Raw genomic sequence first — 119,745 nt, forward strand, 5'->3', positions numbered from 1 at the left:
GTTTCGGTCCGTTCCGCTTTGACGAGGAGTGGGGTATCGCGGAGGAGCTGACCGAGGACACGTCCGATCACTACCCCGTCCATATGAAGGTTCGTAGTACCGAGGAGACATGTAATATACTATTATATATTGATTAGCTCGTTCATCAATAGCCCAGGCATGGATGTAACTCATTTGCCTAAGCCCAAACCCCTGCTAAATATCTTTGAAAAGGGACTGGTGTATCATTGCACTATAACGTCTTTTCGCTATAGCAAGGCTTTTAACCAATGCCGATGTCTCCTATAGCTCATGTCTCACAACGTTCAACGTGGTCTCACGGCCGTCTTACCTCGCCGGTCTTCTCGCAGCTGAAGCCAAAGACGCTGTCAGCGGCGGAGCGCTACCTCTACCCTCTGGAGGTGTTTGCCGTCACGGACAAGCGCGGAGTGTCGTCCGGTGAGGTCGAGGTCCTGGCCACGTCGAGCGACACGGCCTCATACAATGTGCTGCCGCTGTACGACTCACAGGGCGCGCTGCAAAAGGTGGGTAACGGGGACAGCCTGCAGGACGAAAAAGCTTGCAGATATTCGAAACAACGCGATGCAAATTCACTTAAAGTAAACTGAAACGACCAGGCAGGAGCTTGAGATGATATGATGTGCGTTTCTGTATTTATTTACAGGTTTTGGCAGAGTACAAATCGTACAAGCTGTCTGGTGAGGGAATCCTGGACACACTCCTAGCGTTCCAGGAGAAATTCCCCTCAATCGTCACTGACTATGACCTGGGTCTGCTCCGCTACAAGGCAAGTGCGCTCCGAAGATTGACAATGGCGTTTAGTGTGTACAACAGCCATGGAATAATGTATGCGTTATGTAAATTGCTTGAGCGTTCGGTTGGTGTCAAACTTTAAGCGGAAGAGTCGTGCCTTGAACAAGGCGGTTAATATATGTAAGCAAAGTTAATCAAAATTAGAGCACGCTCTCGTTCCCACTACTTTGTCTTGCTCAAACTCCCGGCCAGTTGGATAAGCAATTCATCGAGAGAACTCTGAGAGAAGTCTATTTTGAATCACGCTGTTATTAAATGCGCGTTCCCAACTAAAACAACGACTTCGGACTTGGGCGCGCTGCGCATTTTAAAGGCCTGCAATATCCAAATTTCACGCGATTTGCAGAGTCGCCACTGCCCTCTGACCCGTGTTTGACCCCCAGATCGCCGCCGGCGGTTACTCGGACCCGACCGTGTACGAGGCTGCCTCCAGTCCGCGCTGGTTCTGCCGCATCACCTGCTCCGTTGAGACGTCCGGCACCTGCATGGTCGCAGTGGAGAAACGCACCCTGATCGCCTAAACGAACGGTCCTGTGACGTCACTGGTGGAAGTGACGTCATCGGAAAACTATCCCACCGACGAACGATGTGACGAAGCGATGTTGACCCTTGTTTTGTTTGTTAGTGTTGGTGATCGGATATCTGGAGATGGGCATAACTGTGGCATATTATGTTAAAAAGAAAAGGCACCTGGAGAGTTGCTGCACCACAATGTCGGGAGCGTACAGAAACATTGGGTATTTATATGTTTGTATATTTTAATAACGTTTTAGTTCGGGGCACATTCATGAAATACACGATTCAGCTGTAATTGTGTTTGTCGAGCTTCACGCAAATGAATTTCATGCATTTATTAAAATCGAACATGTGTTAGGCACTTTGATTTAAAAAGAAATAGCGTTGTTGCAATCGTTGCTGCTCTGCATTCGCTATCGCTGAATTTGTGGTGAGCAGAGAGACCGTGCGGTGTGCACGTTCTCTCGTTTGGTCGGCATGGTGACCAACCGAGCGGTCTCCAATTTGACTGCACCGAATGACGAATCGGGGAACGTGGTGGCCAGCCGAGCAGTCTCAGTTTGTCTGTAACTAATAGCGATTCATGCAACGCACGGCTAAATGTGTTGCGTTAAAGTGTCACCATGGCGTAGATGTAACTTGCGAGATGACTTTTCTAAGGTATGGCTATGTTGGCCTAAGAGTCGGCTGTTTACAGCGTGGTTTTGAATGGCAGCCGTGCGTACCGCCGGGCATGGAAGCATTGCGGTACAGCATACCCGCCAGGTGTTTCCAGCGGCCAATAAAATTGTTGTGGTGTGTGGGTGTGGACAGCAGTCTAACCTGTCAGAAACTACATCCGATGAGGAGAAAGCATGAAACTTATTTTCACAGAACAATAGAGCGCCGTCTTGTCTTGCATGATAACCGCGTATACTTTAAACAAACCGTGATTTTGTACTAAGAACTCTGAATAAGTCACAGACCTCTGTAATGAATGAACCCATACCGACTAAACATTGTTGACTACATAAAGCATATCTGATTTTTTTTTTGCAGCGAATTGACTGTCAACCGGTTACAAACATTAACACTTGAATCGTGTTTTTAATAGCGGCTATAACATGTGATATTATATCCCCATCATTGCAAAAAAGTAGCTCTTTCGAGAAAGGACTTTCACAGACCAGACCTAGCCGGTATTTTAATTTCAAACTGTCGAGTCAGTTCACCTCACGTGATCACAGTACATACAGCTTCATTTGCAATGCACCGTTGGATTCAGTAGCATGCCTTCCGTTTCGCCTGCATCCCTTCACGGTTAATACCTTACGTAACCCATCAGGAGCCCGATATTATGTCACCGCACGCTCTCGTTCTCGGCGCCGTGATGACAGGAAGCCGTCTGTCCCCCGCCAGCCGGCAAACCGAGCCGTCAGGCTCTCACTCCCAGCCAGTAACGACGGCGTGGCTTGCGAGACCAACACGGAGGCACACCAACAACAAAGACCGCCGCCGGCGGCGCGGCGTGCTATGGCGCAGTGCGGCGTGTCGCGGCGCGGCGCGGTCATCTGAGCGGCTCGCCATGCGCCAGAAACGACTCCGGCGCGGCCACTCGGTTGCCGAGAGAAAGGGAAAGCGGCCACAGCCCGGCTCCAAGGCGGTGTCGGTGGGGCTCATGGCTCACCTGCCCACGAGCCCCGCTGGTCGTCACCGGTGCGGAACGGCCAGGAGCTGCCAGCCCCGTCTCATGTCTGTCCTGTCGTTGCGACAGACACGCGATCTGAGCCGTGTAACACCGACACCAGCGCACTAATTGGAGCGCGAATGAGCGCGGCGGCGGCGTAAATGCCGCGTGTCGGAATCGGGCGATAGTTGGAAATGGCTGACAGTGGGTTTTGTTATTGTTCTGATGAAAGATGCCGCTCAGATTAGCAGACTAAGATGAAATGATACACTAACGCGATTATTTTTTTATGCACACCTGTGATAGAATGCTATACTAACTGGTTGTGACTTGTGAGCACCGAGCACCTATGGCAGCGCGAAGAATGGAAATGCAAAGCTGTCAAACTTGAGGTATGTAATTTCTATCTTAATGTTAATTTATTTTAGACGGAGCTGAGGAAAAGCGGAAAGCATTGGTTAATTCTAGCCGTTTTCACGGCGGGTTACCTCACGAATGCACCTAATTTGACCAAATCTGCACCAAATCTCTTTAACAATAGATATCTGTCCATTATGAATGTATTTCATTGTTTTTAATCGAAAACAATGCCTATTAAAGAGAGAAAATATATGAAAAGTTGACCTCTCCTCGACATTTAAATTATTTGAATAGCCAAATATTAGGTAGGACTGTATTGATATTTCGACCAACAGGCCTTCTTCAGAATAAGGCAGTGTACACAAGTGTATGAGAATACAATATTATATTCTCGTACACTTCTGTACACTGTCTTATTCTGAAGAAGGCCTGTTGGTCGAAATATCAATACAGTAATATTTGGCTATTCAAATAATTTAAATGTCGAGGAGAGGTCAATTTTTCATATATTTTCTCTCTTTAATATTCATAATGTTCCTCGCAAGAGCGCTCCAAAGAATAAGTTCTGAAAACAATGTCTGATAATTTGACAAATGAGGTGTATAAGCATCTGTGTAGCCCAAACTCATGGCTTTTAAGAAACACGCTGAACCTAACTTGACCAAATGTGTACCAAATGACCGTCGTAAAAACAGCAATTTAAAGCGCCGATATAGAAGCAGTGGTCTAGCACATGGTACTCGCTAAAATAGAAGATGCAGGTCAAATATAATTTCATCAGAATCGAGTTTAAATGCCGAGTCTAAGCAATCAAATATTTAAAGAAGTAGTAATTTTCAATCCTTATGAGGTAGTATACATACGTGATCGACTTGCAACTATAGTTGATCATCATGGGCGTAGGAACGTCATGAAAAGTGGGTGGGCCACCCTGTCAAGGGGCCTCCTTTTCCAGGGGGCCTCCTATTTTCAGGGGCCTCCAACTTTTGCCTCGTCCTGCTGGCTGCTTTCAAGTATGACCTCCAAATCTAGCTTCTGAGATCGGGCAGATATACCCAGGGGCGTAACTGTTTAAGCGAACAGTGCAGAAAGTCCGCACCATTTTTAAAACTTATTCCCCTCCGATTTTTTTTTTTAGAATGTATTTGCCGTAAACGGCGCATGACCCCTGAAAACCCTTACACAAATGTCTTCCTCGTTTCCCAGGTGCCCCCATTAGCTTCATAGGCGCCCTCTTTGGCATATAAGCGCCCTATGTATAGTCATCAGAGACATCCCATATATGTCCCACAGTCGCCCCATTGTCGCATACAATGTGCGCTTATCATAGTCGTCTCTCTTTTATGGACACTTGAAGGCACCTCTCTTTGCCATGCCGGCGCCCCTGTTTCTTATGAATGCACCCCCATGGCATTGATCAATTGCAATTTGCAGACCTCTATTGCATGTGGACGCCCATATATGTAGGCCTCAGAGGCGCCCCTCTTTCGCATTGAGGCGTCCCTATGGGCTTCATAGGCACCCCTCTATTGCACGTAGGTGCCCTACTGTCTCAGAACCGCTCCCCTTTGGCATGGAGACGCCCATCTTTCGTACGGAGGAGCCGCTGTGGTTCTTAGAGACGGCATGGTGCTCCCAGACGCAGATGGGGCTCTCGGAGTCGACAGTGTGGGACCTTCAGTCGCTGATGGGTGCCCGCCAGATGTGGACCCTCGGAGACGCCGGTATGGGGCCCTCAGAGATGCCGGTATGTGGCCCTTAGAGACACCGGTGTGGAACCCTCAGATACTTCAGTGGGAAGCCCTTACAATTGCTGGTGTGGAGCTATGAATGCGCTGGCTTAAATCCCTCAGAGGCCGGTACATGGACATAAGAGCTCAGTGAGAGCTTGTGTGGTGCCTTCAGTGGCCTTGTGGAGCCGTTAGACATCAACATGGTGCTCTCAGGAGCCGGTGAGTCCTCAGAGTCACCGGTGTGGGGCCTTCCGAGCTCCGAGATACTGGTCTGGGGCCCTCAGAGGTGTCGGTGTGGGTCCTTCAGATGTACCTATATGTAGAGCCTTGAGATGCACAGGTGTGGTGGCCCACAGAGGCGCCAGTGTGGGGCCCCCAGAGCCACCGATATAGGGCCCTAAGAGACACTAGTATGACCCTCAAAGGCGCCGCTGTGTGGCGCTCATAAACACTGGTGTTGAGTCATCACAGGCGGGTGGAGCCGTTAGAGGCCGGAAAGGGCCCTTAGATGCCTACAAGGAGCCTTCAGAAGCCGGCGTGGCACGTGGGGATAAGCGTGTCTACTTAGGAGCCCTTGAGGTGCTCTCATGAGCTCTGTGGGGCCCTACCGAGCCGAAATATGGCCACGGCCAGTTGCCGCCGCATGGCTCTTCGGACTATCATTCTCAGGGGCCTCATCTGCCTAGTTTGAATAGAAGGGCCTCTCAGACCATCAGTCTCATGGGCCTCCTTTGGCTAGTATAAATAGAAGGGCCTGTTAGACCATCAATCCTAGGGGCCTCCTCTGGTTAGTATAAATAGAAGAGCCTCTCAGACCATTAATCTCAGGGGGCTCCTGTGGACAGTATAAATAAAAGGGCCTCTCAGACCATCAGTTTCGGGGGCCTCCCTAGAAAAGTGTAAATGTGGATAGAGGGCCCTCTCAGATTCATTAGGAGTGGACCTCTCTGACTATCACTCTCAGGGGCCTCTTGTGGCCAGTATGAATATAAGAGCCTCTCAGACCATCGGTCTCAGGGGCCTCTTCTGACTAGTGTGGATAGAGGGCCCTCCCAGACCACCGGTTTCAGGGGCCTCCAGTGGCCAGTTATATGAACAGAAGGGCCTCACAGCCATCAGCCTCGGGGGCCTCTTCTGACTGGTGTGAATATGAGGGCCTCTCATACCATCAGTCTCAGGGGCCTGCTCTGCCTAGTGTGAATATAAGGGCTTCCCAGGCCATCAGTCTCAGGGGACTCTTCTGACTGGTGCCGGATTGAGGGACCTCCCAGACCGAAAGTTTTGGGGGTCTCCTGTGGCCAGTATAAATAGAAGGGCCTCTCAGTCCATCAGTATCATGGGCCTCTTCTGCCTGGTGTGATTATAAGGGCCTCTCAGGTCATCAGTCTCAGGGGCCTCCTCTGACTACTGTGTAGATGGATAAGCCTCCCAGACCATCAGTCTCAGGGGCCTCTTATGACTATTGAGGATAGAGGGGCCTCCTCTGACTAGTGAGGGTAGGGGGCCTCGGCTAGACCGCCAGTGTCAGGGGCCTAAATTTATTCTGACTAGTGTGGATGGAGGGGTCTCCCAGACCACCAGTCCCAGACCTCTGACTAGTGTGGATAGAGGGGCCTCCCAGACTGCCAGTGTCAGGGGCCTCCCCAGACCAGCGTGGATATTGGGGCCTCCTCAGATCCACTAGGGCCTCTCAGGCCATCAGTCTCAGGGGCTTCGACTGACAAGTATGAACAGAGGGCCTCCTTGGATCCATCACGGCCCCTTGGAGTCCGTGCGTGGGGATTCGTGGAACTTATTTTTACCGAGTTTGTTTATTCTGGAAGGTGACGACGTCCTCTCAAATCGAGAAGAGGGGCCTCGAGTAAAAAGTGGGTGGGCCAAAACACATGGTTGGCCCCCCCACCTCGAAAAGTGGGTGGGCACTTGCCCACCTGCCCCCCCCCCCCCTGTTCCTACGCCTATGTTGATCATGGACTAAAACCGTTAGGTTTTTTTCGAGACTGTGACTTCTTGCCAAACAATTGCCTAAAAATAGTCAGCAAAATCCCGTTTCCGAATAAGACATCAAATTTCCATCACGCAGCCATTAGTCGTCTGGGTTTTGAAGCTGAATGAACCAAGGTTTCTTCATTAGTTTGACCTTTTTAAGTAACGAGAGTACCAGGTGGTCAACAGGTGACATTGTTCCCTCTCATTGTTACATAAAACGCGAAATTGCTGCGCCATCCAGCTCGATGGTCCAGACCCGGCTGAAACCAGTTCCTGATTTTGGCCCCGGTTGGAAAGTTTTCTCCCCTCTAAATGCAATGACATGCCGATAGATCTGATGATCTGCGATGCGTGTCCGACGGTCACAGGCCGGCCTGCCCACCTCTTTCTCTCGGGTTTGTCTCGTGGTGCACGCCCGGCTCTGGAGCCAGAGAGGGAGCCAGCTCAGCGCTCGGCGGCGCTATAAAGTCGCCGGGCGAGAGTGAGAAGCTCAGTGCTCCGTCAGAAGCCATCCGGAGACCATGAGGACCCTACTGTTGTGCGCGGTACGTGAAAGGTGTCTAATCCGAGACCAAGGCGATTTGGTGTGGCGTGAATCTGAGAGATTGTGCTGTGAGAAGAGGATAAGTGAGCGATTGTGTTGGAACTGCATGGTTGAGTTACGGCATCGACGTTTGGTCTCTCCTGCTCCGTCAATCAGCTGCGAGCTTCAAATGTCTAGTACTTTGTTTGAGTGTGCCCAGCATCAATTTCCTTTAACTTCGTTTGGAAGTTTTAAACAGCAATTTTGAATTTCTATTCTCTTATTCTCAAGTTAACATTCAGATGTGCGAATGTGTATCTCCAAATCGTATGAAAAGGAACATTTTTCTTGGCATTTATATGTTTAAAAATGTAGACAAAAAGCAGTAACATGCGCAGAGTCTTTGCTGTTAAGTGTTTATCAGTGAGCTTTTGCACGTCTGCTGTCTCTGCTACCTCTTGTTCGCGAGCTCTCGCTACGGGAGACCAATTTTCGTGTGTCTTTAAAGCCAATATTAAATCCGTTTATTTTTGTCGTCACAAAAACTAACTTGAGCTCCCAAGCAGCATCATCTCACTTACCAGCACAATCGTAAAAGATAGATATTTTCTAACCTTGGGAAACCACGGCCTTTCCGTCACTGTTTCTATTTCGAGCCAGCCGGAGTCAGCGAAACCCTGCTGCTCCGGGTCGTTGCTCGCCTTTTATTTGACGAAATCCTCCTGTCCAGGTGGTCGCTGTGTGCGTCTGCGGGACGCTGGGAGCCCGGCGAAGGCTTCTCGTCGGACCACCACGCCGCCCCGTACAGAGCGTAAGTTGCAGGCTTCCTTCTGCGTGCGATGAAAATGGAATGTGGATAATCAGTGGTGTGGACGTGACGGTATCAGCAACTCTTAACTGCAATCAGTAGTATTTTAATTCGGCAATATTCATGTACGCCTAGCTGCCTGTTAGTACAAATGCTATGGCGTCTTTATCTACAAGTATCACAGGCGTGTTATGATTGGCTTTTTGTTCGAGCCGTCACTCGTGGAATTTACGTGCATTAGCATACAAGAATGATTTTGTGCGAAACAAAAACACTGAGCTTCAGCTATCGATAAAGATAATACACCTACGGCATGTTTCAGTGATCGACCATCTCCCCCTGGTTTTCCAGCTGCCTATAGGAGGCTGGCCGAGGTCCCGGGACGGGGATCTCCCCGGACGTCCCGTTCCTGGCCGAGTTCCGGCCGAGCAGCTGCGGCTGGCTCCCAGGGAGCGCTACCCGCAGCCGCCGCCGCCTCAGGAGTTCGACGACGAGTTCCAGGCGCCGTTCCGTCCCCAGTCCCCGGAGTTCTTCCGTCAGGATGAGCCCTTCGCGCCGGAGCCTTACCGCCGGGCGCCTCAGGAGCCCTACCGCCAGGAGGCCGAGGACCTCTTCCGCAAGCAATCTCTCGAGTCCTTCGGTCAGAGGCCCCAGGAGTCCTTCGAGCCCCAGGAGGTCTTCGGACAGAGGCCGTTCGTGCAGGAGGATGAGACTCCTGAGGCGAGGCCCGTCCCGGTGAAGAAGCCTGCGGAGGAGCGAAGGGAGCTCGCCGCCGAGTCGTCGGTGCAGAAGCGACAGGACTACGCTCCCCTGGTGCAGAGGCAGGAGCCTAGCTACAGCGAGGTAAACATCCTCAATTCGAGAAATTATCAATCGGGATTTGTTGCTGACTTTTTAGTGTTCGGTGACATTGGTGCCGAATAAATAGTAGATCAAGTTTGCTGGTCAGTAAGTCTGAAGTGCCAAAATGAATGTACCTAGTTTGCTCTGCACACTTTTTCAACGTTTTATTTTAGGGTGGGGTTTGAAACGAGTTTATTTATTTTCTCATCTTGCATTGTAGTAACTTCCTAATGTCCAGCAAAAGCTGGACCCACCAATAACCTCCATCTTTTCACGCATCCCACAGCCGGTGGCGGACAGCCGGCAGGACGCCTACTCGCTCAACATTCCCGAGAAGAAGGAGAAGCAGCGCCTGGAGTTCCAGGTGCACGGCCAGCAGGGTCCGCACAGCTACCGCTTCGGCTACGACACCGGCACCGGGTAAGATGGTACCATTGCAGCAGCTCACCACTGTCCTTTGCGGTTCTTTATATGTGGAGAGACCTGAATGGGGCTATCTCCGATTTGAATTGCACTAGCGTTTGACTTTCCCGTTCAAATCACCACATGGAGTAAAACTGAATTGAACTTGAATTTACCTTGGTAGAGATGATTTGGCTAAAAACTGGGTCTATTTACAAACACCCAAACAGGTGAGCCAGCGAATTACTGAAAAGCAGAGATGCCATGCTGCCCGTTGGCTAATCAAGGATTCGTTTGGCTTCGTTTGTTTGAAAGATTCGTTTGTCCCGTATACAACAGTCACTGGACGTCACCCGACAGATAACTGCTGATTACTGACTACGACAAACACATCTTGAGTGTCCCTACCGGATGTTCGGTCATGATCCAGGATGGACATGGTCTGCTGAGCATTGTCCTTTCTCTGAGCAGATTATTGCGTGAGGGGCTATGTTCCGTCGCTGATCGCTGTTTTTTTTTCTTCTGACAACGATGCCTGGCAGCAACGATCGGAAACCATGGCGGACTGCTTCCGATGGTCTTTTTACCGTCTGGAGCCCACGACAAGGAGCTTTCTAAAGTATAACTGTCGTTACATCACTCCGGCCTATCAATGAGTAATGGGTACCGGGAACTGGTGCAGCCCTGGCTGCCCAGTCCCGCCTCGCTCGGCTGCGGTCAGTCGGTCCGCAGCTGCTCTCGGGAAGGCAGCTGGAGAAAGCTGCCGTCACGGTCGGCTGGCCATGGCACACCCCTGTCGGTGGCGACTCTCTCGGCCTGAGCGGCTGGCCCAGCCGAGCGTCACATCAGCGCGCCGCGCCGAGACGGAGGTAGTCTGCGTCCGTCCCGCTCCCCGTCCCCCTCCAGGAGCACGGCGTCGGGACCAGTCAGGGGTGACATTCTCCAGTAGCAGCATAGAAAGGATGACTTAGATTTCGCTTTCTACATGTAGTTCAAAATTTAACTTCGTCTAAATATGCTCGGATTTTATTTATCGCATCGTCTGGTATCTTGTAAAAAAAAAAAATATACCTGATAAGCCGTTGGACAGAAATAGGATTGTTCGAATGTGTTTATAGCTGCATTGAGACGGTGTAACTTCTAAAAACTTCAAAAATGCATTCAAAGTCCGCTCGATCTTTCGAAACAAATAAAAACATATCGACTCTTTATCAGCTATACCTATTCTGCACACTTCCCGTGGTCTCCCTGGCCGCGCGCTCGCCTCCGCTCGTCTCCAGCTCCGCCCACTGGACGCGGTTCGTGTCACTTTCCCGCGTCACATGTCGCCGGCCGTGACGGCCACACGTGACGCGTCCGGCCGTGACGGAAACCGACACAGATCCAGCGGCCCAGCGGCTGAGAGGCGGCTTAGTTCACGGCGGGCGTGAGTCGGCGGGTTCCGCGGACAAAAGGGAATCGGAACAAAAAATGTGCTTGTCCACGCTTCTCCTTGTATCTGAAAGCCAGAAGCCACGCCAAAAATTGCGACATGCGAGGGCTTCTAGGGTTTAAGCAGAAATGCGATCGCATAGATGCTGTCAGGTGAAATTCTAGCAGATTCCCAAGCTTCGGTCGGTGTACCTGTATAATCACCAACTTCCTTTTCCTCGGCAGGCAGGTGTCACCGCCGGTCTCACTGTCCCGGCAGGTATAATCATCAGTCCCCTTTTTCCGGCAGGTATGAGCGTAAACCTCAATTTTTCACGGCAGGTATAACCATCAGTCCTCTTTTTCCCCACAGGTAAAATAACCATCAGTCCCCTGTTTCCGGCAGGTATAACCGTCAGTCCCCTTTCTCTCGCCAGGTACAACCGTCAGTTCCGATTCGAGGAGCGCGACGCTGACGGTAACCTGAAGGGCCGCTATGGCTACTACAAGGACGGAAAGCTGCGGGTGGTCAACTACTCAGCCACGCACAAGGGCGGCTTCCACGCCGAGGGCGACTTCGGCAAGTTCCCAGAGAACAAGTACTGATCGCCCGGCGCCGAAATGGAAAACCGCCAGCTTTGTAAAGACACGCGGCCGATGGCCTCACTCCGCGTGCTCCTGCATTCACAGAGAAGTGCACACACCATCGGCATGACTGATACGCAAGCAACATTAGGAGTGGTGCGTCTTCGCTATGCATACGAAGACTTATTTGTTTTGATTAACTGATATTCATCAGTTAGGAGCCATTATGCTCTTGAGCAAACACCTAGACTTCATGCTTTTGTGAAACGGGTTTAGGCTAACTTTTCGTTAGCCTAAACCCGATTTTCAATTTATTTTAATTTACCCTAACTTTTTGGATAGCATAAATTAAAACTAGTGTATTTTGATAGGAACAGCCCAGATCCGAGTTTATACTAACTTTGGAGCACGTTAGCCTAAACCAGATTTACCCTAACCCGGCCAATTAAACGATTCTGTTAGTTCATATTTTATCCACCAGAGTTTGCTTCATACTCAAAGGCCTTCCTCGTCCAGTAAAAGATCTGGCAGCGATGTGCCACGTCGATTTGGAAGCACGACTGAGATACAATTTCGGCGCAGCTGTTTGCACGCCGGAATATCTTTGAGCGTTATTTGTTGTTGCACGTGCAGTTTCAAGGATGGTTGTCGTTGTGTGTCTACAACAGGTAAGCTAAATATTGTTCTCCCTAATATTGATATATGATAGATCAGGTTCAGTAAACAGCCAGAAGAACTCCACCCACCCATATTGTTGTCACTTGTCTCCTTGTTTTGTTTTGTTTTTCCACCTACCTTCTTGCAAAAATTGCCTGTAGGTAGCTTGTGCCTGCCATGACATGACTAGAGTCCATGCTGGTATCCCTTTTTGCTTTATCTTGGCGGCTATATAGTTGTGTGAAGATGGTGGATACTAGGCTCATGTGTTGTTAATTGTTACCTACATCACTTTTCATTTTGAAATGAAGGAGCAGGGCATCCTTACAATTGTAAAACTAACCATACTTTGTTGGAAGCTGTTCTGTTTGGTTGTGCATCAGTTGGGTAAAGGACGAGGCACAAATCCAAATATTGATCGACTAATGAAAGGTTGGAGTGGGCAGGGCCATGACCATGTAACGAAAAAAGGGACGTGATTTCATGCATTCTAGCTTTCAAATGAAAAAATAAGACATTAGCAAGTTGTGATTCACACAAGGCCTGTACTCACTCAGCGCACAATTAACTGGCGGTCCTAATGAAGCAAGGCCCTATATACCAGGTAGGGTCGTCCGGCGATTCTACCTGATCGTGACGTCAGCTCGTGACGTCATCTGGGGGCAAGTCTTGAAGTCCCGTTTAAGTCCTATGCAAATGGGCGATTTTTGAAGCGCTATAGAACAAAGTCTGCTACAGCTAGCACAAAACTAAGTGCATCATCGGAAAGCCAAGACATTTTTCTTCGAATTATCTAAGAAGCATTTTTCACTAAACCCATTAGTTTTTTTCCAAAAATGCGTAAAAAGCCCCCATGCCTCCGCAGCCTCCCTTCCGCCGGCCGCCACGCCGCCGCGGTGGTGTAGTGGTTAGGATGCTTGCGCCGTAATCCAAAGATCGTGTGTTCGAATCTAGGCGCGGGTCGTACTTAAATCGAAATTGCAAGCAGAATATGTGTTGTTTCTTGATAAATGACTTATATTACAGCTAACCGTTCATAAAGCTATCGATAACAATTGACTGAAACACAAAATATAGAATACATTCTAATAAAACAAATTCAAATATGGCGGCCGTTGCGCCAGGCTCCGCCACCGACTCCGCCCCTTCGTGTGACGTCATCTGTGCACTTGGACACACAGGGAGATAGGGGACGACATGGGCCTGATGAAGTAAGTTGTGACTCAAGGCCAACCGACGCACCGTGGGGACTTTTGCGATCCTAGCACGACATAAGAAGCAAATACGAGTATTTTGATTTACACTTTCTTTATATTCTTTCTACGCAGAATTGTCCAGTGTATCCGAATCCGACCTTAAATCGCTTTAAAAATGATGACTTATACATCAAAATACGTCACAAAGTGAAGGGTTGAGCTCACTAGCACCGTGCTCCTAGGATAAGGCGAAAAAATAGCATGACAACGGAACGCCTGCTCACTCGTTTAATCAAGCACCAATTCGATGTTGCGACATGTTTTTATAATCTGTATTTAATGAGGAATACGAGCATATGCATAAAAAGTTCGAAAAATAATCCAAAGGTATGATTTTTGAATGAAATACAAAAAATGTTAATATGCCACTCGTCTCGGAGATTTGACTCGGCAAATCATAGCCTTACAAAGTGAGTTACGCGGTGTCAGGGGCTCCGCCACAGGGGGGGTCGCGGGGGTCCGGACCCCCTCAATAATTTTCCTGGGGGGTACAGTACCCCCCAATATTCCAGATACATATAAGCTTGTTTTCGCGTAGAAATGACTATATCATTCACAATATGCATTTTGAATGTGTTGACAGTCGTATAGCTAAGGAACTGAAGATCTAGAAACGTAGGGAATCCTTATAATGTCCTAGCAGACGAAGTGCTCGACAGACCCCCGACCGACTCGACAGTGACACTCACCGGTCTACATGGGATTCCACCATTATTCCACCATTTTTGTTATCACTATGAATGCGTTTAAGATGGCTAGGATTAGCTAGGTATGCTAGCATTTGGCTATGAATTTGCGAGGGGGGGGCGTCCAGCTTGTAGGACACCTCCTAGACACAACGCCTGCCCTAAGAGAGCTTCAAATCGATCTAAGAATCCTCTTTCAATGTAAGATCCTATAGTGTCAGGGGGGGGGGGGTCCATGTCGGTCTTTCAGAGCACCATACTAGTCTAAGCATCTTCACACCGTTCTGAGGTAATCTGCAATAATCTGCACAGGGCTCTGAATGCAGGTTCGTAGAGGTAAGACATTCACAAGTCACAATCCCAACAGGATCCCCATTGTCTGACTATTGATTCAATCGGAGCATTTTGATATCAATTTTCAGGTCAGGATAGGTCACACTCATCACAGAGACAATGTCAGTTGTCAGTCTCTAAGGACCCCATGCTGCCATATGAGGGCAGGGCTTTCAAATCCCTACAATAACTGCTAAAGCCCTGAGCTTTCCTTTAAGTACGGCCTAGGAGGACTCTACATTGGCTTTAGAGACTACATGGATATCTGAGGGCCTATGTAGGTCCCTGAATTCCCAAGCCCATGCCAGTCACTGAGAGCCCAATGCGTTATCTGATGGCCAATGCCGCCTTTGGAGCGCTCAACACTGGCCTCCATTCCTCAAGAACGTCGATTTGAGAGGCCGCCATGTCGGTGTCAGTAGGGCTCTGCTCCTCGGTTTTCGATTCCTTATGCAATCTGAACCTTGGTTTTGCAGTTTAAAGCAAACTTCTTCCAAAAAATTGCTAAGTTTCTTTGTACTATAGAAAAACAGCAATTTTTCATCGATTTCGGGCGCTGCGGTGGGGGGGAGGGGGGGGGAAGGAATCCCTTTGAATGCCACCTTGGATCCGCCAGTGAGGTTTTGTGTTTTGGGTCGGACCCCCCCAATCCCAAAACCGTGGCGGAGCCCCTGCGCGGTGTTACGTGTGGAAACACATTTCAAAATATTCTCCCATAAATTCTGCATTGGAATAAACTTTTATCTTTTGCCCAATTTTGCCCAAACAGCTACTACGAGACATCAAAGCAGAAGATGTCGCGTGGCTCCCAGTGCTCCGCCGTGCTGCCCGGCGTCGCGGCGGTCAGCTGACTGCGGTGTACCGCCGCAGGAGTAAAGTCGTGCTAGGAGGGGCAAAATCCCCACAGTGCGACGTTTGACGGCAATTGCTGATCGAAAGAAACGTGCCAGAAAAAGTGAGTAAGTAAGAGATGGTGAATAGTTATTATTTGTATTATTTTAATATGTGAGATGGTGCTTTTTGCCATGATGAATAGATATAAGTATGCAAAAATGATCAATAACATGGCAGAATTGTAAAACTTTTATTGTAACATAGGCCAAATATGAGAATGAGCTTTCACTTTCCAGCATCATCAGATTCATTATTTGAATCTGATGAATCAAATAATGAATCTGATGATGCTGTAAAGCGAAAGCTCATTCTCATATTTGGCCTATTTTACAATAAATGTTTTACATTTCTGCCATGTTATTGATCATTTTTGCATATTTATATTTATTTGTATTAATTTGTTTACAATATTGTCAATTATAACGAAATTAATTATTATTGAATAGTTACTATTTTGTATTTATTGTTTTAATAATAAATTTCTAAACTTTTTTCATAGTGCCGACTGCTGATCCATTTATGGAATGGTCAGCTGATTGTCTACCAAAGTGGACGCCCAGAACCTGCAAAAAATATTGTCATTTTCGGGTGAATGAGCGCACTATCGTCAAGTATTACTCGTTAACTAGCAATCCTTTGGTAAATGGAAGCTTTTCCTCTTCAGTGGGTGTAGGTACTCAATACTGCAAGTATTGTCCCGTTACACTGAATGCACCCCGTCATAGCGGGGGCTGCATTTATGCCCATATATGGTCATAGGTACAAGATCCATTTATTGATCAATCAATGTTTTGATTTCTGCCTCATAGTTTCCCCAATTGGCATGCTTCTTGTAAAACACTGATTGGCAGTGCTGCTAGCAGGTGGCAAAGAAAAATGATGAAGCTAACCACACACACAAAAAAATACAGCCAAAATAATGACTGTTTTTATGCAAAGCATGCTAAAAGACAATCAGGAAATTGATTTTTTATGGAGGCAATCTGGTGTCAGAATCAAACTATTGATTCCACAAACATTAGTTTGTGTTTTGTTTTTGATAGTTTTTTTTTTGATAGTTTGGCTATTAACAAAATTGCATAGGCGTAGGAACAGGAGGGGCCAGGTGGGCAAGTGCCCACCTACTTTTTGAGGTGGGGGCCGGGGGCTACAGGGCCTCCTGTAAGGAATTTCACTGGAGGGGGGGGGGGGCAGAGGCTCAAGGAGCCAAACCTAGGGTTCCCTCAAATCCTGTTTTCTCATCGGATTTAGGCCACTTATTTTTAGTCATAGCCCTGACACGATGATCTTTTCTTAACTAACAAAAATAAAAATAGTAGCCTATCTTATCCATGCTTTGATATTTATTTGTAACCTTTCACATTGCCCGACCAGGTGGTTACAAAAATGAAATACAAGGGAAATACAAACCTCCCAATTTTAATGCTATCTTGCTCAAAATTTTGCGCTGAACCCCTTTCAGCATTTGGGGCCTGGGGGTAGGTCTGGTCAGGTAAGTTCAGGTCAACCAGTGTCCAGTAGCTAGCCTAGGTGTCATGCCAGGTAGCCAGAGTAGGTGTCAGTCACCACTGAAAGGGAGCTGCGTATTATGGGAAGCTTCGTAACATATTTTTTGGCACCAAAACCTCTCCTGAAAATGGATCCTAAATTCGACATCTGCAAAAAGGACACTAATACATGTTGAAACTTGAAAAGGTGAAGCAAGGTCATCTAAGCTCAGTAACCTTGACCACCTGACCCTAATGCGACCCTGACACCTACCATAAGGCATGGCATTACAATCATCCCACAAGTTGGCGCGTTTTTAAGACACAAATAGTCTGAAAACGCATAGATAATGTGCGCTAACACGCAGAATCGCGTTGCCCTGCCCTGATGCCCTGATTTACTATGTACCTAAGCACAAACATGCCCTCTCCATTCCTTGTGCCTTGCCCTATCCTGAAGTTGTACACCTTGTTATATCCTCCCCTACTATACCCCAAGGGTATGTGCCCTGCCCAGTGTCCTGTCCTTACGTCTTGTACCTTGCCTTGCCCGTCCTTCAGGTCCTGTGCCCCGTCCTGTCCTGCCCTCAAATCCGATACCTTATGTACTCTGCCTTGAAGTTGTATGCGCTGTCTTCCCATCTTTACGCCCGTGCCCTGCCCTACCCTAGTTTGAGGCCCTGTGCCCTTCTCTGCCCTCAAGCCTTGTACACTTGTCCTGCCATCAGACCCCATGCCCTGCCTTGCCCTCAGGTGCTGTGCCCTGTCCTGCCATCAGGTTTTGTGCCTTCCCATGCCCTCATGCCCCGGCCCAGCGTCCTTCCTCAAGCCTGATGCCTTGCCCTGCCTCAGGCCCTGTCCTGTCATGTTCTGCTACCAGGCCCCATGTGCATGCCCTGCCCTCAGACCCTGTCCTATTCTGCCATTAAGCCTTGTGCATTGTCTTGCCCTCAGACCCCGCCCTCGCACTAAGCTGCTGTGCTCTGCCCTGTCATCAGGCCTTGTGCTGTCCCATGCCATCAGCCCTGTGTCCTACTCTGCCCTCAAGCCTTGCACACTGCATTTCCCTAAGGTCTCGTGTCCCACTGCTCTCAGGCGCTGTGCCCTGCCCTGCGATCAGGCCTTGTGGTGTCCCCCGTCCTCAGGTCCCGTGCCGTCTCCCGTCTTCATGCCCTTACCTGCCCTCACGACCTGTGCTTTGCTCTGCCCTCATGCCCTGAGCCTTGTCTTGCCCTCAGGCCCTATACCCTGTCTTGTCATACCTTCAGGCCTTGTCCCCTACCTGTGTCCTTACGTCTTGCTCTGCCCTTAGGTACTGTTTCTTGCCCTGCTCTAAGATCCTGTGTGTGTGTTGCCCTGCCATCAGGTGTGGTGTTCATCAGGTGTTCTAAGGCCCTGAATCTTGCACTACTCTCCAGCCTTGTGTAATGACAGCCTCAGACCCGCGCCTTGCCTTGCCGTCGGACCCTGCAACCTACCCAGTCCTCAAGTGCCTCATGTGTCTTATCTTAGCCTCATAGCCAGTGCTTGCCCTGTCCTTAACATGCTAGAGGGGGCCCTGGGGGCCAACCAGATGTTTTGCCGCCCCCCCCCCCCACACACTTTTTACTCGGGACCCTCTCGTCTCGAGTTGAGAGGACGTTGTAACGTTCCAGAATAAACAAACTCAGTATAAATAAGTTCCACGTATCTCCACGCACGGACTCCAAGGGACCCTTGTTGATCCAAGGAGGCCCTTTATCCATACTCGTCAGCGGAGGCCCCTGAGACTGATGGCCTGAGAGGCGCTAGTGGATCTGAGGAGGCCGGAGGCCCCAATATCCAAACTGGTCTGGGAAGGCCCCTGACACTGGCGGTCTGAGAGGCCCGTCTATCCACACTAGTCAGAGGATGTCCCTGAGACTGGTGGTCTAGGAGGCCTCTCAATTTACACTAGTCAGAAAAGGCCCCTGACACTGGCGGTCTGGGAGGCCCTCTACCCTCACTAGTCAGAGAAGGTCCCTCTATCCTCAATAGTCAGAAGAGGCCTCTGAGACTGATGGTCAGAGAGGTCCTTGTGAATCTGGGGAGGCCCCTCTCCACATTGTTCTAGGGAGGCCCCCGAGACTGATGGTCTGAGGGGCCTTTTATTTATATTGGCCACAGGAGCCCCCTGACATTATTGGTCTCAGAGGCTCTCCTGTTTATACTCACCAGAGGAGGCCCCTGGGATTGATAGTCTAACAGGCCCTTCTATTTATACTAGCCAGAGGAGGCACCTGAGACTGGTGGTTGGAGAGGTCCTACTATTCGTAATAGGTAGAGGAAGCCCCTGAAATTGAGGGTATCAGAGCCCTTCCTATTCATACTAGCCAAAAGAAGACCCTTAAATTAATTATCTGAGAGGCTGATCTATTCATACTAGCCAGAGAAAGCCCCTGGGATTAACCCTCGCCCGCACATGCCATTTTCCCATCCTAGAACGCACATAGGGGGGGGGGGGGGGTTGCCATGCCACCCCTCGCGCCATTTCGTTCCTGTTGGAGATAGAGCTTTGCGGTAAAGACTTAAAAGATTCTTTGGGAAAAGACGAATCCAGACATCTGTACATCGTCGAACAACATGTTCACTGATAGGGGGAGGTAAGACTGGCAAAAAAGGCCGAAATCAAGGTGTCAAAAGCTCACAAGACCCATGGCCAACGCAAGATATTGGGTATTTGTCATTGGGGTCATGACATGACCTGATGAACAAGGTCATATCTCCGAAACCCAAAACCACAGAGACTTGACATTTTCAGTGGACATCGAGAAAGGATAGAGGAGTAGCTATACGAAAAATCAGGCATCTAGCTCTAAAATGTTGAGTGCAGAGCAGAAAAAACTACCAGGGGATGGCAACCACCCCCCCCCCCCCCATGTGCGGGCGAGGGTTAATGATCTGAGAGGCCCTTCTATATATACTTGCCAAAGGAGGCCCCTGAGACTATGGTGGCCATAAGAGGCCTTCGAGACTGATGGTCTGAGAGGACCTTCTATTCAAACTATGCAGAGGAGGTCCCTGATAATAAAAGTCCTAAGAGCCCTGCAGCGGCAACTGGCCGTAAAAAAAATCAGGCCATATTTCGGCTCGGTAGGGCCCCACAGAGCTCGTGAGAGCACTTCGAGGGCTGCTAAGTAGACACGCTTATCTCCATAAGGGTGCCACGCCGGCTCTTGAAGGCTCCTTGTAGGCACCTAAGGGCCCCTTCCGGCCTCTAACGGCTCCACCCGCCTGTAATGGCTCCACACCAGTGTTTATCAGCGCCACACACCGGCGCCTTTGAAGGTCATACCTACCAGTGTCTCTTAAAGGAAATAGTTCACTTTTCACATTTTTTTTTAACTGGAATAGCAGTTTTGTACTTTGTAGCTTGAGCTGAGACTAGCACAAAGATGATTGGCTCTTTGTGGCTTTTACGGCTCAACAATCACCCTAGACGAAGATATTCCATTTCTCATTCCAAAAAGAGTGCCTTTCAGAGGAATGCGCGCCTTGCAGAGGAATGCAGTCACGTCATCGTCAGCCAATCAGCATGGGTAGGTTTGAACTACACAATATGATTGGTCAACGCGTTGTAAGGTTCCGCGATAAACATAACTTTATATAGAATATAATTCTTCCTAGATTAAAATATGGAAAATAATCCTTCATACAAAAAGGTTTTATTTTATTTTCTGATAATTTTGATCTAGTAAAATACAAATTTCAGGAAAATGAACTATTTCCTTCAAGGCCCTATATCGGTGGCTCTGAGGTCCCCACACCGGCGCCTCTGGGGCCCACACACATGTGCATCTCAACTCTCAAGGCTCTATAGGTGCATCTGAAGGACCCACACCGACACCTCTGAGGGCCCCACACCAGTATCTCTGAGCTCTAAATGCCCCACACCGGTGACGAGGAGTGAGGACACACCGGCGCCAGAGAACACTAACGGCTCCACAAGGCCACTGAAGGCACCACACAAGCTCTCACTGAGCTGTAATGTCCCATACCGGCCTCTGAGGGTCGGAGAGGCCCGTCTATCCACAGTCCACACTAGTCAGAGAAGGTATCTGAGACTTCGGACTATTATTCTCAGGGGCCTCCCATGCCTAGTTTGAATAGAAGGGCCTCTCAGACCATCAGTCTCAAAGGCCATTTCTGGCCACCATCAGTCTCAGGGGCCTCCTTTGGCAACTATAGATAGAAGGGCCTCTTAGATCATCAATCCCAGGGGCTTTCTCTGGCTGGTATGAATAGAAGAGCCTCGCAGATAATTAATTTCAGGGTCGTCTCTTGGCTAGTATGAATAGGAGGGGCTCTCAGACCCTTAAGTTCATGGGCCTCCTCTGCCTTTTATGAATAGTAGGTCCTCTCAAACCACCAGTCTCGGCAATTGCCTCCTCTGGCCAGTGTGAATAGAAGGGTCTCTCAGACCATCAGTCTCATTGGCCTTCTTCCGGCCAGTATAAATATCAGGGCCTGTTAGACCATCAATCCCAGGGGCGCCTTAGGTTAGTATAAATAGAAGAAGCTCTCAGACCATTTATCTCAGGGGGCTCCTGTGCAGCTGTGGCTAGTATAAATAAAAGGGTCTCTCAGACCATCAGTCTCGGTCCCTTGGACTCTGTGCGTGGGGATTCGTGGAACTTATTTTTACCGAGTTTGTTTATTCTGGAAGGTGACGACGTCCTAGACGAGAGGGCCTCGGGTAAAAGTGGGTGGGGGGGTGGGGGGCAAAAGACATGGTTAGCCCCCAGGGCTTCCTCTAAGATGCTAGGGGGGGGCGTAGCCCCCGCAGTGATGCCGCTGGCCCCCCAGTGGAGCTGAAAAGAAAAATAGGTCCTCTCGGCATCACTTATCATTCTGCTAGGGACTTCAAGGTGGTGCGCCGCCCCGCATGAAAACTGCGCGGCTTGAATCAGGCATCAGTACACGTTCAGAAACTGATCCCACCTGTGCAGCCTGGTTGAGTGGCTCTAACCAATCGCTAGCCAGGATGTTGCGCCGGTAATATATACTTATCACTGTTAGCGGTTTTCTGTGGCGTCATGAACAGCTTGAATATTACTTAGCAGCTGAACATGCTTCAGGTCTGGATTTTGGCCGGATGTTTGACGCCGGCGACGCCGTCCGAGCTGCTGGCAGCCCACACATGGTCAATTTGACGGCTCAACGGATATCGCAGCTCGAACGGCTTCCCATCCGACCAGGCCATCTCATTCATCTCTTCCTTCGACCAGTGGACACGCCCTGGCCTGAGTCCAAAGGTGGTGGACTGGTTGTTTTCCCGTCAATTTCATTGTCTTTTTCAGTTTGAAGGGCAGCAAAACCAAGCTAAAGGGCGGGCATTGGTGAATCATGATGTGGGACCTCTTATTATCTGCCTTGGTAAGAATTCGAGTCTGTTTGCGTTTCCCTGTCGCTATCTTGACAACTCTTCTCACCACTTGGCAAAGGGCGCCTTTTGCGATCGAGGCCGGACTGAGTCTGCCACCAAGCCCCAGTCTGTTACGCCTCAGGCAGATGTGCTACTGGCTGCTGCTGATGTCCAGCTGCTGACAGACCAGCTCCTGGCTCATGCCACCATGCCACCAACACTTAGCCTTACTACGAAACGAGAGAACTCCCTTCTCTCCACTTCCTTGAACGAAAACTATCAAATGAAACCGTTGGCGACTCGACTCTTACTCAGAGCAAGAGTCATTTCGCAAGGTCAGGTCACTGCTGAGTTGAGAGCAGATGCCAGAGATATGTGTCATGGAGCTGAGCTGGCGGCCGCCGCGCCGGTGCACGCGTACTTGCGCTCGTGACATCCGTGCTGGGGGCACTCGTATGTGAACCGTGGTGGCGTTGCCTCTGTGACCCGGGGGCTACCTGGCCGGCTCGAATACGCGACGATGGCGGGCAGGGCGCCCGAGTTCGATGCGGACGTTGAGTGCTTCGGTGCTTATACGCGGCGGTTAAATCAGTACTTTGTGGCGCAAGATATCGGGAGTGATCAAGAAGCAAAGGAGCGGGCCGTGCTGCTTTGTGCGATCGGCGCAAAAACGTTCGGTCTGCTGGAAGATCTTATTGCTCCAGCCACTGTAAGTGAGAAAACATACGATCAGCTGGTCAGCGTTTTGCAAAGTCACTTCGAGCCGGATAAATCTGAAATAGTGGCCAGATTCCGGTTTCATTCGTGCTTCAGCAATGACGGTGAGACAGTTGCTAGTTTTCTAGCGCGGCTTCGTAAGCTGGCTAAAGACTGTGCGTACGCACCTAATGTCCTTAATGAAATGCTGCGTGACCGTTTGGTCTGTGGTATACGGAACGAGTTGCCGCAACCGCGGCTTCTCAGTGAGCCGGGGCTGACGTTCCAGTCGGCGGAGCAGCTGGCCCAGGCACACGAGTCGGCGGCAGCGAGTGCGGCTGAGCTCAGCGGCGGTGCTGAGGAGCGAGCAGATGGAGCTTCCGTTCATCGGCTGACTGGTGCCCGGGGTCCGCTGCGGCTGCGTAGCAGTTCTAGGGGTGCGGGTGCTGCCCGCGCTCCTGCCGGCTACAGGGACGGCGGTGGCGGCGCAGCGGACTCCAGAGCTGGTGGTCGGCTGCGCTCTCAGCGTGACAGGACGACGCCCGGGCCACTGGCCAGGTGACAGCACGGCGGCGAGCTGTTTCAGGTGCCTGAGGTATCATCAGCCGGACACGTGCCCGTTCATCGATAAGGTGTGCTACAGCTGTGGCCTCAGGGGTCACGTCCGAGCTGCCTGCAGGAAGAACCAGCAGCACCTCCGCCATGTCTCGGCTGATGGCGACGCGTTACAAGGGTCGGACGCGCAGGAGGGTAGCAGAGAGGACGGCACTACGCAACCGAGGAATTCCAGTCCCGGGATCGGTGAGGAGGTGAACAGCATGTTCACCGTCCGGACCGGCCTCGGTGTCCGGCGACCGCCGCTGATGGTGCCGGTAACGCTCGACGGTCAGAAGGTCGAGATGGAGCTGGACACCGGGGCGACTCTGTCGGTCTGCTCTGACGCCGGGTTTCGGCAGCTCTGGCCCTGTGGAGGGTCGAAGCTGGAACCGTGTTCGGTGAAGCTGAAGACCTACAGCGGTGAGCAGCTGCCAGTCATGGGGCAGGCTGCAGTGAACGTTCAGTACGGCGGACAGGCTCAGCGACTACCTCTCATCGTAGTCGACGGTGGCGGGCCCTGGCTGTTCGGCAGGAACTGGCTGGGACACATCAGGCTCGACTGGCCCTCCATCTGTCGAGTGACTGCGGAGACCCGTGTGCAGCCCATCCTGGACGAGTTCGCTGACGTCTTCAAGGAGGAGCTGGGCTGCTATCGAGGCGGGGAAGTCGGCATCGACGTAGACCCGGACGTCCAGCCTCGTTTCTTCAAGCCTCGCACCGTACCGCTGGCCTTCAGGGAAGCTGTGGACGCCGAGCTGGAGGACCAGATCCGTGGCGGACTCTGGGAACAGGTACGGCACAGCAAATGGGCGGCTCCCTTGGTGGTTGTCCCCAAGGCTGGGGGTCAGTCAATACGGGTGTGTGGGGACTACCGCTTGACCGTCAACAGGGCTGCTAAGGCAGAGCAGTATCCCTTGCCGCGTGTGGAGGAACTGTACTCAAAACTGTCGGGATCTACCATATTTTCAAAGATCGACTTGAAAAAAACGCGTATAATCAGCTTCCGCTAGATGAAAAGGCCCGCGAGTATCTCACGGTTAACACCCCGAAGGGTCTTCTTCGACCCCTTCGGTTGACCTTCGCCTATTCGAGTGCAGTGTCGCTGTTCCAGCGGACGCTGGAAACTGTCCTGGCTGGTATCTCTGGCGTTCGGGTCTTCTTGGACGATGCCGCTGCGCATGACGAGGCCCTCCGGCAGGTTCTTAGACGGCTGGAGGAAGCGGGTTTTAGGGTCAACAAGGCCAAGTGTAGCTTCGGCGTCAGCAGCGTGACCTATCTGGGGCTTAAGATAAGCAGGCGTGGTGTGGAGACCACCGACGAGAAAACGGCCACGATTGTTCGTGCCCCGGAACCGCGGGATGCTAAGGAGCTGCGTAAGTGGCTAGGCTTAATCAACTACTATGGGAAATTCCTTGAGAACCTGGCGAGTGTCTTGGCTCCGCTCTATCGTCTTCTAAAGGCAGATCAGCCCTGGCAGTGGGCTGAGGCAGAGAAGTCTGCTTTTCGGAAAGCCAAAGAGATGCTAGTTAGCCCTCCTGTACTAGCCCCTTTTGATCCCGCCCTTCCGGTGGTTCTCGCCTGTGACGCGGGACCGGTCGGCATTGGCCGTGTGTTGAGTCAGCGGACGTCACAGGGCGAGCGACCTGTGGCCTACTATTCGCGCACGTTGAATGACACCGAAACTAGATACTCACAGACTGATAAAGAGGCATTAGCTGTAGTGACCGGCGTTAAGAAATTTCACTATTACCTAGCGGGGCGAACTTTCACTATACCGTCAGATCATAAGCCTCTCATAGGCCTCATAGGAGAGCAGAAACCTTTGCCCGTGATGGCGTCACCTAGGATGGTCCGCTGGGCTCTGATGCTTGGGGCCTACGATTACCACCTTGAGTACCGGCCAGGATCTAAGCAAGGCCACTGTGACGCGCTTAGCAGGCTGCCTTCGTGCGAGAAGGCTTGTTCGAGCGTTCCAATTCCGGCTGAGACTGTCCATTTGCTTGAGTTCATCGACTCATCCCCAGTGAATGTGTCCCAGATACAGCGGTGGACCGGTCTGGATCCCGTGTTGTCAGCGGTACATCGATATGTCAGAGATGGCTGGCCGGATGTCAATAGTGTTTCCCTCAGCCCTGATTTTCAGCCGTACAGGTCCCGTATAGGTGAACTGAGTGTGCAGGATGGCTGTGTTTTGTGGGGGTCACGAGTGGTGGTCCCGCCGCAGGGACGGGGTGCCATGTTAAAGTTGTTACATGAAGGTCATGCTGGCGAGTGTAGAACCAAAATGTTGGCTAAAATGTATGTTTGGTGGCCAAAAATCGATGACGACATTCGTGATATCGTGAAGTGTTGTGTGAAGTGTCAGGAACTGAAGGGCAGGGCCCCTGACGCTCCACTGCATCCTTGGCAGTGGCCGACTCAACCTGGCAGCGAGTCCATGTAGCTATTGCTCGGCTAACGGATAGATGTTTCTGGTGATAGTCGACGCCCACTCCAAATGGATGGACGTCTACCCAACTCGTTCCTCCGACTCACTAATCACGATTGAAAAATTACGAGCGTCGTTTGCGTGCTGGGGAGTGCCAACAGTGCTAGTGACAGACTACGCCCAGTGTTTTGTATCACAGCAATTCAAAACGTTTTGCAGTGTAAATGGGATCAGCCACTTAAACGACGCCCAGCGGCCAGCCTATCACCCAAATCAAACGGCTTAGCCGAAAGAAGCGTGCAAAGCTTCAAAAACGGGCTGTACAAACAGATCTCGGGGTCCATTGAGACCAAGGTCTCTCGATTTCTGTTTACAGGGTGTCCGGAAATTGATTGCACACTGTCCATATGCCCGTATCCCGCACATGCTCCCGCCAAACCGGTTAGGCAGGGTCGCGACCCCGCCCCCCGGGCACCCCAGCGTGTCAGTTGATCACGTGACCCAGCAGGTGACCTGACCCGAGCCGCAGTGAGCGGCCACAGGTCATTTTCCGAGAGGCAGTCTTCGCGCGCGGGCCCCATATCGGGAGTGGTGAGGGAACACACTTTGACGACGCGCCACCGCGCGGTTGGGATGGTTCAAGCTGGGATGACGGTAGGCGATGTTGCCCGACAATTGGGCGTATCTCGCCGAACCCTTCATTACTGGCTAGCTCTCGACCGCAGCGGTGCATCACTTGAGAATCGTAAGGGTCGTGGGAGAAAGACTGTGCTGAGCAGAGTGGCCAAAATCGTGCTCGCCAAGGCCGTGCTGAAACGACGCCAATCGACGCGGAAACTGGCCAAAAAGCTGACTGAGAAGGGTCACCCGGTGTCGAAGACCACTGTTCACCACTACATGACTAAGTGCTTGGGTCTCAAGCCGCTAAAACTGCGCCGCCAGCCAAAACTGACCGAAGCCCAGAAGCGGAAAAGGCTGGCATTTGCCCGGGAGCGGAAGAACTGGACCATCCAGGACTGGCGGCGCGTTTTGTTCAGCGATGAGTCGGTGTTCGAGCTCATGCACCCGCCGAATCGCCAGAACGAGCGCGTCTGGGCGCACAGCAGCGCTGAAGTGCCTGCCATCGACACGGTGAAGCAGCCGCTGAAAGTCATGGTCTGGGCCATGATGAGTCATCAGGGCCTGTCGGAGCTCCACTTCGTCCCCCGCGGCCAGACCGTGACGGCCCAGTACTACGTGGAGGAGGTCCTGAAAAAGTCGGCAGCGTCGGCGATGAAGCGGAAGAGGAAGACGGGGCCGCCAACACAGGTCGAGCTGCTCCCGAAGATGTCCGAGGCGATCTTCCAGCAAGACGGCGCTCCGGCTTATCACGCCACCAGCACTCAACAGTGGTGCCGGGACAACCTCCCAGGGTTTTGGGAGAAGGGTGTATGGCCGGGCAACAGCCCTGACCTGTCGCCCATCGAGAACGTGTGGGCTATCGTGCAGAGCGAGCTCGACATGATGGAGCCGGCTACCACCGAGAAGGCGCTAATCAGGAACCTCCAGCGAGCGTGGCTCAGCATCAGTGCGGATACACTGGATAACCTAATGTGCGGCATGCCCGACCGTATGAGGGAGTGTGTGCGAATGGGTGGAGGGTATATCGGCAAATAAACCATGAAACATGCTCGTTTTGTTTCCTTGTCAAATGTAGTAAAAGAGTGTGCAATCAATTTCCGGACACCCTGTAGGTACCGCACAACACCGCATACTACGACCTCATGTACGCCCGCCGAATTATTTCTGGGTCGTGTGCCACGCACTCATTTAGATGGTGTGCTACCAGATAGGCAGGAGCGTATACGGAGACAGCAGACAGCAGGAGGCTCAAAAGACGTACCGTGATCGAAATGCCCGTGAACGATGTCTGAACCCGGGTGACCCTGTGTATGTGTCTGCTGTCGATAGATTGCAGGGATTGGAGCGTTGTCGGTGGGCGCCCGGTCGTGTAGTGTTCGTAGAGGGAGTTAAGGTCACTATGGAGCTAAATGACGGAAGGGTGATTGTGCGGCACGCCGACCAGGTTCGTGAGCGATATTCAGCTGTTCCGCATGTCGCTAACGATCCTCTCCGTTCCAGAGTGACACCGATACCTGCTCCTGATCCGGTCACGGAGAGCGCCGCTGCATCTGCACGGCATGCTCCAGATCCCGGACAACTGGCCTCCACTCCCGACCGGCTGCCGGCTCCTGATCGAGCGCCTGCTCCTGGCCGGCCGTCTGTTCCGGCGCCGCCAGGGCTGACCGGAGCGGTGCCCGCGCCGGGTGTGACCACCGTCCCGCCGTCCGCACCCTCTCCCAGCGCGCCGCGGTACCGGCTGAGAGACCGGTCCACCCTGCGGCACCCAGACCGATACGTGGCGAGCTATGAGTAGGCGTTTTGTTTCAGTTGTTATTTGTTCTGTGAGGTGCATATTTATTTGTTTGTCCATGCTGTGCAAGTATTCGGGGTGGGGAGGAGTGTCATGGAGCTGAGCTGGCGGCCGCCGCGCCGGTGCACGCGTACTTGCGCTCGTGACATCCGTGCTGGGGGCACTCGTATGTTAACCGTGGTGGCGTTGTCTCTGTGACCCGGGGGCTAACTGGCCGGCTCGAATACAGTTTGGACCGAGACACCGTCTGTGATAATATGCATTCATCCAATTTTCCAGCTTCTAACATTAAACAAGAAACTGTGCGAGCAGATATGGCGAAAAAATAGATGTCCGGATAATTTCGTTACACCCTGTATGTTCTAGTGCAAACTAATGCTATGATGCTCGGGGAGCGGCTGCAGGCTGGCGTAGCGGCGGCCTTACGGTGGTTGGGTGAACGTGCCACCTTCTGCTGTGGGGTGGGTGGGGTGGGGGAGGTCCTCCTTGACCCCGTGCCGGCCCCGCCACCTGTGCTGCGCCACGTTTGGGATGGCGACGGTGTGGAAGCGCGTACCTTCCGTCAGTTTTTCAGGCATCTGAAGTCTGAACTCGGGCTGGCCCTGTCGTCGATGTCTGCGCGTGAGCCGTGACGGGTGCCACAGCCTGCTGGCACCGGCGGGTACGTGCCGTGTACATGTGGTGCGGACTGCGGGACCGACTTGGACCACTCGAAGCCAACGGAGACCAGCCACCCTCATTCGCTCAGATTTATGTGAACGACCCACGAGCCGAAATCCTGATGCCGAGGACCACGCACGCATTGTGGCATTACATAGAGAACACCTATTACATCCGGGAACGACTCCGAAGGCCATTTTCGGGAAATTTACCGTCCGCGGTGAATATTCCTGGGAATATGCTCTGAACGTATTAACCGAATTTGATGTTAGTGCCGGACCCGTGGACTCAGAACTGCGTCACTAATGCCTGTTCATAAATGTAGCGCGGCGTGAGCCATCCGTGGACTGCGTGTTTCTTTTTTCCAACCAAAGGTAGGCACTATACCTGAAGATGCTTCTTTGTAACCAAACCAAACAAAAACTAACAACCTAATCTTACCTAACTTGACCTAACTTACAGCCTACAAACCAACAACGCGCCAAAAATGTCAGCCGCCGGCGGGATTCGAACCTGCGGTCCTCTGAACACGGGGCGAGTGCGCTAACCAACCACTACACCTCGCGGCTCGCAGACAGCTGGCCGGATAAAGGTGTTGTAAGTCACTTGACAATGACGCACTGGGATATACTCCGTATAGCGCCTTCCTTTGATTGGAAACAAGAATTACGCCCGTGGACTAGCCTCTTCAACTCCGTAGCAGTGTCTCCCAATCTGCGGAAAGTTCAGCTGGTCGCATGATAACCGTGGCGAAGTTTTCTGGCTCTGATTCAACGGCTCCTTCATATTCCCTTCATATCAGCATAAGCCAGATTTAGGCTAACTTGCAATTAAACGATCAAAAATGTTAGCTTAAGTTTCGTTAGGGTAAATTAAACGGTGTTTTATTTGGTTAGGCTAAGCCCGAAAAACGCGTATTCATGGTATGCAGCTTTCCTTGTGTACAAAAGAACAGAATCGGCTCATAGCCATCGTTGGCCATGCAAGTTGATGGTTGACTTATATGTAGACTGTATGGTAATTTCCATCGTTTGCCATGGGTTCCACCAGCCTTGACCTGGGTGGAAGCCCGTATTGATTTACGTTGTTACCATCTTTCTGACATCCGGTTCCACTGGACATGACTGTGGCGCGCTCCGCTACTGACCACGCCACGAACAAATTGTTACGTTGTTAATTGTTATTGATCGCATTGTGGTACGCAATAAACGTATGACTACGTGTAGAAGTGGAGGCATTTTTTAATTTGAACTGAGTGCTTAGGATGGCTTAGGCAATAAATGAACATGCATCTTAACTGCGAAAGCGCAGTCCTATACTTACCATTTCGTTTCTGTCCTTTGATTGTCGATCGATCAGTGTCAGTTTTTTCGGGGTCCGTCTTACAACATCGATCGATGTTCATATGTGTTCGGAACCCGCAAAACTCGAATGTATTCAATTGCAGTTTACATCATGCGGCGACAGGTTTCGCTGGCATTTAAAGTTAGAAGGGCGGATTCTCGACCTATAGCTTAGCTGCTACCAATAATAACCTGACAGTATCGCTGAATCACGCGGGTTTGAGCTGTTTCAGAGCGTATAAGAAGGGCATAATTCAGCTAAATGAATTGGTTTGGCATTCATAGTAAGTCGGACATGCATGAAAACTTGTACTTACACGCCGTCCTTCATATACATATATAGTATACACTGCGGTATTCTGGGTTCTGGATCATTTATATAAACCAGTATTTGAACGTATAGCTGTTAAGTACTATGTCACAAATTGCGTTTAACTACGTGCCCGGATTTCATTATTGGAAGCTAGCCTTTATGTACACAAAAAAAAAACAATACTGTGAGAAAACAATATGAGATATGGCATTCCATTAGCGTTATTCCATAAGCTTAACCCTATTCCTGGCGGGGGGGGGCCTCAGGAGCCCCCCCCCTGAGGTTTTTTGGTTATATCTCCCAAACGCGTTGAGCTAGGAAGCTCAAATTTTCTGACTTTTCCTAAAAGGCTTCTACGCAACATGTCTGAAAATTTTGAGTTGATCTGACCTCAGGTCAGGTCACCAGAGGCGGTTTGGTGACGCTACCTCAGAAAAGTTTGCAATCACGCCAGAGCTAGAGTTTTTGACCGATCAATTTCTTCTCTTCAGGGTTTAGTTAGGGTACCAGTATGTGCAATTTGTATATCTCGGAATTTTGATATCGGTGACCTAAGGTCAGGTCAATTTCGCGACCTCCCCATTATAAGTCAATGGGGGAAAAATCAACTCCCTGTTTTTACCACTAAAACGGGTCGGAATGGCCCCATATACCATACATGACTTCATATACGATCAACCTTCACTACCTTGAGGTCTGTTTTGCTGTTGGGCAGCTGTGAGGTCATGTGACGTCATCAAAGGTCACCAAAGGTTTTTGGCCAATAACTCCGTACAGGAACAAGATACAGACGCGTGGATGGTCTCATTGTGTTCAGCTCGTCAAGACGCATCGAATGATATACATGATGACCTCGAGGTCACGTGACCTGAGGTCAACCTTTGACCTTGACCTTTCGAGGTCAACATATATATCATTCGATGCGGATTGACGAGAGGATCACGATGATGCCCTTAGTTTGTTCCTATCTTGACTAATTCGAAAGTTATTCGAGAAAAACTCTCTCCATATCTAGTGCCGTCATTTTGACTTTTTCGACCCCTGTGACGTCATCTTTGACCTGACCTGAAAATGACCTCAGTAAAAATTGTAGATCTTGGCCGTGCGTATCCGATGCCGTTTACCGCTTGTCGCTATCTTGCTTCGTTCTCAAGATCTCAGGGGGGGCCGAATCGGCCCCCCCCCCCCCCGCCAGTTTCTTGTCCCGGCGGAGCCCGCCAGGAATAGGGTTAAATATGCATGTATAATTTGCCTAGCATAACATTTCCTAAAAACCTGACAAAAGGTACCAACCTAACATATATTAGCATTATTTCGGGTTAGAGAGTCAAGCGACAGAGCTATGGTTGAAAAATATTGGTTTATGTGCTACGCCGCATAAACGGGAGTCAGGGTATGGAGGAAAGTTGATCTGCTTGACCTATCAAATGGTCTGATAACCCAATGCAGTAATCTATCTTTTGATATAGGTACAAAAACATTCATTACGGGCACCACTATTAAAGCTGTTGTTGATGTAGGTACGCTCACCCGTTTTCTTGCTGCATCGCACGGTAACAATTAATCGGTAAGACATATGATGAGGATTTAATTGTCTCACAGCACAGGTCCAGCAGCTAATAGATGGCCTTGTTTTCCCATATATTCCCTTCTGTCATACGACGCCCTTTGGCTTTCGACAAAAGGCTCAGCTAACTGCTACAGCTACCCAATTCCACTGAATGTTCAAGTGTTAAGCATGATAGTCCTGTCCTTATATCCACCCGGGTGCTATTGATGTCCACCTATAATCCACCTTCACCTGCTGACGTTATGGAGCCACGCCCATCCGACGCTAGACGCCGACTCCGACCAACCCTCAGGCCCTGGTGAACCCACCGCGGCGAGCACCACTGGTGCCACTGAGAGGAACTGCAGCTAGTGAACCAGTCACCAGGTGGCGCCCTGCACAGACCGATTCTCCTACTCGCGGGGGCAGCGGTGGCAGCTATCAAGGCTGCCAGGCTGTCAGGTCAGCTGTCACTGATCAGTGGTCACCCATGACTGCAAGAGGTCAGCTATTTGGGTCCTGAGTTTCCACACCTTCTGAGGGTAGTTAAACGTTTCCATGCGTTCAACGTATATAGGTAAAGGTGTATTGGTACTTAATTAATAATTATTATTTAGGTAGGAATAGGAGTCAGGGGAGAACCGTCTAGAACGTCCGGGTATAGGCATGACAATCCATTAATGCTCGTAATAATGAGATCATTGTTTTATGTGATCAACCTTCCGAGAGAAACACATGCCCCTATAGTAAATACATATAATTATCTTGGATCTAGTTCTAACAACCGTGGATGCGGCTTAACTACATGAACGTCCGGGGCTACATGTGCCCTGTGACACCCCAGCTTCCGTTTCACGGCAGCTGAGGCGCAATGGCCGGCTGATCACCCCATCGGCGGTCCGCACCGGGCCGTGGGGAGGCGGAAAAAACATCCTGGCGGGGGTCTGCGGTTCACCAGTTCTCCCCAGAGCGATAAGTAGCGGGTCGACCGGACACCGTGGGACCGTATATCGTGTCGCGCAGAGGCGCACTCAGTGATCAGGCGCCCCGGACGTGGTACCCCTCCTGCCACCCATGCCACCCGCCGGACGACCCCCCTGCGCAGGATAACGTCTGCCGACCTAAAGGATTGGCCACGGGGGCCGGAGCGGCGGTCTAGAGTTCACTTGTCAACAGTTCACTTGTCAACCACCTGCCGGTAACGGGGAGGGTGAATTACCTCCTTCGACAGCACAACTGAAGGGGGTGACCTGGTTGGTCGATGGCTCAAAACGCACCCCTTCCGCCCCTCCAGTCCTGCAGTTCCGGTTCATTTGTTCAAATTATTTGGCGCACAGTGAGCCGAGGCCCACGTCATACGAGAAACACGTGACATATAATGCTTCGAACGGCGCGGGGGCGTGAAATCGCTACAGAGACGGGTGTAACGAGCTGAGACTGGTCTAATACTGTTGTTTTAGAGAGCGAACATTGACCGGTAACGGTTTAATAGCCGTCCGTAAGCTGCTAAACCAGCTTAAACCGTAATGTGGTAATCAAATAATTCGCTACAGACAGAAGCGTCGGAACTACTGTATTCCTGGTCGGGCCCCCAAGTAACTCTGAGCCTCAATTTGATGTGATGTGCTGGTTTGCCAGAAACTCAAACACAAAAAAAATAATAATAGCTTAACGTCATACTAGACGGTCACAAGATGCATTCCACCATGTACATTGTATTTCTGCAAAAACAAAGCAACAGCACAGTAACAAATAAATGCACGGGAATCCAGGCTACAGATAAAGTCACATCCGTTCGAGAAATCAAGCACTTGAAAAGAAGCCACAGAATGAAGCGAAACTATCAAGCAGAGCTCCCGAACTAGCACGAGCAGTTGCCACTTGGCTTCTGAATAGGAGTTGTCCCGTCGAGGTGTAAACTTCCTTCCCATGGAAGGTGAACGCATCGGTAATACAGGCGTCAACATCAATACAATCTGAAAAATTGAACCGATAGGTACTCCCTCCCCATCAAATAACTCGACTCCTTTTACGCATACCTACTTATTCATGAAAAGGGCCGGTGGTTACCAGCAACTGAATAAAGTGCAAATGCCACTCGAGGATCAAAAGCAAAAATATACGAATTGCGATGGCATTTTTCAGCATCGCATATTGAGACGTTCAAATCAAACCACTGGGCCGAGAAACATATATATAATGGACCGGGGCTCTGGACATCAGGTTTTTCATAATGTGAGACCATTCCACACTTTCTGATATAAATGTTAACATTTTCATCGTCCCGAGAAAAGGTTGTCCCGCAACACTGTCGGAACGGGCCTTCGCATGATTTTACACAAGGTTCATTCGTCAACAAATGACTTCGTAGTAACTGCAACTTTCATGTCGATGGGCAATGCGTTCTAACTATATAATATATATCTACTTTAGTTGAGGGCCTTGCTGTACATCAGCCATTTGTAACATGGAAGTCTTCACCCGTTTCAATAACAACCATCTCGGGTGACACTGCGGTATTTTGTGAGCAGAAGTGAGCGGTTGCAAACGTGAGCAATCTTGTGACATGGTAATATAGCAAATGCAAGCAATGTCGTTGATTTAACCAGAATGTTTCAATCCTGTTTGAAAATTGAAGCGCGTGTTGTTTATTGTTTGTGATTCTGTAATTGATGTAGGGTAAATCGATCAGTTGACGTCTGAAAGAAACGGCAATTAACGACTTGATGAAGCGCTTGGAGCGTTGACCCGTTTTCTATATTGAACTTTGCTAACCGTAACATTTTCCCCCGTAACCTTCAACATTTTCACAGCCACTGGACCGTTTAGAGCCCGTCAAAGCTGTCCAGCGCAATCATTGATGCAAATTTCAACCCAAAAGGCCAAGAAGTACGAATAAAGAAAAGGCTTGCTGTGTAGCACGTAAGTACATAAAATTACCAGAGCAAAGTGGACGATGTATCAGCCAAGGTGACAAATGATTGTTGACTACCTACCTATCCATATTTCTAACGAATATTTTTCGTATTACCTCTAAAATAAAGTTTAAAATTTTTCTCAAAACCACTTCAGAATACACCAGTCAAAACAAAGATCCAAAACCTTGGTGTGCGCGGGCTATTCATCCTCCATCTTCCAGTACTGACCACACCAGTATGGTTCACAGCCCCGTACTTTCATCTTCCTTTAATAGTGTTGGCATGCAGGCTTTTACGTTGACATTAGCGTTTAAGATTTACATGCGATGTACATTGTGCATGCATGATTCAATGAAAGAGTACATCCACACTTCGCTTGGAGGAAACCTTCACAAATAAAAGATAACAGGAAAGAAGAATGCATCCCCCGTACTACAAAAGAAGTACGCAGTCATATCAATCAACATAACCTTAAATCAGCGGAACTATCCTGTCAATTCATAAAACTATTGTGCGTAGGTAAGTGTTCGCCAACAACATAGGGATAAGACAGCTACATACAGAATTCGGGTGGAAACACTTATGAGAAGCACATTAACACAGAAAAGCACACGAGGATAGTATCCTTCGGTTTCTACAAGACATGCAGGTTTCCATGGATACGCGCGTAGCGTGGCTCTGAGCGCTGTCGCGTCAGCAGCTCCCAACACACGCTCTGAATCACCACTAAATGGGCTCACTCGAACAGTGGACGTGAACCCGCAGCGCGACACTCCACCAACGCAGGCCAGCCAACACCGGGAGCACACTAAACACGTGAACACAGTCCATCACAATCCCCGGCCGCAGCGCCCCCTCCCTCGGCTGCAGAGGTGTCGGTGTGGGACAGGCCGGCCAGCCGCGCGCCGCGACTCGGTCGCCGCCCTCCAGCAGGTAGCAGTTTGTACAGTGAAGCCATCGTAACGGGGGAACGGACGGCGTGAGGTCCCTCGGCGGCACGGTCAGCGCACCCGAAGAGCCCGCGGCAGGCCGGCCCGGAGACGCCGGGACAGGCGGCAGACACATCAGTCGGGTGCACCCTGCCCACCCGCACAGCTAAGGCGCCGCTCAGAGCCGCTGGCCGACCCGTATCAGACCGAGGCGCGACCCCAGGTCATCTCTGTCTCTCTGAGCCGGGCCGGGCCGGGTCACTCTCCCGAGCCCGGCCGAAATCCCTCGCACTCCCCTACCGGATGCATCTCGCCAGTTAGGTGACCCATGTCTCGGAGACACGCGGCCGCTTGTGCAGCGGGCCCGACTCGTGCTGCAGAGAAGGGTCGGTGGAGTCCAGACAGAAACTGCCTGGCACCGGACGGCGGCCCAGCTGCGGTGGTCCTGTGGACAGCACGGGCAGACAGTCAGACGGGCACAACGCAGGGACAGGGCACACCTGCTACTGCACGAAATGGTGGAAAGTCGTGGCAAAGCCGACGCTGCAAGAGGGAGCTGACAACCTATGCCATGGCAACGTTGCGATAGCTAGGACAAAAACGGATTTATTTCCTCGCGCTACTTGGTGCGACTGGATACAATAGTGTGAAATGAACGGTAAACTAATTTAAAACAGGCAGTTCATGAGACACGTTTCCTTGATGCTCTAAAAACAGTTCATTGTTCCGGGTTTAATTTAGCTACACAAGTAAGTTACATTGGACTTCGGACTGCGCAATGCAGTTGATGTTAAGTTCAGGTGAAATAGTGCGCAGGCCCTTACAGTCGTGCAGTGGTCGGCGAGCCGGATTTTAATCCATCTCGTAGGTGGCTAATCAGATTGTCACTCACATTCGCACATCTTATTAAAAATTGCAGGATGATGGTCATTTTTCCCATCACCACCCGCCACAACCGGTAACAGTTCCCAGTACCATAGTCTGACAGCCGTGGATTGAAAAAATTCTCGTTTAAAACACCTTAATCTGGCCGTGTCGGCTGGTCTGCCGTTACTGACCGTGTCCGAGGCCGGCGCCGGGCGGTGCCTGCAGCCCATGGCCGTCCGGTGCCAGCCGCAGGCCCGGGTGGCCCGCGTGCACGTCCAGCCGCTCCCTGTACGGCGGCGAGCAGCGCTCCGTCTTCACCGCCGACAGCGGTGAGCGGTCACCGGCGCCCGGCGACGGTGACAGGCACGGCCCGCCGCCCATCGAGAGCACGCTGAAACACACAGATACGGTGTGAGCTACACCCCAAAATGTTGACAAACACACTGAAACACACAGATACGGCGTGACCGTGTGAGCACACTGAAACACCCGAGAACGGTGACAAACGCGCTGAAACACACCGATACAGTGTGAGCACACTGAAACACACGGGAACGGTGCCAAACACACTAAAACACACGGATACGGTGTGACCGTGTGAGCACACTGAAACACCCGAGGACGGTGACAAACACAGGATACGGTGTGAGCTCATCGAAACAGATATAGTGTAAGATAATTAAAAGACAAGAACACGGCGTTAGGTCACATTGAAACACCCGAGAACGGAGTTTAACACACTGAAGCACCACAACAAGGGGTTAGGTCACACCGAAAACACCCAAATATGATGTAAGGTCAAACCGAAGCACGCCTGCACGGCACTAGCGACACACTGTAACGCCAGGATACGGTGGTACATACAGTGCAGCACCAAGATACAGCGCTAATACACGAACACTCGAATACGAAATCAGCACACTGAACGAACAGTTACTGATCACAGAGTTAGTGACATGCTACACCTGGGCACGGTAACCGTCTCGCCGTGCCAGCCCAGATATAGCCCAAACACGACGTCTTCAACATGTTATATAACCAAAAGAGATATCACCCATCCCGTTATAGCCCAGCTTAAACACGTTAAATAAGTAAATCAGTTTTCCCCGTAAAAATAGGTAGCACCCAAACAGCTATAACACAAATAGTCCCATCACACTGCAGCGCTGCCCCGGTGTCTGTTCTGCAGCGTTGCGTCAGTTGTGTTGCGGTGTCCATGACAGGCGCCTCATGTTATCGGCCATTTGAACGATCGTCAGGAGTCAATAGCGACCACACTGAACGACACACAGGCACACCACATCCGATCACGTGACCGGTACGGGCGCCGATACAGGCGACCACGTGACCGGCGCCCATGGTGGCGCTCGGAGTGCTTCCCCGATAACACCTCGTCCGAGACAATGATAAGAGGACGCCGAACCCCCGCAGAGCGCGAATAGGATTGGCAGCAGCACACGGGTTAGGCAAACCTACTCTGGGCCGCGTCAAGGATCCTGAAGTGACCAAACAACACTCAACTGAGAGATATCCTGCAATGGCGAGGCTAACTGCGCATTTTCCCTCGTTCATCATCGTATTCCGAGAAGAGAGGTTTATTCAGCGGGACAGAACTTCGGGGATATAACAGTAACCGCGGGTCGGTAGGGTACAGTGCAGCCTGAGCACTATTTTCGTCCGGCCTGGAGCAGGTTAAAGGCGACTGCCTTTATCCACCTGTCAGTTGTGGTTCTATTTTTGGTTCCACTGCCGGATTCCTGGTTCCCCTGCGCTATGACAGGGAAAAGCCGAGCGACACGAGTTTCCCTTATCTTTGCTGATTACGATGCCTCACGATATACTAGTTTATACTTTTCCAGGATGACGCTAGATAGGGAAGGCGGTAAATAACTAATTAATGAGTGCAGGGTGGACAAGTAACGGAGACCATTTAGTCATGTTTAGTTTTGTTAAACATGATAGGTCAAGGAATGCGGTATACCTATCCTATCACTCACACCCTTCTGTCAACAATGGCGCATGTGCGACTAACGAGGATAATGTCCGTGGGAAAAGTAAGGCTATTTGGACCGATGGGGTGGCTGCGGCGATGGAACGGATGCGAATAAAGGGGACGAGGGCACGCGCTCATCTTTGGTGGTCCTGTTGCTGCTGAGTCTCAATGGACCTGCGGTAGCATAATGGTGGGACTGCTAGCTTTGGTGGGACAGGTGGGACAGTCCTGGGCCTGGTGGGCCTGGTGGGACGGATGGGACTGGTGGGACGCGCTCACCTGTGGTGGTGAATGTGATAGTGTTGGTGTCCCTGCTGGCTCTGATGGGACTGGTGGGATTGTTGGGTTTAGTGGGACCGGTGGGGCGCGCTCTGCTCACCTGTGGTGGTGCATGTGCTGCTGCTGGTTCTGATGGCTCTGCTGGCTGTGGTGGTTCTGATGGGACGGGTGGACCTGCTGCAGGCCCGGCGGCCCGGTGCGCCAGCCGGCCGGCACAGACAGGCCGCCCGGCTGCAGCTCCTGGCCGCCGAACTCCTGCCCGCCGCCGGTGGAGGCACCGCACACCGGAGGGTACCCGCCGTACTCGGCAGAGAGCGGTCCGCCGCCACCTCCACCGCGAGACACCTGGGGAGCACAGACAGGCGCGGATTCAGCGAGAGTGGCAGCGGATACAGCTGCGACGAGTTGCATAAATTCTACTCTACCAATAGCTGAAAATGTATCCCGTCTTACATCACATACTGAAAGCGATCATAACCGAAGGTTTGTTGTCAATAGTTAAAACACTATTCTTTAGAATTGTGTTTTTCTATTGAAAAACAAATCTGAGTTCCCTGACAATTTGGCAAAAGCTGCCTGAGATCAGTACAACTTGATGCTCTTGAAAACGGCTGCAGTGGCGGATCCAGGGGGGGGGGGCAAAATGGGCATTTGCCCCCCCCCCCAAACGGCATGATTTTAACATTACGCCTATGGGCGATGCATGGAAAGAATCGATAAATTTTTATGGTTTGCCCCCCCCCAAACCTCTGAGCTGGATCCGCCTCTGAACGGCTGCTCCAAAAATTCTGATTTTTTCAGGATTTCTAGTGGGCCAGGTGATCTACGTTCTGGTATGGGTCTCCCCTCCGCGGACCATCTGGTGCACGTGCCACGTGACTTTGAAAATTCCCGTGTTAAAGGTAGTGTGCCACCTTTGAAAGATTTCCCATTTTATTTTTCCTAGGATAAGAAGCTTCTGTTTTTACCTAATATCGCAAAAAAAAAAATCAAAAATGGGCCTGGAATAGTGCCTTTTTCGCCTAAAAGTTTATCGGTTTTTAGATATGTACCGGGTGGCCCAGAAAAAACGTTCCCAACTTTAAATCAATATATCTCAGAAAGTGATAAAGATACAACATTGAAACTTCGAATAGTCAATGCGGCACACATTTTCAGTAAATGGTGTGATTTTCATGGTGTTCGGTAAATTACTTTTCAAATGGTTCGTGTTTCAATCATGCCATGTAAAAATTACTTTTTTGCTCCGATGTTTGCTAAAAGATGTGAGTGAACGGGTCACTTTCACCCCGCGGCACTGCGGACTAGAGCCATGAATTCTACTGGCAGCTAGTCTCATTGATGGTTCGGGTCTCAGGATGACACATTCCCTCAGGCAACCACGATGGCTCTGTGCCAGCGGCATCGGGAAGAAGTTTCCAGTTTTCTAACCATGTTGTGGCTCAAATGCTTTCCTGGCTGACATTCCTGGGAAAAGGTAGCTTTTCAACCAGGTTTTTTTTTCATCTGCTGGCAATGTTGTTTTTCATAAGCTATTCTGTGGTCTTCTGGCACAGGAACCAATCTGCTTTAGTTTGTTTTCCTTATCCGGTCGATTTACTGTTTGATCTACTGAAAGGAGGGTAATCAGCAGTAATCCATGCACCGTGCCACTCCTGCTCGAAACATGATTTGGTGTTGAAACGAATGGCATCCATGAGCACCATTTTGGCTCAGTATTTGAATATGTGGCACATAAGTGAGATAAAAATATTTAAAATAAGAAAATAAGTGTTGGTTTCATTCACGTTCTCTATTTTTTATTCTTTTTTTATAACATGGGACATCTAACCCAATCATCACTATCGTTTGACATCGGCAAAAAAAGCAAAAACGTCTTGCTTAATTCAACTCAAGATTGCCAGCTTGAAAATGATGGTATAGTGTTATAATTTGGCATACCAATGCACAAAGAAATGACGCAAACTTGATGAAAATTTTGGATCGTTATTTGTACTTGTATTTGATATATAGGCCTCCAAAGTTCGGAACGTTTTTTCTGGGCCACCCGGTATAACAACTGTAGTGGGCTCACCTGCAAACAGGCGTCGGGCAACAATCGCGAATGCGGCGCACTTGTGACAATAAGCAAAGGTCATTATAGTGTTACGACCATACGACGTACGGGAATGAGTTATCAGCTGTCTAATCGTAGACAACACAATGTCGAGCCTTAAACTGTAAGCCCGTATTGGTATTGTTTCTTTTATTTGGCTGTCGAACATTATTTATGGTTTGAAATATGATTTTATGTAAAAAAATTGATATGAAAAAGCCGTCTTATAAGTTATGACCCCATTTCACCACACGCAAGTGGCAGAAATGACAATGACCAGCTGACGCATTTTTCTTGGCCGAAGTCAGAGCGCGCAGCCCGACGCACCACCACCACACCACAAAGTATGAGCAGAAGCCGCGCCCAAAGCCAGGGCCCCGGTAACGTGAGGTAGCCGAGTCGGGGCAGCGTGCGCTGACCCAAGCCGGGGCCGCAGCTTTGGGCGCGGTCTACCGCATCCCTGCGGGCAGCCCCGGGCTATCACATGACACCGGGAGGACGCGCGGCTCCGGCTTGGGTCAGCGCACGTTGCCCTGACTCGGCTACCTCACGTTACCGGGGCCCTGGCTTTGGGCGTGGTCTACCGCACCACGTAACAGGCGTGTTCGAAACCGCAGGAGCTGATGATGAACGGGTTTGTCGAAACTTGATTGGATGAGCATATCGGTAATAGCGATTTCAGTGTGTGCATTTATTGTTCATAGTGGTGTGAAATGTGGTTGGGGTACGACCGACAACCCGTCGGGGCGAATTTCGCACTGGGGTACTCAAAATTTGAAGAATTTAAGACGTTTCCATGAGTTTTGAAGGTATGGATAAGTTCTAAAAATCCGGTTCTCCTTATCTGGGCCATTAACTCCATACGGTCCAAGAAAGCTGGCACACTACCTTTAAGCCAATGGGCAAAATGAAAAAATGCGTTCCACGGCAGATTGCTCGAAAACGATCCAAACGACCCCCCATTTTCTTACATGCAGATCAACCACCATTCGGTGCACTACCCATGGGTATGTCGCAAAGTGGCCGGAAAAGTCCAGAACCACGTGCCACGTGCCGTTGAAAATGACCCTGCACACCGGAAATTGGGACTTTTGGTCATTTCGGCGCACCCATGATGCATACTATGGCGTGGGTGACCAAACAATGGGTGTCATCCGGTCGGCAACTGTTTAAGGTGTCGTCCAGTGGGCCAAAGTGGTAGTTTCAAACTTTTGGGATCCACCATTCTGGGGATTCTTTTTGACAATATACTTACGTTTCTTGGCGCAATGTTCATTCCACCCAGCCGGTCGTCAATGCGTTAGATGACCCAAATGACGATTGACCTGAAGGAAGTTGGGGGCGAGGAACACGCACGTGCCATCCGTTTTTTAATCGGGCGCTTTCATCTAGGAGATTTTTGCAGATACGTCAATGCGTTAGATGACCCAAATGACGATTGACCTGAAGGAAGTTGGGGGCGAGGAACACGCACGTGCCATCCGTTTTTAATCGGGCGCTTTCATCTAGGAGATTTTTGCAGATATCTTTTTGATTTGTGAAAATGACCAGCCTAGCGGTATGCCAGCCGCTGATAAATTATTATCTTGCTGCGGCCGGGCGCTTATTTGCGGTGTTTGCGTTTGGCGGCTGGTGGGCGACTTTTAGTCGTTTTCGGTTAGCAGTTAGCGTCGGTGCGGTGCGGGCGGTTTTATTTTTTCGGCGTTTCGGCGTTTTTTTTTCTGTGTGGTTTGCGGCGGTCGGGTGATTTTTTTGCCGTTTGCGTTGGCTTTCCGGGCGTGCGTTTTACACGTTTTGCGGTGTTTACGTTTTGCGGCGGGCGGGCGTTTTGTGTTTTTTGCGGTGTTTGTCTTTGGCGGCGGGCGGGCGGGCGGGCGATGCGGGCGGTTTTCTTTTTTTTGCGTCATTTGCGGTGTTAAATTTGTTTGCGGTTGGCGGCCGCTTTTTCGTTTTTTTTTGCGGTGCTTTTTTTTTGGGCGGCGGGCGGGCGATTTTCAGGCGTTTTGGTTGGCGGTTAGCGGGCGTGCGATGCGGGCGGTTTTATTGTTTTGCGGCGTTTTTGCGTTTTTTTATTTGCGATTTGCGGCGGGCGTTTGTTTATTTTTTGCGACCTTTGCGTTGGCGTTTCGGGCGTGCGTTTTGCGGTGTTTGCGTTTTGCGGCGGGCGGGCGTTTTTCACAATTCAAAGTTCAAACCTTCGGGCCACAGCGCTCCTCGAAAAGCGCTGCCCTCGAGTATGTAGAGCGTGACGTGTTGAGGAAATAGTGGCTAGCCTATATTTAATAACTGTTCTGACGTAGCTCAATGTTGATGTTCCATTTCTATTACATTAATTTCATGACTGCTTGACAGCACTGAATCGCTCGTCAATATACATCGAAATAATGTAAATATTATTGCGAAAAATATCGAATGTAAGCTAGAAAATGTATGAACAAGCACCAGTATCTGAAGCATGAAAACTAGCGAACCATTTTAACAACTTCGCACTCAACTTCCAAGATCAAGTCAAGGAAAGCAGTCGCCGGCCAACGTTGAATCGCTATACATAATTCCTGGTAATAGAAACATCCCAACAACAACGTTTTAACTTTGTGGAAAATTGCTCAAGTTAAGAAACTCGTTTGTAGGTACTCCCAATCTTACCACATGCCTGTTCGTCTGAGCTTGTGTCTGGTTTACAGGGTTTCACAGCATAAACAGTACGCCAGACGCGATTCAACAAAGCATAGCATGATTTTGAGAGATTTGCAGATGTAATCCAGATTTAAGTCGAATGCTACACCTGTTCATTTTTATTTCCGTCTCATGTGAATCCGGTTTAAAGCTGGTTAGCCGGCATTCCTCTGCATATACCAGTACTTGTACCAAAATCACGCCTTCGTTTGCTGATGAAACCAGGGCCTCGTTTCATAAAGCGAGTCCGTAACTTTCGGCGGCTCTTGGTCTTGTATTGCAAGTGCATGTGAAGCGATGACGTTAATTTGAATCGTTGAATCTATTTATGGTGCATGGAAGAACGAATGGAGAAGGGGAAATAAATGTATCGCTTCACATGCACTTGCAATACAAGACCAAAAACCGGCGTAAGTTACGTACTCGCTTTATGAAACGAGGCCCAGTACGCAACTCACGCATCCGTACCCACAGTTGCTGCTCAATATAAAAAACTCGCGCATAAGCCCATGAAAACTCACAATTGCAAACACTTCCCAAGGTAGGTATGCCTGAAATATTTCAAGACCATACTAACGTAGAGCTATAACATCGGCCAGCGAGACACTAAAGAATCCGTTTACGGCCACCGTAGCTGCACTTCAGCGGCTAATACGTACTGCGACGTCCACGGGTGAGGTCTGCCTGGCTCCGGCGAGGGCGGCCTTCAGCTGCGAGCCGTTGGAGCTCACTGGAGGCTCCGGCGGAGTGGAGGTGGACGGGTACGGTACTGGAGAGCTGAGCAGACCTGCGGACGGACGCGGCAGTCAGGCCAGGAGATCGGGACGGACAGCGTCTGATTAATGTGATAAGAGACACCACGTGATGAGATCCAGATAAAAGTTGTATTCGCGGATTTAGTAACATTATTTTTAACTTTTAAGCACCAACAATTTCAGAGCTGCAAAAAAAATCCTCAGCAACCATGTGAAAAGAGTCCAACTACTCTCCAGCCATAAGAGTTGAGCCCAGACGGTATCTACAGACCGCAGTCTCGAACTAATCACCCTGTGACGACCCGGGCCGGGGCCCAACTACTCTCCAGCCTAAGAGCTGAGCCCGGACGGCAGCGGCAGTCCCTGTCCCCACCCTGTGACGACCCGGGCCGGGGTCCAACTACTCTCCAGTCTAAGAGCTCAGCCCGGACGGCAGCTGCAGTCCCTGTCCCCACCACTCACCCTGTGATGACCCGGGCCGAGGGCTGACTGCGTGGTGCTGCATCTGACGGGGACTGAGCGAGTGCTGCTGCAGTGGAGGAGAGGCCGCCTGCAGCAGAGAGCCGTGCCCGTTCTCCGGGGACTGGTACTGTCCGCCGTCCTCCGCGGACGGATAGCCTCCTGCAGGGCTGTCCTCCGTCTGAGGAACAGGGGGATATTATAAGGTCAGAGGGGTAACTCGGTAAGGTGTCCTCCGGCCGGGCTGTCCTCCGTCTGAGGAACAGGGGGCATTATAAGGTCAGAGGGATAACTCGGTAATGGGTGTCCTCCCGCCGGGCTGTCCTCCGTCTGAGGAACAGGGGGCATTATAAGGTCAGAGGGATAACTCGGTAATGGGTGTCCTCCCGCCGGGCTGTCCTCCGTCTGAGGAACAGGGGGCATTATAAGGTCAGAGGGATAACTCGGTAATGGGTGTCCTCCCGCCGGGCTGTCCTCCGTCTGAGGAACAGGGGGCATTATAAGGTCAGAGGGATAACTCGGTAATGGGTGTCCTCCCGCCGGGCTGTCCTCCGTCTGAGGAACAGGGAACATAAGGTCAGAGGGATAACTCGGTAATGGGTGTCCTCCGGCCGGGCTGTCCTCCGTCTGAGGAACGGGGACATTATAAGGTCAGGGGGATAACTCGGTAATGGGTGTCCTCCTGCCGGGCTGTCCTCCGTCTGAGGAACAGGGGGACATTATAAGGTCAGAGGGGTAACTCGGTAATGGGTGTCCTCCTGCCGGGCTGTCCTTCTTCTGAAGAACGGGGGAATACGGTTAGATAAGTCACAGGGAGGAGGAGATATATTCCATTCATCCTTCTCATTTCTAGACTATCATCCACGTCAGTGCAAGTGATGGACGGTTAAATGCGCTGTACGGATAGGCATGTTTCTCTTAGGGCGTAAAGTCAGATTGTGAATGTTGGAGTAGACGGTCTCGTTATCATTGCACGTTACGTACCAACAACCGACCATACAATGATTTGCCGCCTTTTCAATGTCACGAACCATAGGTAACGACTATCTATAATCATGATCTTGTTTGCGCCCACTGCTATGACTGATATGACCTGATATGATTCCTGTGAACTTTCGGCGCTCTTCGGGATTTCCTGACCGCACCATACGGACACGATACGGTCTCGGCAGACCTACCAGCTCCTACACAAGATAGAGCAGCAATGATATCCCGCATTCGTCCGCTCCATCTGGTTGTTATCCTAAATCAGCCAGACTGCCAGACCTAGTATCAGACTCTACAAATACCCCACAGCCCTATACCAGAAGTTTAGCCACCGATAGAAACATAAACAAACTGATCTCCAGCCGTGTGGCACGCCTCGCCCAGGCTCATCAGTGGGAGACTGGAGGCAGACGCTCTGGGCAGACGGGCAGGCCTCGGGCCGGCCGGGCGCACGACGAGCCCGCTCATGGCACCCAAGGTCGCCAGGCTGCAGGCGTTCCACTAATGTGACGTCATAGGATGAGCGGTGGCCACCAATCAGCGTCAAGACACGGCCCATTTGACGTCATCCACCAAACAGCTGCCAATCAGGCACGTCAAACGACCGCAGTGACGCAGTAAGCATGTGCGGTGGACACTGATGCATGCTGCCGCATTGTCCGACAATGTAGTACGACGTCAATATGGTGACTTATGACGTCATCACGAGCAGTCAGCAGCTGCTGCGCAGATTAACCCAGCTCGGGCGGCCGATGACGTCACAGCCGAGCTGGTCAGTCCGGGGGATGGGGTACATACAGGTAGAGAGCGATAGAGGGTCTCTGACGGCTTCAATTGGGCTCCACGCGAGGATGAGCGCCTGGGTAAGAACTCTCATGACCGGGCAATGGGCATAGATTAAAAAAGTACTCCCCGCATTATGTAGGCATACCAGTACCTACCTACTGAGTGTGTGTATTCGTCGTAAAAGGCACCAACCTAACCCTACAAATCTGAAAATAGCATATTGGTATAGGTACTCACGATATACCCGTGTCGCTATGAAAAAGAATGCAGACATAAGTTGTTGCATGGCATGTCCTGATAGGTAACTGTTGTGACAACGACCATTCTGGGGCAGCCTTGCGTTTTTGCTTGTTATTTATCAGTACCTATATCAACTCTCACCAGCAAAAGCAAATGAAAGTCTGAAGCAGGAATGTTGTTCTATTTTCAGGCTTTAGAAGACTTATAACGTTGAATGCACACGCCGGTACCTACCTATACGTCTATTTCGATAGCAACGTTCACTTATTTATGGTTTACAAGAGCCTTCATGGTTAAACTCGTTCCTAACTCGTACCTGATGTAATGGTCATAGGTATATCGAGGAAGCATTGATAATTAATGTGTTTAAAGAGAACATCAACAATATCTAGTGTTGAACAACTGCGTTGTCTTAATAAAAGAACAGCATACGTTAATTACCTAAAAATGTCATTTGAATACAAGATGTCTAAATTTCAACTGAAAGCTTCCACTTCGACAGTTCTATGCTGGGCATCCGCTGCGAACTGCTTGCTGAATTGATAACTACCGTCAAAACATAACTTTAGTTGACTGCCGTCAAGTTTATTACTTGCGTATGAATTACGTCATGCAATTGATGTAATACGAATATCCCAATTTCCTGTTCTGTTGCATATCCAATTGTGCATTGATATATTAATAGTCCAAAAGCTCCGACCTGAACAGCCCTGGCTTTGTTTAGGACAGTCAGGTCAAGACAACCAGCAGGGCAAAGACAAAGTTCCGTCCGGCCCAGACATGACTGGGTAATTCTTGTTTATTTTACATTAGACACAAACATATGCAGCGTCTAATCGACTTGTTTATTCGTAATGTCATGTTAGTCTGATCAGAAGAAGCAATCTGTTCGTCTGTGCTGACTTCCTTTCAAGTTAATGGATTTTTTTAGTCAACCCTTCCTCCCCCCCCCCCCGAAGTTGATTTCACAGCCAAGCTTAAAATCCAAAAGGACTTCTAGAAAAAGGAACAAACTTGTGTGTGTGATACGTTCAATCAAGCTGCGCCCCCATACCAATGCCAGTCTCTAATTCGCCCTTTTATCACCATCTTCACTCCGTCCAATCAGCAGTGACGACCTCAGACCACTGATCTGAGACCATCTCAGATTAGCCTCTCCATCAGCGGCAGGCGTCTCCGCAGCTGGACGCGTCACCGGCAGCGCGGCACACGTCACCGTCACGTCTGTGGTGACACATGCGTCACGGGGAAGTCACCGGCGGCCGGAGGTGCCATATCCGCAGTGACGGCCACCTCCGCGAGCCCTCCCCGCTGGCGGATGCTGAGTGGGACCGCAGTGAGCAGAAAGGGGAAGATAGTGGCGTCAGGCGCCCGCGTCGCCAGCGACGCAATCAGGTCGCGTATCGAGAGACACATGAGCTGAGTGGCGAGGAACTGTCGCGACTCGCGGCCGTACCCGTGTTGTGATGCTGAGCTAGTGAAGGCTGGGGGACTGTATCTCACAGAGCGTTGTGAGATTGTAATGCTGACGAGACTTCCATTGTGATATAGGCGTTCGAGTGGGTTTGATGTGTCGAGTGGCATTTTTCCGTGCAAGGTAGCATTGATATGGCTTCGGGAAAAGGTGTGATTGCAAATGAAATGAAAGGGATGTTTTGTTAGACATTTACGAGCATCAAAAGGATAATGATAAAGTTTAAATAAAATATAAAATGCCTCAAAAAATGTCATCTCTCCTAAAGTCAGTAACACCAGAGTAATTGTCACGGAGCCTGTTCCGCGTCTATTACCTGTTCGAGCACCAAATGGCACAGCAGCCTCAGCCGAGTCTGAACGTCACCGCCGGAACCCGCATCTGGGTTCAAAACGCCCGCCTGCACGTGCAGGTGAATCCTCAAAAGATAACAGGTGCTAGGTGTCCAGAGACTGCGCAGCATATCTGCGCAGTACCATTGTTATCTTCACTCGGTGTGAATTCCGTTAGCTGGTCTCACCAAGTGATGACCAATCACAGTGATGTCATCGATAATAAGGCGAAACAAGTTGGGCTCATCAATGAAAAAAGTGACGCAAAGAACTAACTAGGATCGCGATTGCGGATAATCGCTGTAGCTGGTCTAAGCATCCAGTCAAGTCGCAAGCGTGATCACTATCTGCCACTCGTAAATCACGCTCCCTTGGAACGGGACAAACACTCCCACGCAATTCGGCTTGAACAGTGACCGACGGTGGAGTGAGTTTCCTTCACTCACGACCTGTGCAATGCGCAGCAGAGTTGCTGTACTAGCTCTCCTAACGATCATGGAGTCCCACTTCGATTTGCATGATCTCAGGCCATGTTTCATCCGTCCTCTCTCGCGCAGAGCGCGGGGAGAGAGCTCTTGCATCACTCGTCGACCGTCGAGAGGTATATTGGCCGCCGGAATGAACATCAGAGTTCGACTTATCAGTCGCACTCAGTCGCAGCATCAGTCACATTCAGTCGTGGTATCAGTTGCATCCAGTCGTAATATCAGTCACATTCAGTCTGGACAGTCGGACAGCTCGTCAGCTGCAGGCGTTCCCACAGAGCCGACTCCATCAGCCGTGCGCTCAACAGCCCCACTGTGTGTATATTTGTACGGCCTCCCCCAGCGAGATGGTATAGGTCAGCTAATCTGACTATTTATAACTCCGAATGCAGCAGGCTCGTGCTGAAATGACTTTCCAGAAGTACAAATGAGGAATGTAGGGAATCAGTACAGATGCATCCCCTACATCTCATTGCATCTCTACCAACTTCTGAGACTTCAGCTAACTGATTTTTCCAGCCTGTCAAGGTCCGTTCACCACCCAATAAAGCTAGGTTCCCACTGACTGTGTCCCCTCGCTCTTACACTGTTGAGGTCGGGACGCATCAGGCGTAGGAAGTTAGTTCACCAATAAAGCCCAGTTTCCACCAACTGCGTCCCCCGTGATCTCACCCTGTTGAGGCCGGGGTGCATCAGGCGCTGGTAGTGGTTGTACTTGGCCGCTGGCGGCTCCTGCTGCACCGGAGCCGGAAAGTCCTCCGGCTCCGGACTGTCGGCGCCCGCCAGACCGTCGTTCTTGTGCTCCTTCTTGCTCAGCGCCTGCCGACAAACGTCAGAGAGAGGTTAAAGAATACAATGCAGGTGAAGACTCTCGGAAATGTCACAAGCGACAGAAGGTTTCAAACTTCCACAATAAAAGAAAAAAATCGGTACCTAATCCATGAGGAAGAAAAACTGATCAAAAAATGTTTTCATGAGAGAAAATGTTTTCAAAATTCGGAAATCTACGAAAACGCTGGTCAGTCCAATTGACTTGTGTTGCAAGGCTCCTCGTTGATCATTATTTTGGCATCCAGCATCTGCGAAGAGATTCGGTATTGGACGCATAATGTTTTTTTTTTAATTCTACCAAACAATACATATAGCTAATTAGAGAGTGCGTGACACTAGATCCCGATTCAACGGTTGCGATCCCATCCAGCATCTAGCATTAACAGTAGGCATCAACTTTTCCACTCAGTTATATAACGGCCGGCAGTGGTGCTGCCATCCCGTCTGCCAACAAGGGCCCCATTGGCAGCGGCCGGTGGCTGTGTCAAACGGCCCCGGCCCGGTCCTTGTCAGGTCGTGCTTGTCAGCTGCATGCAGCGCCGTGTGAGGCAGGGCCCGGAGGTCGGACAGGCGTGGGCGGAGCCCAACGACCTTTGGTCGGCGCTCGCTGTTACCATATGCGAGACGGCTTCCGATGACAGCCGCATGTTTTTACAGACAGAGCCGATGCCATGCACTGGCTCTACTTAAAATAGAGCAAGTCGTTCGGGTCAGTGAGGAGAAAATGTTGAATGATTGATGACAGGCTGCTGAGGCAGTCAATGTTTATTCATAGTTGAAAAGAGCATATACAATCCATGAAGTTATTTGCGGACTTGAAAATTAAATAGAATAATTCAGAATACAGATATGACCTGTAGAGTGCAGTGGAAATGGCGTATAGGTATTGAATTGAGAGCCGTCTCCAGCTTCAGCGAAGCGACCGGCTACTAATAAGAAAAAAAAAAACAATTTCATATTTTCATTTTTGAGTGTTATTGAACACAGCATACTCGCACAATACGTTTAATTTCAAATATGAATATGTCTGAAGTTGTCAACGATACACGATCGACAACAGTCACCATTTCGGCAGCCACGTCACCACGAAAACGGCACGTAAATGTCAGCAACGTCAGCCGAATGTTCCTAGAACCGACAGAATCAACTCACAAGCTGGTCCATCGCCGTGGTAGGTATTTTATTTATTGCTGGATGTTGTGTTCATATTTCATCTGGCATTACCGGCGAATGGTAGGTGGTACTGATGGCCAAACGGCTAAGCTTATTGTCAAACAGGCACCAGGCGGTTGGTTCTAATGGCATGTGCCGAAGGAGGTCCTGTCTGTCATCTGGGTGATAAATGTTATTAGCCAATCAATGTGATGGCCGCATAAAATGGCATGGGGGCCCTAACATAATTCAGAAATAAGCAAAGGTGAAGAACCGAACTATCTTTTACCGGCATCGGTGTCATAGCGTACTTATATGTTGACAAAACATGTCATTCGCTGGTGCAATGGCATTGCACGAAGAATCAACAAGTCTTAAATGCCTACCTTTGCGGGTACTCCACTAGCCCAGCTTCATGTCACTTATTTTTGTCTATATAAAGGAATAAGGATATAACTACGCAGTGCGTAAACTACCTCTAGGTGTCTCTGATGAGATACTTCGTGATGAGTTTTGTGATGAGGTTTTGACGAGACTTGCCTTTCCCATCACATAAGTTCAGAACATATGCTTATCCCGCGACCGCCTGGGAGGGGGTCGGATCCGACCCCCCCCCCTCCGTTTTTCTCGAATAACTCATGAACCGCTTACGCTATCAACTTGAAACTTGGCATACCTTCTCCCCCATCAATTTGACGTCTCCTGTGTAATTTTTAAGAAAATTTTCCAATTTTTTTAGATATATCGATTTTAGTGATGTAAAGTGGTCAATGTTTGAAAAATCGCCAAAAATCAAGGTTTAAAGCAAATTGCAAATTAATAACGTGAGTAGACGCAGCTCAACGAGTTCTTCAAAATGGCTATCTCGGATGTTCCATAAAATGCGTGTTTCACCCCTAAAACTTCAAAAAACTGTATTTTTTGGAAAACAGCTAATAAAATTGAGAACTTCCAAAATCCAAAAACCGGAATATATGGTATAGAGCTCTATTAGAACATTAGATGTCCCAAATTTCAGCTTTCTGACTTGAATTTTGACCCCCAAATTGTAAAAAATAGCTCCAACATGCATAGGGCATGGTGACGTCATAAGCATTTTCGTGAATTAGAGACACTTCTGAACACCGAATGTAAAAACAAATGGCACCACTAGATTCCTGGGACAAAGCTCGTCTAGAAAAGTGCATTTTCATGTCAAAAATAAAAAGTTGAAAAATTGACTTTTTCTTAGCCCTCGTTTAGTTATGTATGGTATAAACGATTTTTATGCTTTCAATGCACTCTTATCACCAGCACAGTGACCTGGGGATTACATATAAACATTACCATCGGATTCGTTGTGAAAAATAAGCCATAAAACATGTGTCGCACGCCCATGTAGCAGAAAGCGAAAAGCGTGACTTTTCGTGACCTGACCTGACCTTGACCCGTACTTAGTATGACCCCTATACGCACATGGTACCTTCAATAGGTCTTTGAGGTCATTTTTGGTGAGTTTCGAGCAGCAGCTATCGATCCCGCTGTCCGTAAGCCTAATCATGCAAAACCCCAGAATTTGACCTTTTGACCTGACCTTGACCCGAAAGTTGACCTCAATCTTAAAATCTTAAGAGTGCTTTGGGAAGGTCTCGTAGAGACCTTTCGAACGCCGCCCCGTGGGGCTCGATACGACCATCTCGACCATTGGTTCTCGAGATAACAGGGGGGTCGGATCCGACCCCCCAGGCTGTCGTGGGTACGAAAATAGCCCAGGCGGTGCCGGGTTATGTTCTGTGATGTGAAATTGATGTGTGATGTGAAATTTCGCTATGTTGCGTTATGATTTGCAAAATGAAATACAATGCAGTGTAGTAGGGATTAATTTAGCTGCTGAAGTACCAACTGCTTTGATAACTGCTGTCATATTATCACCGTGTCACTGTCTACTGTCAATACTAAAACCTTCTCAAAAGAATCCATTCATTGCTGCTCAGCACGCACAAGTCACACTCACAGGCCATATATCGTCGAATGGACCGCTTGAACCAGGTCGATCACGTGCGGCATCAACAAAATCTGTTCAGTTTGCCATATAAGATGTTTGAAACATAAATGAAGAAACTGTGTCACATTAAGATATTTGAATCGATACCCTGACGCCGGACAATGTCGGATCCCTAACGTCCAAGGCATCTATAAAAGCAGCGTCCCCTGCGCCCAATTGCTACGACCTCCTTGAGGCCGCGTGTATTGTGCATTCTGCGCGGACATTGAACACGACAGGCTCGGCGTTTTTTTCATAGTTTCAATTGCAACTGCCAATCTAGATACATTATTAAACAAAGTAATGATTGTACTTACAATGCATAATCTAGCTCCTGGATCATGTGCATCCATGTTCGATGTGGCATACCAAGTTTCCTTTTGGCTTTTACAGCCACCCGTGACTTGTCAGTTACCTCCTAACAGCACTGGTCTGTTGACCGCCGGACTTAATATAGATATTAATTGGTTTGCGTGTACGGAGGTTTCAGTTATGTAAGGACAATTCTAGCAACACAACAGGTAAACCAACGTTTGCTGATTGAGGAAAAGAATATGATCTTGCGTTCGCTTTTCAGCCCAGTGTCAATGCCGACTTTGGCTGCTGAATTTACCATCGTGTTTTCGTAACGTTAAAAACAGCTCCGCGTTGTAATTGCTGATGTTAAATATTACCCAGAAATTATGGGAGGCCGTCTGAGGCATTTCATATTCCGCACACATGCAATTTTGCTAATTTCCCTAATTTTGCTACTTACCGGGCAGTAGCCGGGCGCTAGCACCGGTTGTCATGAATCATAGCAGGGAGCTGTGGCGACCGCCATTACCGAGAGTAACACCCTCCGCTCATAATGGCATCCGAGTGACGGCGAAAGCCGGCGACTCTGATCCGGTTCCTGTTCTAACCGCTGCACAGCACTTCATGTCATCGGGTCCGTCCGTCCGTCCGTCCGTCCGTCCGTCCGTCCGTCCGTCCGTCCGTCCGTCCGTCCGTCTGTCCGTCTGTCCGACTGTCCGTCTGTCTGTCTGTCTGTCTGTCTGTCTGTCTGTCTGTCTGTCTGTCTGTCTGTCTGGCTGTCTGTCTGTCTGTCTGTCTGTCTGTCTGTCTGTATATATATATATATATATATATATATATATATATATATATATATATATATATATATATATATATATATATATATATATAGAAACTTGTATATATATATATATATATATATATATATATATATATATATATATATATATATATTATGTACATGTATCTTTCAATATCCTACAAAAAGTAACTTTTTTAGGTGCGTTGAATCGGTCTCAGTTAGAGATTTAACCCAACTATTTCTGGTTGGAGGGATAACCAGCTGCCCAGTCGCTGCAGGAATTCGGTGTCGAAATGCCCCCACTAACGCTCACTGGCGCAGTATTTGATGCTTTGGTGGCGTACGTGGTCCGATGTTGAGTTCTAAATATTCAGTAATTATCTATGGTTCATTTGTTTCCCTGCTAAGTGTTAAAGTTTTTCCCAATTGCTAGCAGATTGTTAAGAACATTCAACAAAACAATTTGTTTTGCTGATTGTTCTTAGTCAAGGCAGCTGCTATACACGGTAAATTACTCATATTTTGAAAACGCCCGGCATTAGTACTCCAATTGTTTGACCAGTGACCATCCTATCACTGCAGATGTGTTATGCCGGGCCGGCCGTCGACTCCATTTCACGTTTTGCAGACTTATCCCGGTTCGGTCTGCGCTCACGCGCTCCCTGGTGGCCGAGCTGTCGACCTGTGACGCAATTCCGACTGTATAGCCGACAGTGCAGCTGACCGCTCTGTGCAGGCTCAGCCCGCTCGACTGCAACGGGTCTCTGCCGTAACTGGTCGGTGGTCGCCATCCGCACGGTGCTGCGCGGCGCGGGGGCACGTGATTCGCGCGTGGGGAGGGGCGGGGAGGGCCGGGGGGGGGGCCGACGACGGCCCGACGACGACCGCCGGCAAGGCCGACAGTCTGACACGGGCTCAGCTGAACAGGGGTGATAGGTCAGCCTCAGGGGCTGCCGCGGCCGGCCGCCCGACGAGCGCCGAGCACCGGGCGGTGTTGCGGAGAGAAACAGAAGGTCGCGCAGATCGGGTTATCCATCGAAGGCCCGTGGCTGCACAACTCGTGAGGTTTTGTACCACCGTCCAGGCGCATCCGATCGCAGGTTCGTTCTTGCGATCTCAGCATCCTCGGATATATATCCTCGTTTCGGCATATTGGTTCCAAAGATAAAAAGCATGTTTATATCTTACGATCGTATGTCCAAGCATTTCGAATGCATGGTGGCCTGCATTGAATCCGGCTCGACCCTGCCAGTACATACTTTATAATTGAATATTTGCCTTAACGGCATTCCAATTCCTGATTTAATGACCGGCATAAAACATGGAATTGGCCCTTATTGGTTTCAAGTTTCTCATGAATCAGTCAATGAGGCTATGAAGATATGTCGCATGCATGACACATTCTATCCTTGGAGTATTTTAACGTCCACTGAGCTGAAAGTGAGAACTGCAATGAAAACTTAGCATAGTCGACACTTTTTATTGTTGCATCTTGCTGAATATAATACTCACCACTTAGTGCCGCAGCTGAGCTTTTAAAAAAGTTACGTTGGGAAAGCAAAAATCACCGTTCCGTGCTTCTATCCTCAGGATACTGAAATCCTTCTCCTCCGGCCACGCCGCAACCCCCTCCGGGCTAGACAGGCAACTTTATCTCATGCGGGCTGCTCCCTTGGAGCGGCACCGCTGCTCCCGAGGGAGCGCACCCCGTAGCCGGGTGCAGTGAGTGCCTTGGGGCTGGGTGGCCTGTCCTCTGGACGGGCTCAGCCCCGGCGACTCACTAGGGTGCCTGTCCAGACCAATGTCTTCCCTTATATCCTATCATCCTCCTGGCTCTGAAATGGTCTCATTGGACCGAAAGGGCCTAACCCAACAAAACAAACAAACAAACAAAAGCCAAAAGCGGCATGGGACATGTCAGCTAATTGGTTTTATTGGCAAACTCGACCTCGTGGGTGGGTACAAGATTATTAAAGCGGTGGGCGAGAACGTGGACTGCAGTTTTCATACGAACGCTTTAATCGGATTGCTTGACGGAAAAGGCTTCTATCCGTTCATGTTGCTGATATTTGTGGAAAGATAAATTAAGATTTTCCCGGTACGTGTATCTGTTTTAACAAACATATCAACCAAACCGTGCCGGATGCTGCTGAGTGCACTGCGCACATCAGTGCACCACTGTGCAGAGGCGACACTTTGGCACCACCGTATGGACCGGTACTGGCGCGCAGTTGCCACCACAGTGCCAAAACGGCCAGTTTTGGGTTTAGCCGCCCATGATATCACCATCATTTTGTGACTGGGACGTTCGGGAACCTGTCACATTCCGTCCTATACCATTAATCTCGCCGAAACCTGACTTTGACGTCGCGTGGTGTCTGGCGACTGGCGGTGTCAATGGGTACATGGGCATCGCTAGCTTAGCATAATAGCTTGTGACTTTCATGATGGTTATGAATATTATGTTTGTTTTTTTGTGCTTTCCGAGACGGCAAACATACTCGTAATATTTTGGACTGAGAGGCTGAAGTGATATATAAACATAAAACAAAACAGTTCTTGAAAGTAGTAAGAAACTAAACTGCATCTAAAAATCAATCTAACTTTATTCAAATTCCACAGGTACCTATACAGGAAAATTTTGGTTCATATGTTGAGTAATATTGCGCTATTTTGTTAGATATACGCTTAGCTACTGAGACTGATAAGTTATTCGTGCAGGTACTATAGGTACCACGGATGCCTGGAATTCCAATGCGAGTTCGCGATATTCCTCCGGTTCTTAGTGAAAATGGTGACGTTCTATACGACCAGTTATCGTTCTAAGTTCTGAGTTCCGGACCGACATTGTTACATCATCTGAGGCGATCTCCTCTATTCTGCGGCAACCGGTCGACGCCATCCTCAGCAGCGACACTGTGCAGATCCGTAACTGGCTCCGGTCGCCGGTTCAACGACATCCACAGCGATAACCTAGTTAGTTAGCACTTTCTACTCATTATAGTTCAGCTAGCGCTCAAAGGCACAGGTGGGCACTGGGCAGGTGGTGTTTTAAATTTAAATATGCTTCAATGTATTTCTGACTATATCATACGGCTTTTAGTTAGCACAAGTAACATTTAGAATCGGGTATGCATTAGTATCGGGTATTTCGTTATAATTTTTATCGGGTGGCATTATATCATTGATCTATACATATTGCGTTGTAGGGGTGCCAATTTGATAATGGCAATATCCGTGAGTGTTTTTCAGGTTGAGTCAATTTCTATTCCATTTGTCATCAAAGCTCCTACTAGTTCGAACGCAGATTACCAAAATAGCTATCATCATTCAAATAATAAACGTCTTCAGCTTCTGCATAACTGGCTGTCTGTCGCAAAGTCCTCATTCTCTACGCAATGCCCCAACTAACAAATTCAAGTTCAAGTTCATTACAAGTTCATTAATAGCCGGGCCTGGAGATAGGAACTCTCACTGTGCATTGCACACTCTAGGAGCCCGCCCTGGAGTTTCCATCGGACCCACCTCCTGAATATCCTTGTTGGTGCGAGACTCGTGAGGCTCGTTGTATTCGGTGTACTTGAGCAGCACCTTGTCCATGTCTGTACTGGCATACTGGAACAGCTTGTTGGACGAGTTGAACATGATGAGAGATATCTCGCAGTCGCACAGCACACTCAGCTCGTAGGCTTTCTTCATCAGGCCGAACTTGCGCTTCGTGAATGTCACCTGACGATAAAAAACTCCGTGAAATTTGAGTAAAAGGTGGGTATGGGTGAAATGGATAATGACTGGAGAGCTCAACAAGACTTGAGTTGATGCAACGCCCTAAAATGAGTGTTGTCCGCCTGTCTAAATTTTATGATCGAGTGCCTCTTTAGACTTTGTCATTGTCTCCTATTGTTTAACTGTCATAGCATCGTATTCCTTCTTGTCATATCATTTTGCAACACGTGCTCAGTGAAACGACAATTAGATGTGTTTTCGTTTTTTAGACATTTTTTTGTATTCTATAACAGGATCCTAAGATAATATCAAAATAATAGAAAGTGGAATTCAGTTGCTAGAGCGTTGTTATTCAAAGTCGATGTTTTCAGCGAGTCGCTTAGATGATCGTTTATATTTAATAAATCAGTGACAAAACACTAAAAACAGTAAATAGCAAACCAACGCTGAGGAAACCCCGGGAGAGGGGCATCGGTCTTTTCTGAGGTCAATGTACTCTCAGCCGTGACAGATAACGATACGCTGCGGGGCGGAGCGGTTGGCCGTAATACCAGGTGACGATAGTGTTGGCAGAAGACGGGCAACGAAACGTTCACGGTGGTGATGCGATCAGCTGATAAAATAAAGAAGGAGGTAACGGAGCTGCAGACTTGACAGCTTATTTCGTGAATATGAATCCCTTGGAGTCTGGGGAATATTAATTTGCTTTTAGAAACTTGAGTGGCAATAAACGAAAAAATTATCCGAAAACTGCATCATGTATCAAAGCTGAATGACATAAAGCTGTTCATCTCATGTATTATGTTGTAGCTATATCTCGATGTATAGTTGCAAACAAGACATTGCAGGTATGCAACTATGACAAGCAAGGCAAGCGTTTCAGTGCGCCAAATCAAGTATGTTCCAGTGTGAATGTTATATAGCGAGTCTTCATTGGGGACCCGCGCACTAACCTGTCGATTTCTTTCATCGGTGATGCGCGATATTTGTATTTTTCTCCGGCCCATGGTGCCGATTCGCGTGGTAGCCAGTCGTGTTCGAAAGAGTATCCTGAAAAAGAACACACAGATGTCACTATAGAGGACAGAGTACGCATTGATGCAGTGCTACTTCACACACAGCATAGTTATATGTGGCACAGGTGGGGCGGCCACTTTACCCAACCGGTGAAATTGTGGTAACTGGTAGTTCCCTCCACCTACTTACAGTGCTGCTCATATGGCCGCGGATCTGGCGACCTAAATGGTCGATTTTCAGAGAATTGTTGTTGTGCTTACTGTCAATTGCTTATCGATCCCATGTCATATATGAGAGCCCCTTTTCAACAGATGCTTCAAGTGACAAGAAGTAACTATATGGGGTGGCAACTGTTTCCAAGCGGCAAAAGCCATGCCGGTAAATCATACAGCTGGGAAAAATTAACGGGACTAAAGCCTCTAACTAACAAACTTCTCCATAACTTCATCATAAGTTTGACAGGCCATGCCTGTTTGCAACGCTATCGCGAGCTAGCATCTCACTCGCTAATGCTCGATTTGTAAAAAGCCAGTTCCAAGAGTTGCAACAATGAACTTACAACCGGTATTCAGTGCTGCGCGGCTCAGGAACTGTCACGAATTGTGATCAAGTCAATTATATAACAAGTACATTACAAATAATTTCGAGCATATAATTGATAGCATAACTTGTTTACATAAAATGGGGCACAACCGGGCCTTGGTATCGATTCAGCAGAGAACAGTATCTTAATGGGTGCCACCCATGACGAGGCCCACTGGCAAGGATGACACGGTCCCTCAATCTCTGCCACTCGTTAAGTTATTGGGTGAATTATTGGCACAAATAGGTATCATTTAATTTTTAAGTTAAGAAAACACTATTATCGTCTAAAATATTTAGTCTTTAATTCCGATCGATAAACTGATCGATAAACTAAAATCAAAAATGCACATGTAGGTAGGTATGATGGACGTCATTTTCTATTATGCATTCCTTGTCGACATTTTCTCTCCCTCTATTCTTATTCTTTCATAGATAAGATCAGCCCATCGCTATAAGATCAAGGCCCGCTTACCATTCATGTTCAGCAGATAAAGTCAACTATAATCTCGTCGAGACCGGGCCGGCCCGTTCTATATATTTAGACAGCACACTTTCTGATGGACTATTTTTAGTCGGCGAACCCCCTGACCACTCCACTCTGGCACGGTCTCGGTCTGGCGGGGCCTAGGATACTGTCGGCTGCCGGCAGGACCGGTTTCCGTCCATGGCTGAGGGCGGTGCGCCAGCCGGATTTAGAGTTATACTGCGACGGCGGCGCGCCTGACATGCGGCTCGATCTCCCCATCGCGGGCGACTCTGAAGGCCGGGACCTGTCTCACGGCGACCGTCCGCGCGGCGTGCAGCGTTATCGTGGCAACGGGACAACAGTCTGCGGCACCGGCGGGAAGGCTGCAACAGGGATCAGCTGCTGGTTCAGCCGTGCTGCGCTCTGATCTGTGGCTTCAGCTGTGACGAGCTCTGATCCGCGGCTCCAATGAGCTGACTGGAGCTACACACCACATAGGGAGTCGGTCGGTACTGATCGTGTATCGGCTCTCACTAATTAGTAATTAGTGTGCCGCTATCACTCCGGACAGGCTGTTTGTTTTGTAGTTACGTTCCCGTGACTAGTATGTTATTAAAAGAACATTTAACACATCTTAATGCCTACGTTAAATGTCCACGTCCGTATTAGGAAATGCCTCCACTCTCGTGGTGAAAATAAAATGGCACGATACCACGATGTACCATCAATGGATAGATAAAATATTCATTATTCATCCTGCTGTTTGGTGTCAGCCGGTAGCTACAGTGACATGAATTCAGTGCATAAGATCGGTGATGTGATCAGCTGAGGTAATTCATTATCGCTGTCGTGTGGCAACCACACAGATACCACAAAAAAAGGAAATATATTTATGCTGTCTCTTCTCGGTAGCGCTGATTAAAAATCACGGCATAAAAAGTCAGCATCTCTCCCACTATATTGCAGCTTATTTCTTACCCAACTGGTTAGAACAGGCACAGAGCGTGTTCCACTCCGCACATCGCTAACAAATAATTACGACAGGCTAGTACGACAATATACAGACATACGAGCATGACAGAACAGAGATATAGGGCCCCAGTCGCCCACATCAGGCCTGCTCTGTATACCAAGAGCTCTATGGTTCTGAAATGGGATGCGCTCCTGTCAAAGGCAGCCTGATGTGCAGTTGGCGGGCGGCAACGCTGTGATTTAGATGGCGACGTCGCCGGCTGGCCGGTATCTCCGTATTCTCTGATAAGACGGGGCTGTGTGGGCTGTCCCGTACTGCGCCATTCGTGGCCTGGCGGGGATGGGGGCTTTACACCGTCCGGCAGCCGGGGCTGGGCTTTTACATCGTCCGGGAGCGTCCGAGACTGAGGGGGACGATGGAAAACCGGTGAGTGTTCGACGTTGTGTCCTGCAAGTTGTATTTGAGCTGAGCAGCAACGAGGAAGCAAATTAAGTTTGATGGAAGCATAATTTGTGCTAACTTAAGAGGTCTTCCATCTTCCAAACACTCCAATGACGTACAGTCCACCGCTAAGGTAATGTAGGGCTTTACCAATATCAACGGTTGGTTTTGACTGGCGATTGTTTAATGCGGAGTGATCGAAAAGAAGATGTCAATAGCTTAACCCTCGCCCATGTAGGGGGGGGGGTTGGTGCAACCCCCCCCCCCCTGAGGTTTTTCGGAAATAGTGCAAAAACGGCGGCGCGCAGCGCCGCCAAATTTTGGGTACCTTATGGGGCAAACCTTGCGCATCTTTTGATCAAAAAAATTTGACCGGGTCATGTCAGGTCACGGAGTTATGACGTCACAAAGGGAACAGCCTCCGGCCGGATTTTCACAAACTGAGTGCCAACGCCCGAGGTTTCCTGCCGGTGGTACGGACATCGGTTGATGGATCGTGATGAAACTTCCCATGCATGTTGGGGCAAGTATTGGCTATCATATGGTATAAGAAACTTGACCGGGTCAGGTCAGGTCACGGAGCTATGACGTCACAAGAGGAACAGCGTCCGGTACTATTTTTGAAAAGCGCCCGAACCACTATTTTGCTAATTCTTGTCACCTCAATGGGAATATGCAGCAATATTAGCTTCTATAGGGAGCAAATAGACCTTCCAAATCCAAAAATACAATCAGATTTCAAAAATTTAAATTTTGATTTTTCGAATTTCTGCGGCCCACTGTGACCTTGCCGACTTCCGGCGCTCCCAACGCGTCATTTTTAGAGCTAGGGAAACGAAATACATACCAAACGATAGAGAATTGATCAAGGAACACGATAGTGAAGGTTTCAAGTCGATATCTCCCACCGTTTTGCCGCAATCGCCGCGGAAAGTTGAAAAAAGTCTATTTTTCCGAAAATTTGACCTTTGACCGGTCAAAAGTAGGTCAAATGTTGACCTAGGACCAAAAAATATACCACCAATCGCGGGATCTTGGCGAGAGCAATCCGTTGGTCTTTTCCGCTAAGCTCTACGACGCTCCGTTTTCAAACGCCAAGGGGGGGGTCGCACCAACCCCCCCCCCCCTGCATGGGCGAAGGTGGCAGATCGCCGTTTACGGGCGAGGGTTAAGTTGCAGCTGCAAAGGTGACGGACGATACGTATAAGCTACATTCAAAGTTTCATTGTAGTCTGGCTAATCGTTCCTAAGCTTCAGAAGCAGAACATACCCATGACTGAAACCCCACATTACTTCTGCTGTGGACTGTACGTAGAAGGTGAAAAAGCACACAGCTGTGTAAAACGAATTATTCCTTCGTGAATAGATCGGAAAAGCCGTGTGATAAATGTTGCAGCATCGTCACCAAACCACTCGCAAATGTATTTAATGTATGTAGGACTCAGCAATTTATCAGGATTGTGAAAGCTTAAATCACAATCCGCTATCAGGTTTGACAATTCGACTACCAGATGAATGCTAAGCTTATGTGCACGAGCACCTGCATAGATTAATATATTAATTGGGACTCCCAACACCACCCATTGCTCATCTAACGGTGTGGGAGGCTGATTCAGTTCCTATCAGCGCAGTGCCGCGCCTTGTCCTGCCAGTTGAAAATATGCGGCCAGAATTTAAAAATTCAACGCACCAACGTTTAGTGTGCGAGCACATTGAATCAGGTATAAATGTCACACTCCTGGTCACCGGATCATGGGGCCCAAGCTGAGGCACTGACCGCCGCCCGCCATCGATCCAAATATACAATGATTCCTAAATTGGTAGCTGTGACCACTGATCAGAAACTAACAGGACACATCCATTCCGTCAGGTGGAAATCTGACAGATCGGAACGCGATAGGATATAATACTGTCGATTATGATGAAATCATTGTTATATCTTTGACATATGCCTTTTATGTCGGTGCGATATTCCGTACCCGACTACTTGTCCGTAAACTTCGACCGTGGCGACCTAAAAGAAACGGTGTCATGCTCGGTACCCGCACTTCCCTCGCCACAGTCCATGTCCATCATCCCCATAGTCAATGATCCACATTCTGATTCAGTGTTCATCGTCCACCGCCCACAGTCCATCGTCCACCGTCAACCGTCCACCGTCCACCGTGAACCGCTCACCGTCCACCGCCCACAGTCTACTGCCTATCGTCCACCACGCGCTGTCCTACCCCGTCACCATCGCCAGCGCTAAACAGCCGTCTCCAGAGCCCTCCAGCCACCAGCCCTCCAGTCATGAGCCATCAAGCCTCCGCCCAGCACCCGTCTCCGGACCCTTCCAGCCACCGCGCGGCGCGGCGCGGCCATGGGACCGGGCTCGGTTCCGGTCCCGCCGTGGCCGCCGTGGGCGTGGTAGACCGTGTCCACACGACCCGACCACCGCGGAAAACCGCCGCTAATTTGGCGTGTCGACGCACCGTTTGCGCGATGAGAGGCGGCCGCCCGGCCGCTGCAGCGGGAGGCCGAGGTGCCGAACCTGCAGTAAGCCTGCCGGCGCCGCGGCTCGCCTCAACGCCGCAGCCGCAACGGCGCTCTTTGTCAGAGCGAAATTCACATTACACGTGTGGTTGATGTGCAGTAACGTGTGAGACGAGTGACTGTAACTGTGAAGGCAGCAGCAAACCTGCTCTGATAAATTGAATTAACGAGACGTCGCACAATACACCCATAGTTTGTTGCACTACGATGCCTCTTTTTATCGAGCGAAGTTTGAAGCGGCGACCTCGAGCTTCCCTTGAGAGGGTCTAAGATCTTTCAACATCTAACTGGGATGCAAAAGCCATTTCATCTTGTTTCGAGCACTCTGGCGCATATGCGTGTCCGTGAACATTCAATCAACCAATTCAGTCCAAGGCTGATGGAAGCATTTCTGCCACTGACACATGCGTCGCGTCTCTCCTCCCTGGGCCCTCTCGCAGCGCGCGCATATACCCCGGCGCGGAGGTCGGCCCACCGATAGCAGACCGTGGCCATTACTCGGGCGGAACGGAGACAGGTGCCCGACATGAAGGGTGGCGGCGACCCCCTCCAAGTGCGGCCCTTTCCCTCGGCGGAACGGCCCGCCTGGGATACCAGGGGTCTTTGAACTGCTCGTCCGCACTCGTCGCAAACAACTCGCTGAAAAACAACTCGGCGCCATGGTTCAAAATGCTCATGGGGTGAAGGCGAAATCGCCCTTAGATGCCTGTCGGCCGACCAAGCCGGCGTGGCGGCCAGGTGCGGACTCACTGCTACCGTTCACATCGCAGAGACGTGGAACGTCTCCCCCATAGACGGCTGAATAATAGAGAAAATCGTCACGGTGTGAAATTCACAAAGATCTACACTCTTGATCTGGAAAGGGTACCAGCATGAATCGAGCATTACCAGTACCAGCATTATCGAGCTGGTATTCCGAGAGGCGGTCGGCCAGGCTGTCCTCTTTAAGAGTTACGACCAATAATTTCGTCTTCAATGTTGGTGCACGATATGGTGTGCTGCCATGTGCTGATGTGTGCTGCTTCGACTGTGTGGGGCATGGGACAGAAGCTAACGTGTCTAAAGCGCAGCATCATACCGTCCACATAGGTACGGTAGCCGCACTCTCTGGCCGCGTGAGAGTGTGTCGGACCGAGTTTGCCTCGTTACGGTGCAGGCCATCATTGGGCTCGGTTCGTTACGCCTTCCTGCACGGTGGCGCTTTGTGCAATGTGGCACGGCCGACGGAGGGGAGGGGTGTCGGATGGGGTGGGGTGGGAGAGGGGGCGACAGCTGACGCTCGTGACGAGCTGCTGACGTTTGGAAGCATGAACTGACAGCGCGCCATGCCCCGGTGCACAACCGGGACCAGCAGTCATTATCGCAGCTGCAATCAATGACTGCACGCCCAATTATGCAACGTAGTTTCAACGGCGAATATCGTCTATTACGGTGCAGTGTGCGTTTCGTATTTACAAAGATAGAAAGACTTTGACCGGTTTATAGAACCAGCATGCGTATTGCGTACCGATTCATACAGTGTAGTGACGCGACCCTGAAGAACCAAGATAGGCCCTGGCAGCATGTTTCACACACGTCTTGACTTCCGTTTGGAAAATAATGAATTGTGAGCCATGAGCAGAGACACAAACTTTTTTGTAACATTATTTTCGTGGGCCAGCTTGTTTCGGTTTGCATTAATAGAAAGACACGCTCCATCCTCCGTTTCTAGCCGTGAACAAAATGAAAATGTGAATTAAATCTTTGACACTGACTGAAGCTGATGTTAAAGGGACTATCCCACCTTTAACATGGGGTTTGAGTTGAGATAGCCAAGTTTGCGGCGAGGTTCAGAAACCACTATCTATCTAGGTTGCCACCCCCGCGGCCTCTTGGTGTTGAAGAAATTCGTTCCCTTCATTTGAAAATGGGCCTTGTACAAGGCCCTATCTTCAACATGGAGCGACCGTTAGTGTGACGTCACCTCGTTTAGTCATTCTGATTTAAATGGGTTTGTTCGTTGAAAAATCGCTTAAAACTTGGTCTGAACTTTGTTGTGGTGCCTACAGAGTAAAAAGAATCAGCTTTATGACAGTAATGTGGCCTGGGGAAGGAGGTAATTTTGGGCTGTGACGTCACATATTTGAAAGTTTGTGTTTGGAATATGGGAAGCCTAAGATGTTTAATGAAAAGCAAATGCCAGAACCGTGTTCCTGGTCATCCAATCTATAAAGTCGGGCACAATTTAACTGGTTTTAACAACATTTTAGAAGGTGGGATAGTCCCTTTAATGGCCCAAGCACTTAAAATGATTGTTAAAAACACTCAAACGCACACATCTTTCATAAAACCAACGTTACTGTGACCCGCCTTACATGTATTATAACAAACAACGCAATACAGCGTACATGCTAGGCTCTCCGCTGCCCGGACGCTCCACAGATCCCGTCACCTCAACATTTGCATCAACCTTCAACCGACATTAGCCAGCAACCAACCACGGCAAGGGCGAGCACGCACTGCTGGGGCGGGTCAGACTGACCCGCCACCAGCTCCACTAGCGGCGGGTCACGTAACTACGGTTTCATAAAACCAACGTTACTGTGACCCGCCTTACATGTATTATAACAAACAACGCAATAAACACTGGAGAGAGAGAGAAACAAAAGGAAAACGTGAACGAATCGCACAAGTGCCTGGCTCTAGAAGGACGAACACACACACGACTGATCAGACTGACACGATCACTTGAGCATTTGCTCCGTGTACGAGCTTTGAATCGCGTTGTGCACGTAATGCTCCAAAAAGACTGACCGTGTTTTCCAGCGGCCAAGACGTTGTACATCATCAGTGTCAAAGCCTAATTGAACCGCCCGAGTAGCCCCTGTCGGCCGAAAATCTTTCGGCCGATGGCCAGTCGGCAGGCCAAACTTTTCGGCGGCAGTGATGGCCTGTTGCAGAAGTTCAGCGACTGTGCTAGCAGATATAGCCTTGAAAGGCCTAACGAGAGTTAAAAACGCCGGTTTAGTAGTCGGACAACGCACCGATTCCGTACGAGCCAGATAAATCCTGAGTGCTTCCACAGGATTTAACTTGCTATCAGGACTGGGGGGCAAAGTAACTTGGAAGCCCGTACGCTGGCTGTCATTTTTGACGCCGAGAAAGGTCACACCGAGAGAACCGTCCGCGTTAAACTGAAATTGGTCCGTTGACATAACAAAATCAGAGATAACACCGGTACTGGACTCGTACCTCTTAGCCAGTGGCGCGACGTCAGACGGCCTCAGCATTAAAGCTAGCGATAACAAAGTAATGGTTTTCAGCCGTAGCTGTTTGGTAGACAGTTCTGCACTGTCTGGCCAAGACTGAAACATGCGGACGAACGCCGAAACATCCATGATTGCAGATCGAACCATCGGGGCGCGCGTGCCCCCTTTAACGATGGCCTGCAGGAGTCTCACAATGAACGGATCCCTAGCAGGGTTATCCGCTCCGAACGCTTCATACAAAGCTGAAATGGCCGCAGAAACACACCGAACGGTGGAGTGCGGCCGGTCCGACGACCCGCACCGGTGCATGAAGAAATCAGCCAGCACAGCGGAATCATCTGGCGGAAACGATACTCCACGAGCACCGCAGAAAACAAAGAAATCACGAATGTATCGGTCATACGTTGCGAGTGTGCTGCTCGCCAAGCTCACCCGTAAATAGTTGCTAGCGGCTCGCGACCATCCTCGTGCCTCTAGCCGTGTGCACCAGAGATTCTCCAGGCGCACAGCGTCCACCTGCGGTTCTGATGTGGCTCGATCCGCTGCTGCTCCGATAGAGGGAGACACGAACGTGTTACCGGCGGCAGCCGGATCGGCGGTGCCGTGCACAGCCGTCGGAGGCGTGCCATCCACGGCTGGCCTGGCCACATCGGCGCGATCAGCGTCGCGTCGGCACGTTGCGCCTCGATGATGTCGAGAACCCTCGGGATCAGGCGAAACGGCGGGTTTACCCAATTGTTCTCGGCGCCCCAGTCCGTCTGTCCCAGCGCGTCCACTCCTGACGAGCATGGGTCCGCGAACCGACTGTTGTAGGTAGGCAACAGGGCCGTGCCAACCGCCGCGAAGCGGTCCACCGTGTGCGGCCCGAACATCCGGTCCAGCTGTCGAAAGATGGACGGGTGCAACACCCACTCATGACGCGCCGACATACGAGACAGGGTGTCGGGGCCCGTGTTCGAGACACCCGCAATGTGATGCGCTACCAGCGAAACGTTATTGTCAAAAGCAAACGACCAGATGTTCTGTGCGATGCTATCTAAGCTAACATTGGATGAACCGAATTTGTTTATATGAGCGACTGTAGTAACATTGTCCGACAGAACTTCTACTGTTTTTCCAACTATCGAAAAACGGAACGAGCGAAGAGCAAAATAAACCGCTAATAGCTCTCGATAATTCGCCGACTGTCTGCTCACCAGCTGATCCCAGAATCCGGACGCCAGCTGACAGCTGGGCGTGGAGAGAACGGCCCCCCAGCCGGAGCCCGACGCGTCGGTGGAGAGCTGCAGCTCGCAGACAGGCGGCGGCACCAGCAGCCTGCCGTTCCAGCCGTCGAGGGAGGACACCCACCACAACAGGTCCTCTCTCGCTCCTGGCGACCACAGGAGCCGAGCCTCCCAGGATGACCTGGAATTGAGGAGACGGTACACATTCCTCAATTTCAGCTTTGCCGGAAAGACTGCCGCCAGCATGCTGATGCACCGGCCAGCGATCCGAGCTAGCAAACGAGCCGAAATGAAACTACGCTTCAGCGCCCTCGAAATGTCTTGCTTCAACTTTCGAACTTTACACTTAGGAACCGTAATCACAGGAGGGCTCAAAGCGGTAGCACAGCGAATTTCAAAGCCTAAATAAGTTACCGACTCCGAGGGCGTGAGATGTGACTTTTCAAAATTCACAGCGAGACCTAAGGTACTGAGCGTCTCTAACAACACACCAAGGTCTCGATCAATGCTTGCTTTTGTGGAGCATAAATAAAAATCGTCAACATAGGCCATGAGTGACAATGATTTGACATCACGCAAATATTTAACAACGGCACGAATACATTTGTGAAAATAAAACGGAGAGCATTGTAACCCAAAAGGTAAGCAGCACCACACCCACCAAGAACCACCGTACTGAAACCCTAAATACTTGCGATATTGTGGCTCGATCTGAAAATGAAAAAATCCGTCACGTAAATCTAAAGTTACAGCCTGCTCAGCATCACGTACTATTTCGGGTAAAACATCGATACCTTCAGACGAAAATCGTGGTGTATCACAGTGTGAGTTCACATACCTGAGGTCACATATCAGTCTGAACTTCCCACTAGGTTTCGGCACAACCTTTAGTGGGGACACGCAGTGAGGCGTCTCTGACACTCTCTGAACGACACCTCTAGATTCCAGGTTAATGAGTTCATTGTTCAAAAAATCAACTTCAGTATCAGTGAACCTTGGATTAGAAAATACTTTTGGTTCAGGCTCACTTGAAAACGGTATGGGAACCCCATCCGTTACCCATTCGATTACCACATCAGACGCGCCGATCTCCGACCAGGCCGCCGGCCGAAGCACCATGGTTCCCGTCACTCAGCGGCGTGCGGCCCCGGCCCCGCTCCGTGCTGCAGCTGACCGGGCCGGGACAGGTCACGTGACGGCTGCGGGTAGCCCGGGCCGGGTCGACCGCGGCTCCTCCAATCAGCCGACGCTGGGCCCGCGCCGAACCGCGCGGCCGCCGGCGGCGGACCGCGCCAGCGGGCACGGTCGGGCACGTGACTGACCTGGCGTGACTGCTGCCGCGCCCCGGCGATCGTCACCGCCCGCTGAAGGTTTTCCACCGCGCCCGGTGGGAAAGCCGCCGGGTTTTGTTGCAGAGTCTTGAAAAGCTGAGCGGTCGTATCGTCGAACTGATTTGAGACAAGCAAGTTGGTATATTCTTCTTGTAAGTAACGGGTTTGGGCTAACGCGACTATAGTGAGTTGGTTTATCACAGGATCCGTAGCAGAAGCGGTTGACAAAACCTTAAGAACGGTTTCCTGGAACCTCGCGCACCTTTGAATCACTTGAAAACGCGGCAGGTCGTTCTTCCCCACGCCGGCGCGGGAATCTCCAACGACCAAGTCCTGCGGTAACTTGATCTTGGCCACTCCTTCACGAACAGTCTTTAGTTCTGCCTGGAGATCACTGTAGGATCCAAAATCGAACCCCTCTGTACTCACGGGTTCAGTCGGCTCAATAGCCTGTTCTGGTTGAGCCACGTGCCGACGACCGGCGTTGGGCTCCTCAAGGCGGTCGTTGATTGCACTCACTGACGCCTCAATCACAGTGAACCTGTCTGACAGGGCACGGATAGCCGTACTCAGCTCTTCCATCACTGGACACGGAGTCCCACACCGCCTCTAATACCGGCGACCGGGGAGCGCCCGAGCTGCGCGAAGGGCGAGCACGCACTGCTGGGGCGGGTCAGACTGACCCGCCACCAGCTCCACTAGCGGCGGGTCACGTAACTACGGTTAAACAGGACTTCATAAGAAGCACCAAGAGGCTTAGTTTGCGAGCATTTCAAGCTAGGTACTTATATGCATACAGACATAAATGCATAAGGTATGATCTTCTCTCATCCGGGTGGGTGAGTTGTTACATTTTTGGAGTCTGTCTTGCCGACTATCGATAATCCTAAATCCTTCCTAACCATTTTATTGGTATGCATTGAACTTCTGCATCATGAATTTCAGCTCAATCTTATGAACTAATGAACTGCTAAGTGTTTCAATCTCTACAAGTAGGCGTTCCGTTATTATTTTCATGCCTGCCATATGCGCTTTTGACGTCAAGGTGAGTATGATGGGAGGTGGCTGGACAAATATACACTGCCGGTACGTGCTCGGTAGCTCGTGTGTCCCAAAATGATGCACTGCGACGAACGTGGAGCCTATTGTTATCACAAACTGAGTCGCAACGGACTATGAATAGCTGGGTCACACGAAACGTCACGATGAAAAGGAACCGGACGGCAAGCATGAACACAACTAGGTATACATGATATACCTATGTAGGTACCACCAATCCTCCGACATCAACCTGTCATGGCTAGCATGGCCATAGATAAAGGCGACTATTGACCAATCAGTAATGGAAATAAATTGAAGACAAGGTGTATCAACATGTCCGGAGCCTTCCGCTCTGTCGGGCATTCAGCAGTCTACACCTGTTTTCGTTCACTAGCAGGTTAGCAGAATTGGGGAACGTGACATCGCCTTGATGAAGGTCGCGCCGCACATGTCTCGGCTAGGCAAACAATATCCAGGTGTGCTAGGACATGTTGTGGGATTTTTATTGGTAAGCTTTGCCTCTGACCATGAGTTTTTGGTAATACGATGGCTTAACCCGAGCCCTGGTGGGGTCTGTTTATAACGCGACCGTGGGGGGGGGCTATTTTTTGCCCCCCTCGTATCTCCGAAACTACTGGACGGATCCGCAAAATTCAAACGGCGTTCGAAAGGCCTGTCAAATTTGTCGCAGGAAACCAAATTTAATTGACCTCGGGGTCATCTATGACGTCACAGGTCAGGTCAAAGATGAAATGTTTCTCCGTTCACGGGTGTTCTAGGGAATGCGCTATAACACCGAGGAAAACGCATTTTGTCGAGAATCAGCGGTAGGGCGTCAGTTGCCTAGTAGATATGTTGCTATTAGAGGTCACTGGCAATACCAGGTCAGGTCACAGGTCAGGTCACCAAGGGTCACAGGTCAGGTCACATGAGCCCAACTTTACTAAGGTTGTGTGATACATGTTTTATGGCCAATTTTTCATTTCCAACTCAATGGTGTTGGTTATAAGACTATCAGGTACGGCTTAGGTCACTTTCTGGTGAAGTTCAGGTCAAGGTCAGGTCAAGGTCAGGCCAAAAAGGTCAAATTTTAAAGTTGATAGTTTTGCATAAAATGGGTATTGATTCGATGCAGCTCGTCACGGGGAGTCTAATGGTGGTCTTTGTTTTGCGCTACGGGGTCTAGAATTGCTAAAAAATTGAGTTTGAAAATTTGACGTCACCAATTTTGAACAGTTTTTTCGCTATAACTTCGCCAAAAAAAGAGGTATCAATCTAAAATTTGGTATGTAGATGGAAGGCGGTAAGGACTATCATATATATTCCGGTTTTTGCGAAATTCAAAAAACTTTTTGGATTTTTCGATTATTATATCCGAAAAATCTATTTTTTATTTTTGGGGGTCAAAATCCAAAAATTTCAAAAATCCGAGATAGCAGTTTTGTAGCCCTGTTCAATCTACAGCTTTTATGTCTTTATCATTTTTCTTTATTTGCAAAGCTATAGGCCTGACAGCTCTTCCCGCGAAACCCTTTTTTGGGTCGAAAATGGCAGAACATGACGTCACTCTGACGTCATTTCCGGCCAACCTATCATAGCCTTTGGAAAAATTTTTGGTCACAATGTGTAAAATCGATGTCCGGGAGGGTACTGAGAGTTTGGTGACGATCGGCGCAGAGGTTCTGGAGATATATCGAAAAGTCTGGAGGGGGGGGCAAAAAATAGCCCCCCCCCCCCCACCAGGTCGCGGGTTAAGAACAAATCCTATTGCTTTTGCTTTCGCAAGGCATGAAACGAGACAGAACAACTCATTGCTATGCGAAAGAATAAATAGGTGAAAAATAATCTCCGACGAAGTCATATGGATTTATTGTTTAATTGTTTCAGGTCAAACAAACGTAAAAATCCACAATTTCATTATAAAATGATGTGGGGAAGGGGCAACTCCCATGGCCGTATATCAACTGATCATGGTTGACGTAGAGAGACGGCGCTTTCATTCTCGATCCAAGATGCCTCATGCTGAATCAGAGGTCCTGGACAAATGAAAATGCTGCAGCTAGCAAAACATGACCATGCCAACATTTTTAAACCATGCATTTCATGTAAACTACCCATAACTGTCAACGAGTTTGCAAACTTCTTGTTTATTACTTAAGCTAATTATCAAGATAAATTGAAGTTGTAGGACATCAAGACGTCATTTCTGTGAAACTGTTGTTTACAGCCGGAACCTGCGCCCGCAAATCCATTCTTAACCATGTACCTACCCAAGCTGAAACCAAACAAAAAATAATCATCTTCATCCGTTTCAACTGCTGCCACTCCCAAAAGATTAACGGATCCGCGGTCATGATCAGTTGTCGTTGCCGGGACACTCGTCTCGCCGCATCACGAAGGTAAATCTCTGTCTGCTAGCATGGCACCATCTGTGTGTGGCGAGAGCCAGTCCTGCGGCTGAGGTGAAACAGAGACGGGCCGGGTCCGTCCCACGGCGCGGCGGTCCACCAGTCCGGCTGGCCAGGTGGTCAGGCGGTGGACGGATCAGACGGCTAATGTGGATGTGGATGTGGACGGACTGATGGGCGGACTGATGTGATGTGGCTGTCCAAGAGGTGGCCTTGTGAAACCTCCTTCCAAAGTCGGCAGTTGCGGCGTTTGGGGGGGGGGGGGGGCGTACATACGCTGCTGTCGTGAGTGTGTGGTTGGAGTACTACCGTGAAAATTAATCGAAAAACAATGCAAACGGCGGAGATCTGACGATGCGATCTGTTACGAAAGCTCTTACAGATCAAGAGACATTACACGGCATGGTCATGGGCTCAGCGCGGTTTTGTTGAGAATGTAAATTCAACGCGAGTTAATTATAAGACAACTTTTATAGCGAAATACTTTCGCCTGTGTCTGGAAATTACATTCATACGCGACTGGCTATCACCATTTTGACATGCAACATCAAAGACGCCCTAAATCAGAAATATGATGGGAACAGCTCTGATTCATCACCAGTTGCCAAATTACAAAATGACTAATAAATTACAGTTGATGTGACTTCAGAGGACCGAGACAGCGTCATGTTCCGGCTGGCGAATGTCCCAGTCAGACAGGCTACGTTTCAAAAAATTGGTTCAACAGCATAACCGACGAGACTATTTCCTTTATTTTAGCGGTGAGAGATGCTCTTTACATGTAGCATTGCTAGCGCATTTTAAATAACAATTATTAAAATGAGTCGGTTAATCTGCCAACACATGAAGTGCATTGTATGAAGTACATTGCAAAGCTTCCGTGACCCCGCGTTTCATCTGCCATACAATTTCCTGATCCAATGTACTGTATATTACACGCATCGCTCCATTTGCATATAGCATTTCAAATATCATTTATTTTAAAGATTCGCGCAAATCGTCCCAAAAGCTCCTGAAACGTGCCAGTATAACTTGTGCAGGAAGGAACAAAGCATACCACTGCCAGGGATGATCGGAATTCCATCACTATTATGGATTGTTGAATTAACTCCGACGTAACGCCCCATGGGAATGTCTGCTCTTATTACGAGTAGTGCCGATGTGAGCTCAGCTGATGCGATGAAAACCAGCATATACCTTTATTTCTGAGGTCAATGAGCCGTGAACAATGTCATTAATCCTACATAGATTGCAGTGAAGCCAACTGTTCAGAGGAACGGCACAGTGCATTTGTCGACCTGTCGCAGCACGGCCTGAAATGAGCCGGCAAAAAGGGACGGCAACAGGAAAATGGATATACGAGTAGGAGTAGACTTCCGCGAAACACCGGCCGTCTCAGTCGATGTCGATGTTTCGACTGAAAGGCACAACAGAAACACGCTGGAGTCAGGCGACGAGGAATGTCCCAGTCCACAATTGACAAACACTTTGAGGAAGGCATGTAGCTTACACAAAACATAGCAGGGCAACAGTGTTTGTTGCAAGGCTCTGGTTAATCCCCATATCTCACTGAAATCCGCGCTGTAATAGCTCCGCCACGATCCGGTTAGGTGTATTTATGTCAGAGTTAACTCTCATGCTGTCTCGAGGTCGCCACGACATAGAACTGCTGATAAATCATCCACATCTCACAACCGCAAACTAGGTACCCTCTCCTGCCAGAATGCGTCTCTTCTGAAGTCTCACTTGCCTTACATCCCAATAACGCATTGGGGATCTGGAAACACAGGCACGTAGCAACCAGATCACAGACGCCATATTGTGAATGGACGTCATGGATCATCAGATTTTTTGTGGGCCCATCTGGCAGGCTATCAGATCGACTTGTTTGGGCCGATCGCATCCTCGACCATGTCACCAGGCGATTTTTCCCCGGCTTCTGTAGAGGACCACAGAGAGACAAAAGCGGGTCATTGGGTACACGACTCTCCGCGGCTAAAGTTCCGGCTACTGCAGCCGCCATGTCGACCCTCCACCCACTGGCGGCGACTGCGACTCGAGTCAGAGCTCCGAGTCACGCGAGCGCTGCGACGCGACGGGCCGCCCATTCCAGAGTTTGATCGCCGAACTACCGACACCCAAAGCATTCACGTGACGCGCCCGTGTGCAATCCCAGCTGCAGTGAAACACACCCGAGAAACCCCGTGCGAACCGCAGCCGCCGCGGTCGGGCGATTCGGCGGGTTTTGTGCCGCCGGCCGCCGCGGAGCGCGGTGTGGGTCCGGCTCCGCGGCGGCGGCCCGCCGGCTGTGTAGTGTATAATACATGGGCGTTCGTCCGTCAGCCGGCGGCCCGTCCTTGCGGCGCGGCGCTGCACGCCACGGTCGCCCATGGCTCCGGCGCGCCGGCAACGCCGTGCAGCTGGCCAGAGGCGGCCCCAGGCGCGTCGCCGGGTGGGCAGCGTCGGCCTGCCCACCCGGCGCCTTGTAGCAGAGTAATCTAGGAGTACCTAATCACGGCGCCAACACCTGACCGAGGCCACCCGCCGCACAGTGGGACAATTATGCATAATAACTATGGTCGGCAGACGGCATGAGAAAATCGAAGGTGGGCGTGCAAAGTTGATATCAAATAAAAGCGTGATATTCTACGAATGTGCCTGATGCCTACGGTTGGAAAGACTTATGGCAAATGTGCAGGGGGGAAAGCAAGGCCATCAAAGTGCTTTATACATTTTGCGATGGCTTACTTCGCATAGCGCAGTATCAGTGTTCCATCACACAAAATTTGAGTTATCGTTATTTCTGTGACAATTTTAGGTCAAATTGCATGATGACAAACCCAGCAAGCAATGTCCTCATTACAAACAGATTCGCGGTTGATGCTCAGTACAAAATCCGCCCGTTACGCCAATTTGGATACTTGAAAATGCATTTGGGTAATTAGCCTCATATACCAAAGAACATGCGGTTTCAGCACAGCAGGTCAAACCATACTCAATAGGAACATCCGTGAGGCATCACTCTATCCAGCCATTGTTTGTTTGTGCCACACCTGGCCGGCCGACCGGGAAAGTATGTAGATAGGCACCAGGATATAGTCCCAGGAGGTGATGGATCGCGTTACGATTCTCCCCAGGGCTGTTGACTTGGGATGAAATCACCGCCTGTGATCACAGCTCGATTTAAACAGGAGGGCCCAGCTCCACTGGATCACACGTCCTACCGGCCTGTGGTCCGACTGAACGCTATACAGTCAGCAAATCAACAAACAAATGTGCAAAACGCAGGCCGGTGAGAAACACATCCAGAGAGAAATGCTGCATTAAAGGGATAGTCCCTTTAAAGGGACTATCCCACCTTCTAAAATGTTGTTAAAACCAGTTAAATTGTGCCCGACTTTATAGATTGGATGACCAGGAACACGGTTCTGGCATTTATTTTTCATTAAACATCTTAGGCTTCCCATATTCCAAGCACAAACTTTCAAATATGTGACGCCACAGCCCAAAATTACCTCCTTCCCCAGGCCACATTACTGTCATAAAGCTGATTCTTTTTACTCTGTAGGCACCACAACAAAGTTCAGACCAAGTTTTAAGCGATTTTTCAACGAACAAACCCATTTAAATCAGAATGACTAAACGAGGTGACGTCACACTAACGGTCGCTCCATGTTGAAGATAGGGCCTTGTACAAGGCCCATTTTCAAATGAAGGGAACGAATTTCTTCAACACCAAGAGGCCGCGGGGGTTGCAACCTAGATAGATAGTGGTTTCTGAACCTCGCCGCAAACTTGGCTATTTCAACTCAAACCCCATGCTAAAGGTGGGGGCAAATTTCAGCTACTAGCTGAGCAGGTAGGGCCGTGAGGTCCAATGCCTTCCAAAGGTCGCAACGTTGCAGAGAATGTGCAATGACAGCGAGCATACACATGCTTACAAAAATAGGCATGCCAATAGTTGGATATGTCCAAGTTCCTCATCATGTTAGCCTACCTCCTCCAGAAAAAGATCGACGTTTCATTCCAATCCCACCCATGCAATGTTCAAAGATTAAGAAAGGACTTTCACTTGCTTGCTTATTGGTTTCTTGCAGGCGATTACCTTGAACCACCTAATTCGGCAGGCAGCCGATTCAATATTTATGGCTTCAGTACCATACTGCACACGCAAAAGCAGTGAAATAGCCAAGTGAGCAATGAGATGTCTGCGGTTGTCTATTTAAATCGCTATTTACGATCACAAATTAGTAGAGCTGCCATATATCTTTCGCCATTGTCCTTTGACTTGCAAAATCCCGGCAAAAAATACTCAATCAGCGTCCACTAGAGGCCATGGGCCGTCACATGACGCAAAATGAAAAAGTTAGGAAATCAGTCGGTTAGCCTGAAAATATGTATGCACGTTCTTGAAATTGTGGGTGCAGAATGCAGATACTTCTCGGAATCAACAACAAAATATCACGGGGTATTTCTAACGCGTAAAATAACCTAAGGAACACAGTCTGCAACGCTAATATGGAGCAGCAAAGCACTGTTCAGACTGGTGCATAAACTGCCAGAGAATCAGGCCAGTTTTCGCAAGCACGGCAGATGAGCAGTGCAAAAAAATGGCGCTTTAGATTCAGAATGGGGGCGTGTTACGTGAGTCCACAGACAGTATTGATTACACATCCACTTATTGAGCCTACAACGACTATACATGTGTCGGATTCCAGCGTTTTTACTCGATCGTTGAAGGTCAGGTCGGGTGATCGACCACTACACTGGATAATGGTCATGCTTCTGGTACTGAAACAGCCGACTGGTGATCACAGTGCAGTGTAATTACTTTTGCAGCTACGGGGCACCCCACGGCTGCGGTCAGCCGATAGAGCCAGGTAGTAGCTAACGGTATATTTGTGAGCACCACAAAAACTAGACTGTCCTGAATTAGATCTGACAGCTCCGTCTGGGATTTTAAGGCCTGTAAACATTGGTTAAAAATAAAGCACCTGTATCTATTTTCGACCGCCCATAGTTGACATGCCTAGGCTAATCGATGTGAATATAATTGGACGCCATCGATCTAATAGCAGAAGGTACTAAATGCTGAGGACGCCGAGGCATAACGGACCTTAGGGAGATTAGGCCGAGAGCGCGATCTGTATCTCACCAATCTTACTGATCCCGGTTGCCAGGCTATAATGGATAACCTAGAATACACCCCCAATCACGGTCGTGAAACGTGAAGGCCATACAGTGTTCAGAACCCTCAGGCGCCTCTGACTGCGGCCGACAGGTGTGGAATGGATATAGCAGCCATTCACCCATACGTGTTAGATCAACCCATAAAAATATCTGACCGCGATCGGCAGGCGTATAGTCCGTAGTCGCGCCTAACCGCGATCGCTAGACGTACAGAATAACCCAAACTTCGCCCCTGACTGCGGCTGACAGACGGATACTGTATAACGGCGCAGAAGACTGCCGCTGATTCCGGCCGGGTCAAAGGCCAGTAGGCGGTCAGCGCACCTCACGGCGCACCTGTCAGTGCGACGCTCCCCCGGTCGGCGATCCGCAGCGGTCCTCAGTGAACGAGTGGTGGTCGCCGCCCAGTTGTGATAAGGCATGGACCAGAGGTCGGGGTGGGCGCGGTCCGATATCGACGCCGAGCTGAGTCGAGACGAGAGCTGGGTCGTCGTCGACGGTCAAGGACGCGACAGAGAAAAGAGGAATCGTTTCCCAGCGGCTGAGCTTTGCCTTGCAAGCTGACAGGATGCGAAATAATGCTTAACATGTTAAGATGGAGGAAATAGCGCGTTCGTTGAAGGAAGACACGCCTTCTACATTCTATCGCACCTTTCATTCTACTGACGTTTAGCTGGAATGGTTCGACTTAAGACGCTTTACTTTTGCGTGACAGAGTATGCATATACGGCCTTCTTCCTGGAGCAACATGCTCAGCAATTTCAAATTGGAAGTCGCATAAATTAGCCCGAATTTCCTGGCCGACGCCTTTGAAGCTTAACGACATTTGTGCTACGCCGAAATCCATTTTATAAGCATTTACCCAGTACCTTACGTTGAAGTAGGAGTGTAATAGGAAACAACGTCAAACGTAAGATGCTTGCACGGGCATTACGATCGGGTGCGCCTGTGGGTAAAAGTAGGTAAATAAGCCCGGGTTTGAGCCACTACTTCACACGTGTATGTGCGATACACAGCAGCTCCTGCAGGTGTTGAGCTGCAGGCAATGACCGAGCCGACGTGCCGATCAATTTCCGGGGCGCCGGCAGTCCAATGACGCCGCTCGGCTGCGGATTGCGTGCCTGCAGCCGCACCGTGCGAACCACCCAGCTGCGTGGTGACGTGCGTATACCCCACGTGTTCGGGGAGCGCTGGATAGCAACACAAAGTCCCGGGCTACGGAAACTGAGCAGCTAGCATCAGCGAAGTCAGGAAATGGAACTGCCAATCGGGCTACTGGGATATATTTTTGTCATTGTTACTTTACTTCTCTATTTTTTGTAGGATGCATATAAGAATGACTTTAGTGTTGCACTTGATCCACATCCCTTTAACAAATTGCCAATCGGAAACAGCCTAATTGCACCTACTTTAATTGCGGCCTCGGAAGGACAGTACATTGGAATTTCACGAAATGAACTTCAGCTCCCTGAACGGCAATGCTGGCTCCTCGACTCCTCAACTCCGAAAGCAACGTCAGTTTCATTACGGAGTCTCTTTAAACACTGATTCTATCAATTATTACAGTACATACCTACCTGAACTAACGAAGAGCTCTATGAGTTGAATTTAATCCGCTAAATGTATAGGGACTTGTATAGTTTTATAAGTGACCAAAAAATGACCCTGCTAACATGTCGCTACACAATTCCGATTCCGCTTGAAACTGCCCCATGGCCATGTCATTGACAACGGTCGTCTGGCATACCTACGCATACCAAAGGCAACTATGCGTCTTGAGACATTCTTCCAGCAAATATCTAACAGCACGGAACATGGGCCGTTGTTATGCAACCCACCCATAATGCAAAGCACCAGTCATTTTGAACACACACAAATAACTTCAAATGATTTGGCAACGGAAAACATCATCTGTTACCACTAGCAACGCCTAAAAAAATGATAGGTTATTATAATACGTCAAGAACGAATCAAAAATATAAGCAGCGCATATATTTTTCATTATTCCGTGTTTTCCAAAACAGATAACTTCAATCGGTTTCGGAAATGGTTCAGAAGCGACATAAAGCACACACCAACATCTGACGCGTATGGTTGTGAAGGCAAGCATTTCAGCATTAGCATTCATTCGTCAGTAAGCATTATAGCGACCTTATTTGTATGCTGTTTTGTATGTGTATATTCTGACCTACTGCGAATTTGCTCTGCTGACTGAATCAGCAAGTACCTATATTAGAAATATGCCATTCAAAATAAAAAATATATCCAGCCTCTCCAAAATAACTAATACCATCCCAGCGCCAAACTCGGGCTTCCGCCGACTGATGGGACAGATGTCCAACCGAAACTGAAACGTGATCCTGCAGCCGATTCTGGCAGGCATCCGGTTTGACGGAAACGATATCCCCCGCCCCAGAAGAGCGGCGGGGGAGGGGGGGGGACATTGACCGACACGGCCTAACTGCAACGCACGCCGCCGGACCAGCAGAGCGGCGTGTCGCAACGGCAGCGGTACCGCGGCGACCGGACTGGACCGAACGGACCGCGGCGACCGGACTGGACCGGGGAGGGCGGCTCAGGACGATACACCAGCCATTCAGTCGGCCGGTCAAAACGAGCGGTCGAGCAAAACCGAGATCCGAGCTCCCAGCCGGTCCAAACGGTAGGTCACTCAGCCGACCCACTAACCGATCCACCAAAATATCGACCAGCCAGACGATCCCGCTGACCCGTCCTCCCGCCGACCGGTCCGGCGACCCACCGTCTGACCGGTCAACCGACCAAACAACCCAACGACCCATCAGTCGACCCAACGATCCGTCAATCAAACGGCCCACTAGCCACCCGCACCGGTCCGCCGACCGGCGCGTCCGCCCCCGTTTCGACCGGTCAACCGAGACGCTGACATTGACCTGTCAGCCAGCCGACCCTCGTCTCACCAATCAACCACAGGCGACCCCAGAATACTTAAATAACCGGCGACCGACCGGCCCAAGGGACGCCGGCGACCGCCCACTAGTCAGTCGTCAGGCCCGCCCGTGGTCCCGCTTGTAGCGACACATACCAGGACAGAACTGCGTCGGACGAGCCTCCCGGTCAGCGGCGATGCCAGGGCGACTCCACGGGGCGTCGGCCAGCGTCGCTGCAGAGTCTGGGTCAGCCCGTGGCCGCGATTCACCACTGTCAGACCCGGCGCCGCCTCTGGGAGTCCTCCGGCGCGCTCACGAGTCCTATAGGCCGAGCGCGGCCCCGTCTACTCCGGTCGTCACGCCGACTACGCACCACCCGCGCCGGCGACTCGGCTCGACTGTCGGGCCGACCGAGCGCCGGCGGCCGGCGGCGACACGGCGCTCCTTCCGACCGGCCGCCGCGATCGATGCCCGCTGACGTCACCGGACGTCACAGCGCGGCGACCAATCAGCGTGCAGAGCGGAGGTGCCCGTGCACCGTGACCGGCCGTGCACACTGCAAACGGGGATTTGTATCTTTGTGAGGCATATGTGCTGCGGAGTAGGATTTAGTGGTTTGGAAACGGAAAATCCGGGGCATGTTTCGATCGGAGCTTGACCTAGCCACTACCTGCTCCTGTTAGCCGTCGTGTAGCCGGTCGATAAGAGCGATCGAACCAAGGGAAAGGCTTTGATCGGTCCACGGTCGTCTGGTCCTGAGAGCTACACCAAGGCCCTATATACCTACACGAAATCTGGCATTAGCGAATATCGACAGGTTTGCCAAGGCCATCGCCAAGAAGTCATGAAGTACGGCCCTCCAACAAAAAGTGGTTGGTTTCCCGATGTGCTTTTGGCATAACAGAGCCACTCCAGTAAAATGACCTATTAGAAATGAGAAAAGAGCTCGTGCTAACACTTCGGCAACATTTTTTCAACATCCATTAGACGTACATGTACATATCCCTCGCCCATGTAGGGGGGGGGGGTTGGTGCAACCCCCCCCCCCCCCCCCCTGAGGTTTTTCTTAGCTACACGCCGAACCGTTTCAGATAGCCTGCTCAAATTTTCAGTACCCTTTGGGGCATCCTTTGCGCAACTTTTGGTATTTTTTTGTCAAGGTCATGTCAGGTCACGGAGTTATGACGTCATAAAGGGAACAACCTCCGGCCAGATTTACGCTAAATTGGAGATTGCTTCACATTGGTATAAATGCCGACTGACCTGACACACTGATGGATTGTTTTAGAATCACAACTGGCTGATTTGACATTGGACAATGTCCGTTGACATTTTGAAGGTTACTAAAGTAAAAGGTCAAGGTAAGGTCAGTGACCTCGGTTGACCTGTAATGACTTCTTGCACTTGTATGCCTTTTCGGGGTATTTTGATGCCCTGAATTCGAATTTGCTATCCATTTCAGGCATCGTCGGTTGTTTCTTGTAGTTCATTTTGGGTCAGGGTCAGGTCAGTGACGTCACACGCCTGACGTGACCCAATGCACAAATGACCTTGCAGACTTCCGATGCTCCCAACGCATCATTTTTAGAGTTATGACAACGAAACACACACAAAACTATAGAGAATTGATCAAGGATCACGATAGTGAAGGTTTCAAGTCGATATCTCTTACCGTTTTGCCGCAATCGGCGCGGAAATCTGAAAAAGTTAGATTTTTCCGAAAATTTGACCTTTGACCGGTCATAAGTAGGTCAAATGTTGACCTAGGACCCAAAAATATACCACCAATCGCGAGATCTCGTTGAGAGCAATCCGTTGGTCTTTTTCGCTAAGCTCTACGACGCTCCGTTTTCAAACGCCAGGGGGGTCGCCCCACCCCCCCCCCCCTGCATGGGCGAAGGTGGCAAAACACCGTTTGCGGGCGAGGGATATTCATCCAATATCAACACAGATGAATTATTGTGATGTTGGCAATCAACCACTTAATACCTGGAGGCTGGAGGGAGGGCCGTACGCTGGCGATCGCACCTATAGATTGTTATGAACCAAATTCTAACCAATGTGGGAATCAGTTCGCCCTTTTAGCAGCACTGTCAACACTGCCTTTTCAGGGAGCCATTTTGTCAAGAAACTAGTTTGCGGTTGGGGATGCCAAGTTAGGTGGGTGCTGTTCTTTTAGCCATTATGTATATCTAGATAAGAAAATTTAATGCATTTTAATCGAAGTAAATACAGTACAAATTACAATACACAACGTTGAATGGACCGATGAGGGCTGTCGACATTTGAATGTCCGACCTGTGTTTCAGTTTAGACGGGATCGTTGCTGTTTTAATCCGGCCGGGCCCGGGGGGTATAATCCCAACCACCGCAGCCGGGGGGCGTTTTTCGCCCCCCCCCCCCCCCGTCTAACTTCGTAAATAAGGGAGCTACGGAAACAAAAGCGATACCAAACGAAAGGTCGTTACGAGAGATTCTAAAGCATCTAAAATTTTTGACCTCAGTCAATTTTCAAAGTCAGAGGTCAAGGTCAACGGCAAAAACCGGCACATGTGTAGTAATCTCAAAGTAAGCGTTCTAGAGGACGGCAGGATGCATAAAACCGGCAAAATTGGGTGCCAAACGTAAGAAGAGAATCTGGGGATTCCGAAAATGTGCTCAAAATCAAATGTCAAGGTCAAAGTCATGCTAAAAAATGACCTCAAACTTTGCACTTTTTCGTAAATCTTGCGTGCTAACTTTCAAGATGTTTTGAAATGTTTTGAGGCTTATCAGGTCAATATTTGTGGTTCATCTTACGATACAAGGCTGCTCAAAAGTCAAGGTCACAGAAGAGTATCCTTGGTAGAGGCTATTTCGCTGATTCAATCTAGTAATAATAAATAAGACAGTTTTGCCATCCGGAGGCTCTAAATGAAGGCTTAGAGGTAAATAGTCGCCAGATTCGTGATCAGCGGGTACGAATCCATCATAAACGACCTTTCAGGTGTCGAGATCAAACAAAGGTCACATGAGGTCAACATAAAACTTGACCTTTTTCAAACAAAATATATACCATTCGACACGGCTTGACAAGGCAAAGGCGATAGTACCACTGCCGTAGCTCTAGGACCATTTTTATCGAAGTTATTTGCGAAAAACTAAAACCACAGCTCGGAGTCGTTGACCTGACCTCTGACCTCAGGTCACCAAAACTATTTTTCCATTTTTCTCTAGGTCAAACTCTACATAACGGTGCTCGTAATTTGTCTTTATCTCCAAACTCTATTTTAGCAGCTATTTGAAGTTCGCGTCTGTGACGCCGAAGTTTGCCGTGCAGGGGTCTAGAAGAATCGACCCTGTGACGTTATCAATGGCGCTAGGTCCAATTTTTTTTTACTTCAGAAGATGTCAAATTGATAAGAGAAAGGGTTCTGAATGTTTCGCTTTCCTATTCCTAAGCGTTCGGGAGCTATCGCAAATATTCGCCAGTGGGGGGGGGGGGGCGAAAAACGCCCCCCGCGCCCACGAGGGTTAACTTTGAATTTTAATGCCGCTTTCTATATGTAACATTTTTTACAAGTAGACTGATAGATAAAAGACTATTAAACCATCGTATCCTATCGCGATGGTACAATAGATGGTGGTGGAGCACTTTGTCAATTCAACGCAACCAGGAAAATAGGCATACAAGTGGACATCTGACAGCAAGTGGCCTGAACTAATGCGGATTGCGGAGCATATTTGCATTGGCCGCAACTGGCAGACCTCCCATGACACAGGGCGAGATAAGATAAGAAAAGGGTGCGAGTATAAACGTCACTAATCACTTACGAGTACGACGGATAACTGACCATTCCAGCGCCCAGGCTAACGCTACTGGTGATAATTGGGCCGCTATCGCAAAAAGAAGCGAGCTGATGTTTACTAGGATGAGAGTATTGAAATAGTTGCAAAATGTAAACAGTTGCCCCGCATTAGCAGTCAGCACACTTTGAACAGAGGGCGATCTCTAAACCTTTGCAAGCCAATTCAGATATAGAATTGAGGTTTTGTTCCATGTTTAGTGTTCACGCCATTTTTTCAGAGCTCAAAATCACCCATGCTTATGAGGATTTCAACCGATCAAGCCTGTAAGTCGAAACACCATCTTGTTACTAACGAATAGTGTTTGTCTATTTCAAACCAACATGCGGTTATGAAAACAGCAGCACCGCCCATCTTCAATCTCCATGGTGGTGTTTCGTCTGGCGGGCGCTCCAGAGCCGAAAGCATTCGGCCTCCTCATCCGGGGCATTCCGGGTCGGGGCCTCAGCAAACCATCAAAACAGGGAAAGGGTATCGGCCGCCGTCTCAGATCGCCATCTCGGCTCAGAGGACGGCAGAGGCGGCTCACAGGTCGGCCGGGAGGGCGGCGAACGGGTCCGCAGCGCCGGACTGACCTGGCGCCGCTCCTGGCCGATCCTCAGAGGAGAGGGAATGTGCGCTGGTTCCAGCTGGAGGGCCCGGGGCGAGGACCGGCACACAAACAGCACGCTCGGCCGCTCATCCTGGCACCGGCGGGGTGCCCGCGGCCGGAGAGGGCTTCGGCCAAAGGCTCCACTATGGTGGATTTAACTGGCACCCCTTTACTGACCATTGTGCGTAACTTGTGGACTGTGGAGGGAGTAGAGAGGGGGAAGCGTGGGAAGAGGCTTTGAACTCGGTGAGGAAGTGCCTCGAGCTGCGTATGGGGAGGGAGTGCACCGTCATGTGGTCTGTGTTTTATCGTACAGACTTGATCGCGGTTGGAATCTTCAGAGGCATGGGTGACAGTGTGCTATAAAAAATGAGGTGAATATAGTCGACTAGCAAATTGTACGATAAGCTCATTCCGCTTTCGGGTTTCGCTTTCTTCGGTACAGACAGGTAACTATCAATTATGCTACTGCACTTCCTGAGCCGCATGCAACGCTCCATTCCATTCCACTTCAGAGACTGACTGGCGCGGTAAAAGAGTACTATTTGTCTATACGTTCACGCCAGCTCACCACGATAACGTCAGAACTCGGTTTGTTACCGAGCTGAAAAAAAAAGTTTTAGAAAGTTTACAGGCTCGCTAATTGACACTTGACAGCAGACAGTGAATCAGACTGAATCACGTGCTGCGACTCAGCCGCCATAAGGCATGCCGCTCTGTTGTTCAGTGGTTCAGTCCTGTGGGGCTGTGATCCAGGGCGGCGCTTCACGGTGACTCTAATCCCGCCGTGTTGAACGCTATGACGCCGTCGCCCGGTCTGGTGTTCTGCAGTCGAGCAGTGTATTGGCGCCGCACCGACTGTTAGCCCGGGGCGCCGTGCCGGTGACCCGGTCGCCGTCTGCACCGGGTGATTACAGGGCATCATCCTAGCTGCACCGGTAACAGACAGCGAGCCCGCTCTCTGCGCTCTCTCCTTGATAGCTGAGCACTGAGCAGCTCGCGCACCGGACTCATTCCGACCAGAAGCGTCTCATTTGTCGACTGAATGGTGCACTGTAATGGACCGCAGTGCGTTTGAGTGGCAGCATGGGGAATTTCAGAACGGCATTAGAAATTAGCAAATAAAAAAGAAACATACCTTGGTGTTAAGTCGGAAAGATTACAACTTGTTGTCAGGAAACGATACACTGAAAATGAAATATAGCAGTCGTAAATGCAATGCTACAATGCCCAGTTCGCTTCCGTATGACCGAAATTAGAGCCATGACGTGGAACGATTTCATCGTACAGTCACACGTAGCTAAGTGACTTGATTGCTGTCGAGTGCATAGTGCGGCGCAAGGCATCGCTGAGCCTGATTAGTGCAGTGAATTATTGCTGTGACCCGGTCACTAATCCGTGCTCCTGGTTTAGGTATGTCTAACTATACTGAGGCAACTGGACGGATGCTGCTAGAAAGTAATTAGGGAGCTTCCTCATTGCTGCCTGGAAAAAGTTTGAAATTCAATGCAACTGTATGTAAAAATCATCATCAGCATTTCTGTTCATTTTTTAAGTACTTCCTGATTAGCATAGGTATAAGTCTATCTAAAACATTCATTTAGGACCTTAACCCGCGCACCGACGGGGGTCTGCGCCAACTTAGTACCGACGGGGGGGGGGCGGATGACCGCCCCCCCCTGAGATCTCGAGAACGAAGCAAGATAGCGACAAGCGGTAAACGGCATCGGATACGCACGGACAAGGTCTACAATTTTTACTAAGGTCATTTTCAGGTCAGGTCAAAGATGACGTCACAGGGGTCGAAAAAGTCAAAATGGCGGCGCTAGATATGGAGAGGGTTTTTCTCGAATAACTTTCGAAGTAGTCAAGATAAGAACAAACTAAGGGCATCATCGTGATCCTCTCGTCAATCCGCATCGAATGATATATATGTTGACCTCGAAAGGTCAAGGTCAAAGGTTGACCTCAGGTCACGTGACCTCGAGGTCATCATGTATATCATTTGATGCGTCTTGACGAGCTGAACACAATGAGACCATCCGCGCGGCTGTATCTTGTTCCTGTAAGGAGTTATTGGCAAAAAACCTTTGGTGACCTTTGATGACGTCACATGACCTTACAGCTGCCCAACAGCAAAACAGACCTCAAGGTAGTGAAGGTTGATCGTATGTGAAGTCATGTATGGTATATGGGGCCATTCCGACCCGTTTTAGTGGTAAAAACAGGGAGTTGATTTTTCCCCCATTGACTTATAATGGGGAGGTCGCGAAATTGACCTGACCTTAGGTCACCGACATCAAAATTCCGAGATATACAAATTGTAGCTACTAATGACCTAATAACATCCTGCGACTTTCAAAGGCCTCCGACATCTACTGTAGCTCTGGCACGGTGACAAAGTTGCAAAAAAGTGACTTGAGGTTGGGTCATTCAAAGTGACCTGGTGACCTGACCTTAAAAGTTAGGAGGTTCAAACTTGCACACCATGTGTAAAATTGATGAGAGAATAGTCATACCAAATTTCGCGGCGCTACGCGCCGCGGTTTTTCCGCTATCCGCGAAAAACCTCAGGGGGGGCGGATATCCGCCCCCCCCCGTCGGTGCGCGGGTTAATATTCTGTCCAAAGCAACAAAATACGCTAGTATATAAATTATCTATAAGCAGCAAGCTTTAACGCGATTAGTTTCTCTCCCACGCTCCTCATTATGTCTGTTCCCATCTCACGTTAGCGGCCGCGGGTGAATATGCACCGTCAGGCGCCGGCTCTACATATTCCAGATCACGCATAGATTGCGCTAAGTCGCACCTCACGAGAAAGGTTGACAGTGATACCCTGCAGACCCACGCGCGGTAGACGGCACCGACTCAGCACGTGATATACACTGATACTGTGTGAGCTCCCTTCCCATATTGCAGGACATTGGCGGTTGACCCCTGCAGATGAGGCAGATAAACCTGCAGAATTAGTTAATTTTTCGAGAATTTCGATGATAATTTGGCAAGTAAATACATTTAATTAGTGGAACTCAAGACTCTTGGCTTTGGTCTGAGGTCGGATGACAAGACCATTGCATGGGTATTAATTCATAGGTACATACGTGTAAATGATTTGATTTGAGCAGATAAGTAACAGCGTGCTTTACGCCATGTCCTTCCCATATTATACTATGTCCTTCCTCTACGTAACGTTGCAGCATGCGGACGACTCATGACAACCGTCCAGTGCATCTTCAGGTGACCTTCAGTCGTTCCAGCGCGGCGCCTCTGCGTCCAACCAGGGCCCGTGACTTGGCATATACCATGCATCCTGCTATGCCTATTATCGTTGCCTGCCGGCTGTCCAACTCCAGGCCTACCATGGTCCAATGACCCTTTGGCGACAGCTGGCCGGCAGCTATAGCTGCTATAGCTATAGCTGCCGAGCTACTACACAAAGTGTAGGCTGGTGGCTACTATACGAGGCGTGTCATTAAAGTTCCAGGACTGGTGCCACACAAGTTTTATTTCACATCCAGGCTACAAACTATAGGTTATCCCCTTCGAAGTAATCCCCCTGGCACCGCATGCACTTGTCCATCTTTCTCTGCCAGGCTTGCATGCACTGCTGGAAGGATTCTTGCGGGATGCTCCTCAACTCCGTCGTCACGGCCTTTTTGATGTCGTCCGCATCATCAAAACGGGTCCCCTTCATGACCTCCTTGAGCTTGGGGAAGAGGAAGAAGTCGCACGGAGCGAGGTCAGGTGAGTAGGGCGGTTGCTCCAGCACGGCGATGTTCTTCTTGGCCAAGAACTCTCTGATGCTCAGGGCATCGTGAGCAGGCGCATTGTCGTGGTGAAGCAGCCACGAGTTGCCCTGCCACAACTCCCGCCTCTTCTCGCGCACTGCACGAAGCAGACGCCGCAGTACTTCTTTGTACACATGTTAGTTGACTGTCTGGCCCTGTGGCAAGAACTCGCAGTGGACGATGCCCCTCACATCGAAGAAAGCGATCAACATGACCTTGAAGCTGGACCTGGACTGCCTTGCTTTCTTCGGCCGTGGCGACGCCGGACTCTTCCATTGAAGGCTCTGGCGTTTGGTCTCCGGGTCGTACTCAAATACCCAGGACTCATCGCCGGTGATGGCGATGACTCTCCTGAGCAAGTCTGGTTCAGTTTCCAGAAGCTCGAGGATGTCCTGACACACCTGCATGCGTCGTCCCTTCTGGTCATCGTTCAGTTAAATTGTTAAACGACCTCATTGTTAAACGACCTGCAGCAGAGGACATGATTTTAAAAGCACGTAAGAAAAAGATTAGTGACTGTAGAGGGTTGGGAGCGCAGTTGTATACTCCAGAAGGATTACTTTGAAGGCGAAATATGGTGGTTTGTGGCTTGGGTTTGAAATTCATCTTTTAGGACACCAGTCCTAGAACTTTAATGACACACCTCGTATACAGTGTAACAGTCTGATGAGTTGTCTCCTTCACATATGTAGCGTGCGTTCGGCATCCGGAAAATGAGGGACAATTGTCCGGAATCACCGGACACCGGAGTCCGGTATTTGGTATTGCAGGGACCATTGATGCCATTAGTCACATTTTAGATTGATTTTGCTTCACGAGACACGAATGGCTCTTTTACTCGTTGTCATGTCCGTTGTGCACAATGTCAGCTTAAAACACCGAATGATCCCGGTGATCCCGGAAAATTATTCCTGATTATCCGGATGCCGAACGCACGCGTAGACACAGCCCGCGCCTATGATCTGACCGTGAACCCGCCTGCCCCTGCAGCAGGCTGCTCGCCGGCGCGGCGGCCCGGCGGGGCTCTGCACTGAGGTCAGCCGGCCGCGGCAGTCACCCCGCCCACCGGTCACGCCGCCGGTCGCTGTCCGCCGCCGAACCTGCCTGCCCGGACGGCGGCCGTGCCCGCACCATCAGCTGCATGAGGACTGAGGAGCGCTGCATGGACTCGGACCGCCCTCAGTGCGCGCCGCCAAGGCCGCCGCCGCCGCCGCCAGCCGGCCGCTCGTGCATGGGCCAGCTCGCATGGAAATTTGACAGTGGACGTCAGCTCGCGCGGGCAGACAGCTCGCACAGATTGCCTGCTTCGTCAGCAGTTAACTTAGAAAATGCCAATTTTTGTCGATTAATATGTGAAAATAGAGTGGGACGAAACCTGTAACAATGAACCTCACCTTTGTTTTTGTTGCAATCATTGCAATTTTTCGGTACCATCACTCAATTTCAATAAATCACTAAACCACCATCAACTGTTAATCATTTCGTTCAACTAAGTTCCATTAAAGCAGCATTACCAAAATAATCAACACAGCCTGGGCACCACCACTAATAACACTAGAACCGTCGAGATCGTCCACCCGTGCAAACCACGCGCCACAACACTGCACTGGCGTCCTCGGCTTGACATCTACCTGAGGTACGTACAGGGACCCGCAGTTGCTTCTGTACACACTAGTATTTCAGCGTATTCTTTGCCTGTGACACCGTTGGAGGCGAATTGGGAAATGATTGTGTGCTTATTAAAACCACCATCTGAAGGGCTTTAAACTGATGTGCTGCTCTCCTAATTCAGTGAACTTTTTATGGCTATATCAGCAAAACATTGTTTTCAGCGGTTTTTCCTGCCCCATTCCTTCTGAAACCTGGAACCGCTTATTCCATTTACTCCTGCCATCTGACGATGGTCGTGCTGACTACTAGTTCCGGCGCTAGTTACTGCTCCAGTTTTGCACCCGGCACAAACTCAGGCGGCACCGGGCCGTGGCTCGACCATGGGGAGGGTCGGACCGAGCCGACTGCCTGGGGCGCGGTTAGATCGGACGCCCTGCTGGGGAAGGGGACGGGAGTGAGGGGGAGTGGAGGAGGTGGTCACGTGGTCCGTCCAAGCTCGCAGACGACCTGACCTGTCCTGCGCCCAGCCATGTTCCGTGATCCAAAATGGCACGAGAACTGTGGAATGCCTGGAGGAGACGCTTCGAAAGCGAACTTCAGCAGCATTAATTTACCATATTCTGTGGAGATAAATTAATATTATCTTAATGCAGAAAAAATTGTATGCCCAAGCTGTATAAGCTGTATCTTTTTAAAAGTTGTAAATATAATTATTTTAGGGACTTAGGGGAAAGTGGGGTAAGACGGGCACCTTAACTTTGGAGCCATTTTTCGGCCGGTTAGAAACATCATAGAAACGGGAAACTGGGTGAAAACCTTTTTCAGACATTTTACTTTCATTTGCCAGAAGATGAGACTTAGACCTGATTCAACAAATAAACTGCAGCTATTTTTGCAAAACCTTGCAAAAACCCGTCTTACCCCACCCCATGGGGTAAGACGGTCACATGGGTAGGGCAAGACGGCCAGCTTCTTTCACCGATCAGCGCAGCTCGCAACAAATGCCCGAGATTAGCCGCATTTATACAGTCGCTCGTTGGTCTCAAGTGCTTCGGAAATGGCAGTATACGAGATTCGTGCAGAAGGCGTATGCTCCTATATAGGCCCTAGTTCAGAAGCCATGTAGAACCGTTTTTCACATTCATTATTCGAGAATAAACTGTGCCGAAGGAATATTGCTAACATGTCTGTGAGTATCGGAATCGAACATATTCTTATTAGAAATGCTTCTTTTTTCCTACAGCAACAAAAATATTTTCACCATTACAGACCCATTGGGTTCATAGTTGCCCGTCTTACCCCAAACTCAATGTCAGAAGTTCAGCACGATTTTTCGCTGTGGACAATTTGATGCAGACAAAGCAAATCCGCCGTAAATGAACACTGTTGGCATATGAGTGTACCACAAGTGATTGCGAGTTTTTAACTCTATAGTGCTGTACACAAAAGCTTGCACAATACATTATGGATGTTTTCAATGAAATGAGTGTTTTAAAGAAATCAAAATAAAAGATTATCGACTGAACACAAATTCACCAGACTTGAATGGTGGTGTGTAGTGGGAAAGGCAATTCTGGTCCTAACTTTTCTTGCTCGTAGCGCTATTGGTTTGGTCTGCAGAAGGGGTGCCCGTCTTACCTACCCTGACCGTCTTACCCCACTTTCCCCTATAGGTTTCGTATACACAGTGAATTGTGTTACAATAAGCCGTTTCGCTGTTATGGTTACTAACTGAATCTAGTTATCCTTTTTTCTCACAGGGAATGACAATACAATAACAATACGAATAAAACCAGACGTTTCGCACAAAAACGTGCCTCCGTCAGTGGCAAGAAATAAGTAATTAGGCATACATGTTTTCTTTCGATAACGTCGATGAAGTAGTTATCTTTATTTTTTTAAAGATATATTTTCAACAGTTTTTTAAGCACATCATGGAAGCTTATAAACATTTGTGTATTTTATCGGCAACCCGGCTGGCCAGACCGAGACGGTGCCGCATTTAGTTCTCATCGATGTTAAACCTATACACTCATTTTTCTCCACTGACGAAGGCACGTTGTTGTCCGAAACGTTTGGTTTTATTCGCATTGTTTTTTATATTGTCATTGTCCGTGAGAAAAACATACTCATATGGACTGGTCTCAGTTCATATAGAAATTGTTGCACATTCATCAACACAGATGAAATGAATATTAGCCCTCACCACACATATAGGTAGAGGTAAGTAGACCGCGCCCGCTGTTTTACACCAATAAATCGCGGCAAAGCGAAGGATTGCGACGATTCTTTGGTGCCCTGAAGTTAATCAATTTTACAACTTCCCGGAAAATTAAATAGCCCTTATCATTTTTGCATCTTGTCTGAGAATTTTAAATCCCTGAACCAAATAACCTTTAACCTGTGATTATTTTTCTCAAGATCATGTCAGGCCAGAATAGCAATTGAAAGTCAGCGCACATCTTCTGTGTGTTTCCATAGTCGTTTCGTGATTAGCAACGTGACAACAAGTGAAATATATTATCTAATGTTTGTCTCATTAATTGTTGTGGGTGCCAAGGTCACGTGAAACTCAGGTTAAGGTCATTTACTTGAAATGATCTCGGTTAACTTCCTTAAATTTACACCTTTTTACTGTGTTTTTTTTTTAGGAAGTGTTGGTTTGAAATTTAGCACCCATTTTAGCATTTGAAAACTACATTGTCCCAAAATTGTATTTTGGCTTGGGTGTCAGAGGGGAAATTCCTCTCCAAAAATGGGGATAAGAGTGAAAAATTACCAGTCAGATAAGGCCCAAAAAGCGTGGAAAAGGGATCAGATAGCCGGCTAAAACAGTGTACAATCCAGATATACAATGGTCTATGCATAAATTTATATGGAGGTGTGGTATAATAAAGGATGTAAAACCAGAATTCACGCATATGCCTTTTTTTGGTAAAATTGGGAGTGGAAAATTGCTCTGATAAATTAGAGATGAGAGTGCAAAATGATGTTCATTTGAATGTCGTTTCTCACCCAAATCAACGCATATTGGGACACTGGAAAACTAGGCATACTTAGGTATCAGTTATAGTGCCTATGCAATATGTTGCAAGGCTGTAAGTGCTGGTTAACATTCTATATAGCCGGCAGAACGCCTAATGGGTGATCTGGCGTGACCCGTCCCATGGATGATATAACACACCAATCCATTATGATAAGACACCAATCCATTATTATCTCATCCATGCCCGTCCTACCCCAAATGCTTTGATACATCATCTTTGATCAAAGCAAGTGCAAATTCGGAGTCAGAAGCAAGCCAAGTCCCAGCAAACTTCACTTGTAGAAATTCTAGCAGGACCCAATTTTCCGTGCTTTTGGGTTATTAACCTGATCTGGGAGGTCAACCAGTGACCTAGGATCTCAGCATTGACCAGGACATAAAAATAATTGGCTTTTTCTCGTCAGCGATGACGGACCCTCAAATCATCGGATTTCTCTCGTCACGAGCACAACGCTCTTTTTTATTTTTCAGCGAAGCTCTGGCTCTTTTTATCAAGGGCCGAATGGCTGAGGGTTTCTACGCCCCTCCGCTACATGTAAGACGCTGAAAAGAAATGCCTAAATAGGTGAGGTTTAAATATCGATTGCTTTTTAAGTGCTGAAGCCCGAAACACTTTAATTTACTTCGATAGCAGTTTTTAAGACCAACGAGCTCGAATAATATAACTTTGTAAGCACCACATAAAATGAATCGTGAGAGAAGCGGCTCAAGATTAACCCGCGCCCCGTAGGGGGGGGGGGGCCGAAACGGCCCCCCCTGTCCTTTTCGGTCGATATCTCCTAAACGGCTGGAGATATCGCCACCAAACTTTCAGGACCCCTCCGGGCATCAATTTTACACATTGTGACCAAAATTTTTTCCAGAGTATCACAAATGACGTCAGAGTGACGTCATGTTCTGTCATTTTCGACCGAAAAAAGACCTTCGCGAGAAGACCTGTCAGGACTACAGCTTTGAAGATACAGAAAAATGATCACGACATAAAAGGTGTAGAATTGACAGGGCTACAAAACTGCTATCTCGAATTTTTGAAATTTTTGAGTTTTGACCCCCAAAAATCCAAAAAGTATTTTTTTATATTCGCCGAAAAATCCAAAAAGTTTTTTGAATTTCGAAAAAACCGGAATATATGTGATAGTGCCTACCGTCTTCTATCTACATACCAAATTTCAGATCGATACCTCGTTTTTTGGCCAAGTTATAGCGAAAAAACTGTTCAAAAATGATGACGTCAAATTTTCAAACTCAATTTTTGGCAATTCTAGAACTCGTAGAGCAAAACGAAGACCACCATTAGACTCCCCGTGACGAGCTGCATCGAATCGATACTCATTTTATGCAAAAATATCAACTTTGAAATTTGACCTAATTTGACCTGACCTTGACCTGACCTTCACAAAAACGTGACCTAGGCTGGCCCCAAAGGCTGCCTAACCCACATAATCGCATTTGTCATGTAAAATGGACCATAAAACATGTATCACACGACACATTCATATTGTGACCCCCGGTGACCTGACCTCACTGTGACCTGACCTGGTATCAGTGACCTCAGATAGCATAGTATGTGTTTGACGAACAATGTACCATCGATGGTTTTCAATAAATTACCAATTTACTCGCTTTCACAGCACATTTCTTGAATTGCCTGTGAACGGTGAAAATCTGACCTTTGACCTGACCTGTGACGTCATCGGTTTGACCTAGGTCAATGAAATTTGGTCACAAGGTAGTTCCCGGGTGGGGCTATCGAACGCCGTTTGAATTTTGAAAATCGGCCGGTAACTTTCCGAGATCTTAGGGGGGGGCCGAAACGGCCCCCCCCCCCCTACGGGTGGTAGGGTCCGCCGGTAGCCCTACGGGGCGCGGGTTAAGGAACTATGAGACACTTAATAAAAAACGGCGTAGATTAGAAACTGCACCTAACTTGCACTGGTTTTTAAACCTTTTCGTTGCAGACTGGTAGATTAAATTTTAGGATTGATTTCAGCTGATGCTCAAATGGAGCTATTCATTCGTTCATTCATGCGACCATCCAATTCCATTCATAAAAGAAGCCAGTGACAAAATTGTTCATTTTAGATAAGTGTGAAATACAAACTCAATAAAAGTTTAATGATACGGCAAATTTGACAGCTTTTATAATGAACAGACAAATAACTTTAACGAATCAAGGTTGCGAGCCCCAAATAGGGGAGAGTGAGGTATAGATGAGCCAAGGCGCAAGTTTAGCCACCCCATATTTTCTTGCAGCTCTTATGCAGTAGCGGCGGAACGCCTTCAATTAAGGGAGGGGGGGGGGCACTGCCGACTTTTGGTCCCATTCTTTCCATGCAACGCCCATAGGGCTAATGTTAAAATGCCAAAATCAAAGGGGGGCACGGTGCCCCGATGCCCTCCCTGTTCCGCCGCCTATGCAGTCCTATGGCGCTGATTGACTTGAGCTTCCATGTGCCGTTCGCTTACGATGCTGCAGTCTTTCACGTGAGACGGCAACGTTCTCACGCTCAGCACCCGGTAACATGTGGTATCGCCCCTGATAACTAAGACATGTTTGGCTTTAAAATGAGATTGTTGTTATCTGCGGTGCATGGTTATTTTCCTTAGCGGGTGTCATTAATCGAAAATGGCCACGGGTGGGGCAAGATGAGCTATTTTCACCTGGGGGAAGATGAGCCGGATAAGCCATTGTTGTCTCCGCGAAAACCAAACTGAGCTGCGCTTGTTTCTGCTGAATAAAAATGGTAGGAATTTGTTTTTCTTTGTTGATTACACAAGTTGTAAGTGATTTGCAGATTATCTGAAGGATAAAATGATTTATTCCGTGATAGAAAACTTGACGAGTTATTGGAAGGCTTAAAACAGTTACTTTTTGATGGAGGAAAAAAACTTTGCCATAAGTATGTATGCCATGGAGTAAATAAAAGAGCCCACTCTTCGCCGCGCCCGGGAAAAGAAGAGGTTCGCTTTTTCCATCCATGCTCAACTTTCCTCACGACGTGTCTCAACTTACCCCGCCCATGGGGTAAGATGAGCAACGTGCAAGATGATTTTTGACGTAGCCTTTCAGTACAAAAATAAGCGGTATGAAACATTTCTGGCCACCATTACATGCGCAATGACCACTCTGTCCGTCAACCCGTAAACGCAGAAAAATGATCAGTAAGTTAGCCTGTAGCTTACGAAAAACAAAAGCGGCTCAACTTACCTCATTCATCCCTACGTTACACAATTGAGGACATTTTTTAGGCCATCACAGTATTTGTCAACAATTGTTGTTTGTGGGCTGGGGAGGGTGGTTACTGGCTCATAAACTGTCCCCCCCCCCCCCCCCAAATAAAAGAAACGAAACCGATCATCCGCGAAAAGAACTATTGAGCTCGAACCAAGGTGACGAATCGATTTATAGGTATGCAGGATGACTAACGATGCCACTTTTTGACTTCTTGTGTCAAATAAATTCCATCACCTGGATAGCACGTCAACATTCTATTTGACATTTTACAACAAATGTATACTACATTTGGCGCGACTAGCCTCATAAATGTTCTGAAACTAAAACCGTTTCTTCGCAATTAACTTGGACCACGTCATCCCAGCTTATGCACGACAAAAATAAAATAATGCTTCAGGATCACTGGCCTGAATTCGAATGCTTAAAGTTTACTCAAAACCGGTGTGGCTGAGGCACTCTTCGCTACATCTCGTGACGGCCGCCTGCATTGTGTTGCATTTTTCGGTAAGCTATAAGTTAATAAGGAAAGGATTGGTGAGTGGGTTGAAAATAGACCCCCTCCACCCCCCCCCCCCTCCACATCTGGAAACATAAGTAATCGAAAGATCTGGCGATGGTTTATCCACCTCCTCTGCCGCCGCGCTGCGAGGCCTCGATTCGTTCGGTATGTGGCTTCCTGAGCGGTCCTCCCCGGAGGCAAGGTGAAAGGTCATGGCCTGTATCAGAAATTTATACGTTGCTGAATATGTTTTATAGTTCTTCCAAGGCCTTGGACACCGTTTTATTATATCGGATAAACATTGCACTTTCTTGTCAATCAATACATTTAAAGAAAACTTGACCATAATCTTATACTGCGGCAATTGTAGTTCTGCTTACGGTTGCCTCTTTATGATACGGGCCACCACCACCTCCACTGCGCTGGAGCTCAGGCGTTCTACCCCTCCCCGCTACGGACCGGCCCTCGGGCTAGGTGTGTTAGTACTGAGCGCAAACCTGTAGTAGTCACGTGACTTTCATTCACGTAGCGGGAACGGAAGCTATAGGCGATACCAAGGACGGGCTCTGGGGAGGCAACCGGCGCGGAAAAATAGCACAATTGTAGTTTTGGAAGAATATCTGTTGCGGTAAGAGGAATTATACAAAACATACTTGCTGGGAGCAAACATGTGTTATTCCTCCATACTTTGCGCTACATTTCCTTTCTCCAATGGCCAGCACTTAGCAAATAATAGCGCAATTCTAAATTGGTAATATATGTGTACAGTAGCAACTGCGGGTCCCTGTACAGTAGGTCTACTAAAAAAGTCCCCCGCTCCAGAGGCGGCCGGCCGGCCGAACCCCCGGATGCCAGCCCCGACTCTATTGCGCAGGCCGCGGCAGCGATACCGGCGACACGGGTCAGGTCGCGGCGCCCGGCGAGTGGGTCAGTTGGCGGCGGCCGGCCGTGGAGTGAGGACGCCGTGTGTGGGGCGCAGAGATGCCGCAGTGCAGAGGAGGGGGAAGATAGTGACTCTGCACTATGCCGGAAATGATGCCTTTGTGATCTAAATCAAACACCTGCAGACGCAGTGCATATCCTCCCTCGCCCCATTCCTATTTTATCACAATCCTTCAATAATCCGTAATGACCATTCAACGCAAGCAAGCAAACAAAACAACCCGTTTAGCGGCGACATCATATCGGATAAAAAAGCGACAGTGATGATTAAAATAGACTTAGAGCGAGGGCAAATCGAGGGGTATATACTATATTATGTATCACATACCGAGTATTTTATTCCCATCTAGCAAATCAAGACTGGGGACCTTGTCCAACAAGTCAGCGGCCGTTCTAGACACAGATAAATGCTTTGTTTTCGGTCGCATCATTATTTGCAATAATTCGAAGCGAGGTTTAACCCTCACCGGCCGAGAAGAAGGGGTGAATGCCGCCACCATGTTTTTTTTGCGTTAGCTCAAAGCACACTGATGATAGAAGGCTGACATTTCATGTCCCTTGCATTTGATTCAAGCCGGATCATTTGACATCAACCACGTTTTCAGGTCAGGTCACTTAACCATGGCGTCTTAAGTAAACCTCTGCACGGTTGTCGGTTATAAAATGATGCAAATCCGCAATGCACTTAGTGTCATATAAGCATAATGGGGAAATATGGAAACTGTTCATCTTGGCGTCGGAAATGATCTAAAATTATACCTCAACTCTCAAGCACTTCAAATCGTGACTTCATACATTCTTGGCAAGGTCTAATGCTTCACTTTTGCATTGCTCACCTTGCGTGACGTCATTTATGATGTCACTAGGGTGATAGGAGTGCTTCGTCAATAACTCCCGATCAAAATGAGCTAGCCAGTCGGGACAGCCATCAATGGACTTTGCAAGACTTGCCGAATCAAATGTTATGCAACATGTCCTCCTTTCAACAGATTCGTGACCTGTGTTGCCCTTACATGACATTGACCTCAGGTAAACATCCTAAATTGCTTCACCTAAACAAAAAAGCATGTAAATCGACGCGTCTCAGAACAGAAAACACGATTGTATCGAAAGGACGATAATGCGACAATTTTTGTGGTTATTTACCAAAAAAAAAAAAACGATCGAATGCCTTGGGGCCCTTGACCTACCCTAAGAGGTCACTGATATTTTAAAATGGGGTACCAGTTGCTGCGTCACGTAACGAAGCAAACTCTCGTTTTTTTCCGCGAGGCTCTAGCAGCTAGCTCAATTATAGGAGCTAAACATGGGGTTGGGGGATCGCTCCCTTCTCACTCACTATTTGGCCGGGATAGTGTTTGCAATTATTGTTAAAATCTAGCATTTTAAGATTTCAAATGACCCATTTTTCCCGCCCAAGTCTTTCAATTCAAGGTCATAACACCAGGTCACGTCAAGTGACCTTACCTCAAGGAAAGTTCCTGTGCTCATCAATCTAAATACACCGACTAACCGATCGCTTTAGAACTTTCAGCGATTTCAATGGGCAACACTATACCTATGTATTTGAAACGTTTACTTTGCAAGTTTGACATTGTTGACAGAAAGGCCGGGTCAATTTGGAGATCGTTCAAGTCAATGGGAGAAAATTGAACTGCCCTTTTTGGGACGGAACGCATAATAAACACTCTGAAAACATGTGGTGTTTGATGAGATACAATACTAAATGAGAAAATTGTTTGTTTTGTTGGAAGCCATCTTTTTCGGTCTGAAAAGGCCCTTGCAGAGCTATGACATAACTATGCTCTGGTGTAGTAATTAGGTTGTGCGAGCCAGCGACAGTGATCTGCGGAAGCGAGACTGTTTCCGTGGGACGATTGCCCTGTCGGGACGGTCCAGCCGTCTCCCAAACCGTCACCACGAAGAGGATTATTTGTCCTGGAATCAGACATGTGCATAGATCCGAGAAAATGGATCTGAGATCTGATCCCACGGATCCTGATCTCGGATCCGTGGGGATCATAGATCCAGCTCTTTAATTTATCGAGAGATCCGTAGGGATCATATATCAGAGTCTAGTATTTTTGCTCGGGATCCAGTGGGATCACAGATCCTCAGTTATTTTTGGTCAACTCAGAAATCCCAAAGATCACTCGTTGCAACTCATAAAACGTTCTTATTTAGTGATTTAATGTGATAACACGTCATAATCCATAGTTTTATGGCACTTATTGACATAGAAACATTTGGAAACCTGGTTCCAAATGTTATGCATGGTGGGATCCACTCAGATCAAAGATCCATGTTCTTGGTTTATCGTCAGATCCTGTGAGATCATAGATCCAGGATGCTTTTTTCACGCCGGATTCTGTGGGATCATAGATCCGAACCTGCAATTTGCCTCGAGATCCACTGAGATCATAGATCCATCACTCGGATCCATGCACATTTCTGCCTGGAATTGATCCGACATCAACTACAGGTTGACTGGTGGGGTGACCTCCAGTCCAGAGAGGGAAGCATGAAGACTAGGGGCGATGCGGATTGTTTTTTTCCTGAGGATAGCTAGGACGGAAGGAATCTAGCACCCTTGACCCTTCCTTATACTGAATATATCTCAGGCTGTTAAATCTCCTAAGCGTTTTTTTCCTCGACATCGTCAAGGTGTCATTAATAAAAATATGAAATCCGGGAGGATAAATTAAATATAGAAATTGTGGCCAACAGAAAATTATCAGTTGCGTTCAACATACTCGTAAGCATGATCACACACCCAGCCTACATATGAGCCATATAATAATTATTTTTTATAGACATGCTTAAGTTATGAAATCATCTGAAGTGTTTGTAAAGTTCCACGATACGGATCTAATATCCTGCTATGCATCATGACCATTTCTGGTCAGATCATGTCTTTGAACATAGGCCAAATTATTCAAATGACCTTTAAAGATTAACTTTTGATTCATTCGAAGCGTTTTGATAAGAGGAACACGAGGCTGGTAAAATTAATTTCGAGTAAGTTTTAAGCTAAAAACTTGTAAGTGTTTGTGGAAAAGCAATTGGTTTTCTCATAATACCGATGGTGACAGTTGCTGTTATTTACGTGCTAAGCCGTTCACCTTAATTAAATCCGACAATATTATTCAGACATAGCGGTAAACGAGCTGATTGTTGTGTTAGGTTAGGCTCGGTCGATTTCAGAGTGGGAAGGATGACATGAATTACGAGTAGGGGGAGACAGGGGGCCTGGGCGGTGTTTCACGGCCCCACGCTGCAGCACGCTGCGCTGCGCTGCTGCATTGTTGCGGCGGTTGATATGAATTCGGCTCCACGCTAGCGTTGCGAGCTTCCGAGTCTGTTGATATTTCCATGGAAATTGGAAACCCAATGCACCGGTGCGCGCAACGCACCCTGTCCAAGCAAAATTTTACCACCGATGACCTCTGGTGACATGACCTCTGGTTCTGACTCGATCTTAAATTGGCTGAAGTATTTTTCTTCTTCTTTTTGCTACTTTTGACGCTACTTCGAATGCCACTTAAATGCCCAAAGCTGAGTTATAAGAATAATGCTCAATCCCCATTTCCCCTCCAACAGGGCGTTAGAGTCTAGGCATTCCTGTGGGCACGGGCTAACAATGAATATCTCTATAATCATTGTGGCCATGAACATCTACTGCCATTCTTAAACACCGGTTTCGCTGCGCTGAGCGGTGGCCGTCCCGTTTGTTGGATTCTACAGCTGGCTGGCGCAAAGCGTTACCGGCCGCCCGTCCACCGCCCGCGGGCCGGACCGAGCGGTCCCGCTGACCCTACCTGACCTGAGCCCGGCGCGATATGGGACAGGCAGACGGGGGTTCGGCTCAGCGAAGGCAGCGCCCACTGGTGCTGGGGACTTTTTTAATAGACCTACTGTACCTATTGGAGCCTCGTCATTACCTGGGCATGGGTATACACATACAGTGATAGACATTATCATTCATCACCTTCAGCAAAAACGGCAGTGTGCCAGAAACGCTACTGAATGCCCTGCTGTTTGCCATAACAACTGCGCCGGCCTCTGAGAGACCCAGAATACACACAGTGACTGCATGGGAGCTAATGTTCAGCGCATTGGACGTGGGGACAATCCTACACAATCATAATGCGAGTAGATGGCGTGACATTCATATAGAAGGGTCCATAAAGATCGCATATATATAACCAACCTGTCTGGCTTGGTAACGGCGGCACACTATCAATTGTGGGACCGATTCCCTTCTTCCATATCATGATAAAGAGAGTACACGTTCAAGCTTTGTTACAATGAAATACCCGTCACTTTCCCCTTCGTGACGGCACCGCCCGACGACCTAGATATACCAGAAGGTCGGCGGACCGGTCCTTCATTGTGCAACCACCTTGCATATAACGCACAGGCACTGGCGAACCCCAATCAGAATCAGAACCACAGTTGCAATACAAGTCTCGGCCCGCTCAGTCGTCTCTCCTTCCGCGCCTCCGCGACAATGGTGGCAGCGGCGGTCGAGGGGACTTGTGCCCCTCACCACGGACCCCAGCCTCTACATCTGCACTGACATCGCAGACTGGTTAGTCCGTGCTCCGTGACAGTGTATCGCCCCTACGTCACGTCATCGACTAGGGAGCTGACCATCCTGGACTCGTCATCGTCCGACATCACCGTCTCCAGTGAGTAGCTCTGCCCGGCAATACCATCTGCCCTGCGGCAACGTCATCAGCTGCCCTGGACTACTACGGAGCCCGCCGACAGCGCACGGCTCATCAGCCCGCGCCGTCCTCCTCAGCATCATCGAGTGATGGACACCACCTCGCTGAAGGACTCAAGATCGGAGGAGAGAAGAGAAGAGAAAAAAAATATCAGCGCTAAATTCAAGACAAATTGACACCCAAAATCAAGAAAATCCACCCATTATGAACTTTTGCTGTATTTTCGTCAAAAAGTGACAGTGAAATTGTGCTGTGAAATTTGTTTTAACTTCGATGTGTTTCAAAAACCGTACTGTTTCATTATCCGTTTTCGTCAGTGTTCTGTCGTTTGTTGTGCTTCAATGTGGTTGCTCACCCCAAAATTTACGGAGAAATTGCAAGTGCATTTAATTTTTGCCTGCACTTTGCCGTGTCATTTTGACACTAGTAAACGTAAAAAGAGTCTGCTCTCAACGGTATGAACATTCAAATACGTTAATCGTCGTCAATTCACTGAATTTATATTGTGTTGATATTCGGCCAGAGATGCCGAGGGCCATAGATGCCCAGGGACGGTCCCCGCCAAGAGTGCGGAGGGATCGCCCGGTAGTAGGTGTAATTGTCACGAAACTTACTTATCTGTTCATACCATTTTGTGATACGCTCATATGGAAATTTCTTTCTCCGTCAGCTAAACGTTTCCTCTCTTTGTTATGATCGCTTCGGTTCCCTACGCTTCCCTGGGGGAGGGAAGATAATTACCCCGTTTACATGAGTCATTCAGCCCTAAACGGAAATATCCGATTAGCCAGGGAACGGAAAAATGCGTTTCGGTGGCCCCGTTTACATGAGCCTTATCGGAAAAATCCGTTCCGGAACGGATAATTCCCTTTACGCCGGCAGCCCGAAAAATACGGATATTTTGCGCATTTTTACATGTCTGGCGCAGCTCCTATCAAGCATTATTTGTGCTTGTTTTAGGCTTAATTTACTTGATTCTTAAAAGTTTTGTATGTAGAATTGGAAATAATCATGGCACAAGCCATTATTTTACTTGTGTGCTGTAAAAGAAGTGTGATTAATTGTCAGAAAGCAAGTAAACAATTGAGGTTTTGGACAACATTGAAGAGCACATCTACATTGAAAGTCTTTTTGGTTTCAGAAAAAGGCTAAAACAGCTCATAATAGTCATAGCTCATCATGATGGACCTCCAGTAAGTTGACAAAATGAAAATGCATGAAAGGATGTGCAGGATGGTGCCACACTTCAGAAAACATTGGTATGAAAGTGGGTGGTGCGGGATTGTGTATACATTTTTAGTTGACAGATTTGAAGCACTTGAATATTCCAGCATTCTATTTTCATTTTTTGCTTTTAGCTGCTCAGTTCTTCAAAGACAGGGCCATGGGTCAGATCAGTACTAGGTGAATTGTGTAGTAGATGTGACCTGTGGGTGCATTGCTTGACTGTCGGGTGCGTGCAACACAGTATCCATCATTTCCATGTGTTTTAGTCATAACAGAAATTACATCTCCTCACCACCAAACTTTAAGACACTATCAGTGCATTTTTCAAAATGCATAGAATAATCCACTCTCAATCACACCAGGTAAGATGTGAAGATGAAGTCCGAGTGGTACCTATGTGGTTTGGTAGGTTGGTTGACCTTGTAGATTTGTAGGAAGTAGTTTGGTATAATAGGTTGTAGGCATGTAGGTGTGTTTGTAGGATGGTAGGTTGAAAGTTAGGTTGGTAGGTAAGGTTATGTATGATTCTACAAATTCCACAAAACTTGCCAGTTGCCTGCTTCCACCATCCGAGATTAACCAAACTTTCAGAGACCTTCCCACCACTGAAGAATCTACTTCTTTGGAACAATAAGGTGAACATTTAAATATAGGTGGGGGGGGGGAGGGGCAGATGCCAGTATCACTGAGTAAATTTGGCTTGTGTCTTGTGTACATTTTGGCATGCAGCCAAGTTACTGTCCCAACCAGCCAGCGTGCCCTGCCGTCTGGTGGCTGTTCGCTGAAGCATAAGTTATCTGAATCACTGCTAGGAAGTTTGAAGTACCTAGGTAGAGAAAATTGTTTGGGAGTATTTAGGTACTAAAGCAAAATAAATCAAGCACCATATCCAGTGTACCAAGCACTAAATGGCACTAGCATGCTGTTCCAAGTGGCTATAGGGAGCGACTGGCTGGGAAGGCTGTTGGTTGCCCTGGAATTGAACGCTGATTGTTGAATCTAAGAAATATGGAAATTACCCATAAACTAGAATGCTTCCCTTTTGAAGCATAGGACGTTCCTCTCAACACTTATGTAGGTACTTTATGAATCTGACACAATGGCGCGAAATCAGGGGCAAAAAGTGGATTTTTCATTGTCATTAGACCTACCATTCAAGATAAATATGTATTTTGATGTGTAAACTAAAAAATTTCATCTATAAAACATGCATATTCATGTCATTTTCTGCTAGATGCGCAAAAAAATCCGTTTAGGCCTGACGTCCTAAACGGATATTTCCCATTAATTCATCGGATATTTCCGTTCCGCGTAATCGTCATTTTTGCGCGCCCAAACCAGTTTACATGAGTCGAAACTTGCGCACTTTTCGCTAAACGGAAATATCCGTTCTAAACGTCATTTTCGCTGACTCATGTAAACGGGGTAAATGTGGGACCGATTCCCTTCTTCCATATCATGATAAAGAGAGTACACGTTCAAGCTTTGTTACAATGAAATACCCGTCACTTTCCCCTTCGTGACGGCACCGCCCGACGACCTAGATATACCAGAAGGTCGGCGGACCGGTCCTTCATTGTGCAACCACCTTGCATATAACGCACAGGCACTGGCGAACCCCAATCAGAATCAGAACCACAGTTGCAATACAAGTCTCGGCCCGCTCAGTCGTCTCTCCTTCCGCGCCTCCGCGACACAATAGAATCGGAAGGGAGGGAATATGCATGATGGCCGTTTTCACGACGGAACTTTCGCAGAGGAACTTATTTGATACCTAAAAAGTACCTACCCTTAGAGGCCTTAACATCCCTCAAACTGAAATATTTTATGTTCAAAATAATTTTAGAAGTTTAAATCCGGGCATGTTTTGCCCTCAAATCACTTATTTATTTACAAACACAGCAATTTTTTGTTCTAGTAGCCCACCTTTCGACTATGAGGTATTAAATCAGCGTGGCAACTTGCTCCCTCTTTGCTCCCTCGGGTATCTAATTCCGGAATTCTTAAAAACAAGGAAAGTATATATCGAGTTCTCTTTTATACCTATTCAGTTATGTTTTAATGGTGATTACAATATGACAAATTTTTTAATTACATTTCATATAAGAAAACACGCAAAACAATGAAACAAAAATAACTACGGCAGATAATTACCTTCAGGTATCTAATTCCGACCAATCAGCACCTCAGTAGGATATGACGTCATACAAGAATGGTGGTGAAGGCCGTTTGCAGTCCCGGCCGGTAGGTCACGTGACCGCCGGGCGCCTCGGGTCACGCGGCGGTCGGGAGTCGGACGCGGGGCGTGGTCGCGGGCGGACGCGCGGGGCATCATGCTTTGCTTTGCTTGCTTTGTCAACTTCATATAACTTACTATCGCATTCGTGTGAAAGCCAAACCATGGATGATTTAACACTGGATTGGTGTCTCGTGGAAATTAACATTGGGATCCGCGACATTGGGATCAGGCCTGCCATCTAGCGAGAGAATTATCGTAAGTTAGGAGCAAGCCGAGTAAACGCCATTTCTCAGCATTATGACACACGTGGGTGTGGTGTGTTAATTGGCTTAAAGTGCATATTCCCACGAGTTGGAGGTAATCTTACTTGACCTGAGACGGCAAAAAATGTCTTAAATGCTTGAAAGCCAAAAACGTCAAGCAGCCTTTAGGTAATAACGAAAATAAAATACGTAAGACGGTGTGTATTGAAACGCCCAGTCCGATTGGCTTGTACGACCTTTTATGTGGTCATTTACTCACACAAGGGTACAGCAGTTTGACAATATGTCATACATATTTGTAAGGCTTATTCATTCTTCTCCGAATTTCGCCCGATTTTCTTCATCTTAGTTAATGTTACGGCACGTGCCACGTGCCAACTTAGGGGTGTCGAAATTGTTCCACATAAAGTAACTCCGCAATGGCTGGGCCCATTACAGTAAAACTTCGTCAATAGTTAGGCACCCAGTGGCCAATGCATTTCCATGTGTCACTATGGGGGTGCTACTGCACGTGCGCACGTGCGGGGTGCCGCAGCGCCGCTTCGATATCTCAAGAACGGCTGGGCGGATAACACTCAAACTTGGTACACAAATGTCACATCGATGCTCGCACTGCATTGATCAGTGCTTACATTGGTGCAGAGTCATTAGGAAAACGATGAAATGAGATGCGTGGCGTTTATGCCTTTCTGTTCCAGCAGCTGATTGATCCGCAACAGGAGATCCCTGTTTGTGAAGGCTTCGTCTCCCTTTTCCATTCCTTGTTTAGAATAACATAACAATGAATGTACGAAGAAGATCACACATCAAAGTTGTTTTAGGCGGCTATCTTGGGCCAGGGCTGCGGAGTTGAAGTCAGATCCAGCGGTTCTGTTCCGACTCGGAGTCGGTTGATTTTTAAAAGCTGTATTCTGAGTATGAGGCGAACGTCACCGAAAAGTCATCGACTCCACAGACTTACCAGGGCTGCAGAGTCAGAGTCTGTGTGAATCGATAGTTCTGCCCGGAGGAGTCGGAGTCGATATTTGAATACCGGAATCGGAGTTGGAGCCAAATTCACTGAAATTTCATCGACTACGCAGCACTGGTTGGGTCCTTTTCATACAGCGTCTTGAATTACATATTGAGCGGTAATGACGTTGGCAATTCCGTTTAACTTTTTCATTATACTTATAGATAGTATTTACGTTCGTTTTGTTCTTTGATCCGGACAATTTGTTTGATTTAGGCCAAGTAAAGACTCGTGTGAAAAATAGCGAAAACGACACGTGCTGGCGAAGTCTCCAATAACTCCCTGTTTCACGAGTTAATGAGGAAATAACATGGAACTGCTTATCTTATTACTGACCCTGCACATAAATCTATTAATTTCTTCGCCTTTACTGACATATCAAGACATAACCTGTTGAAAAACTGCACAACAAGCCTGCTACTACACCACACTCCCGTTTGTCACAATGCTAATCAGCAGCATTCACTCGGCTTGCTCCTAACTTACGACAATTCTCCCGCTAGATGGCAGGCCTGAGCTCAATGTCGCCAAAAACTGCGAAGACACCAATCCATTATTATCTCATCCATGGCCAAACACTGCTCAGTGCCATTAGAAATTGAGTTTTGGAAAGCTCAAGTCCCTATAGCTCCTCAGGTCGGCAACAGTTGAAGCCTCATCTGAACCCATGTGAAAAAAAACGAGGGTAAGGAACCTTGTGTTGCTTTTTCTTTTACCGTCATAATTATCTCAAACCATTACAATTTTGAGTTGCCACATTGTCTGCTTCACTACATTCGTGTAAAACTTGGGTGAAGGCTGGTGGCTCAAAGAAAGGTGAAGATATTTCTTTAAGTGCCTAATCCGTGAAATTGAAATATCCCAGCTTTACAAATCTACACTTTTCATTTTCTCCACGATACATTTTTTAAAATTGTTTAAATTTTATCTACATTTGTTAAAATCGGGGCTTTGGTTTTGTGTAAACTAGATCATAAAGTTTACTATAGTTTTGTGTAACCTGATGGCTGAAGAAAATAGTAATTTTGCTAAAATGATGTGCGGAAATTTGTTGCTTTCCAAATCAAATTACTCATACCTATATTTCATTCAAAATTAGGAGGCATTATTACTGTTTTTTCTTGTAACATGAACTGAGTTTGGGTACGGTGCTCCGGAAACGTTGTGGAACTTTAAGCTAGCTAGAGCAGTTTCCATAAAAATTGTTTAGATAGTTGACATGGCTTGTTGACAACTCTTTTGCTGTTTCTAAAAAAGTGAAAAAATATTTTCCTGCATTAAGCACACAAGGCATGTTATTATCATAAGCTATCGAATGTGTGTGTGTGTTTTTTTAAGCTGTTTTTTTAAGCTTTTAAGCTGTAACTTCAGTTACTTCACTTTAGAACATATTGCCCAGAATGCGTCACTGATCATGAGCTGGTATATCATATCATATGTAGCAAATACATAAATGAGAATAGTGTGTCATGAATTTTTGTGCATGCTTCTGGATCATCTGTAATTACATCAAAGGCTCGGCTCAAGAGTGTCCTGCCGACCAGCTTATGCCCAACCCTTTCTGTCCGCAGAACGTCGCCTGCGACTCCCGCACGCCGTTTGCCCCGGCCGTCCGTACTGGTCTTCGCGCTGCGAGCCGCGCTGGAGTTCGCGGCGGCGTCGTGGAGCTCCCATCGGGACGGCGTGTGATGCCCACGTCGAGCTTATAAGCCGTGAGCTTCGATTGGCGGCTCACGCGGTCACCAGCTGTATGTACAGCCTCGGCCCCGACGACCCCGCTAATGGCCGAGACCGGCATACCCCCGGCATGGGTCCGCTGTCCGGCGCAGCGCTGGCCGCCCGCATGCTATGCACTATGGCTGTATCGCTGCCCAGCGGGAGCGCGCTCCACGCTGCGGAAGAGGTACACGTTGTGACCCGACTGAGGACTGCAACCGGATGGTGACACGTCGGCCTCTGCGCCCTGGCCGGGGCAGGCGTGAACGACGTCACAGTGGATTAACGCCCAAACAAGACCAGCCCACCGTCGGAGCAGCATGGAAATATCATGTTCTGCCTGGACGTCGGACCCGGCGGCCGCAGTGCACCTGCACACGTGCGGAGAGGGGCGCTGGAGGCTACTCTGGAGCTTCTGCCATTCCGCGGCGCGACTGCTGGCAAAACGGCGGCGATTGAGGCGGTTGGGAACAGCTGCAGCAATGGTGATGGCGGTGATGGCGACATGGCGGTTTGGGACTTCATCTCAGCGCGGCCGCCGCCCAGGCGCCGCTGCGCCCGGCTGCTCAGCCACCTACCGGATGGCGGGGTGGCCCTTACGGGCCTCACGCCCGTTCGGTCTGCGGCCACGTTGTGGGGTGGCGGTCGCGGGGTTAGCGGCGTTGGACTTCGTCCTTTATCCAGACTGCACCGTACCATCTGAACGGATGGATCTGCCAAGAAAGACGACATCCAAGGCGGCTATGAGGCGATCACAAAGCTTCAGCAAGAGCTTCTCCTTCATGGGGCCGGCCGGCCGTTAAGTCGCAACACCGGCTGCCGAGTGCCAACAGCTGCGTGCGCTGGCGCCGACGCGTTGTGGGCCGCGCTGCTGACGCCCAAGCTGCGATATCAACCATCTATGAATAAGTGGCAGCGGTGGCGGCTTGTCAGTTGTTAACGTGCCTTAACAGACGTTGCGAATAGCCCGCGTTGGAATCGCATGGTTGGGAACACAACGCAAGTAAAAATGGGCTTCCTTGATGAACTTACTTTTTAAGCATTGTAGCCTTTGTAATTTTGGATGTTTTGCTGTAGATATTATTTTCTACATATATACTATATAGGCACTCACGTGCTTTAAATCGCGCAATGCAATTGAACCATGGTAAAGACAATGATAAATGAACTGAGAGCTGACATGCCCCATGCTTTGTGTGTGTATGTGTGTGTGTGTTTTTTTTTTTTTTTTTTGGCGAGTCGATAAAAGTGGTTTTGGACACTGGATGAGTTTTTAGGGGTGTGGTGAGGGGGGATGTAATTCCACAGACCTTCTGTCAGATTCACTAATGCAGTAGGTCTGTGCGGTGTTTAGTTATCGGAGCATTCTTTGAAAGTCGTGAATAGGGCCAGTGCCACCGAGTAGGTACCTAAAGCCGTGATATTCCCCCACAAAAAACTTCTTTTAAATAACCGGGGATAGGTACATGAGCAGAGTAAATGCTATTACGAACGCCTATCACAATGCTGAGCGAAAAGGAGAATCCATATATGGAGAATTGTGCCGCGTTACGGGTGCTCGGGCGCAGCCAATCCACCGTTACCCCAGCGGTGACCTTGACCCGCATCGTCTGTCTCGGCTCCAAAGCCAAACCGGCGTGGAATTGGGAGCGTTCGAGCACTCATGGTCCAGCGCAATTCTCCACCTAAATCCATTCCTGATACACATTTGCTTGCTCATAGTCATGTAACCCCGGTAAATTCACCCAACTTTCATATTGGTCGCTCCATAGACAGATGGCCACAGAGATCAACTTAAAAGGCCATTGTTGCATTCATTTAGTGGAGATCATTAAAGAGCCGTGACAGGCCACAAGTCGCGTGACATCATACGTGTAACGACCAATGACGTCGGCCTGCAAAACCCAATGGAAGCGGCTAGCAGCGTGCAATAAAACAGGGCTCTGCTTTCTAAATGTCTGTCGTGCGCCATAAATGAATATATTCTTTGTAGCCTGGCAACTCAGTATCTTTTTTTAACTATTGTACTAGTATTTAATAATTTCATAATTTTATAATTGTGCTTACGCTTTATGTTGATATTACTGATAAATCCTTAGATAAAGTAAATCGATGTGATATTTAATAGAAAAATAGCAAACTAACGCACCATTCATTCGAAAGCTGGGGAACCTACTAAAAAGAACTACTAAAATTCCTGAGGAACCAAAGGATCAAATGGGGATTAAATAGATGCCTGCTATTCCGTCGTGAAAACGGCCTATATGCATCAATGGAATGTCGGACGCAATCGCCATTAAATCGAATCACAAGAGAGGCTACCGGGCTGGCGGAGCCCGACGGCCTATTGCGTCATCAGTGGCGAATTTAATCGGCCGTCTGCTAAAAATAGCCACCTAAATATTGAAATAGATTCGTGTGAGGAGCCGGCCGCCCGAACTGCCTCCAGTAACGACACCGGCGGCGGCGGCGAGCGGGACGGCAAACAGTCAGCTGCTGAAATGAAGAGCGGAGTTTGCTCACTTTGCTTGACTTTTACCGCTGCTTGGAAGTAATTACAAGGAAGTCGTCAGGAAAGACAAAAATGTCGAGTTGTCTTTTTTATTGCCATGTATGAAGCTTTGAATATTAAGCTTTGGCTCGGGTGCCTGAATAGTGAATACTCTTGTTCTTCGTCTTGACAAATGACACCATGAGTTCAGACTTCAGACTTAAGACGGTAGAAGGCGTCAAACAAAAGTTCCTATAACTCTTGAAATGTAATCGACGCATTAAAAACTAACAAAACTAATAAATCGACACAAACAATGTGAGAGCTCTAGTCAGCAGGTAACGTTTTGCGAGCGTTGACGTTAGGTAAATACCCCACGTCTGCATGGTCTGGAGACTTATGTCAGAGGATGTCATATGGGACATATAAATGGAATTTGGATGTTCAGCTCACCTCCCTAAGCAAAGTAGGTATTAGAGATGGCAAATTAGATGAACATAAATGTTCTGTGTGCTACCCAATAATTTCGGTGGTATTGCGCCCAATATGGACAATGAACTATATACATAGGTATATCCATGCGTTTGTCATCTCGGCAACAAGTAGAATCCGCCCTTTGACTGTTGCACTTCTAAGCAGGATGTTGCTAACCACTTTGCTGACCAGCTGCCCACTGTGGTACCGAGGAGTCCCGCTCGTTGCCGGTCACGGACCAGGCGCAGGCCGCCGCCACTCCACCGTGAGCTAATCTTAGCCTGGCCGACAATCGTGAGAGCTAAAAATAGACCGCTGATGCGACGGCAATTGTTACTGGCTCCGCGAAGCGACGAGCCTGCAGGCCCGTGGGCGCACATTGCGGCGCTATGAGGGGAAGGTCGCGCTCGCGTGCATACCTGCTGCATACGTCAATCATGTATCACTTATCGAACAGCTTGTGCCGCATCAGATTATATATGAAGAGGCACCGTGGGCGACAAAAGACAATAAAAGATACCTATTGGCAATTAATATACACGACTTAACAAAAATGCAGTGCTGCTATTCTGTGCTGTTTACTTTAAGGCAAAAAAAAATAACCTATTGTTGCACAAAAAGTAATTGCCTGACCAATCGCATCCAAGTTATTTGCAGAAGACGGTGACGACTATTTAAGTATAACTAAGAAAAGTCGGTTACAGTCTAGAGCAGGGACGTAGCCAAGGGGGGGCGGAGGGGGCGCCCGCCCCTCCCTTGGGGTTTTCAGGAGGCCCCCCGAAAGGATTCAGGCCGACGTGGGCCGAAGGCCCACGTTGGCCTGAATCCTTTCGGCCTGAATCAAACGTGGGCCGAAGGCCCACGTTGGCCAAAATCACGTCGGAGGCGAACGAAATTCACGCGGGAATCTAAAAAATGACGTCAGAACAATCAGGGCCCTCTGACCAGCCTGACAAGTGACAGCTAGGACCCTTCTAATCTCCTGTGAATAACCACTAGTGTCTGTGTCTGACCGCTAGGGCCCCTCTGACTCCTCAGTAGAGAGGAGGTCCTCTGTGGGTAGGAGGCCCTGTGTAGAGAGGAGGCCCCCTTAGAGAGGAGACCCCCTGTAGAGAGGAGGCCCTCTGCAAAAAGGAGGCCCTCTGTAAAAAAGAGGCCCTCTGTAAAAAGGAGGCCCTCCGTAGAGAGCAGGCCCTCTGTAAAGAGGAAACCGTCTGAAATCAGAAGGCCCTTTGAAGAGAGGAGGCCCTCTGTAGAGAGGAGATCGTCTGAAGAGAGGAGGCCCTCTGTAAAGGAGGACTCCCTCAGTAGAAAGGAGGTCCTCTGTAGGTAGGAGGCCGTCTGTAGAGTGAAGGCCCTCTGAAGAGAGGAGGCCCTTCGCAGAGATGAGGTCCTCTGTATAGAAGAGGTCCTGTGTATGTAGAGACGAGACTCTGAAGAGTGGAGGCCCTACATAAATAGGAAGCCCTCTGTAGAGAGGAGGTCCCTGTAGAGACTAGAGAGGAGGCCCTCTGTAGAGAGGATGCCCTCTGTAAAGGAGGCCCTCTGGAGAGAAAAACACCCTTAGCGGAGAGGAGGCCCTCTGTAGATAAGAGACCCTCTGTGGGCAGGAGGCCCCCGGTAGTCAAAGACAGCGTCGTATATTAAGTACATAGAGTGGAGGCCCACTGTAAGCAAATTACCTTCCGGCTTCTGTTCCCTGCTACTCTCTATAGAGAGTTCTCAGTTCTCAATATAGTGAGAACTGAGAACTCAGGAAACTGTACAGAATAGACTCCCAACCGCGTCGCCGCCCACTGTAGGAAGGGACAGGGGAGGAGGTCCTCTGTAAACAGAAGGCCCTATCCTATGTAAACAAATTATTTGTATAAATGCGCTCAGAGAAATCATGCCGGGTGCCGTCAACGGTTTTGCCGTCAACGGTTTTACCTGCAGTGGCCGCAAAAACTGCCAAAATAGCCGATATTTTCGGAAACCAGTTTTCGGCAATAACTTTCGTCTCAAAATTTGCACGAACTTCCCTTTACCAGCATCGTGTTCCTCTCGTCAAGACGTGTGGAATGAACTATCAATTGAGCTCGAAAGGTCAACTTGAAAATTTGACCTCAGGTCAAAGTCACGACCTGACCGATAAGGGCTAAGTTCCATATCAGTCCATCCGTATCGTCGAGCCAAACACAACTAAGGTGTATTCATCGCTCTAGCATGCCTCTATCAAAAGTTATTCGCGAAAAAGTCAGATACCATTGGTGACCTGAGATGACCTCAGGGTTATAAAAAGGGGTCACGGGTGCCATATCAAAATTCCAAGACATACATTTTTTGCATTTTGTCGCTCTTGTGCATTTGCATCTCTGAAAGCTTCAAAGCGTTTGGTCACTCCGTGTAGCTTTGGCAGACATTGAAACTTATGTAGTGCGGTCATTTGACCTGACCTGGTGACCTGACTTTAAGTGACCAGGGTCCGAAATTTTCACAACATATGTAGAAATGATGTAGGATAAAGTGTGGCGCGCCGTCGTTTTTGAGATATTCACGGTAAACTGCAGGGGGTGTATAACACACACACACACACACACCCCCCCCCGGCAGGGCGCGGGTTAACCCTCGCCCGTATTGGTGTTTTTCCAGCCGCGAACGTATAAGGGGGGGGGGGTCCGTTGGACCCCCCTCCTTGCCGTTTCGCCCCTGATCGAGCTAGAGCTTCGCGGAAAAAACGAGCGTGTTGCCCGTGACGAGAGGAAGCCGATGATACCTAATTTTAAGGTCCTAGGTCATTGGTTGACCTTGCAGGTCAGGTCAATGACCCAAAAGTCGGGAAAATCGGGACCTGTTAGAACGTCGTAAAGTGTGGCTGCTATGGGGTTTTTCGGGGCGCTGATCACGAATATCATGTTAGCTTTGATCACAGATGATGTCTTTATGCATTTAGTCCAGGTCGGGTCAGGTCAGGTCAGGTCAACCAGTAGGGGTCCTGCCGGGTATTCCTAGTAGGTGTCAACCGCCTCTGACAGCTTCGTAACATGTTACGAAGGCACCAAAACTACTTCGTAAATGTTCATATGGTTGCTAAATTCGAATTCAGCTCCAAAAACTGGCCTAGAAACATGTAAAACTCGAAAAAGTGAACCGAGGTCACCAAAGGTCAATGACCTGACCTGACCTTCAGGTGACCTTGACACCCACCCTAATGCATGGGGGCAGCATCATATCACATGTTTGAACGCTTGAAACCACGAAAAGACTGCAAACGCGCGGCTAATGCGAGCCGACATACGCCGAATCGCGATTCCGGCCAAACATGGTCTCGAAAAGTAGGTCACAAGTCAAAGGTCATTGGGGTCAGGGTCATGAAATTTTCAGGGTAGGTGTAAAATTGATTAACGCGAGGGTACGGAAAGTTTCGTCGCGATCGGCCGCTTTTTACGCGAGTTATTCGCGAAAAACCATGGGGGGGTCCGTTCGACCCCCCCCCCCCTATACGGGCGAGGGTTAATGCATGAATACAGCAGCCCCTTTCTGTAATATATAGTTACCTGTGGCTGTGTTGGTATTTTTACGATGCATGCAATTACCCAAACCATTTATCAGACCGTGATGATATTCCCATAGCCATGATTCGCACAACTCATAATAATTTATTTGACCGGGAAATTAATATATACCTATCCATCGATTTGTTTGTTTCATCTACGGCGTAAATGAAGCAAACAACCTGGGCCTAGGAAAATTTACTAATGAAACCATGTTTTACTTACAGCAAGTAAACGTGGCATCATTCACACAGAAAGAATTGATAACCGTATAGTTTCAATCTTGCAGACGTCAGTCAGGTCAGAATCGTGACAAGCCTATTGGAAAATATAATGAACTGTGTCCTGCTTCGAGTAAACGAGTCAAAATCACCCAATTCTTTCTTAGTTACGTCAGACTAGCTGATCTGTAAGCACCCAGGTGGCATTTACTGACAGGGGCACCGGGAAGGATCATCTGAGGCGAGATGAGGTCATCAACAGTTTTTAGCCAATAAATCACGACATGATGAGGCTAAATAGTTGTTAGTGTAACAAACCGTTCGCCTGGTCATGACGCGCCGATTGGTACCCAGCGTGACCTTCCTAGGTCAGATTTTGAAGTTGACCTAACTATGTAATGTAGGTCGTTATAAACCATATTATTTGTTATGACCTCTGGCGACCTCAATATTGACCTGACCCAAAAAAGTTGTTCACAAAAGTTGTAAGTCGTTCAACGAACTATCAAACGCCGTAGCCGTTTGTCGCTATAAGATTCGTGCTTTTCGAGTTCTGACGAGGGCCAAAAAGGCCCCCGCCCGATTCAGAGTCTTTCAGAGCCCGCCCGGAATACGGTTAAGCGCTTGAAAGATATATGATAATACACCAAGTGTTACTCTGGCCGTCATCCAGTATCCACCCATTCCTCGCAGATCCTCCCCCTCCTGCTGCGGTCCGGCCGCCGCCGCCGCCGCCGGCGGCGCCCGAGTTTTTTTTTTTTTTTTTTGCCAGTTACCATGCCACTCGGAGACTTGTGATATGCATATGTTTCTTACCGCTGCAGCGGTTAGAATAAAGAAACATACCAGTGCGCTGGCCATTTGAAAGCTGAACAAAAGTCTGCATTATATTGTATATGTAATTATGTAGGCATGAGACCCTCTGTAGAAAGGAGGCCCCTTTAGGGAGGAGGCCCTCTGTAGAAAGGAGGCCCCCGGGATTCCTCCGCCCCTCCCTTGGCCAAATCCTAGCTACGTGCCTGGCCTAGAGGATGATCGACAGGGTTTCCCACCGGCAGGGGCGGATCCAGAAAATCTCCAAGGGAGGGGCCATTAGAAGCCAGGAGGCCCCCCCATAATCCCACCTGTTGGAGGCCCCATCTTCCCACTTGTTGGCCCCCCCCCCCCCCCCCCCCAAAAAAAAACTGCGTCTATTGAGCTTATCTAGCTGTTCAGGCAACATCTCAACATCTGTGCAGGCTTGGAGGCCCTCTGTGCAGGTTAGGAGGCCCTGTAAAAGTGGTCATCTCTGTGAGTATAAGAGACCTCCAAGTTATGAAAAGCTTTACCAATCTTCTAACAAAGAAGTCTTCTCAGCTAGTCTTCTAAGAAATAACTAAGTGGGTAGGTTAAAAAAACTCATCGGATTTCGGCCACTTTATTTTCAGGAGGCCCCCTTTTCAGCTTGTTAACTTTTTAACTTTTTATTTTATTTTTGAAAAAAAAATCGGCCAAGGGGGGGGGCCATGGCCCCCATGCCCCCCCCCCCCCTTGTATCCGCGCCTGCCCACCGGTTACATATTCCTAATCGCTGGCAGCAGCCGCCGGCCCGCCTGGTACTGGTAGACTGTGCCGCTTTACTTGGGTGTTCAGCGGCACAGCCTAGCCACACCGTATGACACCGGCCCGGGTCGCCGGAGGAGGTTCATCCCCGGTTTCATGACCTGGTTTTCAGTCCGAGAAGAGATGGTATGATTTGGGATTTGGTAGATTTGGATGTCTCGAGCTAATGGGGAAGGGGGGGGCTCAAATACTTCACTGGTCTCCCTTATTGTCGAAAAGTCGGAGCGACCCAGCGGCCGGCAGTCACCGCAGACACACTCCCCAGTCCCCAGTGCCTATCAAGGAGTCCCTATCCTATCGATCAATCTGCAACCGACGGTACGAGTGTCCAACAACACGGAGTCACGGATAACTACTTCAGCAATTTAAGCAAAACGCTTCTCTTTCCAGTGTCTATGTAGGTCCCCCATTATTGCTACGGTTAGAAGCACTATTTAAGTGTCGAAAACATAAGCCAGCAAGCATGGGATATTGATATTCAGTTCACAATTCACATCGCCTCACCATGTGACCCTCTCTCTATGCGCCTCACGCTCGCTTGATTTGTTTGGATTGTTTTTTATATGTCGCTTTTGGCCCACTGCAATTATTTCAGGGCTATGCAGTGAGAGGATGGACTAGGGAAGAGAGGATAGACAGTGGGCCTAGCGGAGCACCGGATGTTGTGCTGCAGCTCAGTTGCTGAAACCATTCCATATTGGTATGAAAGTATTCCGGTACAGGACTCAGTCCGGCCCTGCAGCCAACACCAACGGTCAATTCTTTTTTTTTTTTTGCTCCGCCAGCCTAAAGCCAGTCTGGAGCCGGAGGTAATTACATCTGGCAATTTTGGCCAGGAGCAAAGTTTTACGTTAAGCC

The 119,745-nt window shown here is 48.9% G+C and overlaps 4 protein-coding genes across 5 annotated transcripts in view; 2 read left to right on the forward strand and 2 right to left on the reverse strand.

Moving 5' to 3' along the window:
- LOC122390519 (deoxyribonuclease-1-like) overlaps nt 1-1,624 on the forward strand; it is a 5,067-nt gene extending 3,443 nt beyond the window's left edge. Inside the window, exons 6-9 of the mRNA XM_043383568.1 lie at nt 1-89; nt 351-524; nt 665-787; nt 1,197-1,624. The exon at nt 1-89 is cut by the window's left edge and continues 47 nt beyond it. Of these exons, the coding sequence (XP_043239503.1) occupies nt 1-89; nt 351-524; nt 665-787; nt 1,197-1,334 (524 nt within the window). The 3' untranslated portion in view covers nt 1,335-1,624. The remainder of the gene's footprint in view (nt 90-350; nt 525-664; nt 788-1,196) is intronic.
- Nucleotides 1,625-7,413: 5,789 nt separating this feature from the next.
- On the forward strand, nt 7,414-28,719 carry LOC122390520 (alpha/beta-gliadin clone PW1215-like). Of its 2 annotated transcripts, XM_043383569.1 has the most exons (6): nt 7,414-7,622; nt 8,331-8,411; nt 8,760-9,251; nt 9,538-9,671; nt 11,501-12,316; nt 28,187-28,719. In XM_043383569.1, exons 1-5 carry the CDS (start codon nt 7,599-7,601, stop codon nt 11,667-11,669), a joined length of 900 nt encoding a protein of 299 aa, XP_043239504.1. In that variant the 5' UTR covers nt 7,414-7,598; the 3' UTR covers nt 11,670-12,316; nt 28,187-28,719. The 2 variants fall into 2 exon arrangements, with proteins under 2 accessions (XP_043239504.1, XP_043239505.1); XM_043383570.1 differs by lacking the exons at nt 7,414-7,622; nt 8,331-8,411; nt 8,760-9,251; nt 9,538-9,671; nt 11,501-12,316 and adding an exon at nt 22,816-24,373.
- A 5,323-nt stretch (nt 28,720-34,042) lies between these two features.
- Nucleotides 34,043-82,255, reverse strand: LOC122390503 (myocyte-specific enhancer factor 2B-like). The gene is made up of 9 exons (XM_043383515.1): nt 81,975-82,255; nt 59,403-59,499; nt 58,249-58,452; nt 50,291-50,437; nt 45,318-45,495; nt 44,760-44,887; nt 39,430-39,674; nt 37,249-37,448; nt 34,043-36,635 (listed from the first exon to the last, which is right to left on the reverse strand). Exons 2-9 carry the CDS (start codon nt 59,454-59,456, stop codon nt 36,508-36,510), a joined length of 1,284 nt encoding a protein of 427 aa, XP_043239450.1. The 5' UTR covers nt 59,457-59,499; nt 81,975-82,255; the 3' UTR covers nt 34,043-36,507.
- On the reverse strand, nt 67,135-70,924 carry LOC122390502. Its single transcript, XM_043383514.1, has 2 exons — nt 70,012-70,924; nt 67,135-69,651 (listed from the first exon to the last, which is right to left on the reverse strand). Exons 1-2 carry the CDS (start codon nt 70,057-70,059, stop codon nt 68,188-68,190), a joined length of 1,512 nt encoding a protein of 503 aa, XP_043239449.1. The 5' UTR covers nt 70,060-70,924; the 3' UTR covers nt 67,135-68,187.
- Nucleotides 82,256-119,745: the final 37,490 nt, after the last annotated feature.

Source organism: Amphibalanus amphitrite, unplaced genomic scaffold, assembly GCF_019059575.1.
Source record: "Amphibalanus amphitrite isolate SeventyFive unplaced genomic scaffold, NRLGWU_Aamphi_draft 000398F_arrow, whole genome shotgun sequence".
Lineage (NCBI taxonomy): Eukaryota > Metazoa > Arthropoda > Thecostraca > Balanomorpha > Balanidae > Amphibalanus > Amphibalanus amphitrite.

What these genes read in the sequence shown, in the direction of transcription:
- LOC122390520 (XM_043383569.1), top strand. Translation starts at nt 7,599, where the DNA reads ATGAGGACCCTACTGTTGTGCGCG. An exon ending in AGGAGCCTAGCTACAGCGAG is followed by an intron (nt 9,252 to 9,537) that starts GTAAACATCCTC and finishes CGCATCCCACAG; the next exon opens with CCGGTGGCGGACAGCCGGCA. An exon ending in GGCTACGACACCGGCACCGG is followed by an intron (nt 9,672 to 11,500) that starts GTAAGATGGTAC and finishes TTCTCTCGCCAG; the next exon opens with GTACAACCGTCAGTTCCGAT.
- LOC122390502 (XM_043383514.1), bottom strand. Translation starts at nt 70,059, where the DNA reads ATGGTGCTTCGGCCGGCGGCCTGGTCGGAGATCGGCGCGTCTGATGTG. An exon ending in AGATCGGCGCGTCTGATGTG is followed by an intron (nt 69,652 to 70,011) that starts GTAATCGAATGG and finishes TTTCATTTTCAG; the next exon opens with ATCGAGCCACAATATCGCAA.
- LOC122390503 (XM_043383515.1), bottom strand. Translation starts at nt 59,456, where the DNA reads ATGGGCCGGAGAAAAATACAAATATCGCGCATCACCGATGAAAGAAAT. An exon ending in CCGATGAAAGAAATCGACAG is followed by an intron (nt 58,453 to 59,402) that starts GTTAGTGCGCGG and finishes TTTTATCGTCAG; the next exon opens with GTGACATTCACGAAGCGCAA. An exon ending in TCGGCCCGGGTCATCACAGG is followed by an intron (nt 44,888 to 45,317) that starts GTGAGTGGTGGG and finishes GTCCGTCCGCAG; the next exon opens with GTCTGCTCAGCTCTCCAGTA.